At 39.9% G+C, this 144,179-nt stretch overlaps 4 protein-coding genes across 12 annotated transcripts; 3 read left to right on the forward strand and 1 right to left on the reverse strand.

Moving 5' to 3' along the window:
• Positions 1-1,685: 1,685 nt before the first annotated feature.
• On the forward strand, positions 1,686-59,647 carry LOC308393936 (uncharacterized protein). Of its 5 annotated transcripts, none has more exons than XM_080878002.1 (42): positions 1,686-1,944; positions 36,379-36,920; positions 39,561-39,641; positions 39,721-39,780; positions 41,277-41,352; positions 44,470-44,612; positions 44,695-44,712; positions 45,352-45,558; positions 45,635-45,661; positions 45,775-45,837; positions 45,918-46,001; positions 46,080-46,130; positions 46,230-46,370; positions 46,506-46,559; positions 46,861-46,905; positions 47,045-47,107; positions 47,860-47,991; positions 48,202-48,267; positions 48,350-48,376; positions 50,392-50,490; positions 50,573-50,608; positions 51,498-51,584; positions 51,779-51,811; positions 51,920-51,955; positions 52,053-52,112; positions 52,416-52,493; positions 52,698-52,733; positions 52,834-52,887; positions 53,262-53,333; positions 53,437-53,502; positions 53,591-53,618; positions 54,057-54,089; positions 54,173-54,207; positions 54,333-54,449; positions 54,536-54,683; positions 55,266-55,330; positions 55,557-55,685; positions 55,784-55,816; positions 55,902-56,264; positions 56,351-56,548; positions 58,119-58,228; positions 58,320-59,647. In XM_080878002.1, the coding sequence occupies exons 1-42, from the start codon at positions 1,869-1,871 to the stop codon at positions 58,528-58,530; spliced, it is 4,083 nt and encodes a 1,360-aa protein (XP_080734128.1). In that variant the 5' UTR covers positions 1,686-1,868; the 3' UTR covers positions 58,531-59,647. The 5 variants fall into 5 exon arrangements, with proteins under 5 accessions (XP_080734128.1, XP_080734125.1, XP_080734127.1 ...); XM_080877999.1 differs by lacking the exon at positions 1,686-1,944 and adding an exon at positions 25,389-25,914; XM_080878003.1 differs by lacking the exon at positions 1,686-1,944 and adding an exon at positions 26,225-26,376.
• A 13,001-nt stretch (positions 59,648-72,648) lies between these two features.
• LOC308393687 (protein NLRC3-like) lies at positions 72,649-94,270 on the forward strand (the record flags this gene model as incomplete). Its single annotated transcript, XM_080877646.1, has 7 exons — positions 72,649-73,177; positions 82,674-82,949; positions 83,104-84,925; positions 85,619-85,792; positions 87,964-88,137; positions 89,321-89,457; positions 94,002-94,270. 7 exons carry the CDS (start codon positions 72,649-72,651, stop codon positions 94,268-94,270), a joined length of 3,381 nt encoding a protein of 1,126 aa, XP_080733772.1.
• An 8,144-nt stretch (positions 94,271-102,414) lies between these two features.
• Positions 102,415-119,094, forward strand: LOC308393591 (NACHT, LRR and PYD domains-containing protein 3-like). Of its 5 annotated transcripts, none has more exons than XM_080877474.1 (18): positions 102,415-102,515; positions 103,733-103,777; positions 103,929-104,031; positions 107,778-107,888; positions 107,979-108,089; positions 109,005-109,083; positions 109,191-109,392; positions 110,073-111,864; positions 112,674-112,847; positions 112,964-113,131; positions 113,245-113,409; positions 114,079-114,252; positions 114,516-114,689; positions 116,554-116,715; positions 117,028-117,201; positions 118,078-118,251; positions 118,333-118,379; positions 118,476-119,094. In XM_080877474.1, exons 2-18 carry the CDS (start codon positions 103,759-103,761, stop codon positions 119,012-119,014), a joined length of 4,368 nt encoding a protein of 1,455 aa, XP_080733600.1. In that variant the 5' UTR covers positions 102,415-102,515; positions 103,733-103,758; the 3' UTR covers positions 119,015-119,094. The 5 variants fall into 5 exon arrangements, with proteins under 5 accessions (XP_080733600.1, XP_080733602.1, XP_080733604.1 ...); XM_080877476.1 differs by having other exon boundaries at positions 110,190-111,864; XM_080877478.1 differs by lacking the exon at positions 117,028-117,201.
• Positions 119,095-119,713: 619 nt separating this feature from the next.
• LOC308393593 (PI-PLC X domain-containing protein 1) lies at positions 119,714-126,888 on the reverse strand. Its single transcript, XM_080877480.1, has 7 exons — positions 126,159-126,888; positions 125,854-125,990; positions 122,909-123,034; positions 122,671-122,826; positions 122,136-122,242; positions 121,454-121,524; positions 119,714-120,591 (listed from the first exon to the last, which is right to left on the reverse strand). Exons 1-7 carry the CDS (start codon positions 126,259-126,261, stop codon positions 120,317-120,319), a joined length of 975 nt encoding a protein of 324 aa, XP_080733606.1. The 5' UTR covers positions 126,262-126,888; the 3' UTR covers positions 119,714-120,316.
• Between the last annotated feature and the right edge of the window lie 17,291 nt (positions 126,889-144,179).

Genomic DNA, 144,179 nt, shown 5'->3' on the forward strand with positions numbered 1-144,179 from the left:
TTGTATTTCAGGTGCAGTTATAATTATTTTATACATATTGCATATCTGTGCTTATTTGAGTTGATGTTCAGGTTCATTAATGGTTTTGAGCTTCATCTAGTGAGAGTGTCTAGGTGATACATGCTGAGGGAAAACTAGAACATAGAAGGAATTGCAATACATGCTTACAAAACACTTATATCAGGTCATTTTATATTAAGGTTTTAGTAGAGGTTCTTGGTTAAAACATTTATTTAGTAGAAGACATACACATAGTCTCAGTGAGCTTCTGGTCTAGTGAAAGGTCAGAAGTGCAACAGGTGAATTGAGAAAGAGCATTTGAGGACGAGACACAGACAGTAGGAGGTGAAGAGGTGACACAAAGAGCATGTGAGGTCAACACGTACACACACATTAGTTAAGATTTATTTAGAGGAGAGATTAGTTAGGTCTAGACAAGAAAGAGGAACAATTCATTTTAAGACAAGAACGGAAAGTACAAGCCATGAAAATAGAAGATGATTTTCTGGGTGAAAAGTCATGATGATGTTGATCTGATCTATGTATAAAATGTATCGGTGACGCATGAAGGGGCGTCAGTAAACAAACCCTGATGTTATAAAATAATTGTTTGTGCTTTAGTAAGTCGAAGATCAATTGCTGTTTTCAGTGATCTTCCCACGTGTGAATTAAAATCTTCGTTTGACTTCACCCGGCCGGACCAGTGTGGTTATTTTTCGATCACCTCTTGTACCCTTCCTCAATTCTTGAATCTTAACAATGCCAAAGACAAAACTTTCATAATAATGACTGGATACTGACCTGACTCTACCTTTCTCCCACGTGTAGCGCAAGTGTTTACTAGTATAAAGCTATAGAATTTAAAGCCAATTACCAAAACTGTTAATAGTTCCATGAACCATTGAGCAAGGCATATTGCTTGATAGATGCTATTAGGAATGCTTTCAAAAGGCATCAACAGCACAGCTACAGTGGAAATCATTCACAGAACAAGTTTTCAACCAGGCTGTACACATTTTAACACAAGATGTTATAATACCCTGGTTCACTCAGTGACTCACTCCGTCTCCTAAAAATCTTCTTTAATTCAGTTCAGTTCGATTCAACAGTATTTACATACAAAATGAATTTAAAACATGAATTTAACTGAACTGAATTAAAGAAAAAACCCAACAATCCCATGTGAGCAAGAACTTGGCGACAGTGGGGAGGAAAAACTACCTTTAAAAAGGGAGAAACAACCGGTTGGAAGGGGGGGGGTGACAAATTTATTTACAACTAAATGTTTAAAGAAATATGCCTTAAAATGGACGTTTAGGCACTGGAAGTAGCTCTTAACATTTAGTTGTATATTACTGTGATTGAAGTCCCTTCCTCAGGATCCGGGTTTTGCTGCATACGTTGCATTTTTCTTGTTTTCAGTCTTACAATGTTCAGTGAAGTTTCTTCTATTGGATCAGGCTTGCTGTTTGCGTTTTGTTGCATAAACTGAATGTTTCAAATCTTTTTTTCCCTAAAAGTTGGCTCGTGGTGTGTTTCTTAGCAGTTGCACAGTTCTGAGACATACTGAGAGGTGCTGGTTTTCTCATCCAGTGGTTCTCATCCAGACTTTTACTTTGAAAAGCCCACGGTGGAAGTTGTGCTGTGACTCTCCTCCCGGCTTGAAAGTGTTTTGCATAGTGCTGTGCTGTAAAGGTGCGCTCGTCCTCCTCAGGTATACAGGCGGTTGGTGAAGCTTGTCTCGCGGTTGTGTTTATTTTCCTCCACCAGCTGCTGGAGATGACAGCAACCACACGCCCTCCTCGAAGCGTCTGAAGGGATTTTATTTGCTTTCTGTGTAGACTCACTAAGTCATAATAACCGCAGGGATGCGTGCACGCGACAGGTGCTGGACCTGCATCCTCGCGCTGCTGGTGGCCACACAAGCGCAGTCTCAGCAAACTGGTAAATTGATGCATTTATTTTATTTTCTCATACGTGTGTTCAAATACTCCTTTGAGCTTTGCAGAAGCAAAACGTGCTGCAAAAGTACTGTAAAACTTAAAAACCTGAAAATGGTGCGAAATCTCGGAGTTTCTAATAATTGTTAATCTAAAAACGTCCAGTTTTGTAACTTCAACTGTTAATTCTGACTTCATGAACTATTTCTTAGCAATTAGTTCAGTCACGTGACCTGAAAGCTTCGAGTTGGGTTTTTTTCCAGGCTGGAATGAGATCGTGGTCGGTGTGAATGTCTGGGCTTGTTTATTGGGAATAATGAATAGCTCATCATCTCCTCCGCTGTCAGAGACATGCACTGCTGTCCTGTCTGTAAGAGTGCACCTACTACAGAGGGATGCGATTTCTACAGATTGTGCACGTACCTGTTCTGAAATAAGAATTTCTGGTGCTTTCCTACATTTGAGGACTTTGCATTTATTATACTAGCTTCCTTTGGCACCACATGGGCGTCTATGAGACGCTGGGCCCTGGGGCAGAGACAAATAAAAAGCCCCCTCACAGCTTTGAGATAAGGGACGCTTTATTCTACTGTGGTTGATAGTGTAGCTGTTGTGCATTCAGAAAGGTCGACCTGAAGCTAAAGCGGTCAGTTACGGACCTCTAGACTCTGTTTTCAGGCTTTAGAAAATATGTGACGGCCGGACGTCGGCCAGCCATAACTTTTATACTGTCTGACGATAAATGTCAGCGCTGACTCATTTTCAGAATGGTCCCATGATTATTTTCTGTCACATACATGCTGCTCCAATGGTGATACTCTAAACGTGGCCATAGCTGAGCCAGAGTATGTTTCTTCAAAAGCTTTTTACCTCTTTTGGCTCTCACTGACATTGTTCAGCTCAACCATACAATGATGGCTGTGAGCACAGAAACCCCACCCACCTGTTGTTTAGACCTTCTGTTTGTACGGGACAGCCAATCGGAACAAAGATGGCTTAAAGGAAGTGGAGCTAAACACCTTATTTTAGATTATGGACTCTATTAAAATAATGGATCTGAAAAGTGAAACCAGTACTGAACTACTTTAAACTGGCATTATCTCTAATGGCCAACAGTCTCGTTTAAAAAAGAGGTCTGATTTTTTAGAAGTCTGTGGGGGAAACTGCCTTACGGTTCACTTAATGAAGACCTCAACAGTCAATTTTCTGATGAGTTCATGGCCTCAGGCTCTAGTTTTGAGTCTTATTCAATACAAGCCTAATGTTTATGACATTATAAATTATTTAAAGTAAAAAATAGATAATAATGAGGGTTGTGCTTTAGGCTTGATTTAGACTTTGGCAGTAAACCTATGCCCTGCCTTTTCAACGCTTAAATCTAAACCCCACGCTGTGACCTTCCATGCCAATTGTTGTGTTCTCCGTTGACCTGACGTGTACTTACATTTCTCAAGGTACACCTGAGGAAATGTGGAAGGTTACAGCGTACGATTAAGAGACGCTTCCAGTTGCATCCTTAGTTGTGTTGTAGATTTAGAATGGGATTACTTATGGCTGACAAGCCCTTGATTTTCTGATCCACTCCTTCCTTCAAACCGTAAACCTGGTGATGTCCAATGTTCAGCTTGACTTCACAACAGGATCTCACATATTAGTGTGAGACCTGTCGCCCATAGTCCGAGTTCAGGAGTTGCACCAATGCCCAATAAAAGATGAATAAAGATTAATAATCTAGTAGATTACTGTAATAGCTTTTCATCAGAAAAAGATAGCGTTTAGGTGTTTACTTTTTTTAAAGAAACACAGCCAAGTAACAACCAGGTGCAGCATAACGTCTTCCTCTCGTAAGTTACCCAGGTCCACAGCTTCATGTTGAATCACTTAATCATTATCTTCATCTTCTCCTTGTGCTTGTTTTGCATCTCCAAGAACATGTTGGACCTTTGCCTTCTTATTTTGCACCTCCTTGTAGTCGTTTTAATCCTCACTGTGTTTTTTTTTTTGTTTGTCTTTTTTGACTTGTTTGAACGATGTGTGAAAACACACATTAACAGTGGCTTCAGTTTGAGGCTCTGACTCACTCATACCCATAGCCATGTCTGTGTGTGTGTGCTGGTGTTTTATACAAATATTACACTTTACAGCTAAGCTCCTCTTTAAGACAAATATTTAAGGAAAGATTACAAGTAGGTTCAAGGGCTAAGGCTATTGCAGGTGTGTGTGTGTGTGTGTGTGTGTGTGTGTGTGTGTGTGTGTGTGTGTGTGTGTGTGTGTGTGTTGAAGCTGGTGATATGCAGTTTGTTCAGATTTTCCCCTCTTCAGGGCTCATCGTTCCCTCCCAGACACACTTCACCTCGTCTAATTTTACCTGGCTGTGGTTTCCCTCCTCTGCAGGCTACACACACACACACACACACACACACACACACACACACACACACACACACACACAACATTGTGCTGACATTCAGACATGCCCGCACAATCATGTAGAGACAAAGCACTGTTTATGCAGAAATGCTTCAGCTACCTTCATGGAAGAATCCAGGCCTTTGAACTGAGCGTGTAGTTCAGGGGTAGAACTATAATTTCTTAGATTTATAATAAATAAAAAAGAAAATTGTAAAAAAAAAAATGTGTCCAAAATTCATTAAATTCAATAAAATAAACCCACAATTCTTATTATCTATGAGGATTTTACTATAATAAGTTTCCCCTACTTTGGCAAAAAAAAAGACAGGGCTCTTCAGTCAACTTTTAATATTTGAACATGCTTTTTTCTTCTTCATCTGTCTGTTAGTGGCTGGTTAGCTCAGTTGGTTAGAGCGTGGTGCTAATTATGCCAAGGTTCGATCCCCGTACGGGCCATTTCAAGCTTTTGGGGCAGGGATAGCTCAGTAGGTAGAGTTGGCACCCCATGATCAGAAGGTTGGGGGTTCGAATCCACTGAACGGCTGCCCTGAGATACCCCTGAGCAGAGTCCCGTCCTTACACACTGCTTCCCGGTGCGCCTGCTTAGTGGCAGCCCACTGCTTCACCGAGTGAATGGGTCAAATGCAGAGAGAGTAATTTCCCCACGGGGATTAATAAATTATACATTTTTATTATTAGTGAGAAATGACTCAAAGGTGGGATGTGTTATAACAGGGTAACAAACCCAGAACAATGTTTTATAAGATACGTTGTTTTTAAAAATCAGAGAAATTTTTACCATCAACAGAACTAATACACAGTTGCATTTTTTGATCATGCCAACGTAACTAATCCTAAAATCCAGAAACTAGTTGGCATTTTTACAGCAACAGTTCAATAGGCTATGTTGATTTGATTTTTGGTAGTGTACATGAGGTACGCTTTAGATATATTCACGTTACACTTTGGAATTTTTTAATTCTTTTGCTTGTGCCCAAGACGGTGTTTGCCAACAAGTGGTTAAACAGGATTGAGAGATTGTTGGGGACAATTGAACCAGCATTGCTGTCGTGCTGATCACAGTAACTTAATACAGGTGATTATCATCATGTCACTGTTGTGTAGTTCATCTACAGCTTCCTTACAATTACACAACTCTAACAAACACTATATAAAATCCCACTGGCTCTTTGTCAAGGGTATGTCGGCAATACGAACTTTTAGATTAGTGGCTGAAATGCAAAAGCAAAGGTAATGTGATAGAAATGCAGCAGGTTTCACAGGATTTCTGGGAAAGCAGGTTGCAGAAAAGCAAGTTTACCAAATAAGGAAACTCAAAGAATGAGGATCATGGAGTTATATTTTACTATCTGTATCAATATGAAGGTAAATTCTCCAGAATTTACACCCTCTCGGTTGTCTTTCTCTGAATTTAGCGCCTCCTAAATTTACTGTAGCTGTGTTTATATAGTATATCTTTTCCATCATATACGATCCTACATACAAGAAAAGGGGATAATAAAACCCATGTACCGTGCTGCACTAAATGAATGGCTGTAAACATAACTGTCAGGTGCCTTAGGGTCTAAAGCAGGGGTAATACAGGGGAGCTTATGGGATAATTAGAAAGTTGTTTTTTTTTTTTCTATCTTCTAAATGTACCACTAGACCAGCCTGTCTGAACCCAAGGCCCATTTCTACCATCAAGACTGTCTGTGTTGCACTTCATGGGAAATTTCTTGTTGATGCCTCGAGCCCATGAAATGCAAGCACAGGTCGAACATTATTGTCTGACTGTGGGAATTCCACACATCTAAATGTTATAGCTGCAGGCCAGGTTGAAGCTCATGTAAGAGTTTACAAGCAATCACTCATTATAACAACATTTTTCACAATTTTCTGGCACTGAATCTTGTTTACTGATATAGAAAATAATTAGCAACGAAGATTTTCTTCCTGTACGGCAGTACAAACGTAACATAAATCAAGATTAAATCATTGTTTGACTCTTATCAGTCGAATTTAGATTTGAGTCAGAGATTTGTTTATGTGAAAACAACAGTTGTGGTTACTGTAAGTCAGTGTGGTATAAATGTGATTTATAAACACACGTCTCACCACTAATGACTGAATGCTGCAGTCAAGTCCTGATAAAGACTCACTGTTTGACTCATCTGTTTCAGATATAATCTGTCATGACATTTAAATTATTCGTATCTAATGGACCCTCATCTGTGGTGCTTTTGAAAAATTCGGAAATTTATTTTTTTACACAATGATCATACCTTATGAGCTGCATGTTTCTGTCATGGGTGTCATTAAGATTTAATCTTATCTTTGATTCACATGTCGTGACTTATCTCATCCAAACCTACGTTGAATTATCTTGACTTGTCTTTATCTACAATATCTTGACTAGTTGTTTAGCTTGGCTTTTCTTAGTCATGTGGCAAATTTCAACACCAACCAAAAGTTGGATGTAGCTTGTTGGGAGCTATGCCCGTCTTTTTTATTCAGCCCATGATCTTGACTGATCTTGCCCATTAGAAAATGATATTTTTGCACCAACAAGGTGATTAATAAAGAGCTCTCAGCTAAAACCTTGGCATATCACAGTTGGTGTGTAGTGTGTCCTTAAACAAATTGAGGAAACAAGAGAAGTGTCAGTCATTTCCTTAAGAAACAGAGAAAAGTCCAAAAAAGACCTGACACAGAACCTGAGAGATGCATCTGGACCTTCAGTTGATCCATCTACTGTTCACTGAAGCCTCATCAGAAATGAAAAAGAAACTGTCATCAAAAACCGTGGACCACCTGGAGAGCATGACAATGACCCCAAACACTGTGATTTGATGGATTGGCCTCAACAAGGCAGAAACATCCCAAGAAGGGCTTTGAATGTCCTTCAAGAAGGCCAGAGAACTAATTCTGAAGACTGCTTAGTGAAATGACAAGAAAGCTGCGAAATATTGACCATCAAGCTTGTTTGAATTGTACAAACTCTATTTTTGTCTTATATGTCTTATATGTATTTCACGATTTCCTAGCAAGATATAAAGAAGAGTTGTTGCACATTTGTTTCTTAGAAGCTGCTACAGCTTTGGGGTGATGGAAGCTTAGGTCAGGGTTTGGTTTGTGCACAAACAAACTGTAGATGTTCACACAGCAGGTGGTGCAGCACAAAGAAGCAAATCTTGTGCCATGTCCAAGTCCCAAACATTGGGACACAATCCAAAGCCAGGACCTCCATACATTCACACACTATTTGTGGATGCCTGCTGATTAGATCTTAAAGAGCAGAGCAGGTGAGAGCACTGAGCCACGGCTGAGTGTGCCAGGACCATCATCACCACCTCAAAGCACCAGCACTGCAACTGGGAAAACAAAGCATTCCCCAGTAACACGGAGCGCTTCTGAAGAGCCACTTCAGATGGCATAGCTGATAGGCTTCACAGAAAGATGGAGGACGGAAAGCAAAACATCCTCTCGTCCGTCAGCCTGAGCTCTCACCTCAGCTGTGTGACATTTACATAACTGACAGCAGGTAGAAAACACCTATTAGTGCCTTTTTTAAAAAGAGCTTTGAAGTTTCAGTGGTTACAGTGTGCAGGTCTAATCATCTCGATGATGTAGCAGAGCTGAAACTGAAACACACAAAAGGACAAAAGGTGTAATCACAGATAAACGTGGGTGGAGAAATTTCCTTGAAGCGATGTGGAGAACAAGGAGTGTCAGGAGTTTGTTTTATGAAGCTGATCTGCTGGAGTTTATTCAGCCTGCAGCTACAACACCTTATTCTCTGCTGGGTCTGACCAAATTCAGGCCAAGAAAACACCAGGATAAGACAAGTTGTTATAGCCTTTTTAAGCTTATTACCACCAGAAGAAACAATGGCTCCTTTACTGGGCTGTATTTATTATGTAGGCATAGTTACTGGTTATATTTCAGAATACAAAATCAGGTTATAGACTAATCCAACTTAGGGTCATGTGAGGGACAGAGTTTATCACAGCCTACATTGTATTATCTGCTTCCCAGCCTTTCTGGGTCTTACTGATATTTGCTCGAGGAAAGCATAAACTAATAAAGTCTGTGTGCTGAACTGCATTTTCCCCTCTTTTCAGGTCCAGATTCTTGCATGAATGCTGCTATCGGCCTTCTATATCCTCTTGTTTACATGTTACTGCAGACTTATCAATAAGCCCAAGGTCTTTAGTTGCACAGCTGTGAACAGGAATTGTTCCTGTCAACCTTGAAGTTGGCTGATTATAAAACATTCATCTTTGAACTTTGGTGGAAAAAAGTGTGTAAGTTCCCTGTGTTTCCAGGTGCTTTCTGTTATAACATCACTGCTTTTGCAAGTTGAAGAACTCTGCCTGAAGCTAATATCTCCAGTGCGTAATCGCAGGTTACGCTACCTCTCACACAGAAGCTGCTTGTTTATGACTGAGAGGTCATTAATCATAGTTCTGTGCGCTGGCTCACTCATTGCTGTCAATTTGCTGTCTACAAAGGCATTTTACGGTGAAACATCACTGGGTTTTATGAGTGGTGACTCTCATCATTTTTCTTTTTGTGCATTATAATCTGTCCTGAAAGCGTCAAGAGGAGGAACCACTGTTTCATTTCCAGTGCTTGAAACAATCAGAGGGGGCGGCGCAGCTGCTAACAAAGGCTGCAAGTCTTTTAATTCACAAGGGTTTTAGTGGAAACCACAGCATGACCAGTTGAGGAAAAGCACTTTAGAAACACAATATTGCTGATGCCAGAGTATTTGTCAATGTCTTAAAGCTTTTGTGGAGGGGGTGTGTACAATATATAATGTTAATCTAGACCTAAAAGCACATCCACACCTGACTCCATGCCATAGTCTGTGAGTTTTGTGGTTATTTGGTGGCATTTTAATCATTATTTGGTCTTTTATATGGCTGTTGTTCTTGGATTTTAATAATAATAATGGATTGGATTTATATAGCGCTTTTCGAGAACCTCAAAGTGCTTTACAATTCCACTATTCATTCACTCTCACATTCACACACTGGTGGAGGCAAGCTACAGTTGTAGCCACAGCTGCCCTGGGGCAGACTGACAGAAGCGAGGCTGCCATATCACGCCATCGGCCCCTCTGGCCAACACCAGTAGGCAAGTAGGGTAAAGTGTCTTGCCCAAGGACACAACGACCAGGACAGAGAGCCCAGGGATCGAACCGGCAACCTTCCGGTTACAGATGCGATTCCCAACCCCCTGAGCCACGGTCGCCCAGTTGGGAAGAATGGTGCGTGGTGGTTAACACTATTGCCTCACAGCTAGAGGGTCCTGGGTTTGACTCCACGATCTGGCTCGGGTGTCTTAGCGTGGAGTTTGCATGTTCTCCCTGTGTCTCTGGTGCTCTGGCTTTCTCTCACAGTCTAAAGACATGCAGTTAGTGGAGTTTGGTTAATTGTTGATTCTAAATTACCCGTAGATGTGAACATGAGTATGAGTGGTTGTCTTGCCTCTCTGGGACCAACTGGCGTCCTGTCCAGGGTGAACCTTGCCTTACAGCCGTTGGTAGCTGGCATGGATTCTGTTCCCAATGCGACCCTGATGAGGAAAATTGGAATAGAGTGGATGGATGGATTGCTTGGGTAGTTTAGTTTAGTTTAGATAGACTATTACAGATATGCGTTACATGTGCTCTTTAGTGTAATTGTGCATCTTGTCATTTCGGCCATGTGATTCCTCATTTTGTTACTTCCAGTTTTATTTTTATTGCTGGTGCCTTGTTATTAGTTTTATTTCTTTTGTTGTTGTCTTGATTAGTTTCACTTGTACACTGTTACCCTGGTGTTTCCACTCTCCCCGATCACCTCCTGTGCCTAAACCTCAGCTTGGATCTGTTCTTTGTGGAGTCATACTGTGTTCATGTTGCACACCTTTTTGTGTGTTCTCTCAATTAAGGCTGCTCTTTGGATTACCTGCATCACCTGAATAAAAGTTTTTTTTTTCTCAGAATTCTCACAAGTCTGCATATGTGAGAAACCTGCACCTAATGGCACTGGTTATGATCAGGAAATAAAATGCAGGGACTTTATATAGGAATTGGGATCCTTCCTTTCTTTACCTCCATTTTTGACAAAAGGAACCTTAGTTGCAAGAAAAAGTATAATATCCTGAATATTTTGTCTACTCTGTATACACTGACAGTAGGCAGACAGTCTGCTTTCTTAACCTTCATGGTTTCCTTCTGCAAATATTTATCAGCTTCCTCTCCAGGAAGGCTCTCATCCTGTGGATGATCTGCAGCCATCCTCCACCTGCTTTAGGTTATGGTAAGAATAAAGTATAACAAATTGCACCATTCGATGAAGATGACTGAAGCAGCAGCTTTAAAAAATAGACTAGGAAGTCGTGAATATTCTAAAATGTGTCACCAAATGCAGGGTTTCCACGGTATTTGTGGTTTTAGGGCCGACTGATTGTAGCAACTAGAGATGGCACGATACCACTTTTTTATGTCCGATACCGATATCATAAATTTGGATATCTGCCGATACCGATATGAATCCGATATAGTGTTTTTTAATCAACAAAACTGTTTTTTAAATATCTTGCTGCATTTTGTATAAGTTCATACTCAAGTTTAAAACAACAACTACACTAAAGCTATTCTGTTATACCTGTATGCAAAAAAAAAATATTTCATAGTTCAGCAATACTGATCAATCTAATAAACTTAAACCTACACCATCCTCCCTATTCTGGTATTTTAAAGAGTACTTAGCATAAATATTAAGCAACCTAACTAATATGGTTCCAACTCCCAGCAACAACAAAAATAAATAAATAAAAAATAGGGAACCACCCCTCACGCTCCACCTCATGATGCTTAATCGATGTAATCAACCTTAATTTGATGCAGTGTGAAAAAAAAATGCACAGAAATCAATTATTTTTCAAGAAATATTAAATAGATTCAACATCTTTCTTCAACAAAATTGCAGACTGCACAGATGGTACCTTCCCAAAGGAAAAAGTACTATAGCTTACTAGGGTATATATATTAGACTTAATAGTCACTATATACAGTAATGGACTTCTATTCATTTCGCATCAAATTAAAACTTTGGGTGTCAGATAATTATTTATTAAAAGCTAGACATTTTAAATGAGAATAAGAAAGAAAAGTATGTCTTTGTGCCCCCTTTTCCCTGTTAATGCCCTATCGGCCCTCCTGGCTAAACTTTGCTAGATCCGCCCCTGCACAGTTACCAGCGTCAGCTACGTAGAAAAAGATCCTCGAGTAGAAACTAATATTAAATACATTCTAACAACAGCTGATCAAGCTTAAACGTGCTGCTGTTGTTCAGCCGCTGGTTTCCTCTTTCTGGTGCAAAGTGGGCCAAAAGCAAACTAGAGACACGGACTCGCAACAGAAAAGCCGATCAGCTGATCATTAAGCAGTTTCATGATCAAAGTAGCAGCAAGAAGAGGCAGTCGCTTGTTAAGCTTAACGCAGGAATGCTTTACAAACATTCAGAGATGGACTTACAAACTTGCTTTACTTCTCTCGGGATAACTTTGTCGGAGATGAAATGCCGGGTTGCTAGCGAAGCTCCAAATGCTATCCAGACCACCGACAGGTCCCGCATGCCACAGCCGCTCTATCACGTGATGCATACTGCTCCGACGTGCTAACGTTCTGAGGCGAGTTACGGCGTGTTGCAAGTTTTGTGAGGTGCTTTCGTGATATTTAATGGATCGGATTACATTTTTTATTTTTCTCCGATATCCGATCCAGTAATTTAGGTCAGTATCGGACCGATACCGATACGTAATATCGGATCGGTCCATCTCTAGTAGCAACATTAATAACTGTTATTTAACACGACTCAGCAGCTGAAGTCGTTTTCTGATTCTTGTTCATCACTTGTCTGTCCTCCTCTCATGTTGGCTTTGATTAACTTAACTTGCCGTGGCCTGTAAGAAGAATGAAAGTGGGGTTTTAGAGAAGGGTGGAAGTTCTCTTCTGGAAAGGAAAAACACTGTCACAAAACAGAGTAGAGAAAAATAACTGGTTTATCCTGATTACCTTGTAATTGTCTACCAGTAAATCGATCATGTTGGCATCTCAGATGGATAAAACAAGTGGTTTTTAAACTTATTCTTATTCAACTTATTCTTCAGGGACCACCAGTGTACCTGGTTGATGTCTACAAAACACTGTTGGGCATCTGAGCCAATTACTTTAGTTGATGTGAGTGAAACTGGCCTGACATCTTAAAGGAATTATGAAGGATACAGAATGGATGGTTTTCTTGACTAGATTTCTTAAGTTTGTGCATGTTTGGGTTTGATATCCCATGTTGTACTCATGTTGTGCTTTAGGAACACTAGTTCTTATTTCCTCAGCTTTGCTGCCTACACAGTACCAAAACTAGGCCTAAACGCAGGATTTTTGTTGGAGCGGGACGGTGTCTGATGTTCGTATCGTGTATTTGAGAAGCTCCCTTTTGTGCGCCTCAGTGCTTTTGTGCTCTTTGTCATTTTATGACTCAGTGAGAGCGCCACAGCGCTTATGAGGACTGAATTCCAGTATCTGGGTTGCAGGAATTTGAACCTGCAGCACTTGAGGCCTTGGGTTCACGTCCCCTCGAGCTCCTGCTGCAGAGTGTCTGACAGGTGAGACCACAGCGAGGATTTTGGCATGAAGATAATATCGCAGATGTGGGCTGCTAAATCTTTTTCTTTTTCTTTTTTTAAAAAACTTTTAATCATTTAGAACGCCGGGTAATTGCTTTTTAATTTTCTCCTGTCAGTCAGCTCATTAGAGGCGTCACTTCTCATTTATTCTTACTGGCTCACATTCAGGAGGAGCCACCAAGCTTGACGCCACGCTGCTTAATGTCTCTTTACCACCTGCTTTCTTTAACAGATCTCCTCAGTTGGGGATTGCCCAAAAAAGGAGTCGACTGTGTTGCCTTCAAGCTCCCGTGCCGCTTCGTGAATCCCAACCGTCTCACCCCCTCTCTTGTTTGTAAATGCCCTGCTCGTGTTCGTGCCAGAAACTCACTTTGACATACCGCAGGGGGGGAGGAGGAGAGAGGAAGAGGAGGGGGGGGGGGTTGGGGGGGTCATGGGTGTTGATTTCTGCTGAGCTTCTGCCAAAGAAAGCTTCCCCTGCAGGGAACTTTCTTTTATTCTGCTCGTTGACTTTGGAAAATTTGAGTTATTTGATAACTGGGAAAAAGCAGCCAGGAGCACAGCGAAATGTTGTTATCAAGATACACGTGTAAGTACAAGTTGATTTCTTAGTTTGTGCATTAGTTTTTCTTGGTACGACTCCAAAAAGCAGGTGGGAGCATTTCTTTTATTTTATTTGGCATCAAGAGCCTCTTTAAAATAATAGCTGCCCGCATTAACGGTGAGTGATGTGCGGGTAAACGCATTCAACTGTAAATTTAAGACAAAATAATAAATTCATTTAAAACTGTGGCACTCCCATCTGTTGCTAGAAATCGAGATATAAATCACATCAGACTAACTGCAGGTTAAATGAATGACCTGTGTCCTGATGGTATTCAAACCTCATTCAGCCCTGGGCGTCCAGGCTGGTGGATTTAGGTCCATAAGTTTATGAACACTTTTTTAAGATTTTGACTCTGTGTACCACCACGGTGGGTTTTTAATCAAACAATCAGTGTGTGACTAAAGTGCAGAGTTGAATCTTCAGTTCAAGAGGTTTAACAGAAGTATTTAGGCATCACAGCTGTTTTTATATACACTCCTCATTTAAAAGTAATTGGACAATTGACTAACAAGCAGTTTCTTGTCTAGTTGAGGTCTGTTCCTTCATTATTTCACAAGATATGAGGCAGGTAAAATACCTGGAGTTGATTCCAGGTGTTGCATTTGGTAGGTGTTCAATGAAATTGTCAATATGGCATCCCAGAGAGATGTTGGTGCAAGTGAAGAAGGGCGTCATCAGACTGAAAATCCCCCAGAAAATCTGATAGAGAGATGGCAGAAACCTTAGGAGAGGCCAAATCAATAATCTGGTACATTAAAAAGACTGAATGCACAGACCAGCTCAGCAACACCAAAATATCTGAAAGAGAACAGAAGATAACCAAAGTAGATGATCACAGAATTATTTCCCTGGTTCAGGAAATCAACTTCACAGCATCTAAACAAGTAGAAAAACTCTCCAGACTTCGACAGTTTGCAAAATTCTAGAAAAAAGTCCTTGGACAGTCAAAACCAGAATTAACTACTTTAACTGCTACTACTAAGATGATGTCCTTCATAGTGCAGTGGAGGAACCTAACAAGCAAAAGATTCACAGTTTGATCCTGGGAGGAAACACAAATCCCTTTGGGATTGCATCTGGGAGGGCATTTGGTGCCAAATCAAGGATGTGGAGCTACCCATTGTGGTGACCCCTTGTGAATAATTGAGCAGCTGAAAGTAGCCCCTCTTTTCTACTACTAAGATAAAATAATTTTGAACGTCTGGAAAATACGGTCCGTGTCTTAATATTGTTGCAATTTCTAAACAGCTAATGGAAAAGTGTAATATAGTGTTAGCCAAAAAGTACAGTTATAACCTTAAGTATATCGGCATCGTAAGAAAGTGAGGAAAAAAATATTTGCACTTTTTGACTCCATACAAGTCAAAAGTGCAAATATTGGTTTTGTTTTATTTTTGTTTTTTTACTTTTCAATGTTTTTAAATAATTAAAGCTGGCGTTCTCAAAATGTGACCCCTGCAGTCCAATTGTAGCCCACCGAAACCATTTTTCTGGTGACGAGATCTTCAAGGAAAAATTAAGATTCAACACTTTTTGCCTGTTACGGTTTCTAAATCAGCAGAGAATGAGAGCAAGTAGGCCATTAACAAATACAGCCAGGGTCACAATACAAAACCTATTTTTAGTGACTTCTAAGTATTAAATTAAATGTTGGTCTTGTTTTTTTACAGTTTGATAATTTTTAATGGTTAGTTGACAGTTTGTAAATTAACTTCTCACTCTGGCATTACTTCTTGAGTTTATTTGACCAATTTAAAGCCCAGAATGATGGTGATTTGACTCTTTGTGTGATTGTTCTTGCATTTTTAGAAACTACACTGTGTGCGCTTTTGGCAGTCATGCTGAAGCTGCCTCTGGTAATGTATTGTAATATAAAGTATGCAGTTATTAGTACTTATCTGATCTTATTAAAGAAGAACAGAAAGCTTTTAAACTGCTGTAAATGTGACCCCTGCAGCCTCTGTGTTGCTGCCATCTGCTGGGCCAGTCAAGTACTGTCAATTAAAGGACATGACAGAAAGCATGTGGACGTGCTGCAGATGTTGACCTGAAATGAATAAGCAAGAAAAGTTGATTTTCAGAGTAAATCTGATTGTGTTTTACGTATTTCTGGAGTTTAACAGAGAGGAAACAAGACAAAAGGACGAAAGTTAACAAATAAAACAGAGTCAGCAAATTCAGTATTTATTAAATTAAGTGAAATTTAAAGATTTAGAATATTATAACATAGTTCTAATTATTTGCAGTAGACAATTACCTCTTAACGTCCAGAATCTGTTTAACATGAGCTGCAACAAATACACATCACATTACACCTGATGGTAGGACTAACATAATGTAATTGTAGCATATCAAAACTTTAAAAAATCATACAGAAATAACACAATTATCCAATATTGTGGTAGATTTAGAGTGAAGATGCTTTGAATACAAAGATTTGACATGAATGGTTTGGGATGATTTTGTATTTCAGTCAGAGCTTTAGCTTCAGTCTACACACTTTCAGTTTGTGACAGCAATTAAAAAAAATAAAGATAAAGATGAAAATAAAATGACAGGCAGAGAAGGAACTTCAGAGCTGAAATAGTTTTTCTAGCATCTTAAATCCATAATTAAACATTCCTTTGAGATAGAAGATAAGAAAAACTACATATGCTATCTTAGTGTGCACATTTGGTCCCATTAGTGCACTTTACCTCTGCATCAGGACTTACGATTTTGCTATGTTTGTCATAAATTTTGAAAGTGCTGCTTTCCCAATGCTAATATGAAGTTTGAATTAGATGTTGCACCATATTAGAAGTTATATCTCACTGCTCTGATGTGAAATAGACACATTTATCTGTATCTCGGCCTCAGTTTTCTTTCATGGTGTTGCATTTTAATGGATTAAATCTCCATATTTGGAGGCTGACTCACCCTGCAAAGTTCACTCCTGTCACCAGCAGATTTATTCCAGCGTTTATATCTTTGCATCTGCTGCACAGACCACCAACATAAATGGCAACATCATTTGAGCCTCTTCCTCACACATCTCATCTTCCATCTTCGATATTTTGTGTAATAAATAAATGAAATGATCTTGTTGGACCGGGAACTTCGTGCTCTCTCTTTGTAATTGCTGTGTCGTATTTCTATCTGACTGAACTCGCTTCCCACAGTTAACACGGATGACTGTCTCGCTCTTTCCCATCTGCTCTGGTGTAGACCCCCAGTTGTCGACAAAGATGCACCGAAACACTTGATAATGAAGCCTCTGTAGATCTTTTTTTGTTTAAAGTTTGAGCCAAGGTGAGGCTGACATCTTTTCGGGACCTGCTGTTTGGCAAAGCCAGATATGTTTTCAGAAGCGTGAAATTTATTAGGAAGAGTCATGAAACAAAGCAGCGTCTAGTTGGGGCTTGTTGCAGAAGTTTCCTCTCCAAACCTCTCACGTGGTCATGTTTAACCCTCTCAGGCTCAAATTAAGTTTTAGTTGCTAATGCACAACCAAGTCCTTCAGTGGTACTTCTGAGTAAAAAAAAACTCATAAAATATGTATGTGGGGTAATCAAGTTGTTAGTTTTTAACTGTTGCAAATCGGCAACGCCTGCCTTGAGAGGGTTAAGTAACCAGAGTTACCTGAAATAAAAAGAAGAAATACAGTTTTAGGTATTAAGTTTTCTTCTTTCCTCCTCCAGTAATCACCATGGTTGTCATGTGAGCTTTAGGAGGAACATGCTGCTTGTATGATGTGGCAACAGCAGAACCAATGTTACTGGTGCTTCAACATTCAGCTGCAGCTCACTACATATGACTGCACCTCGCTGTAGCTGTATGTGTGGAAGTGTAAATGTAAGCAACAGCTGCCTTCATAATAAAACACAATGCACAAAGGAAGCGTGCCCAAACGCAGTCGTGTATTTACTTACCCTGCTTGTGGCCCTGTGCAGGTCAGAGTCAGCTGACAGCTGACGGTGATGAAAAGTGCTGGGAACGCAGAGGGAGCGTTAGCACGTATGTTTGAGAGCCTGCAGGGGATTTATGGTGATATATGATGGACACGGAGAAAGCGTTGGGGGTTGTGTTATTTGAAAGAAAAAAACTAACCTGATGTTTTTATATTTTTAATTAAAAGAAAAGTATTTTCTTGGTTTTTAGTCAGAACAATGCATCGATGCGTAAATGTGAAAACAATAAATAAAAACGTTATAAAACTCTAGTTCATGAAGTTTATGTAGTTTTTGATTCATTTGTCTGTTGTTAAGATGCAAGCTTTAATTCCCTGCTGATGAAAATCAACAGAAACCTCATCAAAGAAAGAGCTTTGTCACAAAAGAGAGACAAAAAAACGCAGACAGGAAGTCTGTAACTGCCTGTAATTACTGTAAAGCTGAAACATGAGTGTTCTTTGTTCACTTGGTTTTTCATTTTTTTATGTTTTAGTCATATTTGTCACTACTGTACTCCTCAGTATGTCTGGCTTCAACCACGATTTTACTAATTTCAGCTGGAAAGAAATTAGTAAACAATGCAAGCAGAACCTTTCTCATATATCCAAAGGGGACTGTGTTTGCAGTTAGAATGTTTTCTGTAGATAATAAATCTCTTTGGCATAAGATCTGCAGCAAAAAGTGCTTCTAGTAATAGAAAATTGAGTTGTAAAAGGTTTTTATAAGCTGGTTTAAACCTGATTTTTTTTGCTTTTGTTTATCTTATGCTCTTTTTATGAATTCCTCTCCCAAGGTGACACCTGTTGGCAACAACTTTTTATGAAACTCAGTGCTCAAACCGGTGCTTAAAGAATCAAGAACACAAAATTAGTCCAAAAACCTCTCATGTTCAGCTGTTTTTTTATGGCATCACTCTTGGCAGGAAGCAGAGCTTAATCAATGGAAAAAACACAAACTTTGTCCAAACACCTCTCATGTTTAGCTGTTTCCCACTTTTTCTTTGGTCATTTTAGCCTTTTTGGCCAGGGTGAAGGGAGCATCTGCCATCAAACACGAAGCCAGCCGCATGTAACTTCGACGGTGTTTGCTAGTTTACCTTACATGCATTAATTTAATAACGTGGTTAGCCTAAATCGTGTGTAATTTACGCCTCAGCGTAAATTACACACGATTTAGGCTATCGATTTAGGCTAACAACATTAAGCTACTCACGCAGAGAAGAACGGCGGCTGCTGCCATCATCATCCGTCATCATTTCTGCTACACTGGCAGGGCTAGGGGCCAGGACTTTCCTCTTTGGGTTTTTGGGGGATGTTGCTAACTTCGGTTTGGATAACAGGCAAACCACCCGCAGTAGATGTGCTCGGTGTGAGGTCTCGCAGCAAGCTATCAAATACGGTGCATTTCTCGGCTTTTAACAAAATGCTATACGTTGCCAGGTGTTTCATCAGATTCGAGGTGTTACCTCCTTTGCACACTATCACCTTAAAGCACTTGCTGCAGGCTGCTGAGTTTGCATATTTTGCTGTGAAGTACAGCCAGACTTTTGACCGCTTCGCCTTGAGCATTTTTAATCTGTAGCTCTGCTCTAAAAGAACGTACATACCTGGACCTGCCTACTATCCTTGCAAAGGTAAAATGATTGGCTAGAATCCAAAGTGTATGACAGGAAAAAAAAGCACCGAAATAAAGCACCAAAATGTGCGCTGCTTTTCGGCCTACCGTTTATGTCAGAACCGGTGCCGGTACCCATCCCTAGTAAGGATTTAAAATATATTTATGTATATAACCTGTAGATCTTTAATAAGGGGGATGTAAAGTAAGTTGGCTCAGCTGTTAATATTTTTAAATGGTTTATGTACAAGTAAGTAAAAAAACATCCACAATACGGAAACACATAACTGTAAAGACACAAGTTCATAAATATTGTAAGATAAACAGAAAACCCCAACAATCATATGGCCCCCTATGAAGAAGGGTTTTGGCGACAGTGTCAAGGAAAAAAGTCCTTTAAACAGGAAGAAACCTCCAGCAAAGACACACTGTGGAAGAGAGCTAGAGATCTGATAGCAGTCTGATTGCAAAGTGCTCCAATCGGGTGATACGGTAGTATGAGGTCGTTAAGATAAATGGGGACTGATTATTCAAGACCTTGTATGTGATTTGAAGGATTCCAAATTTGACTCGAAATTTAACAGGGAGCCAATGAAGAGAAGCCAATATGGGAGAATTGAGATTTTGAGCAGAATGAGCGGCACATTAGTTGGTCATTTAACAGCATTTTACAAAGCAGCCTGGTCATGGCTCTTAAATGTCAGTTTTATGGCTTTCCCTGCTGTAAATCTGACATTTAGGATTTTTGGATGGTCAGACTGATAAAATCAGACACTTGGAGACACCAGGTTTTCTTAGATTTTGTTGGCCTAATGATCAATTAATAGTCTTGATTACAGCACCATTAGTTTGGCAGTACAAACAGGAGCCCCTTAATGAGGCGGATTAGCAGATTATAATCTCTTCTGTTGCTGGTCTGCACAGGAAAATAGGAAGATAAAGGAGTTAATGATGCATTAAAGAAAGCAAAGTTTCACCAGAGTAAACTCCAGTGACTCTAATGTTCTTCAGCAGTGTTCTTTAGCAGCAGTTATGTTGCATGAATGCACAAATGATGGGGATACGGCAGCGTGTCATGCAGCGTGGGTGTGGGAGGTCCACCAGCTGGAATGTGTAACAGCTGGTTGTCCGAGTTTGGCAGATGCTGGATGATGAGGGGACTCTGGGCCATGTGGAGGAGGAGGAGGAAGAAGAGGAGGAAAGGGAGGAGGAGTGTTGGTGGAGAGGAATCCTTTTGCCCCAATTGCCCATCTGTGAGAACCTGGAGGGAGTGCTTTTTCCGAGGATTTTCTCCGATGAGGCAATGGAGTCGGTCTCTCGGGAGGGCAGCTGCTGTCTCTCATTCATCCCTCACATTGCTGCTCAGCCTCTCTCCAGCTGCGTTCACGCTGTTTATCCGATTATGTTCCTCCCAAAGCTTCAGAAATTAGACTTGGTGGTTTAATTTTTGGTTACTGTAGTTACCAAAAATTAAAACAGAGGCATAAATCAGACATCTAAACACACCGAAGCAATCGGCGCCGTGTGACTGAACCTCCCTTGTATAACCCTTTTCTTCCTGAGAGATGAGATAATTTCTCTTGCTCTGTCACTCACCGTGCCCTTGCTGTTCTCACCATTTTAGCCTGTCAGCTGCTGTGCTCAGTTTTCCCACCTTTTTCCTCCTTTTGTCCCTTTTTCCCATGAAATCATGCAAAGTAGAAGTACAAAGATCTTTTACTTAAAAGTAGAAAAGTTTTTAAAATACTACATGAACAGTATGAATCCTGGAGTGAAATGTTTCCATTGTTATAACTCTGCTGTTACAGTGTGCTGTCCTTGCTTGTACTGTTGCACAGTTTAGTGTACTGATCTGAACCTGGGGGCCACGGGGTAATCTGAGTACCGAGTACTTCTTAACTTTCTCTAGTAGTTGGTTTGGAAATGTAGCTAAATTTTTGTTTGAATAAAAACATGAGAGAAGGAAAAAGTAACACATTCAGAAGTGTATTTTGTATTTTTATGTTGTTTAAAAATCAAAAATATGAGCTAAGCAAAGTAATGAATTACAGAAAACAAAAAATAAATAAATAAATCCTGGGGCAAATTTTTTTTTCCCCTTTGTGTGTTTGTTTACATTAGTAAATCTTAAATTTAAAGTAGGAAATAGTGGACATTTGGAAGCTAGAGGGCACCATTCACACCATAAAAAAATATTAATATTACTTTTACTCTTAAGCTGAGTTTTTATTGACTGTTTACTTCCCTTTGTACTCACTTGCTTTGACAAAATCTGTTTGGTAGGATCAACAAGGGTTCAAGACTTTTGAAGATTTCATTTTCATGGGTGACTCAGAGACTCGGAGAAGACTTGAAGATAAACTGTGTTGCTGACATAAAATATACTTCAACTGAAAGGGGTCATTTCTCAGAGCTGTGCTGACTGTAACAATAAAATGAAATGATTTGTGTCCACAAACTTGAGCAGATTACTTTTGCTTTGCCATGAGAGGGACTGAAATGTGCAGAAGCTAGAAAAAAAAGTGTATTTTTGTGTGATTGTGAAGTTTAATGCTCAAACTTATGAGCTAACACTGCCATCTCGTCTTCAATTATTGATTCACTTGTTTATTTTAAAAATTTCAAAACCCAAGGAAACAAAACACTGTCAACTGTCATTATCACTTTAACATGAGGATATCTGCACATCTGTAGTGTCACCAGATATGCTGTCATAAACAATTAAAAAAGGACAAATATGAACAGATTAAAGATATTCACAAAACATAATTTTGGCCTGTTATTTTTATATCTTAACTTAAGCTTCTCTGTAACAAAAACATATTTTTTAAGATTGAAGCAAAAGTTTCTGTAATGATAACTGTTGAGTTATGTACAAGCGCAGTTCCAAAAACGTTGGGACTCAAAAAGCGAAAATGTAAATAAAATCAGAATACAGTGACTTGCAAATCTCATAAATCGAAATTTTATTAACACTAGAGTATAGAAAATATATTAAGACATTTTACTATTTAACCCTTTCATGTATGAATTATGACATCTTTAGGCATGAAAAGATGAATAAAAATACTTAAGAAAAAATCCTGATTGAGGTTGTCATAATTCATGCATGACAGGGTTAAATAACAATAATTTCAATAAAACACATCATACATCTATAGTAGCATTAAACAACCAGTGGGTGGCAGGGTATGGAGTGGACACATCACTGTCCAATGTAGTGGTTTATGTGCAAGTATACCATCAGCACTGACACAAATACAAGAAAACAGACTTTGAATAGCTGTCCACTGTAGTGACCACTATGCGTGAAAGGGTTAAATGAAAATATTTGTTCATATTGTATTCGATGAAAACAACACATCTGAAAAAGGTTGGGCCTTGTTTACCCCTCAGTAGCATACTGCCATCTTTTAACAACAGTCTGTAAACGTCAAGGAGCTGAAGGAGAAGAGCCGACGGACTTTTGGAAGAGGAATGGTGTCATATTTTTCCTCTCATGATGCTCCGAATGGGTACAGATGCCTGACTGGTCTGCACCTGGACTCTTAATCTGTGCTGCTGTAACAGATGTAGTATGCAGTTTAGCACTGTATAGCCGGAATATGTGAGACTTTCCCTTAAAAAGACGTTGTCTGAATGGGACCATATGCTGCTCTAAAACCTGTACAGGGAGTGCAGAATTATTAGGCAAATGAGTATTTTGTCCACATCATCCTCTTCATGCATGTTGTCTTACTCCAAGCTGTATAGGCTCGAAAGCCTACTACCAATTAAGCATATTAGGTGATGTGCATCTCTGTAATGAGAAGGGGTGTGGTCTAATGACATCAACACCCTATATCAGGTGTGCATAATTATTAGGCAACTTCCTTTCCTTTGGCAAAATGGGTCAAAAGAAGGACTTGACAGGCTCAGAAAAGTCAAAAATAGTGAGATATCTTGCAGAGGGATGCAGCAGTCTCAAAATTGCAAAGCTTCTGAAGCGTGATCATTGGACAATCAAGCGTTTCATTCAAAATAGTCAACAGGGTCGCAAGAAGCGTGTGGAAAAACCAAGGCGCAAAATAACTGCCCATGAACTGAGAAAAGTCAAGCGTGCAGCTGTCAAGATGCCACTTGCCACCAGTTTGGCCATATTTCAGAGCTGCAACATCACTGGAGTGCCCAAAAGCACAAGGTGTGCAATACTCAGAGACATGGCCAAGGTAAGAAAGGCTGAAAGACGACCACCACTAAACAAGACACACAAGCTGAAACGTCCAGACTGGGCCAAGAAATATCTCAAGACTGGTTTTTCTAAGGTTTTATGGACTGATGAAATGAGAGTGAGTCTCGATGGGCCAGATGGATGGGCCCGTGGCTGGATTGGTAAAGGGCAGAGAGCTCCAGTCCGACTCAGACGCCAGCAAGGTGGAGGTGGAGTACTGGTTTGGGCTGGTATCATCAAAGATGAGCTTGTGGGGCCTTTTCGGGTTGAGGATGGAGTCAAGCTCAACTCCCAGTCCTACTGCCAGTTTCTGGAAGACACCTTCTTCAAGCAGTGGTACAGGAAGAAGTCTGCATCCTTCAAGAAAAACATGATTTTCATGCAGGACAATGCTCCATCACACGCGTCCAAGTACTCCACAGCGTGGCTGGCAAGAAAGGGTATAAAAGAAGAAAAACTAATGACATGGCCTCCTTGTTCACCTGATCTGAACCCCATTGAGAACCTGTGGTCCATCATCAAATGTGAGAGTTACAAGGAGGGAAAACAGTACACCTCTCTGAACAGTGTCTGGGAGGCTGTGGTTGCTGCTGCACGCAATGTTGATGGTGAACAGATCAAAACACTGACAGAATCCATGGATGGCAGGCTTTTGAGTGTCCTTGCAAAGAAAGGTGGCTATATTGGTCGCTGATTTGTTTTTGTTTTGTTTTTGAATGTCAGAAATGTATATTTGTGAATGTGGAGATGTTATATTGGTTTCACTGGTAAAAATAAATAATTGAAATGGGTATATATTTGTTTTTTGTTAAGTTGCCTAATAATTATGCACAGTAATAGTCACCTGCACACACAGATATCCCCCTAAAATAGCTAAAACTAAAAACAAACTAAAAACTACTTCCAAAAACATTCAGCTTTGATATTAATGAGTTTTTTGGGTTCATTGAGAACATGGTTGTTGTTCAATAATAAAATTATTCCTCAAAAATACAACTTGCCTAATAATTCTGCACTCCCTGTATATATCTTTAAGCATTGATGGCGCCCAGGTGTTCAAACTGCCAATCCCACAGGCACTGATCCTCCTCCACACCTTCAGAGATTCAGGCTTTTGAACTGAGCGTTGATAACTGATTTTAAACACAGGTTTTGGAGAGTGATGTACCCAATCATCTGAGCTGTTGCTAAGTAACCCAATTAGCTGCACAATGTTCCTGCAATGGTTTCTTTTTAGTACCACTCACTTTTTGTCCACTGTAAATATTTCATGTTTTCTGTGTACTATTGTGAATGAAATATAGCTTAAAGAGATTTGGAAATAATTGCACAGTGACCCAGCTTTTTTTCAAGAGTCGTACATATTTTGAAAGGATTTTTGGCATCTCGGCTGCTGGAAATGACTTTAGGAGTCATTTGTTTGCTCTGAAGACACAGTTTAGTTTTCTGCAGCTGCTTAGAGTTACCATTCTTGTGCCTATGTGGTAAAAAACCAACATAAAGCCTGCAACCAGTTAGTGTAGTTTTGCGTAAAGACTCGAAGCAGCATGAAACAGCGAGCCTCGTCCTTCTAAAAATTTAAAAATAGAATTAGTAGGATCTCTGCTTAAGTTTATTAACGTAACCTGTCATTATGCTTTATTAAATTGTAGTTATAAAGTAATATTTAATATTTTCTTTGGTTAATTTACTTATTTACTTTTATTCAGTCCTGCTCACCAATAAAATGAGCTTTTCCTTTAGAGTATGAACTAAACCTTTTCTTTATGATCTGCAGTGCGTTTATGAAAACTCCATATTTCTACAGAGGACTCATCTGTCTAGGCCGGGTGTGCCTATGTGGTAAAAAGCATGCCTGTATGCTTTCTAAGGAGACCCACAGGAGTCACGCAGGGGAGGAGTTTTAGTTTGAGGCCTTTTTTTTTTTTTTTTGGAGGAGTTTGCACTGGGAGCTCAGTGGGGAGGGTCCCAGAGTAGTTTTTATGCCTCTGCTTTCATTCACTGGTTGCTCAGTGGCCCTTGATCAGCCTCGATTTAACTGCTGCCCGTCTGGCTAACAGGTGGTGCTTTGAGGAATCAGCGCTGTTGCAACAGCCAGCACCATGTGGAGGAGGCTCCAGACTGCAGCGCTGCTCCTCATCCTCTGCTCCGGGAGCTTGGAGGCCTGGTTCTGGAGAACCACGGATGAAGAAACAAAGACAGAAGCGGTTACGTTTGATGCTACCACTTTAACCACTCACACTGTAGCAATGATCACCAGTACAAAGCAGGTGGAGGAAGGTGCTACTACTACTACTACCAGCAGTGTAATGATGGAGGAGGAAGGTTCTACTAAGACTGCCGCTGGTGCAAAGGTGGAGGAAGAAGAGGAGGATGACAACTTGTCCGGGGTCGGGGAAGAAATCATCAACGTGGCCACAGGCATCCGTAAGTTTGTCGAGGCGTGGGATGCGACCACGACCACCTGGACTGTTAGTGCCGGCCTGACGGAGAAGTCTGACGTGACGATGAAGCCAGGCAGGTTCTTGGGGGAGAGGGTGGAGGAAGGGTCTGGGGGTGGGGAAGGGGATGGATTTGAGTCAGACGTGACAATTAGAGGTGGCGTTTCTAAATTGAATGGCCCACCCTGTCTCCCCGCGCCCTCTGATTGGCCCGTTTGCAGACAGCCACGCCTTTTCTCGTTGCCCAACTTTTTCAACCACACCTCAGTGGAGGAGGCGGGGGCGGTCCTACAGGAGTGGGCTTGGCTCACAAAAGCAGAATGTCACCACAGCGCAGAGCTATTCCTCTGCCTCCTCCTGACTCCCAGGTGTCCATCCCCCGTCTCTAACCTGCCCTGCCGCAGCTTCTGCCACACACTGCAAGACAGCTGCTGGGCGTTCCTGGAAAACGGGCGTCTCCCAGTGGAGTGTGACCTCCTGCCTGAAAGAGCTCATGAGCCCGGGCGTCCGGTGTGCATGTCAGTTAGTAACTGGAAAGGTAACCGCGGCGGGTTAGAATGTATCCTGTGTGACGATACATTTTGAATCCGGAGCGTCTATGTGTGTTTGTTTTGGTGTCCAGCTGCATCATTGTCTTTGCCCATCACATGATTCGCTTTAAACGTGATGCATGTTTTTACCACTTTAATTTGATCATATAGAGCCCATAAAGTACTCTGGCTCATGTGACTACAGGTGCTATACATTACAGTTTCACATATATTTGACCTCCTACCATGAAACCACTGGTGGGTTTGTTTTATTAGAGGAAGATAATGACCCTCACATTTACTGGGGCTCCGGCTAATGATAATTTTTTTATTATTTTGTTGCTTGTAAGAAATTTCAATTTTCCAAATCACAGGATAAAATTATTAAATGTCTTTTTTTTTTATCCAGAACCCCAAATATATGAATTATTATAATCTAAGGCTGTAAATTCACAAGTTTTAGAAACAATCATCATCACTTTTGAAAAAATCTGGGATCAAATTACTGAAGTATAGTTAATAAAGTATTCTGTTTTGGATATTGTCACAATTAATGCACAAGAGCATTCATCATCTTTTAAAAAAATAAAAATCTGTTATATTCTTGTGCCTACATTACCCATAATGCAACATCAGTTTGTTTTAGAAGATCAGGTGTAGTAAGTAGCAACTATGTAGCTCACAGGCTCAAGCAGGGTTCAGTTCAGGCTTCACAGTCTTCACACGCCTCTTTCTGAGGTCACAAAGGGCTTTAGTCAACTTTCTTACATCCAGATTCTTATCAAAGTAAACTTTAAGTGCAGTTCCATTTGATCAGCAGTATATCAAAAATGAATGAAGGCATCATATTCACTGTAATAAATATCGAAATTCTGTTATACAGAGGACCCAGAGTACCAAAAAAAAGTTTTATCATATGATCAACTATTTGGCGGTTAGGTAATCAAGTTTGGTATGTGAGATGCTAATGTTTTTGGTATATTTTATATTTATCCAAAAACACCCCAAAACATATCTAAATGTAAATTGTAATAATTAATTATTAACCCTTTAAGACCTACCATAGAACCAAGTCCACCAGAGTTATCTTTACATTTTTACATGCGGTAGTGCCATTTTTGGGAGCATTTCAAGTTGCTATACATCAATACAACCATTATAGCCCAAACTTTAATAATATGTATGCATTAAGTGCATAATAACTACACAAATTGCAAAAAAGTGCAGTAAACTACAAAAAAATTGAAAATCTTTTTTCTTTTTTTTTCTTTTTTTCACATATATTTCTAGTTAGCAAAATTTAAGATGGCTTGTCTCTCAAAACTGTAAACACAAAAAAGTTGCACAAAAAAGTTTCCAACAACAGGAAATTTATTTTGAGTGTCTTCATAGCTTTATTTTTGAGATACACCAATGTTTATATACTGCAAGAAAAATGAAGAAAAAATATTATAATGCAAATTTGCCAAAAAACAGCATGTGCATCAAAATAAACTGTTTCCAGCAGTGCAATTTGAGTTCTAAGCATCCCAGAAACTATAAATAAAAGCATAAACTCAAACATGACTTTTAAAAACACCAGTGTAGGCTTATAAGGCCCCGAAAGTAAAAAACTACATTTCTGCGAAAATGACGTCACTTCCGGTTTCAGGCAGGTAATGGCGGACATGCAATAGTTCGCGCTGACGTCTGTTCCAACATAGGAAGTGTTATGAATAGCTGATCAGATCAGCAAAGCGTGTTTCTGGAATATTATGTTTTTGTTGCTGCAAGTGCTTTTTATGCAATTTTTGCAAAGCTATATGTGGAAGGAAACCGTGACCTAGGACAAGCTGATGGCATAAGATATAAGTACAACTCCTCCAGTTTCAAAGGTTTTTTTGCAGTTTGCAAAGAAAATTATTGCGCTAGCTTACGTGGTTCCAGTTCTACAGGGATTTAAAAATAGTTAGGCAAAACGGAGCGTGCCCGCTCCGACCAGTTTTAAAGGGTTAATATACTGGTAAAAATCAACTGAGAAACTACCAACACACATAAGTTATGTATACACTGTCATATAGCTGACACGTGTTGCCTACATAATTTAAAAATATAGATGATTATCTTTATTTTTCATTTTCTAATTTTTAATGTATTATTTTATTTAGGCGGTTTTGGTCCTCTGTATTTTAAAGTCAGAAAAAAGCTTGCAATTTGGAAGATGGGTTTGATTAATGTTAAATACACACTTTTTGTAAATCAATGGTCAAAACATGCAAAAACATTGATGTTGGAACTGCTGAAGTTGCTGTGGTGTCACTTTCTCCCCTGACGCATGATAAAACACCTGAGTTCACGCCGTTGTCGCCAGGCTGCACGCAGCAGTTCATGTTGTTGTCTTGTCTCCTGCAAACGAGGCATTTTTAATGTGTAGAGTCAGTAGCAGTCAGCAGCAGCATGCCTGCTAGTTGTTTGATGGTAGCTGCATCTTTTTTATGACACTTAAATCTATTCTGGTCATGTTAGATGTTTATAGTGTAAACTAGAAATCATATATACATTAGGTTAGAAACTTTTGCAGTGAAACCCTGACAAATATATCAGAGGCTCTTGTTCAGCCTTTTAATGCCTTAATAAATTTAACAGCACACGTCATTGGCTGGACATTCCTGGGGTTTTTTAAATTAAAACTTTGACCTCTGCCACATGAAAACCTTCATCGTGTGTTTCCCACGAGAATGCTTACTGCAAATGTTTGAATGACCTTTACAACAACTTGTGGCTTTAAAACACCAACACAGCTATGTTTCACCCCACAGCAGACTCCTGAATCTGCACTGCAGTACGTTTTGGAGACTTTGGTGTATGCATGCAGCCAAGCTTTTGCACTGTTTTTGCTCGGGGTGTACGGGTTATAACACGTCCCTGTGGTTGTCAGTCAAACTGTTTATTGCCTGTGATTTTCCAAACACCTGCACAAGGGATGACAAAAGGGTTAAGGGAGCCTACATTTGATCAAAAACACTCAGTATACGCTCTCAGTCGTGATGTTGTCTTTACATTTAGATGTAGGTTGGTTTCTCACAGTAGGCAGTAATCATTCTATTCCTCCCATCACATCCTACTCCTGCATGCCAGCCACGCTTTTCTGTCTCGAGTTATCGTGTCATCATTTCTATTCAGCTGGTGTGTTAGGTTTACAGATGGATGGCGTTTTATAGTTTCCCAGATGGAGAGGAAACAATCAGGCTGTCTGTGGTGGCAGTGGCGGTGGAAGTGGGGAGAAGCTTGTGGAAGGTATTTTTGATAACCGCTGTGGGTGGGAAAATGGTCTGCTCCGAGAGATTGAGTGTGACGATTGTGCGGTCGGTTTGGGTGAAAGGGCGGCGGTCTTGCGGTCGGTAACAAGAGAGCGTTGTGATGGGATGAGACGGGGAGGCTTGCAGTCTCTGCCAGGAGGGCAGAGGGCACGACAGTCACCCACCCTTTCACCCAGTCACACTTGATGGAATGCAGTCGAGTGTTTGGGACACCATTAGAAGATGAGCAGAGATTCAAAATGAGGCACAAGTATAAGAAAGCCTTTTATGTGAGTGGGGAAATACTGGGTCTTCAACTTGGAAGCAATTTAAATGCATTTTGGACCATTTATGTGTCATTTATAGTGTCTCAAACAGACACTGAGTCACTTCCATTTGTTTAAAGTTTTTCCAGCTGATGCTGAGGTTCAAGAGGCCACGCCCACCCTGGAGGGCCTCTGGGTTCTCCTGCTGCATGGTTAGTGCTCAGTTAGGACTCAGGTATAAAAAAAAGAGACGGCAGTTTAATGAGCTGGTTGTGAGCTGCTTGTTTATCATTATTTCTCATTTGCTGCTGATTGGTTCCCTTATTAGTTCCTAAAAAAACACAAACTGTGAAAGCAAGGTTGTCAGCCTGTCTTCAGCCCATAAAAATAAAAAGTAGTGCCACCAGCAGCCCAAGCTTTAAGCTTTCAACATCACTGAAAAGCAAAGCAAAAAACTTTTAAGTGGCCTGAAAGATCAGTCTTTGCTATTTGCTTTCACGCTGTTGGCGACCAGCTGAAGAATACAACAAATTGACAGATGACTTGGCAGTAAATACATTAGAGAAAGGGTGTCAAACATAAGGCCCGGGGGTCAAAATCGTCCCGGCAAAGACTCCCCTCATGTAATTAACCATTAAATGACAGATAATGCATAAAAATGTTTTGAACTTTTTTTTTTTTTTTTATATTAACAAAAAAACCTTGGAGTGTTGGAGCCTGTTAGAGAAGGAAACTGGAAACAGTCTGCAGGTAACTGTTAGAAGCAACAAGCTCTCAAAAACGTATTAGAGCAGTTTGCTTTATCAAATTATATTTTCTCAGTTTTCATATCTGTTTTGTAATAATTCCCTAGCTTTGCCTTCCAGCACAGTGTTTTTCTGCACTTTTTCCTCTTTTTAAAAGTCAGATTTGGTGCTTTTACTGAATCCAGTTTTCAGTACATTCATTCTGTGAGTAATTAATTTTTGCCCTACTTCATGCATGTAACACATGTATCACGACAGCAACGGTTAAGGTTTGACCCTGTAGCAGATTGGAGAGTAAGAGAGCTAGCACAGACTTAAAATATAAAAACTGGGCTTTAGACACATTGAAATATGGTCCTGTTAGCAAAACGGATGATGAAGTAAATCATGCATTTCGACATGTGCTGCAGGCTAAATTTATGAACCAGTGCTACCTGTCACCGTTCATACTTCTCAAATTCTTCACATAGACAAATTTGTTTTGGAGGGCAGCCAAAAACCCGAGCTTTTCAGCTCTTCTGCCTCTTCGAGGAGCAAGATGTGAACAAAAAGAAGAATCCAGCTGATGTCATCTGAGCTGCACCGATCCCCCCTCAATCAACTTTAATTGGCGCTGGGCTCTGGGCTCATTCAGACGTGGATTAGAGTCTGAGCGGGGATCAGAGGCTGGGTGAAGGTGTCACAGGCTCCATTTGAAGTGTTAACTGATGCCACAGACGAGACTCAGTGCAATTAACAGCCCGAGTCTCAGGCCAGCTGTGTGAATGAAGTGTTTGTTGTGTTTTACAATAAAGAGTCCTGGATTTTATTCTTACCCACGTCCTCAATTCTCCAAATCAAGACCTGCAGATTTCTGCTGCAGATATATTAAGATCTGCTTTGGGAATACCAGGACAATGGCATAATATTCCTCATGCAAAACACTGAAATTACTGAAATTGTTCAGACACAGTAGATGCTTTGGTGTAGTTATTGAAGGCAGATTGAGTTGCTTTTGCAAGTAAAGGACATTTCAGGTCAAGCAGAAGAATGAGGGTGTAGTTTCCTACATTTTTCTCTATTTTAGGCCACTTTAACCATCACATGCTTGCATTACTTTGCCCGTTGTACTTTGTAATTTAAGCACACAGTGTGGTTACATTGACTGCAGTAACACTCAGGCTTAGGCGCAGATTTTACAGGATAGTATAAACTCTTCTTATGCTCCCCCTCCAGGATGAGGGAAGGTCTCTGCACTGCTAACCCTCTGGAGGAGTTCATTAGTTGCACTGTGACATTTCTGCATGTTTTAACTGCCGCGTTGAGTCAGTTCGGGCTGCTGGCCCGTCCACTTTGTCCCATTAACAGTCCCTCATGGTCCATTTTCCCATGGACAGTTGCCGTGCATTTCCTCCCTCCCGCCCTCTGTCTGTCCATCTGTCAGTCCATGCCTCTTCTCATTGCCTGTGTCTTTTTCTTCACACGCTAAAACAGGCAGGCGTCGGATTTCTCTGGAGTTACATGTTAGAAAATACACACATGGCACCCCAGTAATCCCCTGTAACTGAGAACATGAGGTCATTAAGGCCGCGAAACACTGATGTGGGCTGTTCTTGCATACAATGGGGACTGTTAGCGTGAAGAAAGGAGGTCAGAAATGAGCTTTCTGTGATTGGTTTCAACAAAAAAAAATCAGTATTTCATTATTCGACGGTGTCCCATGCAGAGATCTGAGCTGATGTCTTAAGAGCATAAAAAACAATTTGAACAGCTTAACGTGAGGAGTTCCTTCATGAACATAATTTACTGTCCAATTTGCAACAGTTCTGCTCATTGCACACGCCAAATTTCTGTGGTTTTAGCTTTGTTTGTTTGTCATTATAACTTATATAAAATAGGCGGGGTTTCACTTCCTTAAATGCACAAATCAAAATGTAGCAACATTTGGATCAAACTTTGTTTTTTTCTTTGCCAATCCAATGAAACTGCATTTTTTTCATGTTTTTGATAAACTCAAAGTTACGTTTTATATATATTATGACAAACACCATTCACTTAGCACACCTTAAACACACTAAGGTGTGCTAAGTGGCATAGATTCAAGAAGGTTCTGGAAACATTCCTCACAGATTTTGGTCCATATGGACATGTGCTGCATGTCAAAGTGCCACGGACACACGATCACATCCACAATGGAAAATCTTCTGTTCCACTACATTCCGAAAGTTGCTCTATTGGACTAAAATCTGGTGACTGTGGAGGCCGTTTGAGTACAGTGAACTTATTGCCATGTTCAAGAAACCAGTTTGAGATGATCTGAGCTTTGTGACATGGCGTGCTATCCTCAGAAGATGGTACACTGTGGTCATAAAGTGATGGACATGGTCAGTAACAACACTCCGGTAGGCTGTGGTGTTTAAACAATGCTCAGCTGGTACTAAGGAGCCCACAGTGTGCCAAGGCAATATCCCTCATATTATCACACCAACAGCAGCCTGAACTGTTGATATAAGGCAGTATGGAGCCATGCTTTCATATCGTTTGAGCCAACTTCTCACCCTCCTATTAGACGTTGCTGCAAAACTCAGACAGGCAATGACTTTCCAATCTTCTGTTGTCTGGTTTTGGTTAGTCAGTGTGAATTGTAGCCTGAGTTTCCTGCTCTTAGTGGTCAAGAGTGGTCTTCTGCTGCTGTAGTCCATCTGCTTCAAGACTGGACATGTTGTGCATTCAGAGATGCTCTTCTGCATTGCTTGGTTGTAACGGTTAATGTTGCCTTCACATTTTTTACCCAGACAACTGCCACTCAGTGTGGATCAGCAGTTTCTGAAATAGTCTCAAATGAATAACCGTGTCACATACAGAGTCACTTAAAATCACCTTGCATCATCATTCTGATGCTCAGTTTCAACTTCAGCAGGTAGTCTTGACCATGTCTACATGCCTAAATGCATCAAGATGTTGTCGTGTGAGCAGTTGATCAGGTGTACCTAATAAAGTGTATAATAAGGATAATTCTGGGCATATATGATAACTATTCCGTTATTAAATGGAAAAACAAATACTAAAGTTGGGGAAGAAAGACACTGGAGATAAATGCTGTGCAGGTTATTTTATCCTCTTGATGCTATGACATATAAAACAAAGTTTAACATTCTTCCAGTGCAAATTTATGCCTGTAGAATTTAATGAACATGTCTTACACATGGAGACTCCTTTCCCTCAGCTCAGCTCTTAGTATTGAAACTATGTCAAACTGCACTGTCCCTTTTTAATAAGTAATTAAATATATCTATTGCTTTATACATAATATTTTGTGCTTTATGAAATCAAAACATGTTTAAAAGTTTTTTACAATGTCTGAAGAGGTAAAACAATATAAAATCCTGCCAGGAAAAACTCTAAAAATAAGCATGTTTCTTATTCCCTGCATTCTCACAGGAAAGAAACAGAAATAAATTAAAAGCCTGAGACTAGATTGCAGCCCAGATAAAAAAATTAGAAAACTTTGCGTAATTGTTATGTAATGGTCTTGTAACCACAGTGCTAATGGCTTGCTGGCAGACATTAGCCTCCCTCATGGGAGACTTCGCTGTTACTGGGCTGTAGAGTTGGGTTAGTGGGAGAACTGTGGTAAAACCAGACAGCTTCCAGATGTGAACATGTATGGAATTAGAGTAGGGGCCTCCCTTGAGAAATTCATTTTCAGTCTACCATTTTTGATTAACTGTAAGTTCACATTTATGCTGTCGTTTGTCATTTTCTGAAACTGCATAAATATATACCACTATATGGTTTAGCTCACACAACAGCTGCAGCAGCTGTGCTGCCTTGAGAAGAACCAATAGCAGGTGCCTTCACTGAGAAGCCCTCCACCCTGCCGATCTCAAGCTCCAGTTGGATCAAATCCTATAATCCCAGAGGAGCCAGGTTTCTTGTAGCTGCTGCGCAGGTCGAGAGAGTTTACAGGCTGACAGCAGTTAGTTATGATCTGGTTGTCCTGTTACTATCCATCACAGCAGCATAAGCAGGTGGAAGGCAAACAAACCCCCCAAAGGGAAAAATAAGGTGGCTTAAATGGCATTAAATATTGACCACACGTGAACATATAAAATTCCCATCACTAAGAAATGTGGGAGACCCCCACTACTGATGACCTCTGTACGCCTTTAATGCACAGATTGCACTTGTGCAATGGCAAGCCTCAAACCCTATCCTGGTCAAAAAAAATGCTGCTTCTCCCCTGTGAGGCTGATTTATGAGAATCTGCTGCTTCTCATTTCCCTTTTGGGCTATTTTAGTCTGTGGGAATTGAAACTCAAGCAGTTTTTCCACTAATGTGCCCCACTATTGAAGTCTCAGAGTGTGTCCTATGCCTTGTAGCCATGTTTTTTTTGGGAAAGTTTTGTTCTTAAATCACCCTCATTGCTGAATTTGGGATCTGTGGTTTTAGCATGTGACCTGCAGTGTCAGTGCACTTTTCGGTTTGTTGTTCCAGACATGGGATCTTCAAGGGTCACTTCAGTTAGCAGCTACTTTTGCAGCAGACTCGTAACTCTATGAATCTTGCAGTGAAAAGCACTTGTGAAATTTATGCCTCCTCACCCAGTAAAATCCAGTGTTAGAAAACATTCAAACACCTTTAACGTGCCACAAGTATTTGAGTTTGCCCACTTTTAGCATTTAAAAATGGGCAACTGTGTAAAAAATGACTAGAATAACTTTACAATAACTTTTTTTAAGTCCTTGAATTTAATCTGAATCACATCTTGATTATTTGATTTACTTTAGTGTGGTGGTGTACAGAAGCAAAATTGCAAAACAAGTTGCCATTGTCCAAAAACCTGATTGTATACATTGGTTTAAGACCAAAGCTGACACACTCAGGAAATAACCAACAAGAACTAGTGAAAAACGGTGTCAAGTAAGTGTAAGGAAAAGCTTTCATTTTGAAAGTAAAGGGTTTCCTTTTCTGTCTTTATAGTTTAACTACTGCTTAGTAGTAGTAGTAGTAGCTGAGTGTTTTCAAACAAGCTGGTCTTATCTATGCAAGCTAGCAAACTGTGGCTGTTTGCTAGCAACCAAAGCAATCGCAAAGACTTTTTCAGTGCAGCACCATGTACCTCTGTGCAACCAATTTCACCTAGCACCTGCTATCAGCCTGTCAGGGAATACACATTTTCTCTAGTTCCATCAGATTCAGCAGATGTTTACATGTTTATGTAATAGCCTTTTATAATGGACACAGTAAACATGCTATGCTAGTGGCAGCTTTGAGGAGCACAGCTCGTTAGGTTGAGTTTTTTTTGCCCTCGCCATCTTGCTGTCTTGAAACACGACGCTGCTTGGGATGACTATAGGTCATTTTATTGGCCTTTACAAAGGATGCAGGTTAAAATGACTTTCCAGTGGTTTCACTTTGTAGACCAAGAGGCTACATCTATACGTCTTATAAACCCTTCAACGTGTAATTCTACTGCACAAAGATAATACTGCATCAGTACTATCGGTTCAGTCCCACATATGAGAGTGTAATACTAATTACACTGGCTGGTTTGTGAGTTTTTATGTACATTTTTCTTCTTATGAAGGATTTTTACTTGTTACTCAACAACATAAATGTCACCCAACTGATATAAACCATTGAAAACATTTTTTTTCAATGGTTGGCAACTGAAAGTCAATTTTCTCTTTTATTTGTGTGCACTAAGTTTTAACTTCCTGTCTCCTCCCTCTCACAGAAGTGAGCGGCATCTCTTTACTCCAGCTGATTGGAGAACCTCCACTAGAAGAGTTCACCACCACCTATGGGCCAAATGGGGAGCCTGCCTATCGGTTCACTCCTTCGGTGGTCCCGGGCCAGCGAGCCCTGGTCCATGTCCCCAGCCCTTTCTACCGCCACTTCTCCCTCCTCTTCCATGTCAAGCCCTCCACTCCTGCCGCCTCCATCCTTTTCTCCATCACAGATGCCACCCAGAAGCTCATGTATGTTGCTGTCAAGCTCAGCGCGGTGAAGGCTGGCCGTCAGAAGGTTCAGTTTTTCTACACCGAGCCCGACTCTGAGGCTTCGTACGAGGCTGCCAGCTTTGAGGTGCCGAGCATGGTGGACACCTGGAGTCGCTTCTCGCTGTCAGTCATGGAGGAGCAGGTGGCCTTCTACCATGGCTGCGACTCTGAGCCACAGGTGGTGAAGTTTGAGCGCTCGCCGGATCCCATGGATCTCGACCCTGCATCAGTACTCTTTGTGGGTCACGCGGGAAGAGCTGACAATGGCAAGTTCCTGGTAAGTGGATCCACAGATTTGATGTTCCTTGGTGATTGCCAGATGATAACCAACCTGTAGGCCTTTGTGACTGGGACTTCAGCAATCATTTACTTTGGGACTGCCAGCAACCAGTCCAGAAATATTCATCTTTCCGTCTTGGCTTTTGGTTGTTAGATGGTCACTGACCGGTCCCTGGGCCTGTGTGACTGGGCCTTATTCCCCTGATCTCACACCGTCACCATGATTCTGTCATGTCAAAAATGGCAGCCAAGTTAACATCACATGGTTAATGGTCACATGTCTCAAAAATCTTAGTGGGTTGAGTAGTAATAATGACAACATCATATTTTTTAAAGGTTACATGAAGTCCAAAAATGCATGAAGAAGATTTCAAGTATTTGAAAGTTTTAACTGATGCTGCTCTTACTCAGGTCTGCTTTGAAACACAGCTGATAGATTCTTAACATGGTTTTTACTGAACGCTGCTTAGTGATTAAAAGAAATAAGTAATAACAATAAAACAGTATCTGTATGTGTTACTTTGTAGCTCATGCAGTTTTAGCATGATTATTAATTTTGTTCATTGGGTATAAAAGACTAGAGGGTGACTCATCCAAGCTGCGGCTTAGCCTGCCTACAGCGGCTCATCTTGTTTGTAGATTGGACTGGATCACTTTACCTGATCCTGTGAGTGGAAGTATTGACCTACAGTCATCCATTTACCCTGCAAAATCCACTCCTGGAAAATGACTTTTGCATTTCCTCAAAGCTTTTGAGAAGAGCAAGTTGTAAATTAAAAAATGAGCCAGGTCAAAGGTCACCAGTGACCATTATTCTTTTGGAAGGATCCTTTCAGCAGAACTTGGTTGACAAAAATTGCATTTTTAAGATTTCAAAATAATTCATATACAGTTACACGTACATTTACATATATGCTGCAGACAGGAAACGCTCATGGCTAATTCAGCATACTTTCAGTTGCTCCAACACACAAATAAATGTGCTAAAATAAAGACGCCAGAAAAGATTTCTTCTTTATGTGTTGAGGATTTGATCACTATCAATATTTAGGAAATATGAAAGTTTAACGCATTAAGAATTGGACAAACCAACATGATGGCACTCATCTCAGTAATAAGCATAAAGCTACAGCAATGCTATAAAACGGGAAAGAGAAATTATCACTTTTAAACAGTTTTTAACAGTTTTTGTTTTATACAACAGTGTGGTGCAAAAGAATGAGACGCCTGTTTTGTACGCATAATCTCCAGGGTACCAGCAGAGGAAATGCTAAAGAGATGTTTCACAGTTCTGACAGGAAAAAATGAAAAACAGCAACAAATCCTCCTCCAGAGGTATCTGGGAGTCTGTTCTTTCTTGTCTGTGACGTCGCCCTGCGGCACTCCGTCCAGGGTTTGTGTCATTAACAATAAGGAGGTAGTGCCACCTTTAACCTCTGAGACAGGGACTCTGGTGATCATATGACTCTCTTTGAAGTGGAGAACTGTGGAAGAAATTAAGATGGCTGCAGTTAAAGCTCATAAAATTTGCATGCTTCTGATCAGAGGTGTGGACTCAAGTCACATGACTTGGACTCGAGTCAGACTTGAGTCATTAATTTTATGACTTTAGACTTGACTTGAAAAAATGTTCTAAGACTTGTGACTTGACTTGGACTTTTACACCAATGACCTGGGACTTGAATTGGACTTTAACCGGTTTACTTGAAAAGACTTGATATTTCACCCCAAATATAAAATTTAACATACATATTATATAGAAAGTGTGCACCATTAATTCAGTTCATTGATTCATTTATTCAAACCACACTCCGTACGTATGTGTGCGTGAGCTGTAGCACAGTCAATCAAATTAACCAGATTAAAAAAAAAAAAAAAAAAACGCTCAAAAATGCTGCAAGGAGTTATTTTTTTCAGGTACATAAACTATGAAGTAGTCAACAAAAAACCGAACTGCAATATGCAAAACATGCAAGAAGAGAATCACAGACAGAGATGGAACAACTTCCAACTTTATCCGACAGTTGAAGTTGCATAAAGAACGGTAGGTGGTGCTTCTCTCTTGCTACGATGAGATCATGACTTCATCTAACAAGCAAATCTTGTCCAGGCTACGTTGGTGATACAGTTTTTTTTAATGTGTATGATTTTTTTGTCATGCGATTTTAAAGCCGGCCCTACAAGCACATCCAAGAATAACATGCAGCTTATCTCAGAACTGTCGGTGAAAATTATTCTTGGAGCTAAGTTTAATTGAGCTGCATTTTAAAGAGGTGCAATTTCACAATTTGTGTATATTTTCTAAGTTCACTATTTCGTTGAGGAAAACACAGATTTTAAAATTACATGGTCTAATATTTACATTTAGCATAACTACAACATTCTTTTTTCGTTTTTTTTTTTTTTTTTTAAAGACTCGAAAGGACTTGAAATTCAAAGTTTCAGACTTGTGACTTTACTCTGACTTTTACACCAGTGACTTGAGACTCGACTCTGACTTGCCTGACATTACTTGAGCCTTGACTTGTGACTTGAGGATAAAGACTTGAGACTTACTTGAGACTTGCAAAACAATGACTTGGTCCCACCTCTGCTTCTGATAATACCTATGGTGGGATTCACTGTCTGTGTGTTTTAGGGTGACATGGCAGACCTGAGACTGGTGGGAAACCCTCGGTCAGCTGAGCGTTTATGCGACTATGAGGACGACTCTGACACTGTGAGTTCTTGTGTTTCCAATATTCCAGTCAAACCACCAGAAGGCTTTTGTGAAACACAGTTTTTTCTCTGTATCGCAGGGCTCTGGTGACTATGGCAGCGGCAACGGCGAGAGGAGGCAGATGGGAGGCAGCGTGAAGGTCTGTATGAGCTTTGTGGATGTCTTATATGAACATACAAGAGTGATTTACAGTCTCTGAAATCATCTCAGCTCGAGATGTATTTCAAGAGGAACAGCAGGGCCTAGTTGCATTATGGGAATTGTAGGCATTGAATTGCTTATTAATGGCTTTCTGGAGGTCTCTCAAAGTTTTCTTTAGACATTAGCTACTTTTTAACAGACCATTATCAGAGGAAACTTTTTTATTTGTTAAGCCATGTAACACTATGAATCATTCAAGCTTATAAAAAGGCGCCTAACTGAAGGGATGAACCAGTGTTTTGTCTATACATAACAGACAACAACAACAAAAAATTTAATTTGTATCTTTAGTCGTTGCTACCAGCCTGTCGCAAAAACATATCATTTGTTCCCATTTCTTTAGTTAAATCTATAAAAAACTCCAAAGATAACAGTTTCACAGACATAAACTAGTATTTATTTTTCTTGTAACGACTAAATGATTCCCAAAGAGCTATTAGCTCAGTACATCCTTAAAAAATCTGAGGAAAATGGACAATTGGAGGACAAAAAGAGAAGTGGCAGCCCCAAAAAGATACCTGCAGCAGATGAACAGTATCTGAAAGTCAAGTCCTTAAGAAACCGTTCACTGAAGCATCATCAGAGATGGTCTCAGTGAAAAGGTGGCTGTCAAGACGCTTTTCTTGATAAGGAGAAAAGGCTGAGGTATGAAAATTACACTGGACTGGACTGAAAATCAGTGGAGACAGGTTTGATGGAGTGATGAACCCAAATTTCAGTTTTTGATTTTGATTCGTCAGTATGTACGGGGCAGGTTGGAGGGAGGTGCAACACTGAGTGTCTACAGTCATCATCGAGCTGCATCTCAGCCAGTGGTGTTGGAGATCTTTGTCAGAACTGATGAATTACAAACACAGAAAAGTGCCATCAGAGTTTGAGCCACCATGCAATACCATCTGAAAAGAGTCTGATTGACAAAAGCTTAATTTTTCAGCATGACAGTGATCCCAAACACACTGCCAATGCAGTAAAAGCACACTCACTGCCCCCAAGAGTTTCCAAATGTGGAGCGATCATTTGGCTTAACATTATTTAGTAGTAGTTTTTGTTTTTAATTTATGGATCTCTTTCAGTTAAATCTTTTGCAGTGAAATATTTTTACACTAGGATCCTTTATATATATGGGAGACCATAGAGAATATGAAAAACAGTTGGATGAACTTAAAAAACACACATATCCCAAAACATCATTAATACATCAGCTGGTAACACACTGCTCCCTAGTGGTGAACATTTCATTTAAACTTTCAATTTCAACTGAATGCAAATTATCTGCTTTCCACCACCTGGTGGAAGTATTTGTCTGCTCTTGTGCACAAATATTGTCTGAAAATTACATATAAATGTAGATGTACATGTGATGTGGTTGCATTCCATTATGTGAATTTCCAGATGTTTTAAACTGTTGTATTTGTGTCCCGTTCCCCCCCACAGACCACCCCTCCACCTTTCCGTCCACTGCCTGAACCTCCGCTGATTTCCTCACACATAAACACACTCGCACAAACAGGTAAAGAGAAAGTGTGTTAATTTGTAACTAAAGAGCTTAAGCGTGCTCTTCCAGGACTCTCAGCATGTCACTGCGCTGTATAAATGTGTAATGGAAGTTTTTAAATCATGCAGCAGGCGCTGCCAAAGAAACATCATGTAGACATTTTTAAGCCAGAAAAGTTTACGTCAGGTTGCCTGTCTGGACCCATGTGAGGAGATTGCTGCAAGGAGTGTGTATGACTAGAAGTTCTTTAGCTCCCTCTAGTGGATGATAAAAGAAGTAATTTCTCTTTGAGTGAGTTGCTCGTGAAATAGGACCGTTCCTTTCTCCGTCACGCCACAAACATGTTTCATGAGTTCTCCGAGCAGCAGGTAAAGGTATGTTTGTGTTCAGATGTCTGGTATCAGCCCTCCGTGGAGTACAGCAGGCAGGACTTCAGCAAGCCTGGATTATTAGGCTCAAGAGGTGGGTCGCAGGGGGCAAAAGGGTCCTGATAACGGCTGGCAGCACATCAGATTAGGATCATGTCCTAATCAATCTGTGGCCTTCCTATCACAGTAAAGAAGGAGCGCTCTGGCTGTTGCTGCTTTCTCATTCTGCTCAGTGTATGGGTGGAGGTTGATTGAACGTCAGCATCCGCTCAGCAGGCTTCAATGCGATGGTGTCTTAGTTTTGTCCCCAAGAGAGCAAATCTTGATGATTACTGAAGTAGCTGACTACTTACTACTGAAATTTGTAGCACAACATCCAACATTATTTCTACTTGTAGTGCTACTCTGAATAGTCCTCAGGAACTCTGTTTAATCAGATTGGCTTAAATTAAAATCACAGGATGGTAGAAATGACATTTTAAAGGTATAATCTTTATTAAAATCTCTGTTCCAGTCAACTTTGGTGCAAAACATAATATAATAACTTACCTTTAATGCTCTATCGGACATTTCTTGAGTAAAACGTTCTGTTGTATAAGTGACGATGGGCAACGCTCAAATTCAAATTTCAAATTCAAATTTTATTTGTCACGTACACAGTCATACACAGTACGATATGTAGTGAAATGCTTGGACAACTGCTCGTGACCTAGAGAAAACAAAAAAGGAAAAGGCTATGAATAAGATGAATAAGATCATGGAGGTCCAACACTGACAAAATAATGAATGAATGAATAAATGGCTCAAAAAAGTGCCATATACCTTAAATATAAAAATACATAAAATAAGATGAAAATTGGTGTTTCAGATTTTATGTTTTTCATTAATGGTGTTATTTCCTCCTTTTTTTTTTTGCTCATTTTTTATTTATTTATTTATTTTTATTTATTCATTCCATTCTCCTATTTGAACTTTTTTTTTTACTTTCTATTTCCTGTTTTTTCCTCTTATTTGTTCTCGTGTGTTTTTTATTTGACTGTTGACTTACCGTATTTCCCGGACTACAAAGCGCACCTGAATATTAGCCGCACAAGCTAAAATCAGGGGAAAATCCTGTTTTGTACATACATTAGCCGCACCTGACTAAAAGCTGCAGGTGTTTCAATGTTGACTTATCATATGTAAGAGAATATGCACAAAGGGAATTGTCAGGAAAGAGATGGCTGTTTGGAGACACACCCCTTTTATTAATATTTTGAAAAACAAGTTATGGGTACATATTTGCACATGTAGTACATAACAGTAACCTACAGCACACCAGAAAATAGATTCGGCCTACCTTTTAGGCTCAGGTGCAGTGACACGGCTTTAACAAGAAGAAAAGTCAGTCATTCACCATCTTTCTCTTCTTCCTGCGCTCTAAAACCACCAAAGTCCTCTTCTCCAATGTCGGAAACGAACAGGCTCAGGATGGCTTCGTCATCCACTCTCCGCTTCTCTCCTTCGTTGTCACTTTCAAAACCAAAGAAATCCTCGTTGTCAGTGTCAGAGTCGAACACCCTCTGAAGGGCCGTGGCGGTGTCCTCCTCTCCATCATGCAGCAGTCCAGCCCTTCAAAATCCGTTGGTGATCGTGGATGTTTTCGCACTTTTCCACGCTGTCAGAATCCACCGGTGGAGTTGGGCATAACTTGCTTTTCGCAAGTTTATCGCCGCTCGTCATCCACGACTCCCGCTGAATGCGTAGCGCTACTTTGAAGTTTGTTTTTCGCGCTACTTCGTACGGCACTACGTTGCCTGGCGGACGGACATGTGACTAACATACCACTCTTGAACCCCGATCCTTCCGCCAGGCAACGTAGTGCCGTACAACAGCGGAACAAACAAAACAAATCGTCTTACGATATGACAAAAATCATGGAAAATCCATAGAAAAGCCGCACCTGACTAAAAGCCGCAGGGTTCAAAGCTTGTGCAAAAAGTAGCGGCTTATAGCCCGACAATTACGGTATTTATTTATGTTCCTGTTTTTACTTCATTTTCACTCATTTTATTTAATATTTACTAATTTTGTTAGTCCACAAACAAAACTACTGTAACTTTTTATTGTGAAGCAGAAGCAACTAAACCTACTAGTTTAAATACAAAAAACAGTAAAACATGCATGTTCTGCCTCTCGTGACCTGTTTGGGCTCATAAAGACATTTTCACTCCAGCCGTCACCAACAATAGAAAACCAACGTTAATTGTAAGCAGCGCTAATGTGTCTGCTTTAATATTTGTCTCTTTTTTGTCTTTACCAAAAGCAAACTTACAGATCAACATGGTTTTATTTATTTATCTATTTATTTATGGTGGACCTGTTAAGTTAAATATAAAACCCTGAAGAAACGATACAGCTAACCTTGAAATGAGAAGCAAGAATTCCTGCTTCCCTCTATAGGACTGATTTCTAAAATAAAATTGGCCTTATTTGCAGAGAAAAATAAATAGAAGGCAATTTCATTAAAGACATTTTTTGGCTTTTGCTTTGGCATCTTCTGTGCTTTCATTTTGTGATTATTGCAGTTCCAATTTCACATTTTGCTTTGGGTGATGGTGAAGGACTGTTTGCTGGATCAGCGTGCTTGACATCCATATGCTATATAAGAGCAGATGATGCATTGATAGTTGCTGGTCTTACATTTACACATATTACATTTGTATTTAAGCATTCTTGTCCTGCGGCACAGTCTAGATGTTCCTAACTTGCTAAATTACTTCAGGTACAATCGGTGCTAAAGGTGAAAAAGGAGACAGAGGAGAGAAAGGCTCAAAGGGGGACCAGGGCCCTGTAGGAGCGAAGGGAGATTCAGGTGTCAGCTCTGGCTCTGGTTTCTCTGCACAGGGTGGAGTCCAAGGACAGAAGGTAAGACACCACTTTGTGTCTGTGAGTGTGTTTTTAGTGATCGTATGGCTGATGCACTCAACTGTTTCTTCCTGCTTTTCAGGGTGAAAAAGGTGAAAAGGTATGTAAAGTGTCTGTCCATGTACTCATACACATGCAGTTTGGCTTTTATACATAATGAGCTAAACAAAAATAAGGAGGTCAGCATGTGTACAAATAATCCCTGCAATGCAGAAGCTCAGGATTCAGAAAACTCTAAAATCTCAGTCTCAGAGCCATGAGTTTTGTTTTTCGCACTCGGCTCTGTCCGGTGTCACATATAGTTGAAAAGATGGCCTTATAGGGGGAGGAGCTAAAACTATTTTGAGTTCTGAATCATTGAAGGCTACTCTGGTCGAATCAAGGAATAAAAACATGTTGGAGATGAGCAGAAAGGCTCATGTCAGAATGAATGAATTGAAGCACAAGAGCAGAAATGTCTAAATGCCGATCAGCCGGGAGCAAAACTTATGATACAGATTGAATTTGAAATTTTATTCTTGCCATTAGAAATGATAGAAATTATTTCAGGTTCATCCATAACAACATGTTTTGTTTCTGCTGTCAACAGATCTACTGTGTCTCTGCTAGAGAAACTATTATTGCCTTTATTATACACATAAAGCTTAAAACTATAATTCACATTTAAATTATCTAAACCTGTAACCTAAGTATTAACTAAGTATTACATTCCTTCCAAATCCAACATTCTCACTCACAGGGTGATCTTGGCAAAGGCTACACTGGTAAAAAAGGAGATCGTGGGGCTCAGGGGCCTCCCGGACCACCTGGTCCTACAGGACCTGCAGCTGAGGTGGTCCGACTTGGGGATGGCTCTATTGTGCAGCAGCTGGCCGGACCCCCCGGACCACCAGGACTGCCAGGGTCGGATGGGCCTGCAGGACCTCCTGGAGCTGATGGGGAGCCTGTGAGTACAACGAGGTTTAGAGCTGTTTAATGTTTGGAGGTTCATGTTGCTCAGAGGTTGTTCATTAATCTTTCAGGGTGATCCAGGAGAGGATGGAAGAGCTGTGAGTTTCTCTGTTTTCACATTGAAATATGTGAAGAATTATTTATAGGCTTTTCCAGATAAATCGATTGAAATATTATCAGTGTAATTTGGGGTTTTTGCTTCTGTTTCCAGGGTCCTCCTGGGCTGCAGGGTGTTCCAGGAATTCCAGGAGGTCCTGGTGCCAAAGGCGAAAAGGTGCCCTATTTAAGTCATCTGTTTAAAGAAGACACATGGCATTATGTAACGTGATAATCCGTGGTCTTAAAATCCTCCAGGGTGAACGTGGAGAGGGTCAGCCGGGACCCAGAGGCCCCCCAGGTCCACCTGGACCTCCTGGACCTGGTACTGGTGATCGTCCAGTAAGTCCAGGCTCCACACACTCTTTTCATTCATTTCATAACTTCCAAAACTTTTCACTAAACTTATGCTTCTTACAGACATTTGTTGACATGGAGGGCTCGGGATTCCCAGACTTGGATAAAATCCGGGTATGTTTTGTTTTGGGGTTTTTATGTTGTTTTTTTTAACATAAGTAAAAAGTAGTCACTTGAGGTGGTAATATGATTGTTTTGGGATTTGTTATCTAGGGTCCACATGGTCCACCGGGTCTCCCAGGTCCTCCTGGCCCTCCTGGGATCCCTGGTACTTCAGTGGCAGTGGGCCTTGATGGTCCAATAGCTGTTGGACCTCCTGGACCACCTGGGCAAGATGGTGCTCCGGGATTGCCAGTGAGTATTTTACTTTGATTACTTACCATTTTACTTCCTTACCACCCAATGCCTTCATTGTTCTGCTTTTAAATGTTGTTGATGTTTATTTGAGGTATAGTAAATACTGACTCTGTTTTGTGTTTGCTGCTGTAGGGACCCCCTGGTCCTCCTGGGCTACCCGGTCCACCTGGACCTGCAGGAGGAAAGGTAAAGATAGACTCAGTCTGTGGGGCTGTACTATGGTACATGCTAGCAAGAGACAATGTACTCACTAAAAGACTTAATCATTTATTAATAAAATCTGAATGAGAAATTCATTAGTTTTATTTAGCGATTAACCAAAATATTTTAAAGATTTTTATTTTGACCACAAAACAGCAAAAAAAAAATTCAAGAAGGATTCAAATGAATACAGCCTACAATCCTGGACTAAATGTAATGATTCAATAGACATTTCTTTTAAATGTATTGACTATCATATATTTTGTTTTAAATCTTCTTTCCCCAGGGTGACAGTGGTGACCTCGGTCTTCCAGGACCAGCTGGAGAAAAGGTGAGCTTCATTTTTAATTTCAGCCCTTAAAACTCTCATCATTGAAAGCAGAAAGATGTTCCCCACTGAACTGATATGAAAATGTTGTACTTGGTGGCCCATCCATGTACTCTTCACATTCTTTGTTGCTTTCCTTTAGCAAGATGCACAAGGCTCCAGCTTTTTCACCGGCTTGTTCTCTTACTTTACTCCATCCTCTACGGTGTGTAATGGGTTGGTGGTCCTGGGGCATGTCTCTGCTGTGATGATTTATTTTATTTTCTCGAGTTTTCTGCATTATTTACTCTTTATTATTATTATTATTATATTACTATTATTTTCTGTTTTCACAGAATCTTTCAAGACATTGAAGCTGTGAAAGATTCTGTTTCCATAAAAGACTTTCTTCACTCATTTAAGGACCTACTCTGCGTTTCCTTAGTTTCTGTCATGCATATACAAAGCAAGGTGTTCATATTAAAAATGACCAAAGTTTTAATAAATCAGGCTTCACACTGTGCAGATTTTTAGATACTTTCACCAAAAATGGTTTCTTTAAATAGTTACTTGGTACAGGGACCTATGAAGAACAGGCCGTACAGCTCACAAGCACTGGGTACTGCCCCTCAGCAAGCTTCCAGAAGCTGGCTAATCATATGACAGTGTCCTGTTAGAAAGAGACATGCACTAACACGACTTGCTTCAGACATACAGGGCGATGATAAAGAGGCATGTTTGTCCATTGTTGAATTATACAATCAGCTCTAGTACAATCCAAAAATAAATACAGGCACATTAATGAGCATAGTAGGTCCCCAAACCTTAACTGTAACCTTCATCCGCATCTCTATTTAACCTCCAGCTCTGCACGTGCCTGTGTCATGCCACCGTTTGCTCTTCCTGTCCTACTTTTCTTCTCCTCTTTATACAGTGTTGAACATAATCTGACATTACAACTGACCTCTGCCACCTAAGGGCTCTCAGGGTGAACCAGGACAGGTGGGGACATCAGGACAGACTGGCCTGGCAGGGCTTCCAGGTCCAATGGGACCAGTGGGACCACCAGGACCCCCCGGACCACCTGGGCCACCATATCGTATTGGCTATGTGAGTAGATTCCTTTTCTCCTTTTTTTTGTTTTCTTTTGTTTTTTGTGGACAGATGAGAGCAAGTACCAAGCTAAAAAAAGTTGTTAGTTTGAGGATGCCGGTAGCAACCATTGATATCTACTCTGAAATGTCAACCAGTCCAAACAGTCTGAGTGGATGAGAAGCTAGCAGTGATCAGTTGTTTTGACTTCAAATTATCTCCATACAGGGCGATCAAGATGGATATGAGGTACTCAGTGGTTTGCCTGGACTCAGAGGCGAACCTGGACCCCAGGTAACGAGTTACAAATATGGGAGATTGTTGTTCCTTGTAAATTTTTGTATATCTCATGCTGTCCTGTGCCATATTTTTCCAGGGCCCACCTGGTATTGCAGGTCATCCTGTAAGTATGCCAGAAAAACTGTATGGCTTGAATAAGTTATTTCTTTATGTCCATGATACCGTAATTATTCAGCCCCCTGATTCAATTGTAGAACCACCTTTTGCTGCAATTACAGCTGCCAGTCCTTTAGAGAACGTCTCTACCAGCTTTGCACATTGTTGTGGAAGTTTTCCACTTAAATAAAGCCTGCAGACGAGCGGTGAGCGGTAGCTGACATTCTTTAATCCAAACACACAAAGAACATACAACCAAGCTTGTGGAGCCCCTGCATGACCACGGGGCAGACGGTCAGCAGAGTCTCACTGAGCCTAGCATGGCTCTCAGTTAAATACCTTCTCCAGGAACAAAAGGCAGTACACAGCTGTTTCACACCTTAAGGTTTACACTCCCTTGCTACCTCCCAGAGTCCTTGAAGAGACAAAAGACTCTTCCTGTGGAGTTCCTGTTTCCCCCAACATCCTTACTGCACCCACTCTTAACGTATGAGTGTCAGACATGTTAAAATCCAGTAGCACCAAGGCATCATACAATAATGTGATTAATAAGTGAAAGAAATTCCTATACAACATCTAGAGACTGAAATCCTTGCCCATTCTTCTTTGCAAAACAGCTCCAGTTCAGTCAGATTAGATGGACAGCGTTTGTGAACAGCAGTTTTCAGATCTTGCCACAGATTCTCGATTGGGTTTAGATACCAGACAGGTCAGGAATAAAGTTATTGAGAAATTTATAGCAAGCTTTCCCAAAGATTTCCCAAGCCTTGAACATCCCATGGAGCACTGTTCAACAGCAGTGCAAGCCACTGTAGTATATTTTTTCTTCTTAAACTTTATTGATCCCCATGGGAAAAATTCCTCTTTGCATTTTACCCATTCACCCAGTGAAGCAGTGGGCAGCCATTGGGCGCCCAGGGAGCAGTTTGTAGGAACGGTATCTTGCTCAGGGGTACCTCAGGGTAGCCGTTCAGTGGATTCAAACCCCTGACCTGGAGCCATCCCTGCCCCTATTAACATCAATTCGAATTAGGATTAAATCCAACTATCTCCACAGTAATTTTGCTTTTGTTTAGCATCCGAGCTATCTTCTTTTTTTGGCATGAGTGTGGCTACTTAAGTCACATAAAGTATAAATTTCACATCAAAGTACAAGGGTCTGAATCAAATATAAAAAGGTGTGCCTCAAGGTTCGACTTTGGGGCCACTTTGGTTTTCTGTTTATTACTGATATCAGTTATATATGTGTTTTCAAATGATTTGTTCAATTATTTGCTCTGTTGTGTATCTGTTAATCACATATTCAGTTGGCTTTTCAGTCTGATAAGCTCTGGGTTAGTTAAAAACATCTAAGACTTGTCTTATTAGACCTGACAATAAAGATTACATTAGTATTTAGCCTAGTTTTAATATCAATAAATTACACATAGAAAAATGAAGATCTAAAAAAATGCTTACAAAATTTTTTATAGACTCTTACTATAGAGTAGTATAAATGTCTGTATTTGTCTGTATATGCAGTATTCCCTCCTTAATGTGTGGATCAGTCTCAGTGCAACATCGTCACACACAAAGTGATTATTAAAACGTGTGTGTTTTAATAATATTTATTATAATCCTTCATATCCTTTTTTTAAAATTTTCATATTTGTGATCCATCATTCACGCACTTTCATCAAAGCACTTTTTTTAGCCCACATTCACACTCTGATGCATACATCACAGAACAACTTAGGGTTCAGTATCTTGCCCAAGGATACTTACAGTAGTCATTACATCTACATGAGTCCTATATTGTTTCACAATTCATAAGCACAGTTTTTTAACCCCCCAAAATCCTGGATATTAAGTGAGAAACCATACCTATGTTTTATATGTACATTAACATAAATGAAAAAAGTCTTCCAAAGTTTGTCTTATTAACAATATTAGCAGCAGCATTCCATTTAAATTCAGTGAATTTATGTCATACTTTTATGAATTCACCACTCCTGTAAAGAATATGTTTTACTGTTTTTTTAGGGAAATCCAGGTTTACCAGGAACACCTGGTAGCAAAGGAGCAGAAGGACCACGAGGACCTCCTGGGATCCCTGGCTTGAATGGTTCAACTGGAGAAAAAGTATGGCTAACATTAGTGTTACTGTACACTTACTAGTATTAATGATATGGTCTTCTAATACAGTATCCTGATTCTTTTTTAGGGTCCAAAGGGAGACAGTGGCGAGAAAGGAGAGAGGGTGAGTTGAATGCAGACTTAAAGTTGTTAGGAAGCTCTTCATTTCATATCAGCTTCATCAGCATATGCAGTTCCCAAATAACCTTTTAGTTATTATAATTTATCTAGAGTTTACTGTCTATCTAAATCGATGAAAGGAATGTGTATGTAGGATAATTTGTCATAGATCATGTGATCTCTTTGAAGATTTCTTTAGAACAGAAGCAACACGTGCAAGATCGCAAGTGCTTCAAAGTTCTGTTTGGGCCTACCTATTTTTTCATTAGTTTTATTGAATTCATGCAAACTTTCCTTTTGTGGAGTTTAGTTATATGCCGATGACAGCAATTATAGTTACCAACAAAACTTTCTTTGAAGGTTTCTACATTAGGTCCTTTTATTTCTGTATGTCTCAATGTTATGATCGCTGACCATCGGATTGAGTTATATGCAGATGATGCCTTTATATTGGAGCGACCGTGGCTCAGGGGGTTGGGAATCGCACCTGTAACCGGAAGGTTGCCGGTTCGATCCCTGGACTTTCTGTCCTGGTCGTTGTGTCCTTGGGCAAGACACTTTACCCTACTTGCCTACAGGTTTTGGCCAGAGGGGCCGATGGCGCGATATGGCAGCCTCGCTTCTGTCAGTCTGCCCCAGGGCAGCTGTGGCTACAACTGTAGCTGCCTCCACCAGTGTGTGAATGAATAGTGGTATTGTAAAGCGCTTTGGGTGCCTTGAAAAGCGCTATATAAAATCCAATCCATTATTATTCAGTACCAGTCAAAAGTTTCATATGCATGTTCAATATTCAATAATGCAATATTCATTCAGACAAGGACTCGATTAAACTATGCTCTGAACATATTGCATACTCACCCATTTCTGCCTGATAATGCACCAATTTGTAACAGGGTTTGCCAGGAAGAGATGGTGGACCACCTGGACCTCCAGGCCCTCCTGGACCTCCAGGACAGATCATCTACCAGCCAGGAGGAGATGTGAGTCTTCATTCAACTTGTAAATGTACAGAGGTTGAATGATTCTGGATTAATATGTGAAATAACACTAACCCACACAGCACAGCCTGTCTAAATCGATTTTCCTCCTGATGTTACTCATCTACACTAATAGCCACAGCATGCTTGTTTGTTCATTCACATTCATACTAACTGACCTAACTTTGTCTTGCTAGTATAACGACCTTTATTGGAATGAAGCAGGGCAGGTAGGTGGATGCGCCCCTCAGTCCCCTAACAATCTTATCAAAAGCGTCGCCACAAAACATTAAGTTGAGAGAATATTTTAGCATTTTCAAACTGCGTTTCTTTTTCAGGTTGGACCAGGTATTCCAGGCAGGGCAGGATTCCCAGTACGTATCACCATGATCATCAAACAGTTGAGCCTGTAGGAAACCAACTGATTCAAAACAATGCAAGTAAGTGATTATATTGTGTGTATGGATTTAGGGCCCAATGGGACCAAAAGGGGAAAAAGGGAACCCAGGGCCACCAGGATATGCACCTAAGGTAGGTGCATATCTTTGTTTGTTCATTTCACATTTTAAGACATGTATATTCATTATATTTTGTGCACCATTGTTTTTTAATTTAATACATTTTCATATTAACATGATTTCACATGATTTTTAATTACATTCCTCTCAGTAAGTGACATACTTTTTACTTTCCAAATTATTTAACACAATTTGTGTTAAAGTAACAGGAAACGAATGGAGTTCAATATTTTAATATCAACAATATTTTTTAAAAGCCTTGTGACTTAAATACTGTTTCCAGTAGTATTTTTGTAAGTTCTTGCTTTTTGTTCAGGGAGAAAAAGGAGAGCCTAGTGTCATCACGGGGCCTGATGGGAGACCTCTATTCCTGGGAGGCTTGACAGGACAGCCGGTAAATAAATCAAGTTAAAAAAAATCTGTCATTATGGACTTTGATGATAGAAACAAAGTATTTATCCAGCTGCCTTAGTGTCGATCCGATACCGATATCAGTGTTGGCATGGATAGTTCTAGTTCAGGTGATCATTCCTAATATGTTTAAATCAAAATATCACTGTGTGTGATGTTTACAGTGTGCTTGTGTCTTAATTTGCAGGGCGAGAGAGGAAGTCCTGGCCCAATGGGATTTCCAGTATGTTGTCTAAATTTTAAAAGTTCACAACTTTAGACTTGTTTAACAAGTTAGCAAAATCAGATTAGTATAACGAGCTTCAATGTACATTTTTCTCCAGGGTCCACAAGGTCCTCAAGGCCAGAAGGGGGAGATTGGTTTTCCTGGCCGATCGGTAAGTTTGGCATCTTTACAAAGATTTCATGATAAGCCTTCACATAGTTAGGAAGGTATTTGACTGGAGTAATGACACAAACAACTGCCCAGTAGGGAAATATCACCCTTGATGCTGATCTCATGGCTACAAATATAAAGTGTAAAAGTATGAAGTCAGAAATGTAGTGGTTTGTGCAAATACTATGGCAATCAGTTGATTCTTCATATTAGATTTATGTGACAACAACTGTGAAAAGAGAACAACAGTGGAGTCCAATCTTAGGAAGCTTTGATTTGCAGGGTTGAGAGGGAAGACAGTATTAATAATTAATTATTTTTTTAGAAGTTCATTATGTCAGAATGTAACTGTGACATTCTGCAACCTTGTTTTAGGGTCGACCAGGACTAAACGGTGCCAAAGGAGAGAAGGGAGATGCAGGCAGTGGATCTGGATACGGATACCCTGTGAGTGCTGAAGATTTGACTTTGCCTTTTTATCAGATCCTGATTTCAATCCATTTGTCATCTTTTACAGAAACAGTAATCAATATTATTTTTTGTGTCTCAGGGACCACCAGGCCCACCAGGGCCCCCTGGGCCTCCCGGACCTCCTGTTCCTATTGACAGACTCGGAGTGAGTCCAGACATGATATTTTCCTGTTGTGGTGCATATATCGGTCAAAATGGGTTAAAGTTCCCTAATTCTTTCCTTTTAATTTCAGGGATATGATTACTCCAGGTATTACGCTGGTGAGTTCACTTCAAATTCAATGTTAGATGCCAACGTTATGAGAAACATTTTAAGAAGTACAATATATTACCTTAATATCTGTATGGTGAATGTGAAGCGTCATGGTTAGCTTGGCTTAGCAGAAAGGCTGGAAGATATGCAACAGCTGTCTGATCTCGGTCCAGCAGTTAAAAAACCTCCAAAAATCTCAAAAAGATTTCTCCCCACAGTGATTTTAGAGTTAAAAAGGGTTTAGGTGGAGAGCTGTGTTTGAATTACACCGTCCCACTGGTGGAGTTTAGCAGTAACTAAAAGGTTCAGAAGCAGCAGTTGTTTGGCCTCTATGTTTGGCCTGACTCTAATAACGGGTCGTTATCCTTTGCAGTTACAGTAAATAAAGTCAGGATTTGAGGAAATGCTGTGTTCTTGCGGTTGTTTAACTTGTTGTTTTTTAACAGTTAAAGGAGAGAAAGGAGATCGGGGACCACCAGGTAACGTCCCTGACAGACGTGTAAATGTTTAAAGTTTTCAGTCTGTGGACAAATTTAAGGCAAGACATTTTTGTCTGTTCCAGGTTTTGGATCAAACATTGACATTTACAGTTTAAAGGTAATCCCTCGCCTTTGCACACTTTAGATTTTATGTCTTTATATTTTAAGATTAAGTTGTTCAAATCGGTTTGAGTTTTGATTGTACTGCTGGCTTTCTCTCTGATTTTTAATGTGTCTACCCAGAATGAGTTGAAAGGTGAAAGTGGCATGAAAGGAGAGAAAGGAGAGCCAGGCGGAGGATATTATGACCCCCGGTATGGAGGAAGCGGAGTCGGAGCCCCGGGAGTGCCTGGACCTCCAGTACGATCACACTCTGGAAAACATACTGCCACTTCATGTTTTTAAAGATGCTGTAAATCAGACTCTGTGTCCTCCTGTCTTATTAGGGCCCTAAAGGAGACTCCATTATTGGCCCACCAGGCCCCCAGGGGCCACCTGGACCACCTGGAAGAGGGTATGATGGACCACCTGGACCACCAGGGCCACCTGGACCTCCAGGAGCATCACTAGATGGATCTTACAGAGGCACACAGAGTGAGTTAAACTGGAAAACATCCCTTAAATATGAAAGACTTCTTAAAAGAAGGTGATTTATATATTAAAATTTGAATGACTTGCTGCTCCTTTAATTTAAACCCCACCTGGATTAACAGTCTTGCATTTTAAAGTGTCCTCTGAGTTTTTGTGCATGAAGAGCTGCTTATCATTTCTAAAAATTTCCCCACATATACAAGAAAACTTTATGTGATAGATGGAATTCTGGCAGGTTTGTCATCAACAAAAGCCTCTGATACAAAAGTGCCTGTAAAAGTTAAACCTCCTGCTTATATTCACTTTTAAACTAGTTTTTTGGTTTTTGGTTTTAAGAATTTGGACAATGATGTAGCATTTAAAGTGTGCTGAATTATCTGTTCATTGTCTACCCATAGATAACTATCATTTTATTACTTTATACTGAAGAAAACTTCACTGCATCATTGCATTTCAACTCTGTGTGCTCAGATTCATGTCTTTTGAGAAGGCGTTCTCTTTCCCATGTCTGGCGCCTGCAACGATAACGATAATGCTTATCCAAGCATTTAGCCTATGTTTAACAAATCTGTGCTTGAACCACAGCTATCAGTATTCCTGGACCACCAGGACCTCCTGGACCTCCTGGAGTGCCTGGTGTGACCTCTGGGGTGAGTAAAACTTTTGTTTATTTTCTGGTTGTCTGTCATGAACTTTAAAAAAAATGTTGGGCGTTCAAATTTTAAAGAGCTGGAAATTATCATTGATTACCTCAATGGATTAGCATAAAACTTGGAAGTCCATCCAGTTTTGTTTTTTTAAAATAATTTTCTAAAACCACAACAAAAACACACGTGTCGGCTGCACAGTAATCCACATTGTGGTCTGTGTTTGCAGGTGACAGTGTTGAGGTCTTACGAAATGATGACAGCTACAGCTAGAAGACAACCTGAGGGCTCTCTGGTGTACATACTAGACCAAACAGATCTCTACCTACGAGTCCGAGATGGAGTTCGTCAAGTCCAGGTGAAACATTCATCTTCATAAATCAGCCGGAAAGATGCAAAAATACTTCAACTGTGGAGTTTTTATCTATATTCATTCTGTTTTTTCTTATTTTTCAGCTTGGGGAGTACATCGCTTTCCCCAGGGAGGATGTGAGCATAATTTTATTTGTCTTTTATCTGGTAATTCAGGTATATAGCGTGCCCAGTTTTAACAAGCCACATGCTGCATATTTAGGGTAATGAGGTTGCTGCTGTGGAGCCTCCGCCAATTGTCCCTTACTTCCAAGACCACCACTCCCACACGGGCACCTCCACCAACCACTTCAACCAGCCGCATGAGAGTCCGGCCCAACCACATGCTGAGCCTGACTATAAACCTACTTACGTCGATCCCAGATACCAGCCTGATTCGCGGTATCAGTCAGAACCACGGTACCCGGAACTAACAGATCCCAGGTTTCCAAGTTATACAGACCGGTTAAACTCGCCTGATAACAGGTATTATGTTGTGGACACTCGTTACCCGATCACCACTCCACGAAGACCACCCCCACGTCAACCCCAGAGTCCGGTCCACTATCACACTTCTGGGCCAGTGGTAAGACAAACCACTTGGTACATCTCAAAGTCTAGCTACTCACATTGTAAGAATACATTTTTACTTCTTGGCATGTTTCCCCACAGCTCCACCTGATTGCTCTGAACAGCCCTCAGACCGGCTCCATGCGGGGCATCCGCGGTGCAGACTTCCTGTGCTTCACCCAGGCTCAGGGCATCGGGATGAAGGGAACTTTCCGGGCCTTCCTGTCTTCCAGACTCCAGGATCTCCACAGCATCGTCCGCAAAACTGACAGACATAATTTATCAGTAGTCAACTTGAAGGTAGTTAAACAGTGTTCTCACCCAACCTGACGTGACCGGTGTCTCGTGAAAGTTTATGCATTGCTCTCACAGACTGTATAAAATAGATGGACATAATCTCAGTGACATCACCTGTTCTCTTCCTGCTGTGACTTTATCCTTACAGTTACAGCCATGTTGGCCTTTAGAGCCATGAGGGACTATATTTAGATGGAAGGGTACAGATTAGTGTTAAATAATAGACGAATAAAATATAGAAATTCATTCAGTAAAACTGGAGCACAAGAAGCCAAGATCTTTATCGATTAAAAATGCTCTAGAAGACACCACTGACTCAGGAGCAAGCTAGCAACTACAGCTGCCCATCAGTCAGTCAAAGATACCGCTATGCTAACTTTCAGATCGAAGCTTGCTTCAGCTGTAATCTCTCTGTTAGGCTATGATTATAAGAGGGCAAAATTGAGGCAAAAACCTGCAGTTCCTCTAATGGCCACTTGAGACTGGTCAAAGAAGTAAGTCAGTCACGCTAAAGTTCCACATTCAAAAGGACAAAAACCTACAGCAGAAGTAAACATATTTACAGCCCAGTATAAACACATAAAGTTTATGAATCACTAATTTGACCCTTCACATCAACTGTACACCGGGCTAATTATTTGCATTACTGTGCTGTTTGGATTTTGTAAAGACTTAAATTGAGGGAGGGCGTGTCTGTTTTTAAAATGCGTGCCATCACAGGACACTCTAATTTGTAAAGCATTCTTCAGCAATAGTTCTCCCGGATTTCTTTTTTCACTCATTTGTCAGTCTAGTCTTTGTACCTGAACATTTTTAAAGGAATATAAACCATTTAACACTTACCTGTGCATCATTCAGTGATAAAAGAGGTAGCTAACACAAGGAATGAGTTATACATTGTATTGTTAGACACTTTGTTACTAGCAGCCTGTCACAGACCACATCATTTGTTCCCATTTCTTTGGTTGAATCAATGAAAAATGCCAAAGATAACACAGTTTGACAGACATAAAATATTATTTTTGCGACAAAGTGATTTACAAAGAGCTATTAGCTGAAAACTTGGCATATTTTAGGATATTGTGTAGTGTGTCCTTAAAACAACTGAGAATGGTAGGTATGAATATCAAACAAAAACTGGTCTGAGCAGGTGCCAGTTTAGCTAAGTTGGATGAGCAGGCGACCATATGCCACATGGGTAAGAGTGGCCGGCCTGGGTTCAAGTCCAGCCCTTTGCCCCATGTCTCTCTTTACCTTCGCTTTCCTGTTAGTCTTCACTGAGTCTGTCTAATAAGGCCAGAAAAAGTCCAAAAACAATATGCTGAAGAAAAAAAAACTTGAGTCAATGGCAAAGGTTCTGATGGAGTGATGAATGCAAATCCTTGGTTCAGCTTCTCGGTGCGCACAGAGATGTGTGGCACTATGACTATTTCCATCCTTTTCATACAGTCTGTGGAACTGAGTCACTATTAAAGCCAGCCTCAAATACTCGCTTAAGTGTTGACTCATTTTAAAGCTTTGACATTCCCAACAAAGTGTAATTTGACTCATTCATGTGCCTCGCGTTCACCAGGACGAGGTTCTGTTTGACAGCTGGGACGACATCTTCAGCGGCGGCAGAATGAAGGAAAACGTGTCAATCTACTCGTTTGATGGCAAGGACGTTCTTCACGACAACACATGGTGAGGCTCAAATCAGCATGAATCGTAACATTACATTAGCATTACGTCTTTAAGGCTTGCTACGGAATGACGCTTTTCTGTTTCTTCACAGGCCAGAGAAGATGGTCTGGCACGGGTCGACTAGCAGAGGCGAGCGGCACGTCGACAGCTTCTGCGAGACGTGGCGCGTGGGCGAACACGCGCTGACCGGCATGGCGTCGCCGCTGCAGAGTGGCAGTTTGCTGCAGCAGAGCTCCAGCAGCTGCTCCAGCTCCAACGTCGTGCTGTGCATCGAGAACAGCGCCGGCCACTCCAGGAGATAGACACGGACACCGTTTTTGTCCACACACAAACACGCACACACTATGATGTGCCTTTGTAAATATGAATTTTCTAAAGAATAATTAGTTTATGTATGTTAACTCCTACTCTATGGTGCTACACAGGATTACCCACGCAAGTTAAGCTCAGGTGACCTACTGTAACTGTCTCTGGCAGCCATGTTGGTGCAGCTTCTCTGTCATTTCTTTTGCTGTTTGAAAGTTGCCAGCTAGCAGTGTCTCTAATAATCATAACCACCGCTAGCTTAAGGTTGTGCACCACAGAAGAAGTAGACTGATAAATATATCAGTGATAAGTGAAACAGAAAAATCAGTTTATAGAAAGAATTCTGCTCTGTGACTAAAGTCCATATCTGGTCTTATTCTGAAAGGACAGGCTGCTGTTAAACTGTCATTTTTCAATTTCTGTGACCCCCTTGGCAACTTACAACACCCTGCAGCAGAGAACACATCGTGACTAGTACCACGAGAAACTATGTCTGAACCACTGCAATGTTTATGTTTGTGTCTCTGGGCTGAGAAAAAGTGTTAAAATGGTTTAAATAAGGTTTTCTGTGCCTTTAACTACACAGCTAGTTTTTATATAGAGTGAAAATGGATATTAGTCAAACAAATTATGATAATGTAATGTTCAGTGTCCAAGAGCAAAGTAAACATGGATTATTTTGTATGTGAAGTGTGTGTTTTAAGCTTCTTTACACTGATTTTATCTGTAACCCACAGACTTTTACTCTGCTTCAAGGGAAGATATTTTCAAATTGTATTTTTAGCCATAACAGAGGGATATTTATTTTTTTTCTAAACTATGCTTTGCCTATAATTTGCGATGTGAGTCCAGTACATGCGCAAAGTAAGAATGAGTTTGTTTGCAGTCACAGGAAGCAAACAAATCACATACATCATGCCGAGGATTCAGCCATAAATCTGTCATGTCGTGTGTTTTTGCTGGCTTTTTGCCCACTGCCACTCTAGTGGAGAGGTTTCATCCTCTTCGTGTGCTAACAGCTGTAACCAATGCAGTGAAATGTGCATTAACTGTTGTGCCTTCTGTCATGTGAGCAACACGCTGAAATGCTTTGTTTCTCTTAATAAATTTGTGTGGAAAAAAGTGCAAGTTTAATCGTAAGTCATGGATCTCATCATCTGCTGGTTTACCAGCGGCCTTTAAGAAGTTTGTACATGTGCTGATTACTTCTGAGACCTAATGGGACAAAACATTAATCACAGTTTGTTTACAAACACTCTGTATACACTTCATTTCTCATTTAACTGTAGCCTTAAAAACTATATTTGTATTAATGATAAAGTAGTATTATGCTTATTTCCAACTCCATGAGTCAAAATTACCCTTGTTTATCTTATACAGGGGATTGATGGTTGTTTGCTGATATTGGCGATGATACTGAATTGTTATAATTAATGTTGGTCCAGATTCAACATTGCAAGTGACTAATCACATTGTTATGATGTAATAGTTTTGTGATGCGGAAAAAAAATGCTGATGCCCACTCGGGAAAAAATCCAAAATAGGGTCAGGATTAGAGTTGGGGGTTGGGATGTGATCGTGGTTAGGGTTAGGGTTACAAGACTGTGGTTAGGGTTTGGTGTGATGGTGTTTTAACATCACATCGCAAAACTATGACATCAAAGCAATGTGACTGGTTACCTGCAATGTTGAACCTGGACCAACATTAGTGCTGATGAACCAGAACAACATAAAGACGACGACATCAGTTCATGTATCTTTTCCCAGCTCCTCTGTTCAGCCTTTCTGTTTTAGCCCCTCCCCCTTTTAAGGCCACACTTAAACAACACTGGTAACAAAGGAACCATGCTGATACATCATTTTTGTTCCTTTAAATTAAGTTTCTTCTGATTGGCTGCCCCTCACAAACAAAAAGTTTGAACAACAAATGGTTGGGGTTTCTGCATCCTTGAGAGGACCATATTTGAGATTGCTGTTCTGTATGATGTGATGCAGAGCCAACAGTAGAATAAACAGCAGAAACTGCGCATATAGACTAATTTGAAATCCACTTTTTCAATGATTGACACTTTTATTTTATTTTGACAAAAGAAGAAGATGACCACAGAAAACACCACTTGTCAGCATAACTTTGTTTATCCTTTATCCTAAACACCTCTACAAGTCATCACCACCCAACAGTTATCCTGGGCTACAATTAAACCACCACTTTAACTGATCCACCACTCATATTAATAAACCAAACAGAATAAATAAAAAAACATATATACATATAAACCGACATGTACAGATACTCATTAACATGGTGGGGCAAAAAAGTATTTAGTCAGCCAGCAGTTGTGCAAGTTCTCCCACTTAAAACGATGAGAGACGCCTGTAATTTTCATCATAGGTGTACCTCAACTATGAGAGACAAAATGAGGGGGGAAAAAACCTAGAAAATCACACTGCAAATAAATTCTTTAAAAGTCAGACAAATTATGGTGTAATATGTATTATGGTCTTGAGGACTTTTAACTGTTTTTACAGGTTTCACGAAGCTTCCTACTGATCTCCTTTAAAGTGACAGAAAGGGGAGTTTCACTAGTTCTGCTTATTTAAGCTCAAAGTGTCTCACGATGTGAAATGAGTTAGACATTCCTGCTGTAGAAGACTGCATTTCCTTATACCACTCTTTCTGATTTGTCACCATCTTCTCCACCATGTGACCCCTTTTTCATTTCTTCTAATGTGTCTCTGTCTTCATGAGCATATCCCTCTGTGCTGCCATCATCACTAACATCGGCAGCAGTGTTGTCCTTGCTGCAGCAGCACAAGCATGGCAGCAACGTGTCAACAGGCCAAGGAGGGCTTTTAGGGTCTTTGCTATAGAAAAGATGAATACAGGGGCAGGGAGAAGAGCATAAATGAAAATGAACACAGACTGCTGGATGGCTATGGTAAGAGGAATGGTAAAAATAAAAAGGACCCTATGCAGAAGATAGAGTAGGAAACAAGTGTTTTTTCTTATGCAGCCCAACTGTGGGAACATAATGAAGACACAATGGAGTACATAACGGTATACTTCCGACCATAAGGATCCTTCACTGTACTCGACAATGCTCAGAAATATCCAAGCACACACAAACTTAAAGACAAATGGGTACCTTTCCAGATCAATACACATCCTGAAGTTAAGACCGGCAATCCCACCATAGAGGTAGTGAGTGACGTGTTGGTCGCGAACGAAACGGCTCTTAGAGCCGACTCTTTGACATGAACGATGTGAGCCGGCTCCTTATTTGGAGCCGTGTTTTTTTTCTTCTTCTTTCTCTCTCGCACTTTTATCCACTTCACTCCACACGCCAGCCAATAAAATTCATTATTTATTTTACATTAGTAATTCCTTTTTTGAATAATTTTATATTGTTGTTGATAATAAAGTAATTAAAGCAACAAAACAACCTGAAGAGCCGGTTAGGAGCCGAAAGAGCTGGCTCTTTTTAGTGAGTCGAGCCGAAAAAGCATCTAGGTGTTTTCTAATGACTTTCTCTTGTGCAGAGTCAGGTGCAATGCTATTCTGCAACTCGAGGCCTTGATGGTTTAATGAACTGAAATAGAAACAGGTACTGTTTTGTGTTCTTGTGCACTGAAATTGAGTTAATTTAATAGTGAAGTGGCTAAATTTGTTACTGTTGTGATAGTAGTGCAACTGTTAGCTTGTGTAGATCCTGACAATGCTCGCCTTTTTGCTTTGTGTTTTTTGTCAAAGTGTAAACATTTTAAAAAATATATAGATATCTTTTGGCTAGGCTAACTTCAAGTTATCTAGCCATCCTGACACACTTACTATATTTTCTGGAAGAAAATATTAATCATGACAATAATAACCTTACTTGTTCAGCAGTTTGTAAACCAGATGGTTATAAAGTGCCTCACAATTTAGATAAAACATTTTCAAAATAAGTGACTAAAATAAAGAAAGGAGAATTTCTGTTCTACTGAAACTTACAACTATCACCTTACATTGTGACAGTTGAAGACAAATTAATATTTGAATACTTCTTTTAACTTTAGGACTAGCTGTTTTTGCTCTTGTTTAACTGACTAGTAATATAACATGCTCTGTTTTGCTTGACTAACTTCTTAGTTCTCAGAGAAGTCCAGTCGGCCGGCTCAAATTCGGGTAGAAAATCATAAATTTAGTTTGTTCTTTTTTACTCAGATAACAAAGTTAGTTTTAGTTTAAAACAAAACAGATTTCTAAAATATTTTTTGTTTGTTTTTATTTTATGGCACGTGGTAAAAAAAAAATTGTTAAGCATTGTATTTCTCTAAAATAGTTGAATAGAAAAAAATGTTTGTTTAACCAAAAGTTGGGTGGAGGCTCTGCATATACTGTATTTACATGCTTGTGAATGAAAGTGATCCAGAAGTTCTTTTTTTGCCTGTCCCGATCAGCACTGCAGCAATCTGAAGGCCAAGAAAAATGCAAATGTTTTCCCAAGTGGATCAATATGACTTTGCCATACTGGTCCACTTGATTGATCTTTATTTATTTATGTTTTTATTTTTTTTTAAGTAATTACAATCAGAACAGACAGGACCGGAGGATAGGAAAGGAAAAAATGTAGACAAGAGAAGTTGGGAAAATGCTCAAGAAAAGGAGAGGGAAAGAAAAACAGAGGGGAAGAGGGATAGAGACACAAAAAATCCACTAGATCACCTGCTGGGGAAAAAAAGAATAAAACAAGCAAAAAGACAACAACACAGTAGGGAAATCACAGCAACAACCTAGATAAGCATAAGTAACAGTAAATAATAAATACTGAATTTTACTGAGCCGCATACAAGACCGACAGGGCATGATATGATAAAAGGCTGCAACCAAGGAAGATAATGTGTTTCTGTGCACACCTATGTGCACACCTGTATGCATAAGTGTGCTTGTACTCCAAAGCTTTCTCCCTGTAGTAGGTGTGGGGAGCCATAGCCCATAGCCCTGTCCCCCAGGGCATGAAGCAGGCATGGAGGAGATCCAGGCCCCAGACATCTAGAGGACCCCCGGAGCACAAAAGCCCAAGGAAGACCACTGGAGGGGCGACCGCGCCACACTCCTAGAAAAGAGCTAAGGAGAGCCCCATACGACGTCCACATGGCACGGACAGAGCCCCCAGATGCCAGGCCCCACTAAACAGCTGCCGGGAATGAGCCAGTACACACCCAAGCACCCAGCCCCGGACACAGAGAACCACCAACACACCGATGGGTGAGGGCATCAGCCACTGGCAGGGAGTGTGGTGGGGGGAGACAGGCATTTGAGGGGCTCTGAGATGTTCTCAGAGAGGTGGAGTGTAAGACCTGACCTGACACATAAACAAAGACAAACAGGCTTACACAGACACAAATCCCAGAAATGAAAAGAAAGTGTTCCTGTGCACCACCAACAGGCAACAATGACTTGCGCTATGTGTACCTAATAAGCAAATAATGGATAGTACAGGCAAATAGTTTCTTATAATGCATTCATCATTATAAGATATAGTGACACACAACAATGAACGATGAAGTCAGATTTTTGCAAGAAACAATGAAACAAGTACACTGCAAGTACTTTCTGGGATGCGAGCCAAATTATGGAAACACCTGCAAAACCTGTGACTAAGGCACAAGTAGCCTGTAATTAAGTAACATGTAACAAATTTTACTCAAAAATTAATTACAATAAGACTTTACATAAAATATTTTGTTCTGGCATTTTTTTAATGTGTTGTTAAGTGAGAAAATGGATACCTTGAGATGTACCCTATGAACTTCATGCTTGGAAGTCTTTCATAAATGTTCTAAATTGCAACAATTTCTCCTAAAATTTGGAATATTTTCATTTATCTAGGGACAAAAATTTATTGAATGGCACTTCACTTTTTTTTTTTCATTTCACTTACAGCCTGCTTAAACACAGTCCAAACCTGAGTATGAACATGTCAGTGGAGTCATTGAATCATGCACATAATCCATCCAGGTAAGTAAATCCCAAAAAGTTGATTCTGTTCATCTGGAGGTAGCATTTCCAGTGGGAGAAACATTTTGTCACCCATCCAAGTGACTTCTGAAGAAGTTGTACAGAGGTGAGAGTCAAATGCAACTTGGCAGGACCCAACAGGCTGCTGAGAAATCATTTTTCTTAGTGTTTTTGTTAATAAACAGCACATCCTGAAGGCCTCAAACAGAACCGGTTTGGTATGATCCCAGATTTGGTCAGACAAACAATAACAGCTTTAAGAGAAAACCATTATTTGAAAAATTTTCTGTAGAACAACAAAGGTTTGAAATAGCAAAACTATTGTTTTTTCCCCTTTGATTTCAGTTGCTGTGACCACTTTGGATGATGTTGCTTTCCCAGAAGAAATGAGTGGATGGAGATGACCTTGCTCCTATTTATATGTCATGGTTGTTGGGCTGCAGCCAAGGTTCAAAGTTCTGCTGTTTTTGTACAGCTGCTTGACAAACATCTGTGGCATCTAACCTCTTATATTTATAATTGAATAAATATTATAAGTAATTATATAAAGACTATATGTATATGAATATTATATTGATGTGTGAATTTTATATGAATACAATAAGATAAAGAAATTTATCTTATATTATATTCTCAATATAATTTATTTTTGGTTCTCACACAGTTTATAATGAATTCCAATTGTGTTAATATTCCGTTACTAAACTTTTATATATTCTATGTGTAGCTATTATTCCTTCTGTTGTATTTCAGTCTTAAATGTCTGTTGCCTTTAAAGGGTTAAAGCTAAATCTCCTTCTTCCCACTTTTTTTTTCACATTTCCTGATTTTAGTGTTTCTGCTTTGCTCTAGCTTGACTTGTTTGTCGAACCGCACCTCAGATATTTTCTGCTTTAAACTGGTAAGTAGCCGTTTTTATGGTGGACTAACTCTCAGCTACTTTTTGCTCTCAGTGCTGCCCTGGAAAAAAAACTCTGGCCCATTAAAAAAAAACTGGAAATTTTTCAGCTGTTTGTGTGAGAAGTTGTATTAAACAGTTAAGGGTTTCCTGTCTGTACATAGATTACCAGTGTAACTCATCAAATACTTGAGCATTTGGCAGGATCCTGGATCTTGCTTTTAAGCGGTTGTTTATTTTGATGTCACACCAAAATCCATAGTTAAGTTAAATTCAAGTTAAATCTATTTGAGCAGATTTATTTAGAAAAAGAATAAGTGACAGACTTAAACAGTAACAAAGACCTCCCCACACGCACATATTTTCAGTTCCTCTTATATTGGCTCTTAGCCAGTGGTTTCATTACCACTTTCTTCTTCATTTACATCATATTTGAGACAGATTAACTGCTGGGGGAATATGTTTTCTATGTAGAGTCACTTTATTCTATGTAGAGGATAAAGTGCAATTTATTTCTCTCTTGAATGTATTCATGTTAAATCAGGAGTGTCCAACTCCAGGCCTCAAGGGCCGGTGTACTGCAGGGTTTTGATATCACCCTGGGTCAACACACCTGAATCAAATGATTAGTTCATTACCAGGCCTCTGGAGAAGTTCAAGATATGTTGAGGAGGTAATTTAGTCATTTAAATCAGCTGTTTTGCATCTAAAACCTGCAGGACACCGGCCCTTGAGGCCTGGAGTTGGACACCCCTATTTTAAATGAAATGCCCCTTTAGGATTGGTTAGAAGCTGTCAACACCACCCCTTTCATATGAATGCTTAAGGCGGGGGTGTCAAACTCCAGTCCTTGAGGGTCAGTATCTTGCTAGTTTTTGAGATATCCCTGCCCCACCTGCTGCTGATTACCTGGATCAGGGCCCTATTTCAGGAAGCCGGTTTAGAAAACTCAGAGTGAAAAACGATACTCAGGGTTGAGTAACCCCGAACTGTCCAACTCGGAATATTCGGTTTCAGAAAGGCTGATAACAATTAGTTCAGTCAACGCGGAGTTGCTTTAACCCCAAGTTAAGCGCGCGCACGAGGATACATAAAGCCCTGATTAGTGGAGCACAGATTAAGCGAGTCACCATGGAGACGGAGGGAAAGAAGGCGCGGTCAATGTATGTCACAGCGCTTGAGGCCGAAATTCTGATGGCAGTATAGGGCTTTGGAGCGTGATGTCATGGGGGTGGGCGATAACATGCAAATTTTGCGGAAAAAATGTAACACAGCCTCAGCTGCAAAAGAAAGGGAGCATGCATGGCAAAACATAGCCAACAGAGTCAATGCGTGAGTGTTAATTTAAACATTGATCTAGGGATTTCCACCCATTTAACACGTTATTTTATTATATTATATTTTATTTTATTTTTTATTTCATACATTTTATTTTGTGATGTGATGTGAGCGCAGGTGCAACCCAACAGGCCCCAAACGTTCCTGGCAGCAAGTAAAAATGAAATATAAAAATATAGTCCAAACAGGTAAGGTGTAATTGTATTATGAGCCATAGTGCTTGGTCTGTTTGTCCGATGTAAATCAATTGCAGTTAGAGGCTACATTAATTTCCCCTCTGTAAGCACTTATTGAAATTATCTGAGCACATTACAAGTACATATTTGCTTACTCTGTATGCTCAAATGTGACCCGTTATAGCCAACAGCAAAAAAGCGGAGGCCCGAAAAACAGGTGGGGGTCCTCCACCACCACCACTCACAGAGGCTGAGCAGTTGGCTTCCACATTTGTGATAATGTTGGCAGCATCACATATGATCTTCACAGTGCAGAGAACACAAATTAGCATCCATTACTATAATGAAATAATTTGTTAGTTTGAAATGCTACAGGGAGCTATGTACCTGTACATTAATGCTGTGGAAAGACTTCCTGTTCACATAGTCTCCTTCATTTACTGAAGGAGCAATGATTGGAATGTGAGTGCCATCTATACAGCCAATCACGCCTGGGAACCGTGGGAATAAATGTAAAATTTAAGTAGTAGTTCAAATATCACCACATCATGAATTAAGTTTTGTTCATCCTGCTACCTGCAATTTTGTGGCATCCCTCTTTGATAAATCTTGTGGGTCTATGACCGGGGAACACCACAAACGCGTACAGGAGACGTTTCAGTGCAACTGTAACATTCCTGACTGCCCGACAGACGGTAGCCTTGGAAACGTGCTCAGCGTCACCAATATTATACAGAAAGCTCCCGTTTGCAAGAAACCGAAGTGCAATACAAATAATATGTACAGAACTGAGAGGATGTCCGCGATGTGTCACATGAGCAATATTAGGCCTGAGGATGTTATTCAAATAAATTATAGATTGTGCTGAAAAACGGTAACGTTCACACAGGTAATCATCAGGAAATGATAAAATGTCCAAACGCGCTCTAATCACTCTCTCCCGGTGGAGAGCTCTGCGGAGAATTTGGGCTTCAACATCTACTGGCTCTTCAAGGAAGGGACACGCCATGTCTGACACTTCCTACAGTCAGGTTTCCGACAAAGAGGCGGAGAAAGTCAGGGTTAGTTGAAGTAAACCTGCTAGGGGGCAGGTTAGCTTCACGGAGTGTGTTGTCATAGTAACTCGCTCAGAATTAATCTAAACTCGCTTTGTGAAACCGAAAACCCAGAGTTTTCGTTAACTCAGGGTATACTTACTCAGAGTTTGCACTAAACCGGCTTCCTGAAATAGGGCCCAGTTCACAATCAATTCTACCCCCAGGTCAAAAATATGTATAAGAAAATTGGTCTAATATAATATCATTTATAAACATACCTGTCCAGCTGTCCAGCGATTAATTGCATAAGTACATGGATGCGGGACCTCACAGCAGAAGCATACTACATAATCTGTTGTACACACATATATATTTATTATGTATTTTTCACTTACTGTATTTACCAAGATCAAAAAGTCACAAGTAAAGAAAGGCCACACTATGGTGCATGTTTAAACAAGGAAAGTTTATTGATCAAAATTATTTATTAAACAAATAAAAAGTTTTTCAACCAAAAAGATAGATGTTCAAAGCAACACAACTGTGGCCCAATATCAAACAGAATTGTGAACCCCACTCTGTAGAGTGGGCAATCATAATGAAGCAGTTTGTTTTATTTTGTGGATTTAAGCTGCTCTTCATAATTTTGGCCTCCAGATGTCACCAGAGAGGACTGTGTTTAAATGTTTCAAGTAACGAACCCTTTTTCAATATAGGCTTCAATGCTTCAGAAAGCTTCATTTGGCCATCACTAGCAGGAGGCAAAGATAAACTCAAAAACACTCAGCTGTATTGCTGGAAGCAAGGAAATGCAGGAAACTAAATTAAACTGGCCAATAAGCAAACAGCACACACAGTGAGGGATGGAGGAGATGACAACACTGAACAAAGGAACACACAGGGCTTAAATACACAGAGGGATAAAGAGGGAACGAGACACAGGCGGAGAACACAGCTGGGAGTAATCAAACATGACGAGACCAAGGGGAAGCAAAACTAAAAACATTAACATGGGACCCAGACTGTCAAAGTAAAACAGGAAACATAACAGCAGACCTGACACTGAGACAGAGACAGGGAAGGTATAGAAACAAAACCTAATACTGGAAATTAGGAGATACTAAAGAACTTAGGGAGCTAGAAATACAGAAACAAATGGTAAATAGCCTGTATTTGTATAGAATAGAATAGAATAGAATAATCCTTTAATTGTCCCACAAGGGGAAATTTGGTTGTAACAGCAGCCAGAAAGACACATATACAAACAAACAGTACACAGAACATAAACATACAAAATTTTTCTTACATATTCACATTAAGGACAATGGTTACTATAAACAGAGTACTGTACAGTTATTAAATTAAATAAAAATAACTACAGATAAGAGGCAAACCAGGTTGCAGTGCGAATCTGTTGATTATATAGCGCTTTACTTAGTCCCTATGGACCCCAAAGTACTTTACACTACATTTTCATTCACCTATTCCAATCAGAGACATGATCAAATAACAAAATGGTCATCAGAAATCTACAAAGAACATGACGCATATAACAGCAACAAAATCCTTTATCTGGTTGTCATGGTCCTGGGTCATTTGACCCTGTGTTTTGTGTTCCTGTATTTTCATGTCATTTTGTATTATGGTTTATGTTCAGGCTCATTTATAGTCTGCCTCTCTAGTTTATTTTCTGTTCCTCAGTTTAGTTAGTTCTGTGTGTTAGTTTAGTTTTGTTCTTGTTTCCAGCAATAAAGCTGTTTTCAGTTTACTTTTCGCCTGCCTGATGAGTCTGTGTTTGGGTCCAATCCTGCTTGCTCAAAACACAGTTCATGACCAGTTTTGGACAAGTTACTTTGAAAAAGCAATTAATTATAGTTACTAGTTATGTCTTCAAAAAAGTAACTGAGTTAGTAACTGAGTTACAAGATTCTAAAAGTAATTAATTACTTGAAAAGTAACTATTGCGTTACTTTAAAAAAAAACGTTTAACCCTCTGGGGTCTAGGGTATAAGTGGCCATTTTTAACTACTTTTGATTTTACTAAATTTCACCTTTAAAAACTATTTACTTTGCCTTGTTTGGTATCATTATTTTCAGGACAACCTCACGTGTCGGAATTTACAGTTATGTTTTTCATTTTGACATACTGTATTAACATAATTAATTTAAAATTAGACAAAAAAACATAAACTTTGAGTAGAAAAAGTTATATTTTTTACTGTAACAACCACAAACATGTTTAGTAGCTAGCGGGTACTAGCTTAACTCTCAATCCTGCTGTTAGGTTAAGGAAAAACAGTATGTACAGTGGGGCAAAAAAGTATTTAGTCAGCCACCGATTGTGCAAGTTCCCCCACTTAAAATGATGACAGAGGTCAGTAATTTGCACCAGAGGTACACTTCAACTGTGAGAGACAGCATGTGAAAAAAAAAATCCATGAATTCACATGGTAGGATTTGTAAAGAATTTATTCGTAAATCAGGGTGGAAAATAAGTATTTGGTCACCTCAAACATGGAAAATCTCTGGCTCTCACAGACCTGTAACGTCTTCTGTAAGACGCTTTTCTGTCCCCCACTCGTTACCTGTATGAATGGCACCTGTTTGAACTCATCATCTGTATAAAAGACACCTGTCCACAGCCTCAAACAGTCAGACTCCAAACTCCGCCATGGCCAAGACCAAAGAGCTTTCGAAGGACACCAGGAAAAGTATTGTAAATGGTAAATGGCCTGTATTTGTATAGCGCTTTTCTAGTCCCTAAGGACCCCAAAGCGCTTTACACAACCTGTCATCCACCCATTCACACACACATTGGTGATGGCAAGCTACATTGTAGCCACAGCCGCCCTGGGGCGCACTGACAGAGGCGAGGCTGCCGAACACTGGCGCCACCGGGCCCTCTGACCACCACCAGTAGGCAACGGGTGAAGTGTCTTGCCCAAGGACACAACGACCGAGACTGTCCGAGCCGGGGCTCGAACCGGCAACCTTCCGATTACAAGGCGAACTCCCAACTCTTGAGCCACGATCGCCCCTTGTAGACCTGCACCAGACTGGGAAGAGTGAATCTACAATAGGCAAGCAGCTTGGTGTGAAAAAATCAACTGTGGGAGCAATCATCAGAAAATGGAAGACATACAAGACCACTGATAATCTCCCTCGATCTGGGGCTCCACGCAAGATCTCATCCCGTGGGGTCAAAATGATCATGAGAACGGTGAGCAAAGATCCCAGAACCACACGGGGGGACCTGGTGAATGACCTGCAGAGAGCTGGGACCAAAGTAACAAAGGTCACCATCAGTAACACACTACAACGGCAGGGAATCAAATCCCGCAGTGCCAGACGTGTTCCGCTGCTGAAGCCAGTGCATGTCCAGGCCCGTCTGAAGTTTGCCAGAGAGCACATGGATGATACAGCAGAGGATTGGGAGAATGTCATGTGGTCAGATGAAACCAAAGTAGAACTTTTTGGTATAAACTCAACTCGTCGTGTTTGGAGGAAGAAGAATACTGAGTTGCATCCCAAGAACACCATACCTACTGTGAAGCATGGGGGTGGAAACATCATGCTATGGGGCTGTTTTTCTGCCAAGGGGACAGGACGACTGATCCGTGTTAAGGACAGAATGAATGGGGCCATGTATCGTGAGATTTTGAGCCAAAACCTCCTTCCATCAGTGAGAACTTTGAAGATGAAACGAGGCTGGGTCTTCCAACATGACAATGATCCAAAACACACCGCCCGGGCAACAAAGGAGTGGCTCCGTAAGAAGCATTTGAAAGTCCTGGAGTGGCCTAGCCAGTCTCCAGACCTCAACCCCATAGAAAATCTGTGGCGGGAGTTGAAAGTCCGTGTTGCTCGGCGACAGCCCCAAAACATCACTGCTCTCGAGAAGATCTGCATGGAGGAATGGGCCAAAATACCAGCTACTGTGTGTGCAAACCTGGTAAAGACCTATAGTAAACGTTTGACCTCTGTTATTGCCAACAAAGGTTATGTTACAAAGTATTGAGTTGTATTTTTGTTATTGACCAAATACTTATTTTCCACCCTGATTTACGAATAAATTCTTTACAAATCCTACCATGTGGATTCATGGATTTTTTTTTTCACATTCTGTCTCTCACAGTTGAAGTGTACCTCTGGTGCAAATTACTGACCTCTGTCATCATTTTAGGTGGGGGAACTTGCACAATCGGTGGCTGACTAAATACTTTTTTGCCCCACTGTATATCTGTTGTATTGAAACGTTTTCATGTGTTATTTTTATTTACCACTGCTGTTAATTAACAATGAAGAGACTATATTGATTCTGCTGCTTCAAAGGAGTAGCGTGGACTAGATCTATGGACTTTATTAATCTTGATTTCAAACTTCTCCGAGAAACAGACCTCGCTCAGCAGGCCTGAGTTTGCTGCTTTCTGGAAGCTCTTCTGAGTAAACCCACAGACTATTATACTCTGGCTTTACAGCTTTAAGAAACAACAGACAGTTAATCTTCATATTCAAGAAATTAGCTTTAGCAAAAATTAGCATTAGCTACCAGCAGCTGCTAGCTCGCCAGTTAAAATAAAAGAAGAAAGGACCCCTGGACTGGAATGGTTGGTTAAAATAAATATTTTATTGGAGTCTCACCAGTAACACAAACTAAAGACAGTATGCCACCCAAGAAAGGCCCAACACCAGAGGAGGTCGAGGATATAAAAACCTCCCTTGGAGCAGTCAGGGCGCAGCAGGAGCTGCTTCTGGGGCTTTTGGAGGAGGTAAAACAGCTACGCCTCCAAAATGCCGAGAAGGACAGACGAATTATGGATCTCGAGCGGCGGGTGGATGAGCTGGAGCAGTACACCCGTACGAACGACGTGGTCATTAGCGGTATAAAAATCAAGCCCGGGAGCGTTGGGGAGCCCAGCGACGAGGAGACCCGCTCGGTGGAGCAACAGGTGGCCTCCTTCCTCCAAAGCAAGGGGATAGAGATGGACCTGGAGCAAGTAGAAGCATGTCACCCACTGCCCAGGAGGAGCGACAGACCGCCGGCCGTCATTATGAGATTCGTCAATCGGAAGAACAAGGTCGCACTGCTGAAACAAGGACGCAAACTGAAAGGCACGGATGTTTTCATTAATGAGCATCTGACACGAAAAAACGCAGACATCGCGAGGAAGGCAAGGCAACTGAAGAAGAACGGTAAAATACAACATACGTGGGTAACAAACTGTAAAATTTTCATTAAGCTAAAGGGGACACCAGAAGAGGCAAAAGTACTGATAGTGAGGAACATGGAGGATCTGGACAAGTACAACTGACACTAATGTATCGAGGCAATATATAACTCTAATGACAATCAAATGATAAATACACCAACATCTCTAATTACACCAGGAAATGACATGGACACGTTGAAATCAATTCTCCAACAGAAAGTAATTGATCTAGATTGTGAATATAAGGAGCATAATATAATAGACCCAGAAATAGATTCTGAAAGTAATGTTCTTTCTTCTTTTGTTAAAAATTGTAATTATTTCACACAGGAACAATATGAAAAAAAAATCAACCTAGACGGGAAGCTCTCATTAATTCACTTTAACAGCAGAAGTACTCTAATTTTGATTTCATTAAGGACTACTTGCAACAATTTTCTCGCCCCTTCAGTGTTATAGCCACCACTGAAACTTGGTTCAACGTTGATAAAGGAATAGATTTCTGTTTGAGTGGATATGATTTAAAATACATGAATAGATTAAATAGGGCGGGCGGCGGGGTTGCTATATATGTTCATAACTCTATAAAATATAATGTTGTAACAACTATGTCTATGGCTATTGATGGAATTTTGGAATGTTTGACTATTGAGATCATGAATGAAAAAAAGAGAAATGTTATAATAAGTTGCATATATCGGACACCCAGTTCAAGTATTGACACTTTTTATGAATGGATAGAAAAAATGTTTGCTTCGGTGAACCAAAAATTACTATTCATCTGTGGTGATTTTAATATTGATTTGCTAAATCCAACAAGGTTAAAAGCCATTGATGACTTTACTGACACGATGTACAGCTTATCACTATATCCAACAATAACAAAGCCAAGCAGAATAACATCACATAGCGCCACTATTATTGACAACATTTTTACTAATGTCATGGATTTCCAAATTAATAGTGGCCTGCTTGTCTGTGATATAACTGACCACTTACCAGTTTTTACTTTGTGTGACTGTGATTTAAAAAAAATAGATACCAAGATTACGATAGCAAAGCGAACAATAAATTAAGAAGCAATTCATGCCTTCAATTTCGATTTAGAACAACAAGATTGGAGTTCGGTGTATGAAGAGTCAGATGTGGACAAGGCTTATGATAATTTCCTAGATATATTCATTATGTTGTACAATAAACATTGTCCTGTAAATGAACACAAGACAAAGAAAAAAAAGATAAAAAGTCCTTGGTTCACAAAAGGAATTATCAATGCTTGCAAAAAGAAAAACAATCTGTATAAACAGTTCATCAAAGTAAAAACAAAAGAAGTGGAACAAAGATATAAAGCATATAGAAATAAATTGACTGATATTATAAGAACAAGTAAACAACTTTATTATAGAAGAAGATTATATGAAAATAAAAACAATATAAAAGGAACTTGGGATGTGTTAAATAACTTAATTAAACAAGGATCTTCTGGAACATCATATCCTGAATGTTTCATTGATGCAAATGGTGAAAATCATAACATGAGTAACATTGTAGATGGGTTCAATAATTTTTTTATAAATGTTGGCCCTGAACTAGCAGCGGACATCCCGTGTCAAAAAAATGAAAATATCAGTAATATAAAATCAAATCCCTTTTCACTGTTCCTCTCAGCTACAAATGAGCAAGAAGTAATAAATATCACATTAAAATGTAAAAGTAAGTCTTCAATGGATTATCATGACATAAATATGTCTGTAGTTAAACAGGTTATTCTGAATATTGCTAGTCCCTTAACATATGTCTGTAATTTATCATTTCAGTCCGGTTGTTTTCCAAAAAAAAAATGAAAATTGCGAAGGTAATACCACTATACAAAAGTAATGACAAACACAGTTTTACCAATTATAGGCCTATTTCTCTACTGCCTCAATTCTCAAAAATTTTAGAAAAACTTTTTAATTCAAGATTAGAAAAATTCCTTGAAAAACATCAAATAATAAATGTTGGTCAGTATGGTTTCAGAACGCAAAGAACCACTTCAATGGCGATAATTGAGGCAGTAGAAGAAATTACCAATGCACTGGATAAAAATAAATATGCAGTTGGTATTTTTGTTGATCTCAAAAAGGCCTTCGACACAATCAATCACTCAATTTTATTGGATAAATTGGAAATATATGGTATTCGAGGGAAAGCTGGTAACTGGTTAAAAAGTTACCTAACGGGTCGGGAACAATATGTTAGCATAGGGCATTACCACTCAGAGAAACTTGGTATTACATGTGGTGTTCCCCAAGGGTCAGTGTTGGGACCAAAACTTTTCAATGTATACATAAATGATATTTTTGATTTTTCTCAATTACTTAAGCTCATACTGTTCGCAGATGACACCAATATATTTTTCAGTAGCGATGATTATACTGATCTTGTAATGACCGTAAACAGGGAGCTAAAATTAATAAAAAAAAATGGATGGATATAAATAAATTATCATTAAATATAAATAAAACTAAAGCAATGTTTTTCGGTAATTTAAAATATAATATAGAATTACCAATTATCATTGAAGGTGTACCAATTGATAATGTGAGTGAAAACAAATTTTTGGGAGTCGTAATTGATAACAAAATTTCATGGAAACCACACGTCAGACACATAAAATCCAAAATTTCCAGAAGCCTCGCAGTTTTGAACAAAGTGAAACCATACCTTGATAAAGATGCACTTCGTACTCTGTACTGTACCCTGGTTCTTCCATATATTACATATTGTGTGGAAGTGTGGGGAAACACATATAAAAATACAACTAATCCATTAGTCACAGTATAGAAACGAGCACTGCAAATCTGGAACAGTCTGAGTTTACAACTGAAACAATGCAAAAATATTCATAGATTTAAATTCCTCTACAAACAGTTGGTCTGGTCACAGTATACTCAATGATGGTTTTAGTGTGCTCTGTAACGTCTGTTCTCTTACCATTGCTGGTATGGATTCCAAAAAAAAAAAAAGTGTGTGCGTATGTATGTATATGTGTGTGTAGATATATATGTATGTATGTATATGCACGTGTGTTTGTCACTATGTAATTATTATTGCCTGTTACCTGTGGTAACGCAATTTATAATTATTATATATTCTGTATTTAGTTATGATGGTTCTAATTGTTGTTGCGAGCTGCCGTTGAGAAGCTTGCATGTGCCCGGGGCTGTTGATGGTTTGTTTGGTTGTAACGATGGGCGTAGCTGTGGGAAGCTTATTGTTTTTTGTTGATGAGTGAGTATAGGGGTGGGATTTAATAAGTTCTCTTCATCCCACTCCTTTTCAGGTAATTTTTGTTTTTTGTTTTGTGCACTTTATGTTCAATATATGTATTTTGTTGTGCCTGAAATGAATAAATAAATGAATGAATGAAATGATGATTGTTGATAGCTACATTGCCATGTAATGAAAACCCTTTTGAATTTGATTAGTTGTACAACATTAGAAATAGAACTTGAAATTGAAACAGATTTTGTTCATGCTTTACACCTTCAACAGAAGTGTTATTAGTTAAGTGTAAACAATGTTCATTTGAAGTAATTCTGACCTCACTCTTAGGTCAGGTTTTTTTGGGAGCTGAGACTCCACGGAGAACTTTAGATTACGGACTTTGTGGAAATCCGTAGAAGAGGAATGATCTTCCATTGCAATGGATGGTGAGCCACAGCCCATATGGAACTGAATCTTGAAGTCTGGTTGCCTGGATTGTAACAGGACGAACTGTGTAAACCATACATCGATCGTGGACTGAACTCACACCAATAAACCGCCAGATCACCAAACAGGCCTGAACTGGATTCTATTGACACTTTAAAAGACCCGGGTCTGACATTATTTTCTTTTTTTTTCTTTTTTTTTAACAATAATAACCAGAATTGTGTGTGCGCGCACAGTTTTGGTTATTATTGTTAAATTCAATACAGTGCACAAATTCAAATACAATTGAATAATTGCTTCATCATTTGTGGTTGTGTTTTCATTGTGGTTACCCATCCTCTAGGCTCCTGCTGTTCCTGAAGTCTTCTGATTTGCCCATTGTTTATATATTTTGTTACATGCTGGTTACAGTGTAAAAGTGGCCAGCCAGCCAGGAGCCTTGAATTAATCGGTAACGATAGTGAAGCGTATTTTGTGTAAGGGAATTTTTGGTAAAACCCTTTGTCTCACTAAAAGATGGAGTTTGTTGAAAAATTAGGTATTAAGGTCCCAAATGCTGTCATAGTGCATGGGGTAACAGGATCAGAAAAGGATGAAGAGATTTTTGACTTCTTAAAGCAGTATGGCTCTATTAGTAGGGTCCTCACCATTGATGATCAAGTATCTGAATTCAACAAGGATCAGATAGTGGAGTATAACTCGGGAGTAGCAGTACAAGCATTAGGACCCTTGTTGCCTTATGTCCACCCCTCAGCTGCAAATCCTAATGTAGTACTTTCTGTACATGCTTTGACAAATGTTTATTCCCAGAGATTTGGGGGTAGTGTCACAGATACTTACCTTAGTGAACTGTGAGGAATAGCCAAGCTAAGTGGGAAGGATTTTGAAGAGGTACTGAGAGAGGTGATGACAAAAATTGAAAAATCTGTGGGTGCTGCTGAAGAAAGTGCTGCACTCAGTCATGAAGGTGATTCAGAGGAAACTGATCATACCGACAGGCCCAGTCAGATCTTTAGAGCATGTTCAACAATTCTGCTTTTCCTGTCTCAGAGAGTTCAGACTGCAGAGATATAAAGCTGACAATTATTTCCAAATGAGTTATATTTAATTTGATGGAATATTTTTCTTTCTTTTTTTTGTTTTTTTTTTATAGTATTTATTAGGATGCAGAAACAGAGAGCAGACCACTCTAGCTGTGTGTCCATGAAAAGTGAGAAGTCTATGGATAAGCCTGTTGTGTTTAAAGATGAACAACATCCTGATGTACGGTAAGCATTAAATATATATTGATTGATTGAATCTTTATTTTGAACATGTTGAAAAAGTATAAAAAAAATAGAATTGAAAGAGACAAATGAACAAAGCAAACAAAAGGAAAACGAGCAACCACAACTCCAAATAACGTCCATGTTCAAAAAGGAGCAGGAAGAAGCATAAGCTTATTTAATCCCACCCCTTTTCCACTATCTAGTATCAATAGACTACAGAAATACCTCCTTGCAATTACATTATATGTTATGTGTAATTTTTTTTTTTTTAAATATATACACATATATGTTTCTATCTATCCATACCTACGTATATACACACATACGCACATATACACATTTTCAATAACCCCATTAACACCTGAAGGATACACAACCTACAATTTTATATATATATATATATATATATATATATATGCTGTTCTGCATAGGCCTGAACCCCCTCAGTGAGATCATTAACAAGACTGGCTACGGATACTGACTACGGAACGGAGCAGTTGTCAGCCACCTCCTGTACATGGATGACATCAAGCTGTATGCCAAGAGTGAACGAGACATCGATTCACTGATCCACACTACCAGGCTATACAGCAATGACATTGGAATGTCGTTCGGACTGGAGAAGTGTAGTCGGATGGTAACAAAGAGAGGGAAGGTAGTCAGAACTGAGGGGATTGAACTACCAGAAGGCAACATTGCAGACATAGAGGACAGTTACAAGTACTTGGGGATCCCGCAGGCGAATGGGAACCATGAAGAGGCCGCTAGAAAAGCTGCAACCACCAAGTACCTGCAGAGGGTCAGGCAAGTCCTGAGGAGTCAGCTGAATGGTAAGAACAAGATCCGGGCCATCAACACGTACGCCCTGCCCGTGATCAGGTACCCTGCTGGGGTAATAGGCTGGCCAAAGGAGGAGATAGAAGCCACTGACATAAAGACAAGAAAGCTCCTTACCATGCATGGAGGGTTTCACCCCAAGTCCAGCACCCTGAGGCTGTACGCTAAGCGGAAGGAAGGGGGCCGGGGACTGGTGAGTGTCAGCACCACAGTCCAGGATGAGACAACAAACATCCAAGAATACATTGGGAAGATGGCCCCAACTGACCGAGTGCTCAGTGAATACCTCAGGCAGCAGAAACCCAAGAAAGAGGAGGGAGACGAGGAACCATCATGGAAGGACAGAGCCCTGCACGGTATGTACCACCGGCAGATAGAGGAGGTGGCTGATATCCAGAAATCCTACCAGTGGCTGGACAAAGCTGGACTGAAAGACAGCACAGAGGCACTAATCATGGCAGCACAAGAACAAGCTCTGAGCACAAGATCCATAGAGGCTGGGGTCTATCACACCAGGCAAGACCCCAGGTGCAGGCTGTGTAAAGATGCCCCAGAGACAATCCAGCACATAACAGCAGGGTGCAAGATGCTAGCAGGCAAGGCATACATGGAACGCCATAACCAAGTGGCCGGCATAGTGTACAGGAACATCTGTGCCGAGTATAACCTGGAAGTCCCGAGGTCAAAATGGGAGATGCCCCCAAGGGTGGTGGAGAATGACCGAGCTAAGATCCTGTGGGACTTCCAGATACAGACGGACAAAATGGTGGTGGCTAACCAACCGGACATAGTGGTGGTAGACAAACAGAAGAAGACGGCCGTAGTGATTGATGTAGCGGTTCCGAATGACAGCAATATCAGGAAGAAGGAACACGAGAAGCTGGAGAAATACCAAGGGCTCAGAGAAGAGCTCGAGAGGATGTGGAGGGTGAAGGTAACGGTGGTCCCCGTGGTAATCGGAGCACTAGGTGCGGTGACTCCCAAGATAGGCGAGTGGCTCCAGCAGATCCCGGGAACAACATCGGAGATCTCTGTCCAGAAGAGCGCAGTCCTGGGAACAGCTAAGATACTGCGCAGGACCCTCAAGCTCCCAGGCCTCTGGTAGAGGACCCGAGCTTGAAGGATAAACCGCCCGCAGGGGCGTGCTGGGTGTTTTTTTTTTTTTATATACCCATACCAACAAACCCGTGCATGCGCACACACATGAAAATATTAGACAAGAACACCCTATCAAATCTCTACCTTTTCCCTGTACCCTGTATATAAAAAGTTTACCTTGATTAGAGCAGGGATATAAAACAAAATGTTGAGTAAGCAGGATAAGTAGTGTGGCGGCCAGAGATGGGCAGTAATGCGTTATTTGTAACGGGTTTCTGTAATCTGATTACTTTTTTTCAAGTAACGAGTAAAGTAAGGGATTACTATTGCAAAAACGGTAATTAGATTACCGTTACTTTTCCGTAGGAACGCTACATTACTGCATTACTAATTTTTTTTGCGAGAATGTCTCATGACAGTGAGGTAAGCGAGTGCGACAACAGCTGTGTGCAGATCAACAATGGATAATATATCGAGTGCGGGAGAGAGTATGAGCGTGCAGCGTTTAAAGCGTGGAAGTACTGACCTTACTTTAAGTTTGATTCCATAAAAATTGACAAAAACATTAGCGTCCGTTGTGCGTGGGAAGAAAACTTCTTTTTACAGCGAAAAAAACCCCTAAACTTCCAAGCAAGCACTGAGTGCGCTACGACGTAATGGGAAACTCACAGAGAAACTCGCGGATTCTTCAACTGACCGCTGCAGCACACCTGCACCAGGGCAAACCTCTGCCTACCCCACTCCTGCTTTACAGGTGAAAATAGAGCAACAGGACCGCTAGTCTTTGACTTTATTTATTTTCTGCTTTGTTTTATGTACATCTGTTTGAAAGAGTGTAAACACAAAAAATATTTTATTTTATGTGCTGAAATGTGCAGAAAATAGGTTTAAATGTTAAACAAATTTCTTCCAGTCAGAGAATTTTGCATATAATTAAATTTTTGCTTGATGCATAAAGTTAAAACATTAAAACTAATAAAACAAGTTTTAAAAAGAGACTTTTCCATTTGATTACATTTTGTATGATGGATTATGTAGAAAAAGTAGAATTGGGCTGAAAGATCTATCGCTTTATCACCTATTCAGGTTGTAAATCGTGTTTTTAAAAAGTAACTAAGTAATTAATTACTTTTGAAAATAAGTAATCAGTAAAGTAACAGGATTACTTTTTGGGGGAAATAATCAGTAATTAGTTACTGATTACTTTTTTCAAGTAACTTGACCAACACTGGTGGCGGCTTAGTGTGTTATCAATGGCATACGTGGTGACTCTAGTTCCAGCTGCCTTCAGATCATTAGCATTCTCCTCCTGAGTAGTTTTGAGCTCATCCACCACCTTTCTCCTAATCATCCTCAATGAGGCAAGATCTTGAATGGAGCTCCAGACTAACGGGGACTGATGGGAGGATTCTGGGTCACCTGATCTAGGACTAACTCTATGCTTTATCAAAATTGAACGTTTTCATCCTATTCTTAAAAGTAGTCAGGGTGTCTGTCAGCTCCCAAACTGGCAGCTGGTTCCACAGAAGAAGGGCCTGAAAGGTGAAGACTGCCTCCTATCGTTCCTATAAATACTGTACGGAACCATATGTACTGTAAGACGGCAGTACATGTGGTCACTTTGGCGTGACATGTCACCCCAAAGTGTGGTTTTTTTTGGCGGGGTGACGTGCTACTGTGAACTCTTTAAGATAAGACGGGGCCTGATTATTCAAGGCCTTGTTTGTAAGGAGTAGAATTTTAAATTTGATTATAGATTTAAAAGGATGTGACTGAAAAGAAGCTAATATGCGAGATGTGTTCTCAAGGTCAAGTTTTTTGCATCTACATTTTGCTCTTCCCGCCAATTGGAGTGAAGTAGCAAGTGCAGAAAGGATTTTTGGTTTTCAGTCACACATCACCAACTGTTAGTGTCCCCTCCTTTATAGCCTGGTTGTAGCTGATAGTGTTTTCCCCTCAAGTGAGGAAACAAGTATTTTGTGTCCACCTTTAACGGGAAAAGTTTTCTTGCATATTTTGAAAAAATATTGCTTTGTTGTAAATCTGACCTCTTGTAGTTCCCTACTAGGTCGTCATTGGAGACTAGCATGAGGCATGCCTAAATATTTATACCAATATTATAACAGTTAATATGATATTTCATCTCTAAACAGCTACCTAACATGTCTAACCTTATGATCCATCATGGTGTGGAACCTTTTCAGTAGGCTTCTGATGGCTGTACTCTGCATAATGCTCTGCAGATCAATACTCTGGATGCGGCAAAGCCTCTATGCCCTTGCACACTGCAAGCTCTACTTTCTTCTGATAATGATCCAGCAGCTCCTTATATTTCCTGTACATAGCTCTGTTATGTTTTGTTCTTCCTTTGAAGGGTAAACGGCAGTAGCTTTGCACATCCTCATGTCTAGAGAACTTAAACATTATGTTTTTTTCCATAGCCTTCTGCAGAAGGGCTCAAATGTTTCCTGCCGTCTGTCTGCTTCGCAGGATCATAAACAGTTAAACTTCATATTTAGGGTGGGTATATATCGAAATGTACTTTTCAGCTCTTAAAATTGTTCATATTTCTCTGTTTAGACTTGCAGGTTTTTAGACTCTACACTCAGTTTGTCTTTCATTTCCAGGTGCTCAAGTCAGAAATCTTTACTTTCATTGGGAAAGAGTTAAAGAAGATCCAAAGGGTTCTGAGCTCAGATTGTCCAGAAGACTTGGAAAATCAGTTAGAGGATGGGGATTTGTTGGAGGATGAGGATAAGGATGAGAGGCGGAGCACCAGAGATGCAGTTGTGAAGATCACAATGTACTTTCTGATGAGAATGAAGCAGGAGCGGTTGGCTGACTGTCTACAGAAAAGTAAGCAGATTTCTCTAAAGACTTAAGTTACTGGATACAGTGAATATTTATTAATCTGTCAGCAGATAGACCAACTTATGTTCAAACACTCATTCTTTAGTAGACTGAAACGTTAGACTATTTACAGAATAATTTATTAATAAATCTTATTTGGGATTTTTTTTTTCTTTTTTTTCAGAATTTTTGGCTGCGGTTTGTCAGCGTAAACTTAAATCTAAGCTGAAAAAGAAATTCCAGTGTGTATTTGAAGGGATTGCTAAAGCAGGAAACTCAACCTTTCTGAATCAGATCTACACAGAGCTCTACATTACGGAGGGAGGGACTGCAGAGGTCAATGATGAACATGAGGTCAGACAGATTGATTTGGCCTCCAGGAAACAAGACAGACCTGAAACAACAATCAGACAAGAAGATTTTTTTAAAGCCTCAACTGGAAAAGATGAACCAATCAGAACATTTCTTACAAAGGGAGTTGCTGGCATTGGTAAAACAGTATTAACACAGAAGTTCACTCTGGATTGGGCAGAAGAGAAAGCCAACCAGGACATCCAGTTCATATTTCCAATCACTTTTAGGGAGATAAATGTGCTGAAAGAGGAACGATTTAGCTTGGTGGAACTTGTTCATCACTTCTTTGCCGAAACCAAAGAAGCAGGAATCTACAGCTTTGAAGATTTCAAGATTGTATTTATCTTTGATGGTCTGGATGAGTGTCGACTTCCTCTGGATTTCCACAACACTGAAATCCTAACTGACCCAAGAAAGGCCGCCTCAATGGATGTGCTGCTGGTAAACCTCTTTAGGGGGAACCTCCTACCTAATGCTCACCTCTGGATAACCACACGACCTGCTGCAACCAGTCAGATCCCTCCTAGGTGTGTTGACATAATAACAGAGGTCAGAGGGTTCACTGACACACAGAAGGAGGAGTATTTCAGGAAGAGATTCAGAGATGAGGAACAAGCTAGCAGGATCATCTCTCACATCAAGACATCACGGAGCCTTCACATCATGTGCCATATCCCAGTCTTCTGCTGGATCACTGCTACAGTTCTGGAGGATGCACTAAAACCCAGAGAGGGAGGAGAGCTGCCGAAGACCCTGACTGATATGTACATCTATTTCTTGGTGGTTCAGGCCAAAATGAAGAAGGTCAAGTATGATGAAGGGGATGAAACAGATCCACACTGGAATCCAAAGACTAGGGCAATCATTGAGGCTCTGGGAAAACTGGCATATGAACAGCTGCAGAAAGGCAACTTGATTTTCTATGAATCAGACCTGAGAGAGTGTGGCATTGACATCAGAACAGCTTCAGTTTACTCAGGAGTGTTCACACAGATCTTTAAAGAAGAGAGAGGACTGTACCAAGACAAGGTTTTCTGCTTCATCCATCTGAGCATTCAGGAGTTTCTGGCTGCTCTTCATGTCCATCTGACTTTCTTCAACACTGGAGTCAATCTGCTGCAAGATCAAGTAACAACCTCCAATATGTCTGAAATAAGAGAATGTACAGAGACACACTTCTACCAAAGTGCTGTGAACATGGCCTTACAGAGTCCAAACGGACACCTGGACCTGTTTCTCCGCTTCCTCCTGGGTCTTTCCCTGCAGACCAATCAGACTCTCCTACAAGACCTCCCAACAGAAATAGGATGTAGTTTACAGACCAATCAGGAGGTAGTCCAGTATATCAAGGAGAAGCTCTGTGAGAATCTGTCTGCTGAAAGAATCATCAATATGTTCCACTGTCTGAATGAACTGAATGATCATTCTCTAGTGGAGGACATCCAACAGTCCCTGAGTTCAGGAAGTCTTTCCACAGATAAATTGTCTCCTGCTCAGTGGTCAGCTCTGGTCTTCATCTTGCTGTCATCAAAAAAAAATCTGGATGTGTTCGACCTAAAGAAATACTCTGCATCAGAGGAAGCTCTTTTGAGGCTCCTGCCAGTGGCCAAAGCCTCCATCAAAGCTGTGTAATTTCACAAATATATTTACTGATTCTGATTTCAATCCTTTGTACACCTTACACCTTAACGTTACAGTATATTTCTGTAAATCACTTTTACATTCATTAGTGCATTGAATACATACTCACCTGCTCTGGTCAGCTACTTTCCTAAAGTTCAGACCCAGCTTCACAGTAGGAATCTATACTGTGAAAAATCTCTTTATGGAATTGGGGGGGGGGGGGACATCGTCCACACAAACATTTAGCTGAGGATGAATTCAGTTTGATCAGATCCCATTTTCATCTTGTAGCAGCAAGTGATCAACTTCAAGATTTAGATTAAAAATGTGATAAAACTAGTTGGTGCTGTTTGACAAGAGCTGTATTATTGGAGCTTAACATATAACCTTTTTCACATCCAGAATAAATATGAGCCTGCTTCTGAAGTGTTCATAGCTTTTTCTACTATTTTGTAATTTACTTCTATTTACAAACCGTATATTGAATGTTAACAACTTATTCTAAGTGAAATGTATGAAAATTGAATTTAAACTTAACGAAAACATATTTTAAGACCACCGGTTTCCTGTAAATAAATGTAACAACACCAGAATAAATTGAATATGAATTTAGTAATGATGGTAATTAAATGCATAATGAGAAAACATGTAACAAAACAATGTGTAAAAAATAATCTTGTTGCTTATTGTCTCATCAGGATGAATGGCTGTAACTTGACAGAGAGAAGCTGTGAAGCTCTGTCCTCAGTTCTCGCCTCCCAGTCCTCCAGTCTAAGAGACCTGGACCTGAGCAACACCACCCTGCAGGATTCAGGAATGAAGCTTCTGTCTGAGGGACTGAAAAGTCCAAACTGTTTACTGGAAACTCTCAGGTCAGATCAAGTTGTAGTTAATTTTTTTAATGACTTCTTTGAGAACTTTTTAAAAAAAATTATATCTCTTATGTGCTGAACATAGATATGAAAATATCATGTCTGTTTGTTCCCCAACACTGCTGTTCAGTTAGCCACACCCTACCAAGCTAACAGGACGACAAGACAGACAGCAGCTCTGTCACCAACAAAACTCACTTCTCTTTTTTCAAGAGCGTATATTTTTTCAGAATCACAGGGTGGATGAAGCCCATCCTCGCTAACTTTGGAAAAGAGAGTCTAAGGAGCTTGGAAAGAAAAGCGTCTGGACTTCTTTGAGTTGCTTGAATACATTTCACCTCTCATCTGAGAAGCTTCTTCAGTTCTAAGGGTCAAATGGCTACAAAGGGTCATCCCCTATGTAGCCGGTGTATCAGAGAAACTCAGGAGGGTTCTCTCCAAGCACGACATCCCAGTGTACTTCAGACCCAGCAACACACTCAGACAAAAACTGGTTCACCCGAAAGACAAAACTCCTAAACACAAACTTAACAACGTGGTGTATGCTGTACAGTGCAGCGAGGAATGCCCAGACCTCTACATTGGAGAGACCAAACAGCCACTTCACAAGCGCATGGCACAACATAGAAGAGCCACCTCTACGGGACAAGACTCAGCAGTTCATCTGTATCTAAAGGACAAAGGTCACTCTTTCGAGGATGCCAACGTTCACATTTTGGACAGAGAGGACAGATGGGTTGAAAGAGGAGTGAAAGAAGCCATTTACGTCCACTGTGAGTGACCATCTTTGAACAGAGGTGGTGGTTTACGACACCATCTGTCTGCCATCTATAATCCAGTTTTGAGATCTCTTCCCAGACGCCTTAACGCCCACTCACATCCTGGGCCATCTGACCTCAGGAAATCACATGATAGGGTGGGGCCAGGTTTCACAATGAGCTCATCTGAAACCCTGGCTGATTGTGACCCACACCCGCTTTCACACCTTGGCTCATCTGATTAGGTAGAGGATCATCAGGTGGTCCTTTGTCCCTCTTTGGGGGGTAACTCCCACTGGGTTTAAATCTGGGACTCTCCACCATTTGACCCTTAGAACTGAAGAAGCTTCTCGGATGAGTGGTGAAACGTCTTCAAGCAACTCAAAGAAGTCCAGACGCTTTTCTTTCCAAGCTCCTTAGACTACGATGACCTGGATGACTGAGAACCTTCACAGACATTTTGGACAAGAGAGTGTGTACACCCTAAAAATGTCACAAATCTACCACAGGGGTAACACAGGCAAAATGACTATACTGTTATCGATACGTGTTGGATACACTGTGTATGTTAACGCAGGTAAACAGCAAGCCAAACTCAATTTAACTCAAAATAAAATATCCTTTAGCTCTTTGACATTGTGAAATAAATGCACAAAAGAAATAGTTAGTGATAGAAAACATGTATCAAAGTTAGTCTTAGCTGCTAAGTAATAATAAATAGTGGTTTTAACAATCCTCTGATATGCAAATTAGATCGCTAGCATCATTGCTATGGTAATAGACCATGCTCTAAGCAAAATCCGCTTCTGGGATAAGGCTAATTCCTGGTAGAAACACATTCACAAAACGATCTCTAAATCAGCTGTTATAAACATATAAGACAAACCAGAACATGTAATAAACTTACAGCCATTGCTTTCGATGGTGTATATAAAGATTCAGGCCACAGGAGATAAAGTTTAAACACAGATAGGCAGGTTTTCTGTACAATGCTTTTTCCCAACTGACTGCAGCTTCTGCTTCCCACAATGCATTGCGAACACAGATTACTCCTTCAAAATAAGATACAGAAAAACTAATGCTGACTGTATAGAATATATTTTTAACTAAATTACTCTCTTTTTTAATATAAATTACTACAGTTGAAATATGACATTTTTATCACTAAATTATTATGAACCATTTTTAATCTTTTACTTGGGACAGAACACGACAATAATTCAGGCTCACATCTGCACCTACAGCCAATTTAAATTCACCAGTTATCCAAACATGTCCTATAAAGTTAAGTCAAGTTAAGTCAATTAATGTTGATTAACCACATTTTTTGCAAGGCTGAGTTTAATTACTGTCTTTGTCACTGCCAGACCTGTTAAATAAAGAATGTCTCCTTTTTGATTATTGTCTCATCAGGCTGAATGGCTGTAACTTGACAGAGAGAAGCTGTGAAGCTCTGTCCTCAGTTTTGACCTCCCAGTGCTCCAGTCTAAGAATGCTGGACCTGAGTAACACCACCCTGGAGGATTCAGGAATGAAGCTTCTGTCTGAGGGGCTGAAAAGTCCAAACTGTTCACTGGAAGCTCTCAGGTCAGGACCTTTTCAACTGATCACAATTAAAAATCTGGATTAACATTTTCAAATAAACTGGTATTGTGTGTTTTTTCCTTTTTTCATAGTTTTGAATCAGCTGTCTTTAGCTAGATTCACTTGTTTTCTATTAACATATTCTACCAGAGCTAACCAGAGAACTTCCAGAGCTTCTTGTCTAATTCTAAACTCTGAGATTATGGAAAGTCTTTCAGTTCCTGCACAGCTGATTAAATTAGTTTCATTCTAATTATGTTTAGCTTGAATTCAGAATGTTTGCAGGTATGACCAAAAAATTAATCAGTGGAGTTCAGATATCTGGATGCCCATGGTCACCATGAACATCCATTTGAATCCAGTGAACTGAGAAATGTGAATGCATGTCAATGAATGTCATTAGTCAGAGAGAGTAAAGACTTTGTGACACTTAAGAAACTGAAAGAAAGATACGTGAACTTTCTTTGTGGAACAAAAAACCCAGAGTTTCCAGAGTTGAGGGTTAACACAATGAATTTTAGCTACACCTGATTTCTGTGACAAGACAAGAATTAACAAGAATTGTTAATATGTCTACCTTACCTGGAAAGCACTTTGGTTCAACTGTTGTTTTAAATGTGTCACTTCTTTCAGAATGAGGTCTGGTGAAGTTCGATGGCTAGGACCAGGTCTGAGGAAGTGTAAGTGTTTGGATAACGAACAAAGCTGTATATTTAACCATTATCATCACTCATTCACATCTCTGATATCAGGAGTCATCATCAGAGTGTCAATCAATAGATGCATCAGTAACTGAAGCTGGATTGTCTTTCTTACCTCTATCAGATTCCTGTGAACTCACACTTGACACAAACACAGTACATGGAAAACTCAAACTGTCTGATAACAACAGAATGGTGACGTATATGTATGAGGATCAGTCATATCCTGATCATCCAGACAGATTTGGCCACTGGCCTCAGCTGCTATGTAGAAATGGTCTGACTGGTCGTTGTTACTGGGAGGTTAAGTGGACAGGAGATGTTCATATATCAGTGAGTTACAAAGGAATTGGAAGAAGAAGAGACACAGACTGTTTGTTTGGAAGGAATGATCAGTCCTGGAGTTTGCGATGCTGTGATGGTTATTCCGTCTGGCACAATGGGAAAGAAACAGTCATTTACTCCTCCTACTCTATCCCTGACAGAGTAGCGGTGTATGTGGACTGTCCAGCTGGCACTCTGTCCTTCTTCAGAGTCTCATCTGGCAATCTTATCCACCTTCACACCTTCAACACCACATTCACTCAACCTCTTTATGCTGGATTTGGGTTTGGGTGGTCTGGTTGGTGCCTCAGTTTCTTTGGTCTGAATGACGCTTTTGTCAGTTCATTTTGTAAGTGATCATACAGCTAATTCCACATACTTGTGTGTAATTCCACTCTGCATCTAAGCTGTGCTTCTCTCAAGACAAAGAAGGCAAAATGGCGCCTGTGTTTGGCTGTGCCGCTGCCTTTGTCCATGTGTTTGTTTACTTTACATGTTGTGCAAGTGTTTTTGCTACAGAGGCCTCATCGGTGGAAGTGGGGGAAGAGAGATGGCTTTCTTGTGCTGATTTGTTGGCTTCAGAGAGAAGTAGACCTTCAGGGGCTTTATCCCTGGGCTACTGCCAGTAATATACACCTAAAACTTGTCGGAGCTGGATTAATCCCCACAACGCCCTGTGTTTACCACCCGAATTGTCATCTGAAAGCATGGAAAGCCATGGCTCATCGCAGCAGGAACCCTGATTTGCTGTGCGGTTTACCTCATAGTGCAGACTCTCTTCCAGGCCACCCTACACCTGTCCCGGTGGGTTGCAACGTTAAAATTATGTTAATTAATGCCCGCTCAATTGCCAACAAGTCTTATATCTTAAATAACTTGTTCTGTGCAGAGAAGCTTGATTTTTATGTTTATCTCTGAGACATGGCAGCGTGAGAATGAAGTCTTACATCTTTTAGAGCTATGTCCCGCAGGCTGTTCACTTCTCTGTGCACCTTGGATATCTGGATGAGGAGGTGGAACAGCGTTAATTTTTAAAAAAGACATTTTAATGCCAGATGATCTCTTCAAGCTGCTACAACCCTTTTGAGATGATTATGATTAAAAATTGGAAGAGATCAGCCCATGTACGGTATTGTAATTTATCGTCCACCTGGCTCTGCTGTGTCTTTTCTGTCAGACTTGCAATAATTTTTAACTTCGACTATTAAAATGGGCAAGGTCATTGTGACTTCAACTGTAATGCAGAACACTCATCAAATAGTACCACTAAGGAGTTCCTGAGCATCATGGACTTTGAATTTTGTTCAGCATGTATCAGGTTGTACTCATACTGCTGAGCATACTCCGGACTTGATCTTCACTTATGGTGTTTCCCTTGAACACTTGAACTTAAATGACGTTGTTTTTAGTGAACATAAGTCATTCTCTTTTAATGTATCTGTCAACTCAGAGTCTCTTCCCCAAGGTTTTATTATTGATGACTCGATCATTTCTAAGTTTTCTTGTCTTTCTAATTTTAAAACTTCTTCTGACAATATTGAGCTCCTTATTAACTCTTTTAATAAACACGGTCTTGCCACTGTCAATCAGGTTACTCCTTTCAAAACTGGGCATTGCTCTGTTAGTTCCTGCGCACCCAGGTTAAATAATCAAACTTGTGGTCTTCAACGCCTCTGTGGTGTCCATCATGAACACTTCAAAGAACTTCTTCACTTATATAATGAGTCAGTGAAAGAGGTTAGACGCTCTTATTTCAAAAATCTTATTTCTAAACTGCGAAAAATGGTCTCCTTAACTGAATTGGAATAAATTGCTCTTGCATTTGTGTCATCACGTTTAGATTATTGTAATGCCCTGTTTACCACTTTGGACAAATCAACTCTTTCTTGCCTCCAAGCTATACAAGATGCAGCAGCCAGACTACTAACTCATTCTAGCAAGCGAGCTCACATTACTCCTGTTTTATATTCTTTACACTGGCTCCCAATAGATTTTAGAATTCGTTTTAAAATTCATTTTTTTCACATAAAGAGCACTGAATGGCCAGGTTATTTGGCCATGGTCAGATTATTTATCCAAGCTTCTTACAAAATACACTGCTGCTCATTGTCTCCGCTCACAGACTCAGAGTTTTTTGTTTTTTCCCCGTACACTACTGAAGACGAAAGGGGACAGAGCCTTTCAGTCTGTGGCACCAATGCTGTGTAACAGTGTACAACCACAACTACACTTTGGTTGACTCTGTGGAATCCATTAAAAAGCAGTTATAACTTTTCTGTTTAAACAAATCTTCTGTTGATAAATGCTCTTTTTTTTTAAACTTTTTGTATTATTTAGATTGTCTATTTTGTTACTTAACGTTCTGTTTATTTTAACTTTTGTGTGTACAGCGATTTGTGACTGCCTGTATATGAAAAGCGCTTAATTAATAAACTTTACTTACTTACTTACTTACACATGCCAAATTAATGCTGTAAATAAATGCTGTAAATACAGTTTACAGCAGTGTAAATACAATTTAAATATCAGAAGATCAGAGCAGCTTCATGAAAGGCTGAAACTCTTTCTCTAACATTCACTCTCTTCTTAAAGTGTTTCCTCAACACTGTTCTGTACCTGTAGCATTCACCGTTTTATTCTTAGATTTAAAGAGAGACTTTGAAGTACAGTCAATTTGTCTTAATTTTTTGTTCCATTATTCTATCCATTATTTACTCTGCATGTCAGGGTTTTCCCACATACCAAAGAAAACGTTATATAAACCAGTTGTGATACCTCTGACTGTTCTTGGTCATTTTTTATAGGCACTTTGTAATTTGAGGTCAACATATTTTTTATTTCACCATTATGTTATAAGCACAAAGAGGGTGTTTTTTTTGTTTGTTTGTTTGTTTTTTAATTGTTATGCCTTGTGAATTATTGCTTGATGTATTGCTATGATTTTTTGTTTCTTAAAGGTCTAGTTTTTATCACACAGAGAGGCTTACTCTCACATTATCGTCATCTGTGAAAAGCCTCTGTGTGCAATTGTTGGTAAAATAAAACATTTCAATTAATTGTGATTTTTTTTTAATGTATATATGGAATGATCTGTCACAGTCAGCACCCAGGATGATATTGTATGGTAAAATCATAGGTGTTGAGGGCAGCAAGCCAGTGATGTCTACTGCACTGACCTTGCAGATGTCAGTGCATATGTTAATGAATTATTGTCAGTCCTGACAGTGAAATTGACACCATACAGGTAGTTGTAAAATGTATCACAGATATGTTCTGAGTCCACTGTCCAGCAAAAGGCTCTGATGGTTTGGTTTGTGTCTACATTGTTCTTGGATTTTGGGGTCCTTCCAAGTGGGACTATAACTCTTGGTGAGGACTGACAGTTGACAGATAATGGTGGAGTAGTTTGCTATAAACCTCCGATAATAATTACAAAATCTAGGGAAAAACTTGAAAGCTTTCAAGTGAGTGGGCACTTTTCAGTGTTTCACCACTTCAGCCTTTTCTGGAAGGTTGGCTATTCCATTTGTGGTGGCAATGTTATTCACATACTTAACTTGAAGATGACAGAATTGGCATTTGTTAATGGAGACTTTCAACCTAAACTCCTCTAGCCTGTCCAACACCTTAACCTTCCTGCCTTCTTGGGACCTTTTTGTGCCACTGCTATGTGTTAAATGGCTGCCATTTCCACTGTGTTCAGTGGAATATAACCAAACTTGCCACAGGATAGTTTTTACCTGTCAATGTTAATATTCCAGTGTGAATTCCTTAAATCAGCCTAAAATGGCTGAGCAGCAGAAATCCCCACACCCATCACCCTGGGGACCATTTTCTGCCCATTGACTTCCATTATAAACGCTATTTTTCAACCCCAAATTATCATCATATGATTTTATTTTTTCTTCTTTTCTTGGATGTCAATGAAGACTCAGGGCCTTGAAGTTTTAATTTTTAAATTGCAAAAAAAATGCAAAAAAAATAATGGCAGGTCAAAATGTATGTTGGTGCCAATCTTTGGTCCATCTAAAGGCCTACTTATAATGACAATCACATATTACTTCAACTGGTTTTTTGTGGAAATATTTAGTTTCGTTTTTTGGTTTTTGGGGCTTATAACACAGGGCGCTCATGTAATAACACTGGGATTTGAAGGGTTAAAACAACGAAAATATAATTAAAACTTTACATGAATATTTCAGGGAGAAGTAGTTTTACAAGGTTGGCTAATTTAAAGTGGAATAAAATATGGATATATGGTCTTTTTATGGCGTGGCTGAGAATGGTCCCTAGGGTGATGGGTGTGAGTTTTTTAAAGGATGGCAGGAGGGTTAAAGCAGGGGTCTCCAACGAGAATCAAACGAATGGCTTGTTACCAGGTTGGCATGATGATACTTGATAGCATGCTGAAGAGGTAATTCAACCATTTGATTCAGCTGTGTTTGAGTAGGGCTGCATCTAAAACTGCAGGACTGTAGCTCTTAAGGACTGGAGTTGGAGATCAATGCCAAAATAAGAAATGTTGTTCGTGCTCTTTAAGCGTTTTGCCACAAACAATTATATAATCCTAGTACACAATGGTTTCCAGAAGTTGCATGTCCCCAACAGCTATCTCCTTTAAGCCCTTGAACGTTGCAGGCGCTCCAGTGATTCCCTGTGGCATACTCTCAAATTGATAGAAAGTAAGACAGCAGACAGTACAGGTCGGCAGCAACACCTCCAGCACAAGAACACTGAATACAGGGGCTCCCCAAGGATGTGTGTTGAGCCCCCTGCTCTTCACTCTGCTGACCCACAACTGCACACCATCAAACAGCTTCAACCTTTTCATTGGGTTTGCAGACGACACAACTGTGATAGGTCACATCAGCAACAACGATGAGACCTACTACAGGAGTAAAGTTAACCATCTGGCCGAGTGGTGCAGCAACCTGTCCCTGAATGTGGAGAAGACTAAAGAGATCATCATAGACTTCAGGAGAACTCTCACCGTGCAAACCCCACTAACCATCAATGGTGCTGCCATGGAGAGGGTAAGCAGCACCAAGTTCCTGGGTGTGCACATCTCAGAAGATCTCTGCTGGTTAAAAAGCACCATCACTGGTCAGTAAAGCCCAACAGTGACTCTACTTCCTCCACAAACTGAGGGGAGCAAGAGCCTCAACCCCTATTATGAAAACCTTTGTTAAGGTTCAAATATTGAGGAAGGAGAGTACAAACAACCATTGGTCCAGAAGATCTTGGTCAAACAATTGATTTTAATGAATACACGCGTGGGAAGACCACTCTGTACACAGACAGGGATTGATCTTCGACTTAATCAAAGCATACACAGATTTTTATAGCGTCAGGGTTTGAATTAATGACGCCCCTTCATACGTCACAGACGGAATATATACATACGTCAAATCAAAACCACAATGACTTTTAACACGGTTTAAAAGAACATTGTCTTCTATCTCGTCTGGAACACGAGCCCCACATCCTGCCAGACGCTGTTCCTCTTTCCAGAGACAAACATGACCAACTTCTCACCTATAAATGAGTCTAACTAATGTGTGTGTGTGTATGTGTTGACCTTACATGCTCTCTCATCTCACCCGTTGCACTTCTGACCTTTTACCAGAACCGAGGCCCATCCTTAGGTACAATAACCTAACTGAAACTATATGTACTATGTTGAATAAATGTTTTAATCAAGAACCTCTACTAAAAGCTTAATAAAAGAATATAAAAGTATAACAGACATTTTGAATAACCTAGTAATTCAAATAGCCTCGTCTAACCTGCTCCTCAGAATAACTTAGACTCTGCTTTCACTTCTGCAAACTCTCTGCAACTTCCTGTCGACTCCTGCCTGCAACTTAGTCTTTCTGAAAGACACACACACTGTTTAAACCTCTGAATACAATATCAATACTGTAAATTATATTATTAATGCAATGGTAATGATGATGATTATTTACCAATAGCAGTAAAATAATTTCCCTGCTCTCCACACCTTCTACAGAGGCACAGTTGAGAGTATCTTCACCAGTTGCATTACTGTGTGGTATGGCTCCTGCACTGGGTCCTGCTGAAAAAAGTTACAATGGGTAATGAGAACAGCAGAGAGGATCGTAGGTACTTCTCTTCCCTCCCTCCAGGAGATGTACTGCACCCACCTCATCCAGAAAGCCCTCTGCATTACAGGTGACTCCACTCATCCATCCAACAACTGCTTCAGTTTGCTGCCATCAGGAGGGAGACTGAAGAGCCTCCGGGCCAGACCCAGCAGACTGGAAGACAGCTTCGTCCATCAGGCTGTCAGGATGCTGAATTCACTCCCTGCTCTCACACACATGAACTCCAGACCAGCATTCACCTTTTCCTTCTGACCCCCCCCCCCCCCCCCCCCCCCCCCCCCCCCAAAAAAAAACACCCAAACATACAAACTCTGACCCACCACCATTGCACTGACTGGGGCAGTCAGTGAAAGTGCAAGTGGGAGCCCACTTGCACACGAACTGGCCCACAATCACTATGATTGTGTTGGACACTGCTGTTTAAATAATTGTATAGTATTGTATTGTGTTGTACATAAGACTTATTTGATGTTATTTTACTTTATTTTTCGTTTTTCATCTTTAGATTTTTAGTGTACACTGAGGGCTATGCGAGCATTGCAATTTCAAATGTGTATGACCAGAGATGGGCAGTAACGCGTTACTTGTAACTTGTAACGCGTTACTGTAATCTGATTACTTTTTTCAAGTAACTAGTAAAGTAAGGGATTACTATTGCAAAAACGGTAATTAGATTACCATTACTTTCCCGTAGGAACGCTGCGTTACTGCGTTACTAAAACCATGATTTTTTTGCGAGAATGTCTCATGACAGTGACGTAAGCGAGTGCGCCGTTAGTGACAACAGCTGTGTGCAGATCAACAATGGATCACATATCGATTGTGGGAGAGAGTGTGCAGCGTTTAAAGCGTGGAAGTACTGACCTTACTTTGAGTTTGATTCCATAAAAAATGACAAAAACATTAGTGTCCGTTGTGCGTGGGAAGAAAACTTCTTTTTACAGCGAAAAAGAAGTTGACGGAGCGTCTGTGGAGAGAGTGAGCAGCACCAAGTTCCTGGGTGTGCACATTACAGAGGATCTCTCCTGGACGAACAACACCACAGCACTGGCCAAGAAATCACAGCAGCGTCTCTTCTTTCTCCGCAAACTAAGAAGAGCAGGAGCACCAGCCCCCATCATGTACACTTTCTACAGAGGCACCATCGAGAGCATCCTGTCGAGCTGCATCACTGTGTGGTTTGGAGCCTGCAATGCGTCCTGTCATAGAACCCTCCAACGCATAGTGAGAGCTGCAGAGAGGATCATTGGTGTCTCTCTCCCCTCCCTCCAGGACATTTACAGCACCCGTCTCACTAAAAAAGCCCTTTGCATAGCGGCTGATCCCACGCACCCAATGCAAAGCTTCTTCAAGCTGCTGCCGTCAGGGAGGAGACTGTGGAGTCTCCAGGCCAGGACCAGCAGACTGAAGGACAGCTTCATCCATCAGGCTGTCAGGAAGCTTAACTCCCTCCCGATTCTGCCCCCTCTCCCCTCTTCTCCACCACGGTTTCACTGAACTCTGTCACACACACACACACACTCACTCTCTGACTCACTCACTGGCCTGCACCAGTCACTTTGTGGAGCATTGGACTGCCATTACCTCATAAGACTTTGTCTGTCACACTATCTCTTATCGTATATTACTAAATCTCCATTTGCACTATTTTGCCTATTTGCACTACTCTGTCTGGTTTGCACTTAATGCCATTTACCCTTACCTGAATACTGTATATTGTATATTGTATAGCTTTCTTGTTATATGTAAAATTGTATTGTATTTATTTAAATTTCTACTTTTTAACTATTTTACTTGCATTTTTTAATCACTCTCTTATATTTTAAATGTTTATTTGCTATTCATCTAGGGGTTGAGAGTAACGAAATTTCAATTCTCTGTATGTCCTGTACATGTGGCAGAATTGACAAATAAAGCTGACTTTGACTTTGACCCCTAAACTTCCAAGCAAGCACCGAGTAGCTACGACGTAATGGGAAACTCACAGAGAAACTCACGGATTCTTCCACTGACCACGGCACACCTGCACCAGGGTAAACCTCCGCCTACCCCAGTCCTGCTTTACAAGTGAAAATAGAGCAACAGGACCGCTAGTCTTTGACTTTATTTATTTTCTGCTGTGTTTTACTTGCATCTATTTGAAAGACTGAGTGTAAACACAAAAAATATTTTATTTTCTGTGCTGGAATGTGCAGAAAATAGGTTTAAATGTTAAACTAATTTCTTCAAGTCAGAGAATGTTGCATATAATTAAATGTTTGCTTGATGCATAAAGTTAAAAGGTTAAAACTAATAAAACAAGTTTTAAAAGAGACTTTTCCATTTGATTACATTTTGTATGATGGATTATGCAGAAAAAATAGAATTGGGCTGAAAGATCTATCGCTTTATCACCTATTCAGGTTGTAAATCGTGTTTTTAAAAAGTAACTAAGTAACTAAGTAATTAATTACTTTTGAAAATAAGTAATCAGTAAAGTAACGGGATTACTTTTTGTGGAAGTAATCAGTAATTAGTTACTGATTACTTTTTTCAAGTAACTTGACCAACACTGTGTATGACTGTACATATGGTCTTTGACAATAAAGCTGACTTTGACTTTGATACCAAGGGGACAAATAAATGCCATCTTTTCCTTGTCTTCGCAGCCTTTTTTATCTGATCGTATCCCATACGCAGGTTTAATACTGAGAACCATTGGCTGCCTGACAAGGAATACAGGGCATCATCAATGCGGAGCATTGTATATCAGGTGTATGGCAGTTGTTCAGTGTTCGTTAATCAATACAGATTCATTGCAGATATTGACACATATAAAACAGCTTTTATATGTGTCACCTCACATCTGCCTCACATCATTTATATCAGCAGGGGCTAATCTCCTTGACCTCTTTGGAGGGGGCACTAGGCCTGTCACAGTGGCATAACAGTTTGCATCTGGGGAAATAGAAAGAGGGCAGGGCCCTTTCCATTTTATCTGTCCCAGAATGTCATTATTTGGGAGTCTCTCCTGTGTCCCACAGACTGAATCCTCATAGAATGTGCTTTGCTCACCTTTCATCTTCACCCAGTCCCATAAGCAGCGGAACAGTGATGTATTGGTGCCATCTAGTACAGGGCTGTGTTGTTGGTTTCTTAAATCGTTTAGTTTTAGTGGTAAAATGTTGTGCTTGACTAATTTCTTACTTCTCAGAGAAGTCCAGTCTGCTGGCTCAAATTTGCGTATAAAATCATAAATTCAGTTTGTTATTTTTTAAGCAAATAACAAAGTTAGTTTGAATTTAAAACAAAACAGATATCTAAAATAATTTTTGTTTGTTTATATTTTATGGCAGGTAGTAAAAAAAATGTTAAGCATTGTATTTCTCTAAAATAGTCGAATAGAAAAAAACAAAAGTTGGCCCAACAAAGTGGGTGGGGCTTTGTATATATATTTGAATGTTTGTGAATGAAAGTGATCCAGAAATTCTTAATAAAATGTTTTTGTGCACCAACAACAGAAAACCCCCAAAACAAAACCATCGCTTTATAGGCTTTAACCTTTTTTCATAACCTCCATGAAGGCAACCATGTCTTAGTTATGCGTACCTAATAAGCAGGTAATGGATAATACAGACAAATAGTTTCTTATAATGCATTCATTATAATAGGAAATAGTAACACTTTATAACATGACTTGCAAGTAAGGTGCAAGTACCCTGTACTTACATGCATTTTGTAGGCAACAAGTCAGGTTTTTGCAAGAAACAATGAAACAAGTGCGCTGTAAGCACTCTGTACTTTCTGGAATGGGAGCCATATTATGGAGTCACCTGCGAAACCCGTGACTAACGCACAAGTAGCCTGTAATTACATGTAATTTTGTGTAACAACTTTTGTACAGGAAACAACAAAATAATAACATAAAAATAAATAAATAATAACCATAATTAAATGGTTAAGTAATTTTAAGTACTGGGTTATTTCATGGTAAATTTATGGACAAATAAGCAATATTTCCTCATCTCACATCTTATGTGCCCTGTACTTTCCTGCAAATTCAACTAAGTACTACCTAAAATAAACAGTTTCGTTGTTATAAACAAATATAGAGAGTATGGAAGTTTCTAGGTTTACAGTACAAACCTCAATTTGACCATCAAAGCCCTGTGGCCTAACAGTTTAGAGTACATTGAAAATAAACCAGAGACACCAGCAGTCTAGGACTCTTTGATTCTGAACAGTGTAGTTAAACAGACTCGGTGTCACAAATAACCTGTAAATGACTGTGCCATTTGGAGCCCTACGTCCCCATCTAGTGGCTAAATATTGAAAAGAAAACAAATAAGTCTGTAAAAGTTCATCCACGAGGTGGCGTCGACTCTCAGAGATCTAAATACCACTGAGATAAAATCACGATCACTATAAATTTACAAATGGTTTGACCTGGAGATCCTATTTGGAGTTAAATCTCATTCACTCCTAAATAAATCTGATTTAAATCCCCCGCTGGTCTGGGAAAAGCCCACAGCAGAATCCAAAGCAGCATAAAATGAGACTTCATTTAGTTAATGACATTATTCAGCATGCACATCTTTGTGTGCAATATATACTTGCACTCAGTTACACTTGTAAAACACATAAAGATCTGTGTATTTACAGGTAACAGCCTTTACCTGAACTCTGTGAATTAGGAATGGGGGATTTGATTGACTTTGAATGTGGCTTGGTTGTTGGTTTGAGCATTTCAGAAATTATTAATCTGCTGGGATTTTCCATCTCTAGGATTTGGAGAAAGAGAAAATGTCCAGTGAGCGGTGGTTCTCTGGGTGAAAACGCCTTGCTGATGTCAGAGGTCAGAGGAGACTAGTCAGGCTGTTTTAAGCTGATGAAAGCAAAAGTAACTCAAATATGTACTTGTTGCAACAAAGGTATGCAGAAAAGCATCTCTGAGCCCAAAACATGTTAAACCTTGAAGCAGCAGCAGCAAAAGACCACATCAGGTATCACTCCTATATTATATATGATTATTATATATAATATTATACTATATTATATGAGCAGGAAATTGGACAACAGAAGGTCTGATGAGTCTCCATTTCTGATGCAACATTTGGATAGTAGGTCTGAATTTGGTTTAAATGTGAAAGCATGGCTCCATCCTGCTTTGTATCAGCATTTCAGGTTGCTCATGGTGTAATGGTGTGGGAGATATTTTCTTGGGACCACAGATTACTGGGTGGGAAAGGTTTTGCCCAGGAGTCTCCTTAAGAAATCTAGTCCATAAGAATGACATTAGATACAACGGAGAGTAGATAATAATGAGTACACATTACATTTAGCATTCTTATTTGCCACATTCTAGCCTCCTGAAAACTGAGGAAAAGAGAATCTTCCCATTGAATTTTTTTGTTATTCCCTTCCTCTTTGAAGCTAAAAGAGGCCACCCAAACACACGAGAGATCAATGGAAAGCCCAGGATGTCCATCGGGACTTCTTAGGGTAGCTCAAAGTAGTAAAAAGATATAGACCAAAAACAAGTGTCCATTACAGAGGACATAAACGAATAAGGTGGTTCTCAGGAGGCTAGATGAAGAAGAGTGACTCATGATCAGACGCCTGTGTGTAAACTGTAAAAAGTCCTGGAAAATCCTTTGTCCAAAGTCCGGTAAATTGAATGTTTACACAGGAACTCTGTAAATGGAGGAATTTGACGTGTCATCAAAAATCAAGGAAAAATATATGAGTTTGTAGCTCCTATTAATAAATTTTGTTCATGAGCATCTTAAGGACTTTTAAATTTTGTTTAATTCTTTTGAGCTTTAGGAATTTAAAGAAATCAAGTGTGGTGTCACAAAAATGAAGCAAATTGTGGAATTATAATAAGACTTTCAAGGCATTTCTCAACAATGTCTCAAAGCAGATTTGTGATCACTTTAAACTTAGTATGATTTAATGTTTGTATTTCCACTGTGTGTTTTGGTTGTATATCCAGTTGCTTTTTGTATATTGTATTGTATTTCATGTGATGGAGCTGGCAGGGTCTTTATTAGGAGAGACGAGGATAAGCTAGAAATGAGTACATCACAGGGACACTTACGTTGAGGTGGTTTAGAGACAAAGGAATAGAAGCGGCGCTGACATGGTGTGAACATGTGCAGAGGAGGGAGACTGGATATATCGGACAAATGATGTTAAATATGAAGCTGCCAGGCAGAATGAACTGATTTTACTAAAATTACACTGACAATCAGCAAAGCTTATGTGATGATGTTCAAACAAGTTTTGCAGTCATAAGGAGGATCTTAAATCCAAGACTGAATTAACCCTAATTACCCGTTCCCATGGTAAAAATCCTGTGAACACAAACATCCTTCTATTCTCCAGTCTTGTTGGTACCTGTTGTACTGATTTGCTTCTCCATTAAGTTAATTACTCACATGAAACCTCATGTATTATAAAGTTGCCTTGGAAAAATCCTGCTAAGGCTAAAATGCAAGCAGTTAAATGAACTTACAGTGAACTCATCATTTGCAGCTCTTAGAAAGGTGAGAAAAGAGAAGCAAAAACTGTACAAAGTGTTGAGCAAAACAAAGCAACGACTGCAGTTTGAGGGGGGAAAAAACTAAGAAAGAGGAAGTTTCTCTGAGTGCAGAGGCAGGATTGCCAAATATAGGCTGTTATTTTTATTCACTAAGCAAAATGCAGAAGAGAAAAGCCAGGAATCAGGCTTCTCAAAAGAAGCAGTGCAGAGTGAAGAAGTGTGCAGAGGCCCCTGTTTTATGGTAAAAAGTCCATTTTAACATCACTAAAGGTTTTATTTGTTCATCATGTCACAGTTTTTTCTCCAGTCAGAGTGAAACTTGAAGCTTCATTGAGGTCCAAGTTTATCTTTGTGATTCATCCTCAGCCTGTGATGTGTGTTTGTTTGCCCTGCGCTGCGACTTCAGGCACGCTTCCTCTTCAGATTTGCAGCTTTATGGAAACGTACTGGTATAACTAAAGCTTACGCAAAATGTTATGTCTTTATTTTTAACACCTATGGTTACTAGTTATTGCTTTATAATGCTTCCGAATCAGAGCAGAGGCACTGACTGCCTGCAAGGAAAAAGCCCAGGGAGCGTTACGTTTATTCTACCTTTGTCACACGCCCTGGTGTGACTCACGCCTGGGCGTGATAGTGGGATTTGTGCACTTCTTTCAATGGTGGATTTTCTCAGTGAGCTTGGAGCGTTACTGTCACCATGAAAAGGTACTGTAAAATCTTATTTTCTCTCTTTAAAATGCATTTAGGTCAGAACAAGTGAAGTGCAGCATCTCCTGACCCTGTTGGAGACAGTACAGCCAAAAAACTCGACACAAATTCTTTGCTTCGATGCTTCGTTTAACACACGGCTCTGTAGCGCGCAGTTGCCTACATTTGCGACTAAAAACACTCTGGAGCCAGAGTCTTCATCCACTTCCGCTTGCTTTACACAAATCTGCAGTAAGCCTCCAGAAGTTCTACTAAAATATGTAGAAAAAGAACTGGAAAGAACTACAAAAAATAGATTTCAAAAGACATGTGCATAAAATTAAAGGGTTTAGTTGTTATTGTTGTTGTTAGAGATTTTAAATATTGCAATTTTATAATGGAAATGAGCAGTTGATATTGAAAGACCTGTGTTTTTTTTCCCCTTTTGTTTATTTAATATTGCTCATTAATAAGACAAAACTCATTCTTATCTGATTACTCAATTAATCGATGGAATAATCGATAGCTGCAGCCCTCGACATTAGTACAAGAATTATAAGTAAAAAGCATTTAAAAACATCACATGTATAAGCAGCCTGTCACAAACGTTAATCCAAATTACTTTTTACAGCATAAACAGTTTGTAACACAAACTTTCGATTTGTATAAATCGTACATATCATAAATGCGACAATACTAAGGTAATTGTTAACGAGCTTGTGTTCACTTTGATGTACCTCAGTCAAGACAAGGTGCCCCACAAGACAAAGTATCCTTAATACAAACTCTTCAGGCTTAATTTCACATTTAGTTGTAATTAGTTTTGGGGAGTAATAATAAAGTAAAACACATTTTTTCTACTCAGTATTTCTAATATAGATACACTTTGGTGTAGTATAAATAGTCATGAGGAAGTAGTAAGTATTGTAAAACTTATGGACACTTTGAGTGGCCAGTAACACTATATAAGTGTGAATATATTAAGAGCTTAACACCGAGCAAGAAAATAATCTAACAATAAATTAGAATCCATTTATTGTGAGCTAACTAAGATTAAACTAACTAAAATTAAAATAGAGATCAGAAGAGGGGGTGGGGGTCATCATTCATAAAAAGTAATCTGTGCTGCCATTTCAGTGAGTGTGGAAAACATATGTGCAAGTCCAATATATGCAGGGTCTTAATAATAAAATAATAATAAACAACAAACTCCATGTTCTGTTTCTCCTTTACAGACATTACAGAAAATACTGATGATTTGATGGATAAGAATTTAAAAGGTATTTGCTTCTTTTGAGGAAATATAATTAATATTGGAAGCTCTGACAACACTTTGAAAATATGTGTTGAATTTAACAATATCCTTGACGTGTTCTAGAAAGCAATCTTTAGTCTCAGATGTTTTGTAAGTTGGGTGTATTTTGTATAAAGATATGAGCTCCACCATGGATCTTGTAGAAGGGAAAAATGATGGGATCCTTCCCTCTAAAAACACTACACCAGGGGAACTTTGTGGGCCCACTGAAGCTCAGAGGTAAGTTACTTGTGTTTCTGACACTTACACACTCCCTGGCCACATCCTTAGGTACACCTGTTAAACTGCTTATTAACTTGTATCTTATTAACCAATCACATGGCAGCAACTCAATGTATTTAGGCATATAGACACAGTGAAGACGATCTGCTGCAGTGCCTGATGTGCAGATGCCGGTCAGCCCTTTTCAACCAGTACTGACGTATTAAGAGGCTGTCAGTTATCTGTATCCCCGAAAACTTGATCCTGCTGAATAATTTGCCAGCACTATTGTCAGTGAGCTGTGAATGACTGAGAATGAGTAAATTAAATCCATAGTAAAAAAGAAATTTAAACTGGGTCAAGTTGAACTACAAACACCACCAAGTGTGGTTCAATTTCTTACTCTTAAAACCCCAAAATTACTTTCCAAAATATACAGAATGCTTTCTAAAACGGATGAATCAATATCACTTCCTATTGCAAAATGGGAAGCGGATTTATCAGTTAACTTAGACCAAAACTTCTGGTCTCAGATTTGCTTAAAAACCTTTCATTTAATTAGAAATCCCAGTCTTCAATTAATTCACTACAAAATACTACATAGAGTACACTATACAGGTCATCGGATGTTCAAGATGGGCTTTACGTGTCATGATCCTGGGCCATATTGGCCCAGCATTCTTAGTTTTCTTGTATTTTTGTATTTTGTTCCTTATGCCGTGGTTCCTAGGTTCTGTTAAAGATGTTCCTTATTTGGTTACCTCCTGTGTGCCCCTGTGTATCTGTGAGCCCTCGTCTCTCCTTGTGTTTTATTCCATGTTTTCCCCAGCCCGTTATGTCTGTGTTCTCCCTGTGCTCTCTCTCCTCCTGTCTGAACCTCTGTGTACTTCCTTTTTTACGTTGTCCGTCTCCCGTCAGTGTTGCGTTCACTCCTGCCGTGTCTTGTTATGATTATCAGTGTCACCTGTGTTCCCCGTGTGCTCCCACTTCCCTCGTTAACTCTCTGTGTATTTATGTCTGCGTCTCCCTCAGTTCTGTGTCGCGTTCTCCCTCGTGACTTTGTGCCCCTCCGTGTGTTTTCTTGTAAGTCCGTTCCTTAGTACTTCCCAGTTTCGTTTCATGTTATTTTGTATCGCTGTTATCTTTTGTCATCTTTTGTCAGCAATAAAGCTGCATTTTGAGTTCAGTCCTGTTTTCCCGTGAGTTTGCGTTTGGGTCCTATTTCCTGCCTGCCACACAGCCAGTTCATGACATTACGTCTGCCAACAACTGCTCACACTGCCAAACCAATTCACCGGACAATTATATCCACGCTCTTTGGTTCTGTCCACCAGTTCAGAAGTTTTCTCGCGAGATATGTGAAGACTTATCGAAGTCCGTTTAGTGTGTTTGTTGGGCAGCTTAGATAATGTCACTTCAGAAAAGAATATCGCCCAAATGGTTTTCACTGCCCTATGCATAGCCAAGAAAACAGTCCTCATGAACTGAAAAAATATAAAAAATAATCTTAATTATAACCAATATAGAAATTACCTATTAGATTACATTAGTCTTGATACAGCCTCTGCCACCACATCAGATCAATTGCTCTGGGCTCCTTTGATCAGCTCCATCACCTAGTGGGGGTGGGGGGTCATAGTTTGGTCCCACCTTTGCTGTTGTGATTGGTGTGGGGGTAGGGACAGGCTTGGGGCGTTGGGGGATTCCCCAGGAGCATCTTCCTTGGGGGGCTCAACCCGGGGTAACGGTCATGTCCTATTAGGGGCTCTGTTGGCTCTTAGGTGACGGTTTCCTTGTGGCTGCGTGCAGCGGGGCTAGGGGAGGGTCTGTGCTGATGGACGTGGGTTACTGACCTGGTAGCCTGGCTGCCCCTGGGTGGATCCGGGACGGGCGTGGGGTTCTGGGGGTGCTCCGTCTCTGGGCTGGGGCCCTGGCTGGGCCTCGGGGGCTTGGGTCCTGGTTGGTGTGTTGCCGGGGTTGTGGGCGGGTGGGTGTATGGGGGCCCAGCCCTGGCGCAGGGTGCCGCCAGTGCATCGAGCCACCTGGGGGACTCTTAAACAGGTGGGGGAGGCTGTTACATCTTGCAGGAGGTCTCCTCTCTTCAGGAACTCACTCTGCAGGAGGGGGAGATACAGGAGAGGTAGAGGAAGACCTCAGCCTGGGTGTTGATTGTCTTGTGTAGTCTGGAAGATGAGTGGATGACAGGGTGGGTGCAGTTTTCTCTGTGGTGGGGTCGGGTGGGCTGTCCCGGGCTCTGTGGGGCCAGGCGGCGCTGCCGAACTGGGCCCCGGTCCGGATGGGCCTGGGCCCCCTTTCCATGGCGGGTTGCAGAGTGTGTGGGTGCCTACTGGGGTCAGCGGGGGAGCTGGCCCCAGGGAGGGGTCACTTGCCTCTCCCTTCCTTCCCTCCCCATCTCCAGCTGCCTCCCTCTTCCCACTCCACCACAATCACCCACACATGCAGGGCCTTGGGGTAGGGGTGTGTCACCAGGGTGCAGGGGATGCATCCCCCCCTCTGTCCCCCTCTGACTGCCTGTGCCTCAATTTTATCTCACAACATAGACATTCACATTACTCACACTCTCATAACACATACATATAGTATCTTGGGGGTGGGCAAGCTACACGGAATCCAAAAGACCATCAGGGTGTACAACCTCACCCCTGGTGTCGTTGCCCACCTCTCAATTTTAAATACATGTAGACATTGAGAGCTATCAGGAGGGGCTATGCGCTTACCTGCTGCTCTCTGGCAGGTAGCTCCATGCCCTCCTGGGTTTTAAATGCATCTTAGAACACACATGCATCAACACTACATATGAGCGGGCGGAGGGAGGTTTGGAGTCTTCACACACCCCCGTTCTCTGCAGCCTGCTGGAGCGGGGGGCTAGGAGGAGTTGGCCGTCCGATTGGGGTCTGGAATGTGGGGCCTCCCTGCTGCTGCCGAGTCGGGACAGTCTGCTTCTCTCCACCCCAGGGAAAAGGGTAACACTACCTGGGTCTGGGTGCAGTTTCCCCCTCCATGGGCAAGGGTACCTAGACCTGGGGTATAGAATACACTTGGGGAGTGTGATTGTGTGTACAGTGTCTCTTTATGTCTGTTTCCACTTTGGGTAAGTGCTGAGTATTTGCATATGAGAGCATGAGGGTGGGAATGGATGTTTGTATCTGTGTGTGCCTGTATGTCTGTGTCCATATGTGCTTACGATATATATTCCCATAGATCATCATGATGTTGTTTATTATGTTGCTCTCTTTTTTTTTCTGCTTGTTTTCTTTTTTTTCTTTCTCAACAGGTGATCCAGGTGATTGATATATGTATTTTTTGTCTGCTTATTTTGTTGGTTTTTGTTTTTTGCCCTTTATCCCCATCCCTCTTCCCCGCTGTTTTTCTTTCCCTCTTTCTTTCTCCCCTTTCTTTTCCCCAGTCAAATCTGTCCCATATTTAGCAAGTGAAAATAAAATAAAATAAACAATAAAAGGTGAATCAAATAGACCATTACAGCAAGGCTGGGATGGTCCATTTGGTAAAGTAAATCTGTTGGGCATCTTTCTTCGCCTTTAGACAATAATTCTGATGGCAAAAGAGCCAAACAGGACAGGCAAGAAAGGGGGAAAAAAAGAAAAAGAGAGAATGAGTAAACGCAGCACTGCAGTTGTGTCAGCAACGCGAACAATAGTAGACTCAAGACATAGGAATCTTGCTCAGATATGTCCAGGTTTTCCTACATGACTAGTGAGACTAACAACTCTCTTGTTTTGAAGCCAGGAGCAGCAGCAGACTACATCAACTGCACCAAGCTCTGTTTCGATCAAGACCAATCATTCAAAGGAGTCACCTCTTGCTTTTAATAGACAACAATCTTCTGGAAAAGAGTTAGTCCACTGCAGTATCTGCTACACTTGCATTTATTAAACAGTTTTTTGGCATAACAATAATGCTTTTGTCTGGTGTTTCTCTGCCAGGACTGGGGAGGTGAGGCCTGGTTGTCCTGTATCCAGCTGTGATTCGGTCATGAGTGACCACTCCAAGGAGCCACCTCTTGCTTTTAACAGAAAGCAGACTTCTGGCACAGAGTGAGTTAGCGTGTCACTATATAACCTCAGTTTATTAACATCACATCAAGTCTGTTAAGGAGCAAAGTATGTAAGTAGTAATGATTTTATGTTGCAGTCTAAACTTTTAACACATTTTTTTCATTTCATTATTCTTTATTCATTCTATTATTATCAGGACTGTGACGTTTCCTCTAGACTGCACGTCAAAATGACTTGTGGCAACATACTGAAACCCTAAAACTGTCATAAATCTAATACTGGTACACGTTAAAACACTGTAAATTGTTGGAAAACTGGGCCAATGAGTTAATGAGTTAATTCTCTGGGAAAAATCCCTTGTAGGCTTCCTTAGGAAGAGCAAGAATCACAAAATCTGCCAGACTTAATATGTGGAGCTACCTGCTGTGGTGGCCCCTTATCAATAACAAAACAGTTGAGGTAACTTGCTAGTTACATATGTTTATCATTATTATGGCTGCCATATCATTGGTAGCCATATATACATATATTTTATGTGGCACTTACTGAAAATACATTGAAGATCTTTGCAATCCATAGGATCAGTTCTCTGGCATTTCATTGCGTATTCAATAAAACCCTAAAATGGCAGTGAACCAAGTATTGAGCCTGTGGAACCCCGCAATGTAAACTTTAGTAATGATGGGGGGCTTTTTTGTGACTTTGCATGTTTATTACAAATTTTATTAATTTTTAAAAAAACTACTTTATAACTTATAATTTACACAGTTTTTCTACCAATTTCTGCACTTTATTTATGAATTATTGGATTTATTTTGTGCAACAAGAGAACCATGTTGAGAATGATCTTGAAGTGGCAACATGCTGGGAAACAGTTTTCCAGTAAAATAGATTGTCATTCTTTATCAAAAAGATAATTTTTTTTAGTGTAGTGTGTTTCATTTTTATTCACAGACTGTATCAGGACATCTCAGAGGTTCATAGTGCTTCATGTGTGGAGGACCATCAAACAGACATAGACTCAATATTTAAGGTAAATTTGTCTCAGTGTGCACTTAGCAAAGTCTCAGCAGTTTTTGATTTGTTTGGTTTGGTTTTTTAGTCACAGTATATGTTTCATCTTTTTATATAATTTTTCAGTTGCTTGAGGAGAGTATTTTCACTTTTGTGAAAGACGAGTTGAAGCGAATGCAAAGGCTTTTAAAATCAAAGTGTTCAGATGGAGAAATGGACACCGATATGAATGAGGGCATGAGGAGCAGCAGAGAGGCATTTCAAAACATCGCACTGCACTTCCTGAGAAGAATAAACCACGAGAACCTGGCTGATTCTCTGCAGAGCAGTAAGAACATTTTACAGCTGCATTTTAATGGATGGTATGTGAGGAAGGAAGACAATGAGAAAAAGGAAACAAATATACAGTATAAAGATGCCCTTTAAACTCCACATTGAGCAGTTAATGCAGGTATAACAGATTAACGAGTTTATTATGTACTTGAAGCCCATTCGTCATCACTGACTGATTGTCAGTTTACTGCTAGTGCTTCAAGCTAAATGTTTTGACTGTGGCCATCTTGGTGTTATGAAACCACAGGTAACAATGGGGACAGTGACTATGGCCATAATCCTGTAATTTTTATTTGTTTGTATATTTTTTTAAACTTACACTATTTTGAAAATATAGATTTGACAAAACCAGATCTTATTTTTGGATTTTTTTTTGTACATGGCTAAGATCTCAGTCTCACACAGGTTTCAAAGCTGAAGACAGTAAAAAGTGCAAAAGTTGCAGAGTTTAGGTCTTTGCATGTTTTTCATTGATTAATTGCAAGTTTGTTCTTTGTTGGAAAGAATACAGGTTCAGCATTGGCTTCATATTTCACACATAGAAGCTACAACAACCTTTTGTAAAAGTATCTGTGGTTTTAGTTTTCAAAATTGTCAGCAACCTAAACTTTAACATTATTTCTAACTTTACTTGTGAGGGATAATTTTATATGTTGTTTTTGTGTGTTTATGCAGAATCCCCTGCAGTATGTCAGCGTAAACTTAAATTTAGTTTAAAAAGGAAATTCCAGTGCTTGTTTGAGGGGACAGCTAAAACGCGAAACCCAACTTTTTTGAATGACATCTACACAGAGCTCTACATAACAGAAGAAGGGACTGGAGAGGTCAGCAATGAACACGAGGTCAGACAGATTGAAACTGCTGTGAGGAAACCGGCCAGACCAGAAAGAACGATCACATGTGAGGACATCTTTAAACCCTCATCAGGTAAAGATCAGGCATGTAGAACAGTGCTGACAAAGGGAGTGGCTGGCATTGGGAAAACAGTCTTGACACAGAAGTTCACTCTGGACTGGGCTGAGGACAAAGCTAACCAGAACATCCAGTTCACATTTCCATTCACCTTCAGAGAGCTGAACCTGCTGAAGGGTACAAATTTCAGTTTGGTGAAACTTTTTCATCATTTCTTTACTGAAGCCAAAGAAGTGGGACTCTGCAGCTTTGAGGAATTACAGGTTGTGTTGATCTTTGATGGCCTGGATGAGTGTCGACTTCCTCTGGACTTCCAAAACAATAAGATCCTGACTGATGCTCGACAGCCCACTTCAGTGGATGTTCTGCTGACAAACCTCATCTGTGGGAACCTGCTTCCTTCTGCTCGGCTATGGATAACCACACGACCTGCAGCAGCCAATCAGATTCCACCTGGATATGTTGACATGGTGACAGAGGTCAGAGGGTTCACTGACCTACAAAAGGAGGAGTACTTCAGAAAGAGATTTGGAGAAGAGGAGCAAGCCAGCAGGATCATCTCTCACATAAAGACTTCGCGAAGCCTGTACATCATGTGCCACATCCCTGTATTCTGCTGGATCACTGCTACAGTTTTGGAGGATGTGCTGAAAACCAGAGCAGGAGGAGAGCTGCCTAAGACCTTGACTGAGATGTACATCTACTTCCTGGTGGTTCAAGCAAAACTGTGGAGCATCAAGTATTGCATTGGAGCTGAGGTGGATCCACACTGGAATCCAGGGAGCAGGGAAATGGTTTTGTCATTGGGAAAACTAGCATATGAGCAGCTGCAGAAAGGTCACCTGATCTTCTATGAATCAGACCTGACAGAATCTGGCATTGATCTCAGAGTGGCCTCGGTGTACTCAGGATTGTTCACACAGATCTTTAAAGAGGAGAGGGGGCTGCACCAGGAGAAAGTGTTTTGCTTTGTCCATCTGAGCGTTCAGGAGTTTCTAGCTGCTCTTTATGTCTTTCTGACTTTGACAAACTTTGGCGTGAATCTGTTTCAGTCTGAAACTTGGTGGTCAAATTTATTCAGGGACAAATCTAAGCTATCATACCTTTTCCAAAGTGCTGTGGACATGGCTGTACAGAGTCCCAATGGACACCTGGACTTGTTTCTCCGCTTCCTTCTGGGTCTTTCCCTGCCAACAAATCTCACACTTCTTGGTGGGTTGGTGACACAGAAAGGAAATATCTCTCTTGGGAAGCAGGAAACAATTGAGTATATAAAGAGTGTGATCAGGAGGAGTTTGTCACCAGAGAGAAGCATTAACCTGTTCCACTGTCTGAATGAGCTGAATGACCATTCTCTGGTTGAGGAGATCCAACAGTATCTGAATTCAGGAACCCTTTCCCCAGATGAACTGTCTCCTGCTCAGTGGTCAGCTCTGGTCTTCATCTTACTGTCATCAGAAGAAGACCTGGACATGTTCGACCTGAAGAAATACTCTGCTTCTGATGAAGGTCTTCTGAGGCTGCTGCCTGTGGTCAAAGCCTCCAACAAATCTCTGTAAGTTTCCTGAAAAATGGGAAACAACTGCTAAAGAACTACTGCATTTAGCTTAATCTGCTGAAAATAAAGTAAGTCAGGAAATTATAATTTACTTAGAAATCAATGCATGTATATGTTTAAAAAATACAAATAGATTAAACAAAGAGAAAGCTAAAAGAGAAAAGCTTAAAAAAGGAAATCATGGGATGTGTAAATACAGAAAGAAAGTAAAACAAAAATATGAAATCATTCAACTTCATTAATAACTATATTTTCACTATTTCTGATGAGTTTAATGACATACTGGCAGTTGATACAATTACAGCTTCAGCAAAATTCCATTATTGATCAATGTTCCTGATTCTTTCTAAGTAGTCTGGTTGTTTTGTTTTGGAGAAATGCTCATTTTAATTACCATGAGATTTTGAGTCTTTGTTCCAGAGTTTCTGTATCTTAAATTTTGCTGTAGTTTTTAGGAACGTTTTTGGGCTATTTAATGCACTAGATCTGCATGCATTATTTTCTAAATGTTCTAGCTGTGATTTAAAAGCTATGAACGATGCATCCTCTATATGAGAAGGAAATTTTTTATATAATTTACGCAGGATCTGAAATAACACACTGAAAATACAGAGCTGTTTACTTGGGTACTTAAAACCTGAATTTAATACCATAATTACTTTCAGTAGTTTCTTGATGGTGACCACATGAACATGCATTTAATAACTACGTATCTGGCCAACATATAATAATACATTTTGGCAGATATCAGTAGATTTTTTTGTTGTGATTAACATTGCTCCCTTTTGTATGAATAATAAACGTAGGTTGAGTGGCTGTAATCTGACAGAGAGATGCTGTGAAGGTTTGGCCTCAGTTTTTAGCGCTCAGTCTTCCACTCTAAGAGATGTTGATTTGACAAACAACAACCTGCAGGACTCAGGACTGAAGTTGGTGTCTTCTGGACTGAAAAATCCACAGTGTAGCCTAGAAAAGCTAAGGTTTGATCAACACATTTTGGGCAAATTTTCACAGTCGTTTCTGCTGAAACTGCTAAAAATTGAACAGAAATGGTAAATGTCTAAACAAAACATGTTTATATTCATCTTATTACCAGGTTGAACCAAAACAATCTCACGGAGAAATGCTGTCAAGAGCTGTCATTAGTTCTACAGACTTCTCATTTGAGAGAATTGGACTTGAGTTACAACAATCTGCAGAACTCTGGACTGAAACAACTCTCTGCTGGGCTAAAAGGTCCAAACTGTAGACTGGAAACACTCAGGTCGGGATATCCTATTTTACATAGCAATTAATAATCTGTGGTGTGATATTTAAAATAATTCTGTATGTTGTGTTTTGTTTTTAATTTGTGCACTGATTTAAATTCTTCTACAGGCTGATTGGTTGTAATCTGTCAGAGAAAAGTCATGATACGCTGTTTTTCATTCTCACCTCCTCTAATCTGAGAGAGCTGGACCTGAGCAACAACAGCCTGAAGGATTCAGGAGTGATGCTCTTCTCTGAACAGGGAAATCAGCACTGCAGACTGGAAACTCTCCGGTTGGATTATGACTTATGTTAAAGTTTTACATTTGGATCTTAAAGTCATTAGGTTTTTTAAAATTAGTTTTTGGTTACATGCTTATAATAAAATCTGTGGCTAACCTTCAGACTTGTGTTCTACAACAGAATTATAAAGATTTCAAGTGTCCCTGAGAAGGTGTTTGCTAGCAAGTACCTAATTCAGACATTTCCAGTTTTGGGGGATAATTAGCATCATTACTTCATTTACAGAAGCGTATCGATGATGTTCAAGTCACACAACTTGATATTATTCATTTGTAGCCTGAAATTTGTATTTTATTACTTGGAATTTATGTTTCAGAGATCATTAAAAATTGCATATTTTGTTCAACATTACAATCAACATAATCAAATTTATCTTTAAAAACAGATGTAAATTTCCAAAACATGTCCTGCAGAACTTATTTTGCAGAATCATCCAAAAGTAATTTCTTTTTAAAAATAATCTCTTTTAAAAGTAATCTCTTTTTAAAAATCCCATTGGCTTTTTTTTTTATTCAAGAGATGTGATGATAGAGACAGTGTGATGGCAACTTCCATCAAACTCTCTTGGCCTACACAAAACACGTTTCCTACGCCACTGTATCACATCCCATAAATGTTTGGTCTAAAAACATTTTAAGATGTATTTTTTTATTTTATCAGATTGAGTCGAACTGGTCTCACAGAGCAATGCTGTCAAGGGTTATCATCAGCTTTATGCACAAAGGTGTCTAGTCTGAGAGTGCTGGACTTGAGTGACAATGACCTGCAGAGCTCAGGAGTAAAACTGCTCTGTGAGGGACTTGGAAGTCCACACTGTCAACTCCAAACTCTAAGGTGAGGTCAGGTTAAGACGTATTTGGCTACCTTGATTCTGCAACTGTGACATTAGATGTAATTGCAAATGCTTTGTCCTTTGGTAAAATGTTTCATATTTATAAGATGCTTATTCATAAATAAAACAGCTAACCTGGTACAGAGAACTTTTTGTTTGTATTTGATTATGGATACTGCAAGTTTCTATAAAATTGACCTTTTTAAAAACATAGTCTACAATGCTCTAAAGTATACACGTTAAAGACCTGTATCTCATTTGTTAGGTTAACTCAAACCAACCTCACAGAGAAATGCTGCAATGACATCTCAACAATTCTTAGCTCCCAGTATTCAAGTCTGAGAGATCTGGACCTCAGTAACAATGATCTGCAGGATTCCGGAGTGACATTTTTGTCTGCAGGACTGCATAGTCCGTACTGCATCCTGAAAACTCTCAGGTCAGATTTCAACTTGTAAACTCTAATACTTTCTATACATAATGTCGGTTTTGGTTATTTGTTACTTTTAATTTGAGCAAAATTTGTGTCAATCTTTTTTTGTAGGTGCACCTAAATGAAAAAGCTATATCAGTGCGATGGATACACAAAATTCACGGTTCGGTTCGATACTTTGGTGTCACGGTTCGATATTTTTTCGATACAAAAAAATGTTCATGCATTTTTAATTTGTCATTTATTAAAATTATAAATATATATTTTAACTCAAAAGTACAGTTTTTAAATTTAACCCTAACCCTTGTGCGTGTTTTTTATTTTGACAGCGAATGCGCACCTGTGGACCACTTATGTGCAGCCCCGGTTATTTAGCTCATCATATTGCAGCCACAGAAATTCTTTTGTCCATGAAACCATAAAGCTGCACTTTCTTTTTGCCTTATAGTCTGATTTGTCATAACTTCTCCGTTTTGTGGTAAGCTTTTCTTTGGCTGTCACTTCTTCACCCTGACCTGTCTTATTTGGCTCAGCAGAACTGAAATGCTTTTACACACTCACTCACATAAGCTCAGCGATTCTCTGCGCGATCAACCTCTCACATGTTTAAGCTGCGGGAGATTTCACTTGTCATGTTTGCATAGTAAGCTAACGATTAATAAGACGATGTCAGAGGAATTGGTGCACAAATTATCATCACTCACAGATCAGTGCTGTCGCTCTCTATACACAGTTCGCACGATTGCAAAGTGAAAGCAAAAAAACAAGCGCAAATTCAAACGCGACTTCAATATGTCACATATTGACAGTGGCTCACCGATGCCAATGACATAATTACCCAGCTACATTTCTGAAAGAATGCAAAAGCATTGACATATATTTTTCCTACAATAGCCCGACGGGCAGGGAAGAGATAGATTTTGGTAGCCCGACTGAAAAAAATCGCTAGCTCCAGGACGTCGGGCTAGCGATATTGCAAGCCCTGTATCTGATTGAGGAATCGCTCATCTTTGGAAAAGAGAGTTTATTACAGAGAAATGTCTCTTTCCAAAATAAAAGCTATACTATCCGCTTCTTCTGGGCTATATTCTCAGCAGCATAAGGAGAATCATGTGCTAACAGCTGTCTAAATGACTCGGCTAAAGTTAGTAGCATGCTCGTTGTTTTTGTCTTTGCACTAGGATGATGTCGGTGTAAATGTGCAGTCATATTCGTTGTGTTCCCACTAGTGCTTTCAGGTTAATCTCGTTGAAATGACCTTAACGCCACAACACGGCAAATCTCCGTTAACGAGCTACCGCCGATCGCCCCGTGCATGGGGCTAGACGGCAAACACGTTAACGAGCTAACTGCGCTAACACACTAGTTCACACCAATGTAATTGAGCATTGCATGGCACATCCAACATACTGTTTTACTTTAGTCCATGACTCGCTTACCTTCAGGGTCATACGTCACATGAAAACCAAAATAATTCCAAACGCCAGATCTGAATGAGGTTCAATTTGCTTGTTGCAAGCAGAGCTTAACTTCTGTCTCGCTAGCTTGCCCTGCTCTCTTCCTTCTGACTATGCTGTCTGTGTTGAGCGCTCAGTGGATCTGCGCTCGACAGTGCAGCCTAGGCGGAGTAGTCGAACACAGATTCACTGAGCGCTCAACACAGACAGCATCGTCAGAAGGAAAATTGATAAAATAAATTACAAATGTTGTATTGTTTGATACATATGCGTACCGAACCGAAAGCACTGTATCGAACGGTTCAATATCGATACGAATATCGTTGCACCCCTAATAAATAAATAAATATATATATATATATATATATATATATATAATCCAAATCGCACATTTACTGAATCTAATCCTTTAGCCTGAGTGGCTGCAGGTTATCAGAAAGAACTTGTGACGTTCTGATGTCAAAGTCTACCAGTCTAAGAGAGCTGGACTTAAGTAAGAACCACCTGTGGGATTCGGGCATCAAGCTTTTGTCTACTGGGCTGACAAGTCCACACTGTAGACTGGAAACTCTGAGGTGAGGTCACATTTTTACACTAACTTAGCCAAACATTTTAATTTTATTTTAGTGCTGTTTATTGTTTTAACATCACTTAATTAATTTTAATTACAGAGTTTCTGACTTAATCTTTGGTGTTTATAAATATGCCAATGCTTGAGACTTCTAATATCCTTTAATTTGGCTTGGTTTGTACCATAGTTTAAATATGTTTAAGCTTTATATATATATATATATATATATACACACATATTTTGTTCATTATGATAATGAAAGTCAAAGGTAAATGGATCACAGAAATTACATGGAGAAACATTCTTAATTTTTCAGGTTGAATCACACAAATCTCACAGAGAAATGTGGTCAATATATCTCACTGGTCCTCAGCTCTGACTCTTGCAGTCTGAGACACCTGGATTTGAGTAACAATGACCTACGAGATTCAGGAGTAAAACTGCTTTCTGCTGGACTGAGGAGCCCACACTGTAGACTACAAACGTTTGGGTATGCATCTGAGGAATATGTGTTGCACCGTAAGGGTCATTGTGAAAAGACTGGACAGGCAGCCAACTGTGACAAGGGGACCCATTTTTTTCCTAGTAGACGATTTGCTGTCAGGATGGTTGCCCCTTCCTAAACCCTGGCTAGCAGTTTCTTCAAGTTAAAAGGATTTTTTTCTTTCCACTGTTGCCAAGTGCTTGTTCATAGGGGATCAACTGGTGGCTGGGGCTTCATCCTAATATTGTAAGGTCTTTACCTTGCAATATAAAAAAAACAACTTGTGGTGACTGTTATTGTGAATTGGCATAATGTAAATAAAACTGAACTAATGTTGTGTTTGCACACACACTCCATCTCCATAAGACAAAGGTTATAAACTACAATGAAAATAACCCTTAAGAGCTACATTTAAAACTGCTGCAGAGTCAATAAAACTAAATAATTAATAAAAACCTAAACTTACACAACAGAAAAAAAAGCAAAAAATAAATAAATAAATAAAACATCTTCACTAAACAGTATGCACAAACAGCCACAGTTATGAAAGTGCAAACATTTTCATTTAACTTCTCAGATAGCATAGTGTACAAAGCAAGAGAGGGCTTTTTTTTTGTCTGAAGTCAGACTAATGAATTCATAGTTGTGGTGGACAGACTGAGTGCAGATTCTTATGAGCACATTTCTGTTTCTTTTGCAAATCTTGAACAAGACCATTTTTAAAACTAGCTGCTGTACCTGAGGAATTACTTTTTTGCTTTGAAAGACACTTGAGAGGTACTTTACACTGTCTCACTTGCATATGACCATCTGCACCAATTATCATGCAAATTATATATTAGTTTTAGGTGGATGGATCACTTCAGTTTTGCACTCTTGCAGATTGTCAGGCTGTTTGATCACGGCAGATGGCTGTACGTCTTTGGCGTCAGCTCTGAGGTCCAACCCCTCCTATCTGAAAGAACTTGACCTCAGTTATAACCATCCAGATGAGTTGGGAGTAAAGCTACGATCTGTGGGACTGAAGGATCCAAACTGGAGACTGGACTCCCTCAGGTATGATGTACATTGGAGTACAGGAACTGTAGAAATGCTAAAGGACTCCAGTCTGGTCTGACTTTGATTTTCCCCTCCCAGCGAGGACCACAGTGGTCTTCAGAGGCTGAAATCTGGTCTGAGGAAGTGTAAGTATATAAGATGTAACACTATATTTCTGGTTTGATTTAAAACCTTCAGACTTACTGCTGTATTTCACCCTTTCCTCTCTGTGTATTCCTTAGATGCATGTGAACTAACACTGGACCCAAACACAGCCCACAAAAATGTTGTCCTGTTTGAGAATAACAGAAAAGTAAGACTGTCACCAGAGAAGCAGCCATATCCTGAACACCCGGACAGATTCGACTGGTGCTACCAGCTGCTCTGTACAACGGGTCTGACAGGCCGCTGTTACTGGGAGGTGGAGTGGAAAGGAGGTGTTGATATTGGAGCAACTTACAAAAGCGTCAGAAGGAGGGGAGCTCTAGATGGCAGCAGGCTTGGATGGAATGAGAAATCATGGAATTTAGAGTTCAATGATAAAAACATCTACGCCTGGCACAATAATATAAAAACAGTTCTCCTTGCTCCTCTGTCCTCTGCCTCTGAAAGAGTGGGAGTATATTTAGACTGGACTGAAGGCACTCTGGCTTTCTACGCAGTCTTGCCTGATTCACAGATTCACCTGTACACCTTTTTCTGTGGTGCCTTCACTGAACCACTTTACCCTGGGTTTGGGTTCTTATCAATAGACTCTTCTGTGTCACTGTTAGAAATATAATCTATCCAAAAAAGGCTAATTTTTCCTGGTGAAATAGCCATAGGTCTCAGTAATGCAGCAAAAAAAAAAAAAAAGCAAAATATTTAATAGATGTTAAAAAGAAGAGGCTGTGGTTTTTAAAAATGAGATTTTAAAAAATGCACCTTTTGTCTAAAAAAATAAGTTTTTTTTTCTATACTTTTAATATTTGAATATCTGACAGATGTTGCTTCTTTTTTGCTAATTAAGTCAAAGTTTGGACATCAAGCTTGGTATGAAAAAAGTAAACAACTATAAGTTCTTGTTTGTTGTTGTTTTGTTGTTGTTGTTTTCACATGTAATTTATTTATTTTATTTAATCCTGAACATTTTGTAGCTTGTGGCGTTTTGGAAAACTGAAAATTATTATTATTATTATTATATTATTAGTAGTAGTCATTTTTAGCCAGGCCTTCATCATTTTGTTTGTGCGCATCGTCTGAGGATTCTAAATATCTTAATTACAAACAAATCCAGGTACAAAAATCACAGATTTTTATTATTCAGGCAGTGTGACGGTAAATGTAGAATAACCAGGTGACATAACCCATGCGTTTCTTTGGACTGTAGAAGAAAGCCACGCAGGCAAAGTTTCAAACTCAAGAGTTGCTTGGTGTGGGGTGACAATGCTAATCACCAAACAGCACCCACACAGCTGTTTATAAAATACAATGTGAAAAATAAATATGAAAATATTTATTTAGAAATACCAGCATTTGATTAATTTACAGTAAAACAAAAAAGAAATGTAACATCATACAAGATATAGTGCAAGAGACCTAGTATTCAGCACGTTGTTCTCCAAGCTAACTATTGTATAGCTGTACGCTAATTAAAAGGCTGCTAGCATTCGTGATGTTGATAGTAAACACTAAAATTTGTAACATGTGGCATTGTGAAATGCAAAGATAAGACTTTCTGATCCCTAAAGAAAAGTTCACAGCACAGAGACGAGTTATGAGGTAAGAAAAATCATTGAAAAAGAAAAATGAATTAGAAATTAAAAATAAGTCAAAATAAAAAAGAAAATGCATATACAATATATAGATTGTCATATTTGTGCAAATATTTGTGGAAAAGTGTCCAGTAGTGCAAAATATAAAACTTTAACTACACTTGCACAGTGAATGTGTAAAGAACATGTAACTTGTGTACCTCCTTATAGTTTTAGGTAAAGCATGTTGAAATTAACCTGAATAAACATGTAGACGGTAATGTGATGCTTAAAAAACAAAAACATCAAGCACACAACTGTATAAACAGGATGGCAGGCTCACAAAATTATTAACTGGCACTTATTTTGGAGGATGCTGGCAGCTTCCTGCAGCCTCTGCCCACCAGTTTGTAGTTCAGCTCGACGACAAGCGAGCAGAACTCGCTCATACCGACGAAGTCACAGCACATAATGTTGACTCCCTCGGGTCCTGGCTGCTGCTCACCCGCCCACTGGAGAAGCAGTGAGAGAGAGTTCAACGTCAACATCCTCATGCTCTGGAAAGGGTGCAGGAAGACGTAAAACATGGTCTCTGTCAGGTTCAGACCAGTGACGTAAAAACCATCTGGAAAACAAAACCGTCTGTAAGGCCGGTGCTTAAAGAAATGAACAGCAAATAAAACCTGAGGTAAAATAAATCCCAGCTAGCTGCAGAAGCAGTACACTTCAGAGTATTTTTACTACGTCACTGACATTATTATATTATTAAACTTATGAGAATACTTCTGTCCATCTTGTCCAGGACGTTCTTGTAAAAGATTTTTAATCTCAAGAGTTTAAAAAAAAAAAAAAAAGGTTAATAATAATTATATTATATATTTTGGTGGCTCAATCAACAGTATATGAATATTAGAAATTTGGTATTTAAAGGAATTATTCTGTTTTAATAAAAACATTTCATTTAAATTTTTGAATAAACCTTTTCAACTTTCAATAAAAACGTTCGCCACATGGGGGCAGCAAATCCGAATCCATGTTGGATTTTTATTGAAAACCTGCGTAGTCTGAATACGCTTTGAATTTTGAGCTTAAGCATAAATTATACTTCTGCATTGAATCTGTCAATCCTACTACATAAACCCGCAAAAGTGTCCAACATTGTTAGCAGCAAGTATAGTTGTATGTGGCGTGGCTGTGTTGCCGTGGAGTTTCTCTCCAATTTTATCCACTGGCTTCCTGATGATTAAAAAAAATTACAGCAGAAGAAGCAGCATCAGAGGAAACAGTGGTACTGAAAGCCATCACAGGCTGTGTGGGATGCATATATATGTACAAACTAACATTTGTACCTTTGGCAGGTTATTAAATCCAGTAAACTACCTTTACAGTATATTCTGTATCCAGTACTTTTGCTCTAACATTTTAAATACAGGTCTGTAATGCTACTACTTTCCCTCACTGCACTACTTGTTCCAACAACCTCATACCTGGTCTTCCCTGCCGTTGCTGGCCTTCCAGATAGGTGATCACTTTCTTAGGATCTGGGCTGTTAGCATACCTGAACACACAGGACAGGTTCAATCATTTCAGTGTTAGTGACATGACCAACTGTGCAGACAGTAGCCTTGAAAAGTAAAAGTAATCAGGCACTGCTTTAAATCTGTTTTTTTCCCCTAATGGCCACCAGTCTTGGTCACCAGTCAAAGACCCAAAAAGAAGGAGGGAGAGAAGAAGACCAAGAAAACCACATAAGGTCTAAGGTTTGAAAATAGGAGGAAACAAACTATCTTTACATACGTGTATATATTACATGCAACCAGTGTTTACATATTTAATATTGTATTTCACACCATGTCACACCATTTATAAATAAACCAACAAGCACGTATTATGTCTGACAGTGAACACACATTAAAATATGACACTCCAATTATGTCATATTTGAACCTTTGGCTGTTGCTGTTCTCAGTGTGGTTTAAAGTCACTGTACCAACATCTATTATTAATACTTTTGAGACACCAAGATGCTCAAAAACAAAACAAACAAACAAACAAAAAAAGAACAGCTAATATTGCCAGAGAAAGTAATCAGAACCGAAATCACGGAATCGAAGACACTTAAGCTACGAAGTCTATCTAACCCTTCTACATACAGTCTATGTATTTTACCAATAAGGTATCCGATTCCACAGCCCAGGGTGCTGCAGCTCCTGGTCGTCATAGGAAACAATGACCTGCTGACCTTTTGACCAACATGACCGCAGAGTGGGAGTTTCCTGCATGCATACACATGAATCAAACTGTCAGTTTATTAGGCACACTGTGCCAAAACCAATGCAGGCTAATAACATGATTACAGCAACACGTTTTAATTTTCGGAGCGTGACGTTTGTGGTGTGGTATATTAGCAGGTTTCTGGACTAGAGCAATACCTCTGATATTTGAAACACCTGAGTCGAAAAGAGTTTCAACAGAAACTGAACACCATGACCTAAATGATTAAAGGATTTATTGCAGGACTACAGTCGTAAATGCATTCGTTTTAGTCGGGGGTTCCCAATGAGCCTGTGGTTGAGATCAGTTCCATGTATTTATATCTGCTGAAGTTAAAATGGTAAATCCTTATCTGAGAGGCTGAAAGCAGTGAATATTTGGCATTATTAAACTTTAGAAATCAATCATTATCCTAATAATGTCTATCTACCTGTGGTGGGCACAGCTTCCCTCTGAACAGCAGAAGGATGAACTCCATCAGATGGGCGTGGTCTTCGTCACTTAGAGATTCGAAGTGTGAACAGGCAATGATTACAATCTCTTTGGGGTGAGCGTCCAGCCAGCCGGCCAGTTCATCCAGAGCCTCCTGCATGCAGACAGACGTTAAAATTTGCTGTAAATTAGCTTTCACTCTGAGTATCAATGCCGTTTTGGTGTAGTTTACTGACCTTGACGGTTATTAGCGTGTATATGCCGTGAGCGAAAAACAATTTTCTGCTCCCTGCTGGCTTTCTGGCGATCCGCAGGTCCAAGAAACGAACACCAAGATCACACTGATCAGAAAGGACTGATAGCTGTAGCCAAGAAAGAGAATGAATATTGAAACACCAGAACCAAACAATGACAGAGACTCCACCATGTTGTACAGATGGCTGTATCTCTCTCCTGATCTCCTCTGTACAATTTCACATTTGCATTCATCACTCCATCACACCTGTTGTCTCTGATTTTCAGTCTAATTCTTGCGTAGTATGACATATCTCAACTTTTTCTTCCTGTTTCAGGTTACTTGCTAGTCACTTTTTTAAAATAGTTTTATAGATCCGCCTCTTCTTTTTTCTGCACTTGTGCAGCTTCCTCAAATTTTTTAATGACACACTGCTGAGATCTGCCAAGTTTTCAGCTGGTAGTGCTAAAAAGAACATTTTATGTCTGTTAAACCCTTATCTTTGTTATTTTTCTAACATTCAACCCATTTTTGTGACAGGCTTCTAGTAACAAAACGCTTAAAGATACAGTTTAAAGTTGGTTAGATATTTGCATGTGTAGACACAACACTTGTTCCGTCTTTGCGTTAGGAGCCTTTTTTGGATGCTGGAATGAGTCATACCTTAGTGTTAAGTGCCTCAACAAACAAAAAAACCATTCCTCTGAAAATGGTTTAAGTACTGGGGGGAAATGATCAAATAAGCATCCAGATGTCCAAAGAAAAACATTCAAGGACCTTCGGAAAGCCTGGAGAACCGCTCAAGACCACTTTAACAAAAAAAAACATGAAGATAGTCTGATTAGAAGCAAAATATGAAGAAATGAGGGGCGGCTCGTTACACAGTACTGTATACAGTAAGTCATGATCAAACATAAAAACGTTAAATGTAATGGATACAATTGCTCCCATTAAGGTGAAGGTTATCTCTGGAAGGAAAAAGTCTCCATGGAGAAACTCCACACTAGTGAAAAATGAAAAAAGAGAGTGTAGGAAAGCTGAGCGCAGATGGAGAAAAACAAACCTCCAGGTTCACTATGACATCTATAAAGAGAAACTTCACAATTATAATTTACAACTGAGGAGTGCAAGGAGGTCCTACTTCTCTGACATCATCACTAAAAACAGTCATAATGCTCGGGTCTTATTTTCCACAGTTGACAGGCTAACAAACCCTCCTGTGTCAGTGCCAGCTGAACTTCATTCAACCATGGCCTGCAATGACTTTGCCAAATTCTTCACAGAAAAAATCCAAAAGATTAGACAAGCAATTGGTACATCAACAGCAGATCCAGGATATGTACTGTGTCCACCGAAAAACTGTTTAAACACCATAAAACAGTTTCACCCGATTAACAGCAAAGACCTGGAGGACATCTTAGGTCAACTGAACTCCTCCTCTTGCTGTTTAGATGTCCTGACTTTGGAGTCAGACCTGTTACAGATCGTCAACTTTTCCTTAATGTCAGGTGTGTTTCCAGAACCACTAAAAACTGCTGTAATCAAACCTATACTGAAAAAGGACAATCTTGACAAGACACAAATGAAAAACTACAGGCCGATCTCAAATCTCCCATTTCTAAGTAAGATCATTGAAAAAGTAGTTTCTCAACAGCTCAATTATTTCTGCTCTGACCAAAGTGTTCAATGACATATGTCTGAACACAGACAGTGGAACAATGTCAGTCTTAGTTTTACTGGATCTCAGTGCAGCATTTGATACAGTTGACCACAACATATTACTCAAACGACTGGAGAACTGGGCAGGTCTTTCAGGAACTGTGCTAAACAAAAACAAAACTGAGGTAACAGTCTTTGGCGCCAAAGAAAAACGATTACAGGTCACCAGAGAACTTCAATCTATACACCTAAAAACCACAAACCAGGCGAGAAATTTGGGTGTAGTGATGGATGCAGACCTAAACTTAGAAAAACACATTAAGACAATAACAAAGTCAGCTTACTATCACCTCAAGAATATTTCAAGGATAAAAGATCTGATGTCTCAACAGGACCTGGAAAAACTAGTCCATGCATTCATCTTTAGTAGGCTTGATTACTGTAACAGCATCTTTACAGGTCTACCTAAAAAATCAGTCAGACAACTACAGCTCATTCAGAACTCGGCTGCTCGAGTCCTCACTAAGACCAAAAAAGTGGACCACATCAGTCCAGCTCTGAGGTCTTTACACTGGCTGCCTGTGCGTCAGAGGATAGACTTTAAAGTTCTGATGCTGGTCTATAAAGCTCTGAATGGTTTAGGACCAAAATACACCAGTGACCTCCTGACCCAGTATGAACCTTCCAGATCCCTCAGGTCATCTGGATCCGGTCTTTTATCAGTTCCCAGAGTCAGAACCAGACACGGAGAAGCTGCATTCAGCTTTTATGCTCCTTATATCTGGAACAAACTCCCAGAAAGCCTCAGATCAGCTGAAACACTCAGTTTATTTAAATCCAGGTTGAAGACTCACCTATTCTCAGCTGCATTTGAATAAAGCACCAAATCCACACTTTTAAGCTTAAACTTCAAAACTTACATTTTAACTACTGATTTTATCTACTGTTCTGATTTTATCCGTTTAGATTTTTTTTTTACATACTGTTTTGTTTGTTTGTTATTTAGTTAGTTTGTTTGTTTGCTTGTTTTAATCAATTTTAAATCGTGCTTTTTATTTGTTTTTGTTTCTAATGTCTCTGTAAAGCACTTTGAACCACCTTGTTGTTGAATTGTGCTATACAAATAAACTTGCCTTGCCTTCCTCCTTCCAAACTACGGTAGTTCAGTAATTATCAAATTATCAAAACCTCAGATGAATTCCCCAAACCTTTTACGAGGTAGGGAGCTTCACCTGAGGTGGTGCAGGTTCCTGGTTCTCTTTCACCTTTAGGGGGACCGTAAAATACCTGCGTGGTGGCCCAGCGGTAAACACAGGGTCGAGTACAGCAGGGGAACAGCCTGTCAGTCAGTCTGAGGAAGCAGGACTCCGATCTCACCACAGGAGAGGAGACATCCAGGCTGAAGGACATGCTGTCATGGCTGCCTGTGGTGCGAGAAGAGCCTGTCAACAAGCATCTGAGACAATTTTTTTTATTACAGTTTAACCTGAAATTAAGGATATTATATTTTTAAAATAAACACGTGATCTGTATGAGAGTGTTTTCTATTCTTTTCTGTCTTGAACTGGCTGAACTGGTTGCTCCTGTTTTACCAGGTAATGCCAGGTTCCACAGCGGGACGTCCAGCAGCTCCTCCGGCAAACGCGACATCCAGTCCGGGTTTCCTCCGAGCTGCTCCCGCTGTTTGTCCTCCATGTCTTATTACCGCCCTGTCCTACTACAGATGTTCAGCATGCTCTTTGAGTTTCTTCGGGATCTGAACACGGTTTATTTACCAACTCTTCCGGTTGTTGTCAATCTCCACTTTCTTTAGCGATTTTCAAAATAAAATCACCAAACGCGACGAGAGCTTGCTTAAAAAAACAGTAGCGTTAGAACACTAAAGTAAAAAGTACGGTAACAATGTGCGTCCCCCGATTGAGCAACAGCGCCGTAAAATAAGAAGAATGGCGCCTAATTACAGAGTTAATAATGCAGACTTTGTAATATCTCACGTGTAGATTCATCAGCCAGATTAAGTGTTTACTGACAATTGACAGTGATAGCGCACATCATCATCACTATTCCAACAATCCTCTCCTCACAGACAAGCATAAACACACTCGACTATCGCTAAATCAGATTTAACACACGTTTGTAATGACGGTAATTCAGTTTATAATAGGGTTTATTCGCTCGGTCAGCAGGTGGCGGTATCCTCGTACACTGGGGAGTAAACTGCCATTAAACGAACAGAAGAAGAAGAAAACATCTGCACATGCGCGGTACGGATCGGGTAGACCCGATTTGTACGGTCAGACTTTACACATGCGCAGTAAGGATCGGAGAGTCCTGATCCTTAACTTTCTTTTTATTTTTCGTTTTTGTCTACATTGTACTGAAACGCTTCATTATTGCAAACATTTTAAGATATACTTGTTATTCTTAACATCTTAACTCTTACTCTGACCCATAACTTTTTTTTTTTTTTCCATACTTTAATTAAATTTATGCACATATTACAATCTCTCGTTGGGAGACAACATTAGTGCAACAACATCTTGAAAAGGTTGAATAAGAAACCAAACGAAAAAAAAAACAAAAAACAAAAAAAACAAACAAAAAAAACCAAAAAAACAAAAACACATATATACATATACATAAATATATGAAGGCCATTTTTATGACATATAACAGTTTCCTTTCTGCGAACACTTTAACATATATGTGGCTTACTTAGTATACCAAAAACACAATCATTAAAAGGATAGAGATTGAGTCCCATTGTCGAATATCAAAGCAGCCTCTTTACATGAATCCCTCAGTAATTCTAAAGATGACAAAAAAGATTTTAATTCAATTTTCAATACAGTTAGGGAAGGTCTTTTACTTTGCCATTTGCATTTGTGTATGTGGTATTTGCCCATAATTATCACCACCTTGTGTAGCATGGACAGTTCCTTAGATGGATCACCATTATTATATAAAACTTGTGTTAGAGTCAGTGGGGTCATCCCATCTATTCTTATACTCAACCAGTCTACTAAATCTTGCCAGAAGTCAGTTGTTACTGAGCAGGAAAAAAACAAATGATCAATACTTTCCACATTTTGTGAACAAAATCCACATGGCTCTACCTCAAACCCAAACCTTTTTTTAAGCATTTCAGCTGCTGGGTAATATCCATTAATTATTTTAAATTGCATTTCTTTGACTTTGGGGGGGATAGGCCATTTTAAAAAGTGCATATATTTGTTCGTTATTTTAATATTACTCCCTTTTAGTTTTGTGTTACTGTTAAAGTCGTGAAATAATTTGTTCTTAAATATCTTGTTCATGGTTTTATTATTACAGTTTTTATCCGTCAAAGGAATCTGGTTTAGATGTAAAGAAGGTAGACTAATTTGTGCCTTAGAGTAATACAAATAACCTTGAATCAAACTCAACAGAGGTAAGGGGATTGCCTTACAAACCTTGTCATATTCTCTAAGGGAACACTGAATGTTAAACTTAGCATTAAAAACACCCACTGAGAGAAACTGACCCCTTTCATCAAGTAAGTCTGTTATAAAGATTATGTTTTTTTCAAACCACTCTTTAATAAACAATGACTTCTTATTAATTGTAATTGTTCTGTTATTCCACAAGGTGGAGCAATGTGGTGAAAAGTTATGGGCAAACACCATCTTCCAATAAGACAAGACCTGCTTATGATATTCTGACAGTTTCACAGGCAACTTCAATATATCAAAATCACATTTCAGGAGAAAATCCAACCCTCCCACCTTTTTGAAAATATTTTTTGGGATATGGAACCATATGGAGTCAGGTTTCAAGAGGAAGGCTTTTATCCAGTTTATTTTAAAAACTCCAACCATTGATTGAAAATCAATTGACTTTATACCACCTTTAGCGTAATCTTTGACAAGTTGTGATTTTTTAATGTAATGTGTTTTACTGCGCCAAATGAATTGATAGATTATAGAGTTAATCTTTTTAATACTTTTCGGGGTAATGTATAGTGAGTATGCTGGATAAACCATCTTTGAGACGCCCTCTGATTTGGATAATAGATTGCGTCCAAAAATTGTAATATCTCTCGTCAACCAATGATTTAGTGTTTTGGACATGCCATCAATTTTGTCTTTTAGGTTTTTTGATTCTCTAGTGTTGATGTCTTTGTCTAAATAGATGCCTAGATACTTAACTTCATTTTTCACTGGAATCGTCCTCATGCTATTTTCCAAACAATCATAAAGTGGCAAAAGTTCACACTTCTTTAGGTTCAGACACAAGCCTGAAGCTTTAGAAAAAATTGAAATGACATTCAATGCTTTCTCGAGTATTGATTTATCCTTTAAAAATATTACTGTGTCGTCTGCAAACTGACTTATTTTCAGTTCAATATCAAAAATGTTTATTCCTTCGATGTCTGAATGGTTCACAATGAGGTAAGCCATTAATTGAGTGCAAAGAATAAATAATTTTGGAGAAATTGGGCAACCCTGTCGAATTCCACAGAATATGTCTATCCTAGATGTTATGCCTGGATTGAGCGAAACATAACTATAAATTTGCTTGTAGAACAGTTTGATCACTTTGCAAAATTTGTTTCCAAATCCAAACTCTGACCCATAACTATCATAAAACGCTACGACCGGAAGTAGAAACCTTTCGCGCATGCGGGGTACCGATCGGGTTTCCGGTACGGATCGGGTAGTGACAAGCCCTGCTTTTCATAAAAACAATATCCCCCCCATTCAACTTCCGCACCCTTTCAGATTAAGCTTTAGGCAAGTTCATCAAACCCTCTTGCCCCCTGGGCCCGTGGAGTGGCCCTCTTTCTCCATCTACAGGAGAAAAGCTGAACTACATGATGCTTCTGCTTCACTGGGGTCTGTTGTACAGTACGTTGCAATACAAAGGCCATTTCATTAAAGCTCAGACAGAAAAACCGAAGTATAAAGAGCTCTGATGCCAAATCCAGTTTGTAGGCTGTATAACGTTAAAAATAAAAAAGTGTGTGGAGTTTGCATTTACATGTATAAATGTACGAAGACAAAAAAAGGCCATATTTAGGGTTTCCATCGACATTGAAAATGTAAAAAAAAATTTAATTGACAAGAAACACTTGCAAATTTACTGGAAGAAACAGAACATTTACAAAGAGACTGGGGAAAAAAACCCAAGACTCAATCAGTTTAACTCAACTCAAGTTTTATTCGTGTAGCACCAAATCACAACAACCGCGAGGAACTTTATCTTGTTAGGTAAAGACCTTACAATAATACACTCTACCACTTGGCAACAGTGGAAAGGAAAAACTCCCTTTTAGCAGGAAGTAATCTCTGGCAGAACCAGGCTCAGAGAGGGGTGGCCATCTGCAGCAACCATTTGAATGAATGATGAATGATCAGGTTAAAGATGCAATAAGGTTGTTGGTACTCATTAAATTACCGGATGGAAGGGATTGCCAATTTTTGTTTATATTATACTATTAATTACTATTACTTATTTATACATTTTTATAGTGATGTTAATATATTATATATTTGTTAAAATGTCATTGCTATCAATTAATTAATTGTGCATTTTTCTATTGCAGTTAAAGTTTGGCAGTTTTTGTGTAATTACATATTGTGACCACTAGGGGGAAATCAGTGTGACGTGACAGCATGAAAAATGGCCTTAAATCAAGACACAGAAAACACACACACGGTCAAAAATTAAATGTAATAAAATTAAGTTATGATTTCAAAGCATTACTTTGTTATGGTTGTCTTCAGTTTCATATAATAAGGTGAAGCTGTTTTCACATGTAAATGCTCTAGAAATAATATAACTAGACAATTATAGAGATGCTTGAATTATGAGGAGTCCTTAAATTGAACCTTTTTACCTTGTGACCCTATGAAATTAACTTACTTGTTCTTGTGACTGTTAGGTTGGAGTATGACTCAGACAGCCAAATGACACTGTGATCTTTTTAGATTAAGTTTCAGGTTACAATTTTGTTACTGTGTCTCAGTTGATACTCAGCAAATTTATTTAGTTTTGGCATTTTTGTGCATTTTTATTGGATTGGACTGTTTACAGGAAAGCAGAGAGAGGATAACAGACTCAAACCCAGTTTCCTGAAGGACCTTCAGTACATAGATTGTCAAGGAGACCTGACATGGGCTGCCCACATTTAGGTCCAGACCAAAAAGGCTAGGCAGCGCCTGTATCACCTACGACAACTGAGGAAGTTCAGGGTCTCTCCAAAGATCCTCAGGATTTTCTATACAGGCGCTGTGGAGAGCATCCTCACACAGAACATGACATCGTGGTTTGGGAACAGCTGTGTGAAGGACCAAAAAGCTCTCCAGAGAGTGATCCGTACAGCAGAACGCTGCTGCAGGATTGCTCTCCCCCCGCTTCAGGACACTTACACCAGGAGATGCCGGACTAGAGCAGCGCAGATACTGAAGGACCCGTCCCATCCAGGCAACAAACTGTTCCAACTTCTGCAATCTGGTAGAAGGTTCCGCATCTTCCGGGCAAGGACAGAGAGACTCAAGAGGAGCTTCTATCCCCAAGCCATCCGTGCCCTAAACACACACACCCGCCCTCTCACATCATCTATAATTGACTGAGACAGGACTCTCTTCCAGACACTCTAAACCAAGGCACAATGTACATTTCAATTCCTTTAATTTTAAATATGTTTATATTGTCTATCCTGTAAAATAGTCAGATGTCTATTCATATTAATGTACAGAATTCACCTGCTTGCTGCTACTACTGCACATTCACCCAGTGTATATACTATATGTATGTATATATACAGTGGGGCAAAAAAGTATTTAGTCAGCCACTGATTGTGCAAGTTCCCCCACTCAAAATGATGACAGAGGTCAGTAATTTGCACCAGAGGTACACTTCAACTGTGAGAGTCAGAATGTGAAAAAAAAATCCATGAATTCACATGGTAGGATTTGTAAAGAATTTATCTGTAAATCAGGGTGGAAAATAAGTATTTGGTCACCTCAAACATGGAAAATCTCTGGCTCTCACAGACCTGTAACGTCTTCTGTAAGAAGCTTTTCTGTCCCCCACTCGTTACCTGTATGAATGGCACCTGTTTGAACTCATCATCTGTATAAAAGACACCTGTCCACAGCCTCAGACAGTCAGACTCCAAACTCCGCCATGGCCAAGACCAAAGAGCTTTCGAAGGACACCAGGAAAAGTATTGTAGACCTGCACCAGACTGGGAAGAGTGAATCTACAATAGGCAAGCAGCTTGGTGTGAAAAAATCAACTGTGGGAGCAATCATCAGAAAATGGAAGACATACAAGACCACTGATAATCTCCCTCGATCTGGGGCTCCATGCAAGATCTCATCCCGTGGGGTCAAAATGATCATGAGAACGGTGAGCAAAGATCCCAGAACCACACGGGGGGACCTGGTGAATGACCTGCAGAGAGCTGGGACCAAAGTAACAAAGGTCACCATCAGTAACACACTACAACGGCAGGGAATCAAATCCCGCAGTGCCAGACGTGTTCCGCTGCTGAAGCCAGTGCATGTCCAGGCCCGTCTGAAGTTTGCCAGAGAGCACATGGATGATACAGCAGAGGATTGGGAGAATGTCATGTGGTCAGATGAAACCAAAGTAGAACTTTTTGGTATAAACTCAACTCGTCGTGTTTGGAGGAAGAAGAATACTGAGTTGCATCCCAAGAACACCATACCTACTGTGAAGCATGGGGGTGGAAACATCATGCTATGGGGCTGTTTTTCTGCCAAGGGGACAGGACGACTGATCCGTGTTAAGGACAGAATGAATGGGGCCATGTATCGTGAGATTTTGAGCCAAAACCTCCTTCCATCAGTGAGAACTTTGAAGATGAAACGAGGCTGGGTCTTCCAACATGACAATGATCCAAAACACACCGCCCGGGCAACAAAGGAGTGGCTCCGTAAGAAGCATTTGAAAGTCCTGGAGTGGCCTAGCCAGTGTCCAGACCTCAACCCCATAGAAAATCTGTGGCGGGAGTTGAAAGTCCGTGTTGCTCGGCGACAGCCCCAAAACATCACTGCTCTCGAGAAGATCTGCATGGAGGAATGGGCCAAAATACCAGCTACTGTGTGTGCAAACCTGGTAAAGACCTATAGTAAACGTTTGACCTCTGTTATTGCCAACAAAGGTTATGTTACAAAGTATTGAGTTGTATTTTTGTTATTGACCAAATACTTATTTTCCACCCTGATTTACGAATAAATTCTTTACAAATCCTACCATGTGGATTCATGGATTTTTTTTTTCACATTCTGTCTCTCACAGTTGAAGTGTACCTCTGGTGCAAATTACTGACCTCTGTCATCATTTTAGGTGGGGGAACTTGCACAATCGGTGGCTGACTAAATACTTTTTTGCCCCACTGTATATATAATGTTCTTCCTCTACACCCCCCCCAATTTTTGCACATGTCGAGGAGCGTGTCAGGCTACATTTCACTGTGTGTTATACTTGTATAACTATGCATGTGACAAATAAAGAACCTTGAACCTTGGAGACAATGTGAGTTATGGCTGGAAACCATCAAACTTACTGGTAATAGTAATAGTAACACTGGTAAAAGTAGAAGGCACCTACCTTTATTTTCTCTAGTTATTTTAGCTCCACTATTAGGTTATCCTATTGGTTTCTGGGTAACCTAGGTCCAGGACTCATCTTAGGCTTAATATTTAGGACTGTCTTTTAAACAATGGTTTGTGTGGATTTCAGTCGAATTCAGAGTATTACTTGAGTGGAGTGTAAATGAAAATAAAACCCATTCATTTGTAAATCATTTAAACTACGCAGTGCTGTAAAAAGCATATTTATTTTTGCTTATTTGTCACACTTACATGATTCACATATTTTAATAATAGGCAAAGATAACACAATACATTACAAAGTTCTATTTTTAAAGGATAATTTCATTCATTAAGAGAACAAAAGGTATCCAAACCTAATTGACACTGTGTGAAAAAGTACTTGGCCCCTAAACCTAATATCTGGCTGTGTCACCCTTGGCAACAAAAACTGCAATCAAGTATTTGCAATAACTAGGAATGATGAGTTTTTCACATCGCTCTGGCGGAATTTTTGAAGAATTGTTTTAATTAGGAACATTGGAGAGTTTTCAACCATGAACAGCCTGTTTGAGGTCGCAGTCAGGTCTCTGTTAGTTTTATATCAGATGTAACTCAAACCTTTCAAAAAATGTTACTTTTGAGATGAGATGAGATGAGATAGCCATAATTTGTCAGTTGCAGTTGTCCACAACCGAGACCTTGCCAACCGTACATACAATACACAAACATCACATTGGGGAGACAGGTCAGGCTAGGTAGCCTAGGAAAAAAACAGCGAAATGTGTAACACAAAAGGATAATACAGGAATGCACAGATACCACCACACCATAACACAATAAAACACAGACAAGCAACATGAGAGAGTATTCCAGTGTGTACAGCTGGATCTGGGACCACTGCAATCTTCAATCACACCTCCAGCTGATCCGCTGTCCACATCGGATTAGAGGTAAGAATGGGAGGAGGCGCTGGATTTGGGGAAGGGAGGGTGATGGTGAGAGCGTATCAGTATCAGTGTACATGTGCGCATGCGTGTGTGTGTATCCTGTGTCTCATCAGTCCACAGAATATTTTCCCAAAAGTCTTAGGAATTATCAAGATGTTTTCAGGGAAATGTGAGATTAGCTTTTAAGTTCTGAAACAAAAATACTGCAAGAAAACAGGTGGTTGGTTCCAGAACGCACTTCCAACTTGATTCTTTGAAAAACATATGGCATCTATTTCTTGTAGAAATATAGACCAACAAGAAACAATAATTTCTTAAAACTTGGAAAAAAACTAAAATTAATTTAATCTAATTCAACAAGTTCAAAGAGTGGTAAAAAAAATTGTGCAGTCTCTTTCTTATTGTTGAACTCTGACCTTAACTGAGACATGTGAGGCCTGCAGTTCTTTGTTGTTTCTGGTTCTTTTGTGACCTCCTGGATGAGTTGTTCTTGGAGTACTTTTGATAAAACGGCCGCTCCTGTGAAGCTTCACCACTGCTCCAACTTTCCTCCATGTGTGGATAATGTCTCTCACTGTGGTTCACTGGAGTCCCAAAACCAGAGGTGTGGACTCGAGTCACATGACTTGGACTCGAGTCAGACTCGAGTCATTAATTTTATGACTTTAGACTTGACTTGAAAAAATGTTCTAAGACTTGTGACTTGACTTGGACTTTTACACCAATGACTTGGGACTTGAATTGGACTTGAACCGGTTTACTTGAAAAGACTTGATGTTTTACCCCAAATATAAAATTTAACATGCATATTATATAGAGATTGAAAATGTGACGTCATTCACGGGTAGAACCGCAAAGGATTCTGGGAACTCGTGGCAAGCGGTACTAGCGCACGCAGGCTTTCAATTAAAATCAGTTATACAGCGATAAAAAGAAACACAAAAATGTCAAGAAGCCGTTGTATTATTAACTGCAATAGCCGGTCGCATGACAGCCACGGGAAGCCGACGGGTAAAGAGATCGGTTGTTATCGGATTACGTCGTTGAAGAGAAATTGTTCGAGCCATGTTTCCGAAGTAACAAAGACGGCCTGGATTGCAGCCATTCAAAGATCAAATATAACGTCCCAGAACCCTCCAGCTCACAGGTTAGTCTGCTCCAAGCATTTACACGAAGGTCAGTGTTTTTTAGTAGTTAATACGTCATTTTCATAACATAATTGGTGATATAGGTTACAAGCAAGTCTGGCGCTGAACAGAAATCGTCGCGCTATGCTCCTTTATTTATTGTGCATAAATAGTGAATTGTCCTGACACAATATTGCGTTTCGCTTCTGTTATTATGGTACATTGACAAAAACATATACTTTTATTCACAGGATAAAACAGTTGTTTTGTATCACTAATTGCCCAGTACGATTACAGCATACAGTATTATTGTCACTGCTACATTTCTGTGATGCTACCAGAAATTATTTCCACTACTAATTAATTACCGTTGAGCTCAAAGGTCCTATTAATAAACGGTTAAGGAATGTGTATTTATGACGTCGATTTGTGAGACTGGTAAACTTATGATACGTACGATGGTCTTTCGTTCTACACGGTGCATTTCAAGGTCCTGCACCCATCCGTCAGTAAACTGTACCTGGGCTTGTTGCAGTGACCTGAAGTTACTAAACTTCATGAGTGTATGCACTCACTCCAAGAACCGTATGTTTATAAATATGCATATAAATATGCTACAATGAGATAGCTGACTTCATCTAACTAGCAAATGTTGTCCAGGCTACGTTGGTGATACAGTTTTTTTTAATGTGTATGATATTTTTGTCATGCGATTTTAAAGCTGGTCCTACAACCGCATCCAAGAATAACATGCAGCTTATCTCAGAACTGTCGGTGAAAATTATTCTTGGAGCTAAGTTTAATTGAGCTGCATTTTAAAGAGGTGCAATTTCACAATTTGTGTATATTTTCTAAGTTCACTATTTTGTCATGTGTTGAGAAAAACACAGATTTTAAAATTACATGGTCTAATATTTACATTTAGCATATAACTGCAACATTATTTTTTCGTTTGTTTTTTTTAAAGACTCGAAAGGACTTGAAATTCAAAGTTTCAGACTTGTGACTTGACTCGGACTTTTACACCAGTGACTTGAGACTCGACTCTGACTTGCCTGACATTACTTGAGACTTGACTTGAGACTTGAGGATAAAGACTTGAGACTTACTTGAGTCTTGCAAAACAATGACTTGGTCCCACCTCTGCCCAAAACCTTAGAAATGGCTTTGTAACCCTTTCCAGACTAGTTTCTTTAGCTTGTGGTGTGATGTGTTGCTTTTAGAGATCTTTTAACCTGCTTCACTTTGTCACACAGTGAAATTGAACTAAGCTTTCAAAAAAAATGATGTTAATTACTTTTAATTCATTATTTTTACAAGAGTGGCAAATCTTTTTTCCCCACACAGGGCCAGGTGGGTTTTGATCTCTTAACAAATTCAATCATAATTTAAAAACTGCATTTTGTATTTAACTGTGGTATCTTTGTCTAATATTAGAAATTCTTAGTCTTGATGCATGCTCAATCATCCAGGTTTTCAGGGTTCGTGTGTGGATGCGAGGAGGAGATGACCCAAATGCAGGACTCACGACGCAGGATACGGAGGTTTATTATAGTGAGTGGATGGACAGAACATGAATGCTGACTGGCTGAACGACCCAAAGGCAGGCTAACGGTCATTAAAAACTAAAAATCATTAAGATAGATTTAAGGGTGGCTGGCCTCTCCCTTAGAGATAGGGTGAGAAGTTCGGCCATCCGGGAGGGGCTCAGAGTAGAGCAGCTGCTGCTCCACGTTGAAAGGAGCCAGCTGAGGTGGTTCGGGCATCTGACAAGGATGCCCCCTGGGCGCCTCCTGGGTGAGGTGTTCCAGGCATGTCCCACCGGGAAGAGGCCCCGGGGCAGACCCAGGACACGCTGGAGAGATTATATCTCTCGGCTGGCCTGGGAACGCCTTGGTATTCCCCCGGATAAGCTGGAGGAGGTGGCTGGGGAGAGGGAGGTCTGGGCCTCTTTGCTTAGGCTGCTGCCCCCGCGACCCGGCCCCGGACAAAGCGGATGAAGATGGATGGATGGATGGATGGATAGATTTATTAAAAATTCTACTTGAAGGTCACTACTATGGAACGCCAGGACTGCCATAATGAACTAATTAAATACACCATTAAATAATTAATTAAAATTGGAATTAATTAATTAAATAAATAGTTATGACACATGTAATTAATTAATTATTGACACATTTAATTAATAATTTATTTATTTCACATTTTAATAAATTATTGACACATTTAATAAATTATTGACACATTTAATTAATTATTTATGTATTTCACATTTTAATTAATCATTGACACATTTAATTAATTATTGACACATTTAATTAATTAATTATTGACACATTTAATTAATTATTTATGTATTTCACATTTTAATTAATTATTGACACATTTAATTAATTATTGACACATTTAATTAATAATTTAATGGTGTATTTAATAAATTCATTATGGCAGTCCTGGCGTTCCATATTGTGGTGCCTAATGTTAAATTCTCCTTTTATCAGTGGCCGCTTGTGTGCTTATGTAACATTTTTTTTAAATTGTAAATTCAAATATGTGACCGGAGTTGATCCCCAAGTCTTGCTGTATCCTAAATTCAATGTCAATAGAGGCTCTTTGTTCTATTCTATTCTGTTTTGTTCTGTTGCACGCTATTCATGTTTTTCACTGGAAAACAAAAAAGTCTGGAAGAGTTATGTGATGCTTTAAAAAGTATCTGGTGGAAAACAGTTGAACAAAACAACAAAAAAGTTTCAGAGAATACGAATAATTTGATGATTTCATCGTCTGTGGCACATAATATAATTAAATCTCTGTCCACAGGGGACAAGGTGGAAAACAAATACTGAATACTGAATAAAGCACTTAGGCAGCACAGCGTAACATTCAGACATGATTTTTGGGGTAGAAATGAACACTTGGGCCAATGTAAGAGAACACAAACTGCTTTAACAATCTATATTAAAGAATAGTGGGCAAATATTTGGGTTCAAAAAGTACAGAAAGTAATTCCCTTTATTCCTTAAAGCTTTAAAAGGTAATGCAAGATGTGGAACATGGCGTTCCGTCTACCCAAGTAACTTTGACTATGACAAGAATATGATTTTATCATCAGTCTCTCATATCACTGTTGAGAAATTTTGGCCCGTTCTTCAGAATCAGAATCAGAAACTTTATTGTCATTGTCACAAGAACAACGAAATGAAGAATGGTCCCCGATCATTGCATCATCCCTAGCAATATCAAAATATAAATAAAACAATAAAATTCAATAAATAAAATAGATAGAATACTTAAAATACTAATAAGATGTAACAGTAAAACATTCACATACATTCCCACACACATGCTTCAGACCGTGCATAGATTAACACAAGAGTGGCGTGATGGACATTTTTTTGTAGTATTCAGATGTGTTATTGCAGTTGGATAACAGCTGTGTTTGAGTCTATTAGTCCTTGCTCTGATTGCCCTGTACCGTCTGCCTGAGGGCAACAGTTCGAACAGGGAGTAGCCAGGATGTGAGGTGTCTTTTATGATGTTTTGGGCCTTTTTAAAACAGTGGGCGTTGTGTAGAACTTCCAGTGTGGGGAGAGGGCAGCCAGTGATCTTTTGGGCGGTGTTAATGATCCCTTGGAGTGCTTTCCTCTGAGCCCCTGTGCAGCTAGTGTACCAAATACATATGCAGTAAGTTAGAACACTCTCAATGGTGGCTCTGTAGAAGGACACCAGCAGTCTCTGTGTGATGTTATTCCTCCTGAGAATTCTCAGGAAGTACAGTCTCTGCTGGGCCTTTTTCAGCAGCTCGGAGGTGTTCACACTCCAGGAAAGGTTCTCCTCTATATTGACTCCCAGGAAGCGGAAGCTTGCCACCCTTTCTACACACTTCTTTACAAGGTTGCGTCAGTTCACTGAGGTTTGCAGGCATTCATTTAAATTACTTCATGGCTGACTCAATGACAGCATGGTGCACAAGTCCTGAGGCTGTAAAACCAGCCAAAATCATCATCACTCCAAAACCGTGCTTGGCAATGCTGTGAAAAAAGTATTTGCCCCTTCCTGATTATTTAGTTTTTACATATATTACATGTACAACTTAATGTTTGAAATCATTAAACAAATTTTAATGATAGACAAAATATTGTGCTGACATGCTGTAATTGGTTTTCCTCTTCATTATGATGAAACATCTCTGCTTTGGTCTCGTCTGTCCAAAGAACTTTGTTCCAGAAGTCTTTACAAACCGAAGCTGCACTGCCATGTTTGTTTTTAGAGGTATCAGACTTTCACCTGGAAATCCTTCTGACTAAACTAAACCGACTAAACACTTGTTCAGTCTTTTTCTAATTGTACTGTCATGAACTTTAACGTGTAAGCTGCTAGCAGAGGCCCGTAGAGTCTGAGATGCAGCTCTTTAGTTTTTGCCGTTTCTCTAAGCATTGCATGGCCTGAGATTGGAGAGAGGTACAAACTATCAAAACTTCTGATTTAACAGATGTACTCACACTTGCTGATGATCAGTTAATCAAGTGCATTCAATCAGCAGCACCTCGGTCCAGATCAAATGTCTTAATTCCTATGGAAGCAGTAAGGGTGGAATTAATTTTTAGACTTAGAACTCTACAGAGTACTAAGAAAACATTTTTCACATGACTCTATATTTCCTATTTAAAATGATACAAAACAACTGTGAAATAAATTTTAAATTTAAAGCCAGGAAGCAGCATAACTGGAAGGACAAACGACTGGCTAACCAATGTAATGTTTACAAAAGCTTCTAGTGGAGACTCTCAAGACTGTCCATCCATCCATCCATCCATTCGCTTCCGCTCATCCTTTTCAGGGTCGCGGGGGGCGCTGGAGCCTATCCCAGCTGTCATAGGGCGAGAGGCAGGGTACACCCTGGACAGGTCGCCAGTCTGTCGCAGGGCCAACACACAGGGACAGACAACCATTCGCACTCACACATTCACACCTAGTGACAATTTGGATTATCCAATTAACCTATCCCCACAAGCTGCATGTCTTTGGACGGTGGGAGGAAGCCGGAGTACCCGGAGAGAACCCACGCAAACACGGGGAGAACATGCAAACTCCACACAGAAAGACCCCGGCCTGATGGTGGAATTGAACTCAGGACCTTCTTGCTGTGCGGCAACAGTGCTAACCACCGTGCCACCGTGCTCTCAAGACTGCTTGGGTTAATTTTATTATATGATTGGGTATAAACTTATTAATATGTCATTTGTAGCCAGTTTCTCTGCCAGCGAAGCATCAGACTTTTATTTCAAGAAACTACTGGACAATGTAGTGACGGAGGACCTGTAGATGGCTGGCGTGACAGAGGAGGATGCTAGAAATAGGGTAAGATGGAGGCAGATGATTTGCTGTGGAGAAGAAAAATAACTGACAATTGTCCTCAGTTGCTCAGTTCTTAATGCTAAAACTGTGTAATCCAAATTGACTGGAAAACATCAGACCTAACTAACTTCTATAAAGTAAAAAATGTGTGTCTAAGTGTGATTAAAGCCACACGGCAGAGCACACTGACCCTCAGTGGGGTCACACATGGACATGTTAGTGTGGTCTAACCATTTATTTGCAAACCAGACGCTGCTGTTTAGCTCTTACATGACATGCTGTTCTCAGAACCATTAAAAAACTCGAGCTGTCCTTCTCTGTGCCAGCAAAGCGATAAACTAGGGAATAATTGAGTGTATTTATCGCTATTATATAATCTAATTGAACAGTCATGAGATTATGAAGAGACTGTATATTTAAAGAGATCAATGATCACTCCGTCGGCTGATAAAAGCTGCAACAGCTGGAAACCTAAAACAAAAATCACATTCTGTGTCCATCTTCATATCATAAATAAGACTTGAGTGTATGAGAAAGCTTTTATGCAACTATTCTGAGCAGAAATAAACCCAATAATAATGGATTGCATTTATATAGTGCTTTTCGGGGCCCTCAAAGCACTGTACAATTCCACTATTCATTCACTCTCACACACTGGTGGAGGCAAGCTACAGTTGTAGCCACAGCTGCCCTGGGGCAGACTGACAGAAGCGAGACTACCATATCTCGCCATCGGCCCCTCTGGACATCACCAGTAGGCGGGAGGTGAAGCGTCTTGCCCAAGGACACAACAACCGAGACTGTCCGAGCCAAGGCTCGAACCGGCAACCTTCCGATTACAAGACGAACTGCTAACTCTTTGAGCCACGATCGTGACCCGATGTCACACAGTTTTATTCTTTAATAGGCAAAAAGTGTTGTTGTTGTTTTTTGAGATTCTATTGCTAAATTACATGAGTGATATCTACTTATCGGATAGGCAAAGACAATTATTGTTGTTATACAACATCTTGAAATTTGAGGACACAGGTAATGTTGTTTTGGGATCTCCAGAATAAAACCTGCCAGTCCTGAGAAAAAGGCCATGAGATCATCTGCTAATGTCATGATAATACCAAAGAGTAATCAGTCAGTGGTATCAGATCTTAGAAATTGAATTGAACCTGCTAAATGAGAAACTACTTCTTTAAATCATTTAATTTTTATGATGACCTTGATGATGGTGTCCCTAAAAAACCTGAGAGGTCTAATAGCATGTCTTTGTAGTGCCACCAGTATAACGCATTACATCATCCCAATACTGGTTACTTTTTGACATATAGTTTAGAAACATTTTATTAAAATTGGACAGTGAAGCTAAGACAGAAAAACTGGGATAAAGACCAGGGGGAGATACGCAGCAAATGGTCTCAGGACAGATTTAAACACGGGCTTCAGTGTTATACTAACAGCATATGGGTTTCCTGCTCTACCCAGTGAACTAAACCAGCACCCATCTCAATACTGATTACTTAACAGTTCCTAGAACTGATAGTGAATCTTATTTCATTTGGTTTCGTCGAAATAAACTCCAAACGCAATAACAGGAAACAAACTTTGTTAAAACTCTAAGTCGAGGCTTTTTCCTAGTACTACAGGTATGATAAACATTCGAGGAACACGCTGCAATGTCTGTAAATCATTTCTATTTACTAGTTAAACTTTTACCTCTCTTGTTTTTCCAAAAGCTATTTTCCCTTAAGTCTGAATGATAACGCTTTAAAGTGAAAACAACACATGCAATAGCGACATTTTTTTCCCCCACAGACTGTATAAAACCAATGGGCACAACCACGTGACATCACCCGTCGGTTTAAGATTCTGGACTTTAAAGTCTCAGCTTTAACATTTTGAGCACCACCGTATTATTTCAGAGTCAGAAATGACCAGAATTGTACGGAGCCCCACCGGGGACATGGGAGAAAAAAAAAATTTAAGACGGACTTTTGCGAGATCTCACAAAACAAACTCGGGATCTCGCAAAAGTTTTGCGAGATCTCGCAAAAGTTTTAGCCGCATTCTTTGAAGCCAACCGGGATGTCGAGGCACGATGTGCCGGGAGAGCGGTGTTCCTCCCGGCTGTAGCAGGTCTTGACCTCCCATTAGCTTCGAGATGGTGGGTGTCAGATCTCCAAAAACGTCGGAGCACTTTTGCAAATATGTGATGTCTTGTAAACCGAGCAGATATCTGACGTTTACACAACTACATTCACGCCTCCAAATATCTTAAAAGTGTATTTTGTGACCCAGAAAGAGTAATATTATAACTAAGTAGCTGCCGCCATTGTGGGAATTCAACTTTTGCGAGATGGGTATCGTTTAGGTTTTATCCGATACCAGTACCAAACCGGTACTTTTGAAACAGTGCCAGTGCTTAAACGGTGCTTGAATTGGTGCTTAAAGAATGGAGAACACAAAATTGGTCCAAAAACCTCTCATGTTCAGCTGTTTTTTTGTAACAAGATAACAATGTTAGCCTTTTCTGCAGCTATAGGGGATTTATGGCATCACTCTTGGCTGGAAGCAGTGCTTAAACAATGGAAAAAACAAACTTTGTCCAAAAACCTCTCATGTTTAGCTGTTTTCCACTTTTTCTTTGGTCATTTTAGCCTTTTTGGCCAGGGTGAAGGGAGTACCTGCCATCAAACAAGAAGACAGCTGCATGTAACTACGACTGTGTTTGCTAGTTCACCTTACCTGCATTAATGTAATAACGTGGTTTGCCTACCTAACGTAAATTACACACGAACAACATTAAGCTACTCACGCAGAGAAGAACAGCTGCTGCTGCCATCATCATCCGTCATTATTTCTGCCACACTGGCAGGGCTAGGACCCAGGACTCTACTCCTCGGGTTTTTGGGGGATGTTGCTAATTCCGGGTCAGATAACAGGCAACCCACACGCAGTAGATGTGCTCGGTGTGAGGTCTCGCAGCAAGCTATCAAATACGGCGCATTTCTCGGCTTTTAACAAAATGCTATACGTCAACAGGTGTTTCATCAGATTCGAGGAGTTACCTCCTTTGTACAGCATCACCTTAAAGCACTTGTTGCAGGCTGCTGAGTTTGCATCTTTTGCTGTGAAGTACAGCAAGACTTTGACCGCTTCGCTTTGGGCATTTTTAATCTGTAGCTCTGCTCTAAAAGAACGTACGTACCTGGGCCCGCCTACTACGCTTGCAAAGGTAAAATGATTGGCTGGAATCCAAAGTGTATGACATCTCAGGAAAAAAGAAAGCACCGAAATGTGCGCTGCTTTTCGGTCTGGTTACTACCGTTTATGTCATGGCACCGGATACCGGTACCCATCCCTAGAATTGGATGAAAGTAAGGCGCTAACACCATTAAGTTTGGTTAGGCCTTTTACTTTGAAGGTGAATGCTTAGAGTTTATGTCAGAGTTTTTCATCTTGGAAATACATTTTTTTCCTTAGGGAATGGTGGTTACTATGAGGTTGCCATCTGATCTCTAGGCCTGTGAGGTTATGGCCTTAGCAAGGTGCATTCATAAGCTGTAAGGGTTACGACAAAC

This window comes from Rhamphochromis sp. 'chilingali', assembly GCF_963969265.1.
Source record: "Rhamphochromis sp. 'chilingali' genome assembly, chromosome: 3".
NCBI classification, from domain to species: domain Eukaryota; kingdom Metazoa; phylum Chordata; class Actinopteri; order Cichliformes; family Cichlidae; genus Rhamphochromis; species Rhamphochromis sp. 'chilingali'.

Bases quoted from the DNA above. Each gene is read 5' to 3' on its own strand.
- LOC308393593 (XM_080877480.1), bottom strand. From the start codon at position 126,261: ATGGAGGACAAACAGCGGGAGCAGCTCGGAGGAAACCCGGACTGGATG. The intron at 125,991-126,158 runs GTAAAACAGGAG...CTCGCACCACAG, and splicing joins GTGGAACCTGGCATTACCTG to GCAGCCATGACAGCATGTCC. The intron at 121,525-122,135 runs GTAAAATACATA...CTGTGTGTTCAG, and splicing joins TGGAATCGGATACCTTATTG to GTATGCTAACAGCCCAGATC.
- LOC308393936 (XM_080877999.1), top strand. From the start codon at position 25,500: ATGTGGAGGAGGCTCCAGACTGCAGCGCTGCTCCTCATCCTCTGCTCC. The intron at 48,377-50,391 runs GTAAGTATGCCA...CTGTTTTTTTAG, and splicing joins CTGGTATTGCAGGTCATCCT to GGAAATCCAGGTTTACCAGG. The intron at 53,334-53,436 runs GTGAGTGCTGAA...TTTGTGTCTCAG, and splicing joins GATCTGGATACGGATACCCT to GGACCACCAGGCCCACCAGG.
- LOC308393591 (XM_080877474.1), top strand. The intron at 108,090-109,004 runs GTGAGTTAGCGT...TTTTATTCACAG, and splicing joins AAGCAGACTTCTGGCACAGA to ACTGTATCAGGACATCTCAG. The intron at 114,253-114,515 runs GTGAGGTCAGGT...CTCATTTGTTAG, and splicing joins TGTCAACTCCAAACTCTAAG to GTTAACTCAAACCAACCTCA.